The sequence below is a fragment of the Pan troglodytes genome, chromosome 18 (genome assembly GCF_028858775.2).
Source record: "Pan troglodytes isolate AG18354 chromosome 18, NHGRI_mPanTro3-v2.0_pri, whole genome shotgun sequence".
Lineage (NCBI taxonomy): Eukaryota > Metazoa > Chordata > Mammalia > Primates > Hominidae > Pan > Pan troglodytes.
In genome coordinates, this window is record NC_072416.2 from 36,084,846 (window position 1) to 36,229,024 (window position 144,179).

The window sequence follows — 144,179 nt, forward strand, 5'->3', positions numbered from 1 at the left end:
CATCTTTACTTTATAAAATGTAAAACTACTTTTTTACCCAAGACTTAAAATATAGAATTATGTAACTTCTACTTTAAACAAAATGAAAAATGTTTTGAGTATCAAACAGTATATTATCTACCTTGTAGACAGCATCTTCATCTAACACTGCCACTGAGTTAGCAATTCTTAAATGACATCAAACTAGAAGAAAAGCTGCTCCTACATTGTTTTTATTTAATAAGACAAATTTGGCACTAGACTTTTTCTAGAAATAGCATTCATAGTATATCGATATAATAGTAACATCTTGTTTTAGGTTAATGAATTCCTATTAGGAAGCAGCACTTTGGGACAGTTTTTAGTGACACCAATTTAATTCTATCATTATAGTCCTCTGACCTGCCTTAATTCCAGGATCATCTGAATTCTAGGTTAAGGAATGATTATTAGCCAAACCTGGAAACAACTACAAATTGTACTATTATAGGTAACCCCAATTTAATAGTGACTAAAAGTCATAATTGTCACCATTAAAAATAGCCGTATTTCATATCTTCAACACTATTCTATTTACAATACTTTATATAATAAATAACTTATAGCAATATAGTAACAGGCCTCAAAAAAGTTCTTTTTTCACTAATTCCTAGAGGTTTCTTGGTTACTTTCCTTCATAAAAACACATCAAATGTGAGTTTACACTATGAGAAAAACAGGATTTGAGAATAGATAGTTATTTTCCATTATGGCACAAATGTTTAAGGCTGAGTCAGCACCGGAAATGTTCGGGGCCTGAACGTGTTTGTTTCCTCACATTAGTATGAAGAACTGTCTGAGTTGAGAAGGCTGAAAGGGGAGGGCAGCTTCTTCTTGACCTGAGGCCGTGCAGCCCCGACTGATGGGAGGCACAAGGTGCTGGCTGACTTCTGTCTGTTCTTTCTGGTGCCCCAACTCAGGAAGGAAAGCTTCTTGGAGATTTTCTGGGTTTTATCAGTTTTGTCATCATATCAATGGCTAAGCAGATCATGGAGTACGTTTTCTGCATTCCCACGGAGTATGTGGCACTCTTATTATGCTGCACATAGAAAAGAAAGAAAAAGGGCATCAGGCATCATCAAGATAGATGATACAAACTACGAAGTTTGGCCAGGCACAGTGGCTCACACATGTAATCCCAACACTTTGGGAGGCCGAGGAAGGTGGATCACTTGAGGTCAGGAGTCCAAGACCAGCCTGGCCAACATGGTGAAACCCCATCTCTACTAAAATACAAAAATTAACCAGGTGTGGTGGTAGATGTCTGTAGTCCCAGCTGCTTGCGAGGCTGGGCATGAGAATCACTTGAACCCAGGAGGTGGAGGTTGCAGTGAGCTGAGATCGCACCACTGCACTCCAACCTGGGCGACAGAGCAGGACTCTGTCTCCAAAAAATAAATTAAACAGACATAATTCGGAAACTCAGGTGACCAATGCTTATATAGAATTAGGTTCTTAAAACAAGGACAAATTGTTTTTCTTTTTTGAGACAGGGTCTTGCTATGTTGCCCAGACTGGTCTTGAACTCCTGGGATCAAGTGATCTTCCTGCCTTGGCCTCCTGAGTAGCTGGGGCTCTAGGTGTGTGTCACCAGGTGCAACAAGGATAATTTTTTGTTTGTTTGTTTTTTGTTTTTGTTTTTTTTTTTAAGACGGCGTCTCACTCTGTCGCCCAGGCTGGAGTGCAGTGGCACGATCTCGGCTCACTGCAAGCTCCACCTCCCGGGTTAATGCCATTCTCCTGCCTCAGCCTCTCTGAGTAGCTGGGACTACAGATGCCCACCACCACACCTGGCTAATTTTTTGTATTTTTAGTAGAGAGGGGTTTCACCATGGTCTTGATCTCCTGACCTCGTGATCCACCTGCCTCGGCCTCCCAAAGTGCTAGAATTACAAGCGTGAGCCACTGCGCCCAGCCCAACAAGGATAATTTTTAAGGAATGTACTCAATAGTAACAATTTAAGCTTAGGAGCCACAACTCACATTTTAAGGTTCTTCTTCTATTTGAGAAAGTAATAATTACTAACGGTCACGAATATGAAAGTACAGGGTGGGGTGCGGTGGCTCACGACTACAGTCCCAGCTACCTGGGAGGCTTAGAGGGGAGGATTGCTTGAGCCCAGGAGGTTGAGGGTATAGTGAGCTGTGACTGTGCCACTGCACTCCAGCCTGGGCAACAGAGTGAGACCTCTGTCTCAAAAAAAAAAAAAAGGGCAGGGGGGAAGGGAAGAGGGGAAAGGAAAGGGAAGAGGAGAAGGGAAGGGAAGAGGGGAAGGGAAGGAAAAAAAAAAAGAATATGCAGTGAGCAATAGGTCTCCCTGTCACCTGGGCTTCTAGGCCCTCCATGTTATACTTCTAGAGATGATGTGCATGTACAGGTATTTTTGTATGTACATAAGTATATTACCATTCATTTTCTTAAAAGGAATAAACTACACTATTCTACACCTGATTTTCTTTTTTTTTTCTTTTTCTTTTTTTTTTTTTTTAAGACGGAGTCTCGCTCTGTCGCCCAGGCTGGAGTGCCATTTTCATCATTTTCAAGTGTAGAGTTCAGTGGCATTAACTACATTCACATCATTATGCTCCACTGCCACCATCCATCTCTAAAACTTTTTCATCTTCCTCAGCTGAAACTTTGTACAATTAAACACTCTCTACTATTAACTTTCCAAGAATCATGTAGGATTCAAACTGGAAATCTAAGGAAGCTTGCTTTCTGAAGACTTCCACATGGGCTATTGCCAGCTTCTAAGGTTTGCCTAACATTGAGATTGTTTAGTTCGCCACATGTTTATTGATGGTCTACTATGTTCTGGCACTAAAATTAGGCATACAATATATCCCTGCAATAGTTGAGGACATTGTTCCTAATATAAACCCTAAGAGGGGCCGGGCACAGTGTCTTACACCTGTAATCCCAATACTTTGGGAGGCTGAGGTGGGTGGATCACTTGAGGCCAGGGGTTCCAGACCATGGTGGCCAACATGGTGAAACTCCATCTCTACTAAAAATACAAAAATTAGCCGGGTGTGGTGGCGCACACCTGCAATCCCAGCTACTCAGGAGCTGAGGCAGAAGAATCACTTGAACCCAGGAGGCAGAGGTTGCAGTGAGCCAAGATCACATCACTGCACTCCAGCCTGGGCGATGGAGTGAGACTCTATCGCAAAAAATAAATAAATAATGAATAAATAAATAAAATAAACCCTCAGGAATCTGAGTTATGCAGCAATAAAGTAGGGGGTACTTTGAGCCCCTAAGGATGGAGATGCCTCTTCCTTTTCTGGAAAACTGACCACTAACTCCACCATGTTTTACACAATGTCATTTAAAACAATAATAAAACGAATAATCCTGGAGACAGATGTGAGGCCTGAAAGCATTTCCCAACCCTCAGCTGCTCAAAGTCCATTGTGTATCAAAACCACTGCCTTATAAATACCCTCAGTTCTCTTCCATCTGCCCCCAGCAATGCTAACTCGCTCATCTCCACCCTCTGCCTCCCCTAGGGCCTGTATCTGAAAGGTTGTTCATTGCTGGAGGACACTCACCAAGGCTTCCCTTGGAATTCTAACCTGACCCCAAACCTCTAATAGGCACCCATTTCCCGGCACTCTTGTGTGTCCCTAGTAATTTCATTTCCTTTTCTCCTGTATTCTTGTTTCTTATCTTCACTCTCCTCCTGAAGCCACTCACGCACCCTCCTGAAATCCCTGCCGTATACTTCATGGCATCCGTCCCCCAAGACCAAGCCCTTCTGTGTGCCTGGATCCCATTCCCTCTCTCCTCCAGGCACCCTTGCCTCCCAGATCTCTACACACACACACACACATACACACACACCCCTCTCTCTACACACACACACACCCCTCTCTCTACACACACACACACTCCTCTCTCTCTACACACACACACCCCTCTCTCTCCACACACACACACACCCCTCTCTCTACACACACACACACACACACACACCCCTCTCTCTACACGCACCCCTCTCTACACACACACACACACCCCTCTCTCTACACACAAACACACACACACACTCCTGCAATGCGTACCATCACATTCTTTGAAAAGCCTTTCTTGGCCGGGCGCAGTGGCTCACGCCTGTAATCCCAGCACTTTGGGAAGCCAAGGTGGGCGGATCATAAGGTCACGAGATTGAGACCATCCTGGCTAACACAGTGAAACCCGCCTCTACTAAAAATACAATAAAATAGCCGGGCTTGGTGGCGGGAACCTGTAGTCCCAGCTACTCGGGAGGCTGAGGCAGGAGAATGGTGTGAACCAGGAGGTGAAGCTTGCAGTGAGCTGAGATAGCGCCACTCACTGCATTCCAGCCTGGGTGAAAGAGTGAGACTCTGTCTCAAAAAAAAAAAAAAGTAAAGCCTTTCTTGACCCTATTCCCCTCCAGGTCCACCCCAGTATCATACCCACATACACTCTCTCTCACTCCTGCAATGTGTACCACTACTTTCTTTGAAAAGCCTTTTTTTTTTTTTTTGAGACAGAGTCTTGCTGTCACCAGGCTGGAGTGCAGTGGCCCAATCTTGGCTCACTGCAACCTCCACCTCCAGGTTCAAGTGATTTTCCTGCCTCAGCCTCCCAAGTAGCTGGGATTACAGGCACATGCCACCATGCCCAGATAATTTTTGTATTTTTAGTAGAGTCAGGGTTTCACCATGTTGGCCAGGTTGGTCTTCAACTTCTGGCCTCAAGTGATCCACCTGCCTCAGCCTCCCAAAGTGCTGGGATTACAGGCTTGAGCCACTGTGCCCAGCTCCATTAACTATTTCTTTCCCCGCCACCCACTCCTCACTCAAATCCACTGGGGTATCCCTCTAGAACTCTTAGGACTTTATAGAGCACAGTTTAAAACCACTGTGTAGGCCTAACTCTTCCATCCTCTGGATGAGAAAACCGAGGCCCAGGGAGGGTATGAACGTGCTGAAGGTAACACAGCTTGTGAACGGCAGTCAGGGCCTAATTCCAGAGCTTGATTCCAAGCTTAGATTTGTTCAGCTAGGGATCCCCACTGTAGTCAAGAGGGTAGCCAAGGGCAGCAGGTCATTGGTTCAGCCAGAGTGCTAGGATAAATGCTCTCTTTATTTGATTTTGTTTGAAAGGTTCAGTCACTAAAAACAGTGCTTGGCTGTAATTATCTAAAATCCTTATCATAAAAATTAATAGACAAAAATAAATTATTTTTTAAAAATTACTTTTAAAAAGCCAGGGGCTGGGCATGGTGGCTCACTCCTGTAATCCCAGCACTTTAGGGAGGCCAAGGCAGGCTGATCACCGGAAGCCAGGAATTCAAGATCAGCCTGGCCAATGTGGTGAAACTCCATCTCTACTAAAAATACAAAAATTAGCCAGGCATCATGGTGGGTGCCTGTAATCCCAGCTACTCGGGAGGCTGAGGCAGGAGAATTGCTTGAACCCGGGAAGCGGAGGTTGCAGTGAGCCAAGATTGTACCACTGCACTCCAGCCTGGATGACAAGAGCAAGACTCTATCTCCAAAAAAAAAAAAAAAAAGAGCCAGGTACAGTGTCTCACACCTGTAATCCCAACTATTCGGGAGGCTGATTCAAGAGGGTCTCTTGAGGCTAGGAATTCAAGATCAGCTTGGATAACTCAGTTAGACCCCATCACTACAAAATTAGTTAAATAAAAGACAAAAGGAAATTACTTTTGGCCTGGTGCACTGGCTCATTCCTGTAATCCTAACACTTTGGGAGGCGGAGGCAGGAAGATTGCTTAAGCCCAGGAGTCTGGGACCAGGCTGGGCAACAAAATGAGACTGTCACTACAAAAAAAATTAAAAATTAGCTGGGTATAGTGGTGCACACCTGTAGTCCCAGCTACTTGGGAGGATCTTTTTTTTTTTTTTTTTGAGATGGAGTCTCCCTCTCTTGCCCAGGCTGGAGTGCAGTGGCATGATCTCGGCTCACTGCAACCTCTGCCTCCTGGGTTCAAGCAATTCTCCCGCCTTGGCTGCCCAAGTAGCTGGGATTACAGGCACCCACCACCTCCACACCCAGGGTTTCACCATGTTGACCAGGCTGGTCTAGAATTCCTGACCTCAGATGATGAGAAGGGAGGATCTTTTGAGCCCTGGAACTCGAGGCTGTAGTGAACTATCATTGCACTATTGCCCTCCAGCCTGGGCAACTGAGTGAGACCCTGTCTCAAAACAAACAAAACAAAACAAAAAACAACAACAAAAGAAATTATTTGGCCAGGCATGCTGGCTCATGCCTGTAATCCCAGCACTTTGGGAGGCAAGGTAGGTGGATTGCTTGAGCTTAGAAGTTAGAGAACAGCTAGGGCAACATGGTGAAGCCCCATCTCTACAAAAAATATGAAAAATTAGCTGAGTATGGTGTTGCATGCCTGTAGTCCTAGCTACTCAGGAAGCGGAGGTGGGGGGATCACTTAAGCCCAAGAGTAAAGGCCACAGTGAGCCAAGATCGTGCCAGGGCAATGAGAGCGAGACCCTGTCTCAAAACAAAAAACAAACTTTTTTTTTTCTAGACAGAGTCTTACTCTGTCGCCCCAGCTGGAGTACAGTGGCACGATCTCGGCTCACTGCAACCTCTGCCTCCCAGGCTCAAGCGATTCTTATGCCTCAGCCTCCCACGTAGCTGGGATTGCAGGTATGCACCACCACATCCCGCTAATTATTGTATTTTTAGTAGAGACAGGGTTTTGCCATGTTGGCCAGGATGGTCTCGAACTCCTGGCTTCAAGTGATCCGCCTGCCTCGGCCTCCCAAAGTGCTAGGATTATAGGAGTGAACCACTGTGCCCAGCCTAAAAACATTTTTTTTTTGAGACGGAGTCTCGCTCTGTCGCTCAGGCTGGAGTGCAGTGGCGCGATCTCAGCTCACTGCAAGCTCCGCCTCCTGGTTTCACGCCATTCTCCTGCCTCAGCCTCCCAAGGAGCTGGGACTACAGGCACCTGCCACCACGCCCAGCTAATTTTTTGTATTTTTAGTAGAGATGGGGTTTCACCGTGTTAGCCAGGATGGTTTCGATCTCCTGACCTCGTGATCCACCCGTCTCAGCCTCCCAAAGTGCTGGGATTACAGGCGTGAGCCACCGCGCCCGGCCTAAAAACATTATTTTTAAAAAAATTAAAGACATCCTGCTGGGTGAAAAGAATAAACATCATGATCATGGTTATCATCATTATAATACCTATTGTGAATTGAAATGTAGCTCATGTTTGGCCCTCTTGGAAGGGCTTTATGTAAACTCAGTTTATCCTGAGGCTCACAGCTATTCACTGACTTGCTGAAGGCCACACAACGGTGGTGGAAAGCCAGGATACACATCTAGACTGTCTCAGTGCAGAACCCTTGCTTTCAGCTACTACAGCAGCCCCTTCCTTGGCCTGGTGTAAAGATGTCACAGACTTGAAAGTCAAGCCTTTGCACCTCTCACAGGCGGCAGGGCATGCCCCATAAACTCAGGCCTCTGCTGATGGGGTCCCTACTCCAACCTTCAGTATGTGGCTTGGCTCTTTTCTCTAACCTCCTTTTGGACAAACTTCTTTTCTGTTTCTGCTGCGGACCTTAATCACTTGTCCATAAACTCCATGCATTTTGTCCCTAAAAATATAATTTCTTATGATCCCTTCTCCCAAGATGCTCTGCGTCCCTTGACTTTATCTTCTTTTAAAATTTGAAGTATATCAGGTGCGGTGGCTCATGCCTATAATCCCAGTACTTCGGGAGGCCGAGGTGGATGGATCACGAGGTCAGGAGTTTGAGACCAACCTGACCAATATGGCGAAACCCTGTCTCCACTAAAAATACAAAAATTAGCCAGGCATAGCGGTGCCCGCCTATAATCCCAGCCACTCGGGAAGCTGAGGCAGGAGATTCACTTGAATCCTGGAGGCAGAGGTTGCAGTGAGCCAAGATCACGCCACTGCACTCCAGCCTGGGCGATAGTGCAAGACTCCGTCTCAAAAAAAAAAAAATTTTTTTGAGATATAATTCACATACATGCATAAAATTCACCATTTTAATACCCTTCTGTGGCTTTTATTTATTATTTTTGGGACAGGGTCTTGCTCTGACACCCAGGCTGGAGTGCAGTGGTACAATCATAGCTCCCTGCAGCCCCAACCTCCCTGGGCTCAAGTGATCCTCCGGCCTCAGCCCCCCAAGCAGCTGGGACTACAGGTGTATGCCACCATGCCATGCTAATTTTTTTTATTTTTTGTAGAGACACGGTCTCGCCATGTTGCCCAGGCTGGTCTCGAACTCCTGGGCTCAAGCGAACATACTGCCTCAGCCTCTCAAAGTGCTGGAATTACAGGTGTGAGCCAGTATGCCAAAACATCAGTGATTTTTTAGTATATTCACAAAGTTAGGTGACCATCACTACTACCTAATTTCAGAATATTTCCATCCCCCCAAAAAGAAACCTTCTACCTTATGACCCTTCAGCAGTCCCTCCCCACTCCCATTGCCCAGCCCCAGCACCATCTACTTTCTGTCTCTGGATTTGCCTATGCTGAGCATTTCATATCCACGGACTCCAAATCCATTGGCTCTCTGGCCCTCTCTCAACTGACTTCTGTTGCCACCTCTCCACCAAAGTGTCTTTTCATCCTGCTGCCAAATACAATAGGCACAGCTAAGCCAACCTCATTCTCCACCTCTCAACTACATTCAATGCAACCCATCACTCTCTCCTGCAGAGCTTTCTCCTCTTAATTTGAGAAGCTCCTTTCCTCCGACATCTCTGAACTCTCCTGCATTTTCTTTGCACTTGCTTCTCTTCCAACTGACCTCTAAATGTTTAGCCCTCAGCCCTAGCCCCCTTGCAGGGAGCTGCGTTTTGTCTCACAGCCTCAAATATCATCCGTGTGCAATGATTCTCAAATATTTATTTCTAGCTCTGATTTCTTCCTCGAACTGAAGACTTCACATCCAGTCTCCTCCTTTATGCTTATGTCTGACTGCTAATAGCATCTGAAACATTCAAAACACGACTCTTGATTTCTCTCTCCTTCACCTCCCTCACACCCATTACCCATCATTATGAAAAATAACCAGGCCGGGCATGGTGGCTAATGCCTGTAATCCCAACACTTTGGGAGGCAGAGGTGAAGGATCGCTTAAGGCCAGGAGTTTGAGGCCAACCTTGGCAATATATCAAGGCCCCATCTCTACCAAAAAAAAAAATTACAATAGGTAAATAAACAAATTAGCCAGGCATAGTGGTACACACCTGTAGTTCCAGCTACTCGGGAGGCTGAGGCAAAAGGATTGCCTCAGCCCAGGAAGTCAAGGCTATAGTGAGCTATGATTGCACCACTGCATTCCAGCCAAGCAACAGAGTGAGACCCTGTCTCAAAAACAAAACAAAACAAAACAAAACAAAAAACAAAAAAACACAAGAGAAAAACAAAATTAAAGGTAGAAAAATAACCACTACCCATGAGATTGATCAAGCCAAAAACTGAGGCCTCACCTCCCTGTTCACTGTCTCCTTTACACAAATCATCCACAAATCCCCCATCAGCTCTACCTCCAAACTATGTCCCAGGGACACTCATGTCTCTCCAACTCTACAGCCACCCCCATCACCTCAGCCACTAACGTCACCAGCCTGGACAACTGCCATGGCCAGTCTCCGGCAGCAGACGCCCTTCTAAAACAAACATCACACCACGCCGTTCCCCTTCTGAAAATGCCCAGTGGCTTCCAAGCTCCCACCACTGCCGCCAAGGCCTCCTTCCTACCTCACTTCCCACGGCTCCCTTCCTTGTCCTGGTGCTCTTGCCAAAAGGCCTTCCTTTTGCCTCTCTGGTAGGAGAAGCTTATTCTGCTGCAGGGGCCCTGTACCTGTAGGTGCCCCTGCCCAGAAGGCCTTTCTTGTCTCTCTGCAACTGGCTCGAACCTCCTGGTCACTCTCATGTCTGTTCCGGCCCTGCCTAGATAGAGCCTCGCCTCCTCTCCAGTCATTCCACCCCATTACAGGTCTTTTTTCCTTTACAACACTTATCAAAATCCTGATCATTTATTTACTGACTTAGTGCCAGCTTCGTGGGGGAGGGGCAGGGACCTTACCTGTGTAATGTAAACTGGAGCTCTGACACCTAAGAGAGTGTCTGGCACCCAATTGATCCTCAATCGATATTTGTTGAATGAATAAATGAGTGTTGTTACAGAGGGAAGGTCGAGGGTACGTCATTAAGTGTGGCAAAGTGCAGAGGAGAACGTCATTAAGTGTGGCATGAACCCTAGCACTTGGGGAAAATTTTAGGGTTTTTTTGCAGACAGAGTCTCACTCTGTTGCCCAGACTGGAGTGCAATGGCGCAATCTCCACTCACTGCAACCTCCACCTCCCAAACTATTCTCCTGCCTCAGCCTCCTGAGTAGCTGGGGTTACAGGCGTGCACCACCATGCCCAGCTAATTTTTATATTTTCAGTAGAGACGGGGTTTGCCTTGTTGGTCAGGCTGGTCTTGAACTCCTGACTTCAAGCAATCCACACACCTCAGCCTCCAAAAGTACTCAGATTACAAACATGAGCACCGTGCCCGGCCTCATGTGGGGAAAATTAAAGGTGGTAACTGTGTAGGTGAACTTGAGAGACTCAAATGCTTCCCAAATCTCCCAGAACATGGCTGACACTGCCTCTAGGGCATACAGAGGGATTGTCTTAACTTTCACAGGTCGTCTTAAGCTCTTCTGTACCATTCGAATTTTTTTTTGTTTTTTGTTTTTTTCACTATGAGTATGTATTACTTTTGTAATTAAACAATTTGATCAGAAAAATAGATCAGTTGATATTTTATCCACAGGATATTTTTAAAAGTTTGCTAGCAGGGTGCAGTGGCTCACACCTATAATCCCAGCACTTTGGGAGGCCAAGGTCAGAGGATGGCTTGAGCCCAGGAGTTCAAGACCAGTCTTGGCAACACAGCGAGAACCTGTCTCTACAAAAAATAAAGAATGGGCTGGGCATGGTGGCTCACACCTGTAATCCCGGCACTCTGGGAGGCCGAGGTGGGTGGATCACGAGGTCAGGAGATCGAGACCATCCTGGCTAACACGGTGAGACCCCATCTCTACTAAAAATACAAAAAATTAGCCAGGCGCGTTGGCAGGCACCTGTAGTCCCAGCTACTTGGGAGGCTGAGGCAGAAGAATCGCGTGAACCTGGGAGGCAGAGCTTGCAGTGAGCCAAGATTGCACAGCTGCACTCCAGCCTGGGCGACAGTGCGAGACTCCGTCTCAAAAAATAAAATAAAATAAAAAATGAATAAATAAATAAATAAAGAATGAGCCAGGGGTGGTAGTGGGTGCCTATAATTCTAGCTGCTTGTGTGGCTGAAGTGGGAGGATCACTTAAACCGAGGAGATAGAGGCTGCAGTAAGCCATGATCATACCACTGCAAACCAGCCTGGGCAATAGGGCAAGACCCTGTCTTTAAAAAGAAAAAGTTTGCCAATTTTCTCTTTGACCCAAGGTGAGCACATTACAGTGATTACAAGCCTGGGAGTCCAGTCATTTGTACCATGTTACACAGGCAGGAGACAGAGGGTCTGGTAAACACCCCTGGGGCTGAACTCATGTAGATTTCACTCCACACCACTACTGACTGCCCAGGGAGGTGTCAGTGCTCACCACGGATGATGTGGAGTCCAGGAGGCTCACGGCTTGCATCTCGATCTTGTCCTCGCCAAAGCTCTTCAGCAGCTTCATAACCTCACTCACCGTCAGCCACTTACAATCCACAAGCTGAATGGAGACAATATAATCTCCTTCCCGGGCTCCTGCCACCTGAAAAAGTATTGTTGAAAATAAGTCAACGTTTTGTTCACTCAAATCCTTGAATCAGTCCCCATTAACAAAATAGGTATTTGCGTAAGTTCACATCAAGAAAGCAAAAATTCACGTTGGGTGGCTGAGACGGGTAGATCACTTGAGGTCAGTAGTTCAAGACCAGCCTGAACAACACGGTGAAACCCATCTCTACTAAAAATACAATAATCAGCCAGGTGTGGTGGTGGGCACCTGTAGTCCTAGCTACCTGGGAGGCTGAGGCAGGAGAATTGCTTGAACCCGGGAGGCAGACATTGCAGTAAGCCGAGATCGTGCCACTGCCCTCCAGCCTGGGTGCAATTAAAAAAAAAAAAGTCAAAATTGGCCAGGCACAGTGGCTCACGCCTATAATCCTAGCACTCTGGGAGGCCAAGGCAGACAGAATATTTGAGGCCAGGAGTTCGAGACCAGCCTGGCCAACATGGCAAAACCCCGTTTCTCCTAAAAATACAAAAATTAGGCCAGGCCAGGTAGCTCACACTTGTAATCCCAGCACTTTGGGAGGCCGAGGTGGGCAGATCACAAGATCAGGAGATCAAGACCATCCTGGCTAACACGGTGAAACCCCGTCTCTACTAAAAACACACAAAAAATTAGCCGGGCATGGTGGCACACACCTGTAATCCCAGCTACTCAGCAGGCGGAGGCAGAAGAATTACTTGAACCCAGGAGGTGGAGGTTGCAGTGAACCAAGATCGCGCCACTGCACTCCAGCCTGGGCGACAGAGCAAAAATGTGTCTCAAAAAACAAAAACTAAAACTAAAATTAGCTGAGTGTGGTGGCACGTGCCCGTAATCCCAGCTACTCAGGAAGCTGAGACAGGAGAATCACTAGAACCCAGGAAGCAGAAGCTGCACTGAGCCCTGAGATCGTGCCACTGCACGATCATGACTCACTGCAGCCTCCACCTCCCAACGTCTAAAAAAAACTAAAAACAAAAAAAAGACAGTAAAAATTAATCCTTTTCTTTTAGGGACTGTAGCACCCATGAGGCCTTTCACATCAAGTCAGGCCTTTGACATGGGTGAACCCGCCCTAAATTCAATCACCCAGATATCTGTGTTTGCTGCCAACCAAGAAAAGCATGTGCTTACCGAGGCAGAGCAGTAAGGATCCAGGAAGTGAACCTCAACGGGGGCATTCCCTCTTAAGGTGAACCCCAAGTCCCCTTCTTCTGCAGTGAAGTGGATGCTTCGAGGAGGCGTCCACTGCTTGTTAGCCAAAAACACAGATAAGGGGCCCTTTGGAAGAGAGCATCATTAGGTGTAGGATTTGAAGGCTGGATCAGACACTTGAAAGCTAAAGGGAATTTTGCCTGCTGTCCTTGAAGATCTCACTTGGCCTTGTTCAGGGACAAATGACACATCTGGGGGCATACACGCTACAGCAGTCATGTGAGAACCTGGAAAGCCATCTTCTCAAACATACCCAATATATTTACAATAAAATTATCTTTTAGACATTGTATTAATTATCTTTTTCTTTTTTTTTTTTTTGAGACATTGTCTTGCTCTATCGCCCAGGCTAGAGTGTGGTGGTGTAATCTCGGCTCACTGCAGCCTCTGCCTCCCGGGTTCAAGCAATTCTCCTGAGTAGCTGGAATTACAGGTGCGAACCATCACGCCTGGCTAATTTTTGTATTTTTAGCAGAGATGGGGTTTCACCATGTTGGCCAGGCTGGTCTCAAACTCCTGACCTCAGGTGATCCACCTGCCTCAGCCTCCCAAACTGCTGGGATTAAAGGCGTGAGCCACCGCACCCAGCCAAAATTATCTTAAATAAAATCTCTAATATAAACAATTTAAGACCAGACATGTCTTGCCTGTAATCCTAAGCACTTTGTGTGACCAAGGCAGAAGGATTGCTTGAGGCCAGGGGTTTGAGACCAGCCTGGGCAACATAGCGGGAACCAGTCTCTACTAAAAACATAAAAGAATTAGCCAGGCATGGTGGTGCATGCCTATGGTTCCATCTACTCAGGCTGCTGAGGCAGGAGGACTTCTTGAGCCCAGCAGTTCGAGGCTGCAGTGAACTGATTGTGCCACTGCACTCCAGCCTGGGTGAAAACAGAGTTAGACCCTGTCTAAAAAAAAAAAAAAAAAAAAAGGAAAAAAAATCTCAGGTCAGGCATAGTGGCTCATACCTGTAATCCCAGCACTCTGGGATACCTAGGCAGGAGGATGGTTGGAACCCAGGGTTTGAGACCAGCCTAGGCAACATAGCAAGACCCCATCTCTACAAGAAATAAAAATTAGTTGGACGTGGTGGTGTGTGCCTGTAGTCCCATCTACTAGGGTAGCTAAGGCAGGAGGATCACTTGAGCCCAGAAGGTTCAGGATGCAGTGACCTATGATCATGCCACTGTAATCCAGCCTAGGTGACACAGTGAGACCACATCTCTAAAAAAAATTAAAAAATATTTTTAAAAATTTTAAATAGACAATACCTAAAAACTACTTTTAAAATATGCTATGGGGCCGGGCACAGTGGCTCAGGCCTATAATCCCAGCACTTTGGGAGGCCGAGGTGAGGGGATCACTGGAGCCCAGGAGTTCAAGATCAGCCTGGCCAACATGGTGAAACCCTGTCTCTACTAAAAATACAAAATTAGCTGAGCGTAGTGGCAAAGGCCTGTAATCTCGACTACTCGGGAGGCTGAAGCTGGAGAATCACTTGAACCTGGGAGGTGGAGGCTGCACTGAGCTGAGATCGCACCACTGCACTCCAGCCTGGGCAACAGAGTGAGACTCTGTCTCAAAAAACAAATAAATAAAAATAAGTGCATAAAATAAAATATGCTATGGTCTGAATGTTTGTACCCTCCCAAAGTTTGTATATTAAAATATTAAAATTTTATTAATATTTATTAAAATTTAAAATGTATATTAAAATCATCAATGTAATTATTAGGAAGTGGGGCCTCTTGAGAGGTGATTCAGTCTTGGGGTTGAGCCCTCAAGAATGGGATACATGCTTTTAAAACAGGCCCAAGGGAGCTCATCACCTTTTCTGCCATGAGGACACAGGTAGAAGGCCCTACCTATAAACCAGAACATGGGCCTTCAGCAGATACCAAATCTGCCCATACCTTGGTCTTGGACTTCCCAGCCTCCAAAACTGAGAAATATATTTCTGCTGTTCATAAGCCACCCAGTTTGAGGCATTTTGTTATAGCAGCCCACATGGACTAAGACACCATACTCGCCAAAGTGAAGAGCTGTCCCCTTCGGTCATTTATGTAGAGAGCTTTCAACATACCAGCTTCTAGAAGAAGTCCGTGACTGTCAGCTTGGAGAACTGGGGTAATATAATGTCAACCTCTTGCTCAGTTTTAGCTAGAATAGAGGATTAGAAATGGGAGGATAAATGTTTCTGTAATTGAAAGTGATCCTTACAGCCCGGTGTTGTGGCTCTCGCCTGTAATCCCAGCACTTTGGGAGGCTGAGGCAGGTGGATCAATGAGGCCAGAAGTTCAAGACCAGTCTGGCCAGCATGGTGAAACCCCGTCTCTATTAAAAATACAAAAATTAGCCAGGTATGGTGGTAGGCGACTGTAATCTGAGTTACTTGGGAGGCTGAGGCAGGAGAATCACTTGAACCCAGGAGGCAGAGGTTGCAGTGAGTTGAAGTCTTGCCACTGCACTCCAGCCTGGTGACAGAGTAAGACTCCGTGGGGGGGGAAAAAAAAAGAAAGTGATCCTTGGGAATGAGACAGTACAGAACTTTCTCTTAGTCACACATCCTTCCCCTCGGTTTAGACAAGTAGTACAAGAAGATGGAACACAGCTCAAACCCCGACCTAGGTTGAACTCTACCTTCCATTTGGGTACCTCATGTGAGCCATAGGAGGTATAACTCATTCCTGAGCTGGGACCAAGGAGTGATAACCAGACACATTCCCATGGGGTTTCCTGATATTTAAGGGGCTTAGTGGGCTTCTCTGGCACTCATAAAACCCTAATGAGGAGGCTGGGCATGGTGGCTAATGCTTGTAATCCCAGCACTTTGGGAGGCCGCGGTGGGAGGATCATCTGAGGTCAAGAGTTCAAGACCAGCCTGGCCAACATGATGAAACCCCATCTCTACTAAAAATACAAAAAATTAGCCAGGCGTGGTGGCATGCGCCTGTAGTCCCAGCTACTTGGGAGGCTGAGGCTTGAACCAGGGAGGCAGAGTTTGCAGTGAGCTGAGATCACACCACTGCACTCCAGCCTGGGTGACAAGAGTGAAACGACCTCTCAAAAACAAACAAACAAACAAACAAACAAACAAAAAACCTATTGAGAAGTCATCTATGTTTCAAGTGTTATTGTTATGGAAGTTCCATGCCTCACTGGACACAGTCCTGGGATACTGAGCTTTCTGTTTTCAACATTATTATTATTTTGAGACAGGGTGTCGCTCTGTCGCCCAAGCTGGAGTGCAGTGGTGCGATCACAGCTCTCTTGCAGCTTGACCTCCTGGACTCAAATGATTCTCCTGCCTCAGCCTCCCGAGTAGCTGGAACTATAGGTATGCACCACCATACCTGATGAATTTTTTTTAAATTTTTTGTAGAGATGGGGTCTCACTATGTTGCCCAGGCTGGTCTCAAACTCCTGAGCTCAAGTAATCCTCCTGCCTCGGCCTCCCAAAGTGCTGAGATTAGAGTTTTGGGCCACCGTGCTTGACCTTTTCATTATTAATGTGGTATGAGGATTTCCCAGTGAAAAGGAGGTTTGGCAAGTCATAACCATTGACAGCTACATACCCCCACCAGCATCTTCACAGCAGGCTCGGACTACCCTTAACATAAGGCTGGTCAATCTCTAACAAAGGATCCCAGGGCAGGCTGATTCTACAAACAGCATAAAAAGTGTATCTAGGCCAGGTGTGGTGGCTTACTCTGGTAATCCCAGCACTTTGGGAGGCCAAGGCAGGTGGATCGCTTGAGGTCAGGAGTTCGAGACCAGCCTGGCCAACATGGTGAAACCCCATCTCTACTAAAAATCCAAAAATTAGCTGGGTGTGGTGGTGGGCGCTTGTAATCCCAGCTCCTCGGGAGGATGAGGCAGAAGAATCACTTGAACCCGGGAAGCAGAGGTTGCAGTGAGCCAAGATCATGCCACTGCACTCCAGCCTGGGCAACAGAGCGAGACTCCATCTGAAAAAGAAAAGAGAACTCTAGGGCAAAATAAGCACCTCGGTCCCTGCTCTGTGCAGCCCTCCTTGTGCCAAGCACACAGCAAGGGCTTACTCAACCCCCACAGGCCAGGCGTACTCTTTCCGCAGCACAGGCACCCCCACAGGGGGAACACAGTCTAGGTTACTCACCAACAACACTGGGGGCATCGATCAGGTTCAGCAGGTCATCATCCTCCTGGTACTGGGCGTACGTGAGCCGGGAGCATTCCTGTGCTGCACACAGCACCTTCTGTAGCACCTCAATGCTCCGCAGCTTCTTGCAGAGGCTGGCCTCCTGCACTGACTCCTCGTGATGAGCCATGGCTCTGCGCAGGTGGGACTTCCCTGCAGACGGAAGCCAGCACCCACGTGACTTGGAGATCCACCAAACAGAGCATAAGGGCCCAAAGGGCAGCCCAAGAGGTTGGACGTTCTCTTTTCTAAAGGATCTGCCTGGATAGCTAGAGCCCGTGATACCCTACCTTGTTTTAACCTGAGTGACTCTCTCCTAGCAGAGAGAGACGGACAGACTACATTTTAGTTTCTTCACTTGCAGCTCCCTTTATCCCCCTTAAGGGAATAATTAGTGTAAGCTGACTCCAAGCACACCCAGGAATGCAAACTGCTGATAAGATACTGAGGCAGGCTGTACCAGCAGCTCCTGGGGATGTGCTCAGCGGCAGGTACCTAAAGCCCCTGAATTTATCTCTTAGTGATAGTTTAAGCACCTGCACCTGGAACTGTTTATTTTTTGTAACTGCTTCAATAACCAATTACTTTTTTTAACTTTTTGCCTATCCTGCTTCTGTAAAATTGCTTCAGTTAAACCCCCCTCCCCTATTTAGACCACAGTATAAAAGAAAATCTAGCCCCTTCTTCAGGCCCGAGACAATTTTGAGCATTATCCGTCTCTCGGTCACCGGCTAATAAACGACTCCTGAATTAGTCTCAAAGTGTGGCGTTTCTCTACAATTCACTTGGTTACAACAAGCCTTTTATTAAAATATTATTTTATTTCATTTTATATTTTATATTTAGAGACAGGGTCTCACTTTGTTTCGCATGCTGGAGTACAGTGGTGCAATCATGGCTTACCGTAGCCTCAAACTCCTGGGCTCAACTGAAATTCCCGCTTCTGACTCTTGAGTAGCTGGGACCACAGGCATGCACCACCACACTTGGATAATGTTTTCATTATCATTATCATTTCATTATCATTGCTATGTTGCCCAGGCTGGTCTCAAACTCCTGGCCTCAAGCAATCTGCCTGCCTTAGCCTCCCAGAGTGCTGGGATGACAGGCGTGAGTCACCGCGCCCAGCCCAAGCCTCCCTTAAATGCATATGTAATAAGCTCACTTGTGTCCATAAGATGTTCACTCAACAAATATTTACCAAATGTGCTGGGCACTAGAGATAAAGCAACGAGTAAACAAACTGCCCCCACATTCATGGAGTTTACATGTAGTGGTTGAAGACAGATAACTAACAAGACAAGAAATATGTAATGGATGGGGTGGTGATGAGGTTATAGAGAAAAATAAAGCACGGTAAGCAGAGATGGTAAGAGAAGACTGGGAATGGGGTTGTCCTATGATGGGTGACCAAGAAAAGCTTTTTTTTTTTTCTTGAGACGGAGTCTCACTCTGTCACCCAGGCTGGAATGCAGTGGCATGATCTCGGCTCACCGCAACCTCTGCCTCCCAGGTTCAAGCGATTCTCCCACCTCAGCCTCCCAAGTAGCTGGGACTACAGGCACACACCACCACATCTGGCTAAGTTTTTGTATTTTTGGTAGAGACGGGGTTTCTCCATGTTGCCCAGACTGGTCTCAAACTCCTGACTTCAAGCCATCCTCCCACCTCGGCCTCCCAAAGTGCTGGGATTGCAGGCATGAGCCACCACAACCAGCCAAGGAAGGCTTTGTGATATGGTCCTTTTTGAGCAGAGCCCTGATGGATGTGAAAGAGCAGCAGGTGCGAGGGCCCTGGAGCAGGGGCACGCACAGGTGTTCAAGGGCAAGGAGGAGCTAAGGTGTGCCTGAAGGCGGGAGAGAATGAGTGCAGGGAAGGAACAAGGCCAGATCATGGCGGATCTCATGCGTGCGAGATGAGGGCTCTCACTCCTGTTCTGCGTGAGATGGGAGCCCACTGGGGTGTGAGCAGGGGACTGATGTGATCTGGCCTGCATGAGCAGACTCCGAAGGGGCAGAAGAAAACCAGCTATGAGCAGGGCAAGCCACGTGACCGCTCTGGGTCTCAGTTTCCTCAGCTGTAAAATGGGGATGCCATGAGACCCACCTCATAGTGTTGTGTGGGGTTTAAGTGAGTAAATGTTTCTTACATAAGCACTGTACACATGTGGCTTCCACCAGGGCAGCAGGGTTAAAGTGGCCAGATTTGAGTGTGTCTTCTAGGTACAGCCAAAGGGATTTGCTAATCAAATGTAGGGTGAGAAAGTAAGACAAGAGGTTAGGTGTGGTGGCTCGTGCCTGTAATCCCAGCACTTTGGGAGACAGAGGAAGGAGGATCGCTGGAGGCCAGTAGTTCAAAACCAGCCCGGGCAACATAGTGAGACCGCATCTCTACAAAAACCTTTTTACAATATTAGCCGGGCATGGTGATGCATGCCTATAGTCCCAGCTACTCAGCAGGCTGAGGCAGGAGGATCACTTGAAGCCAGGAGTTTGAGGCTGCACTGAGCTGTGATTGCACTACTGCACTGCAGCCTGGGGGACAGCAAGACACTGTCAAAGAAAGCAAATGAAAGAAAAGGAAAGAGGAAAGGAGGGAGGAAGGGTAGATGGGGAGGAGAGAAAGAGAGAAAGGAAAGAAAGAAAGAATAAAAGAGAGAGAGGAAAGGAAAGGGAAAGAAAAGGAAAGCAACAAGGAAAAAGAAAAGGAGAGGAGAGGGGAGGGGAGAGGGGAGAGGGGAAGGGTGAGGGGAGAGGAGGAAGGATGAGAGGAGAGGGGAGGGGAGAGGAGGAGAAAGGGGAGTGAAGGGGAGGTGGGAGAGGGGAGGACAGGAGAGGAGGGGAAGGATGGGAAGGGAGGGGAGGGGAGAAAGGGAAGGGAGGGGAGGAGAGGGAGGAGGGGAAGGGAGGAGAGGGAGGAGGGGAGGGAGGACGGAGGAGAGAGGAGAGGGAGGATGGCAGAGAGAGGAGGAGAGGGGAGAAGAGAGGAGGGGAGAGAAGGGGAGAGGAGGGGAGGGGAGGGTAACAGAGGGGAGGGAAGAGGAGGGGAGAGAACGGGAGAGGAGGGGAGGGGAGCAGAGGGGAAGAGAGGAGAGGGGAGCAGAGGGGAGGGGAGGGGAAAGAGGAGGAAAGAAAAGAAGAGTGGAGAGTGAGTCCAAGGTTTCTGGCCTGAGCACCTAGAGGGGTGGGAGTTGCCATCACTGAGACGGGGAAGCTGCATATGTGTGCGTGGGGGCAGAGTAGGGTGGTGGAGGTGAGGTCTGCACATGGGAAGAGATATTCACACTGAGACATGGCAGAGACCAAACCAGGACACTTCATTATCAGTCATTAGGTGTTCTTGGGAATTCAGCCATGCATAAGGAAATCAACAAACGTCTCCTTCCCTGTTAGCATGATACAGGCCACCCTGTGGACCCCAAGGGAGATGGTTAAAGTCCTGGCTCCACAGGGGGAGGCCTGGGTGCTATGGAACCCATGAGAACACAGCCTGGGAAGCCCTCTGAGGCTCAGGACTGTGCCTCATGACTTCCGAACCCAAAGTGGCCATGATGACTTGGAACACCCCCCTCTCCCGGGCCCTCTTCAGGGACCTCTCTGTGGCTGTCTGTGAGCAGGACCAGCTGGGCACCAAGTGGGACCCACATCTGGGTGCAGAGGGACACGCACCCAGCTGTCGGCGCTGCTGATCATTCTTCAGTGTGGCCAAGGGTGTCAGCCCCTCTGGCATGTGGTCGTAGAGCTGGGACAGGCACTTCTCCTGGTGGTCCAGATCCGTGCCTGGCTTCACTGCAAAGAGAACCACAGGTTAAATCCCCTCTCATGGACCTGGCCACAGACCCACATAGAGATTTCTCTTTCTACCATGTCTCTAGTTTCCTTTCTTCTGCAGTTTCACAAGGCATTTGGGATCATGGCTCTCCTTTCTGCCCCTGGACACACCCCAGGCAGTCTGACCCTCAAGCTTTTTTTTTCTTTGAGACGGTCTCACTCTGTCACTCAGGTTAGAGTGTGGTCTCACTCTGTCACCAGGCTGGAGTGCAATGGCACAATCATATTTCACTGCAGCCTTGAACTCCTGGGCTCAAGTGATCCTCCCACCTCAGCCTCCTGAGTAGTTAGGACTACAGACATGCACCACCACACGCCAGGCTAATTTTTAAATTTTTTTGTAAAGATAAGGTCTTGCTACATTGCCCAGGCTGGTCTCAAACCCCTGGGTTCAAACGATCCTCCTGCCTTAGCCTCCCAAAGTGCTGGGATCAAATGTGTGAGCCACCATGCCTGGCTACCCCGAAGCTCTTGCTCACTGGAACCAGTCATGCTCCAGAGGTTCAGAGGTTCAGAATTTTTTTTTTTTTTTTTTTTTTTTTTTTTTTTTTTTGAGATGGAGTTTCGCTCTGTCGCCCAGGCTTGGGTGCAGTGGTGTGATCTTGGCTCACTGCAACCTCCACCTCCCGGGTTCAAGTGATTCTCCTGCCTCAGCCTCCCGAGTAGCTGGGATTACAGGCATGTGCCACCATGCCCAGCTAATTTTTCTATTTTTAGTAGAGACGGGGTTTCAGCATCTTGGCCAGGCTGGTCTCGAACTCCTGACCTCATGATCCACCCATCTCGGCCTCCCAAAGTGCTGGGATTATAGGCGTGAACCACCACACCCGGTGAGGTTCATAATTTGACCCTGAGCCCCCACACGCTACCTCCTCTGACTTACCCACCACACAGAACCTCCTAACACAGCCCAGACCCTGTCATGCCTGGCCTGCACCCCTCTGCAGGCTTGCACACCTGCAGCAGAGCCCCTTCCTGCTTCAACCACACCCTCCCTGGTGCGTATCCTGCTCTCAAACCTCACAAAACCACTCTCCACTTCCCCAGCACCCTCGGCCTCTGTTCCTGTGCTCAGACACTTTACTCCCTCTAGGCTGACCCTTCCCTCCTGTGCAGATGGAAAAGTTGAACTCAAATGTCACCGCCTCTGAGAAGCCATCAATGACTGCACCATGGAGTCCACCTGCTGCTGCATTTGTGTCTCTGCAGCAATCACCAAGGCACTATATGGTATTTCTATTTGTTTCAACATCTTGTCTCGCCTAATAGACTATATAGTACTAGGAGTGGTGGCTCACACTTTCAGAGAACCTACAGCATATAAAGCATTATTGAGCTTTGCATACAGGCCCTTCATTTTCATGACAGCCTGTGAGGTAGATTCTCTCCATACACCCATTTTACAGATGAGAAAATCGAGGCAGAGGACAGCTAAGTAACTTGCCCAAGGTAATACAGCTCATTCATGGCAGAGCTGAGATGAGAACCCAGGAAGTCTGGCTCCAGAGGCTGTCTTTTTAATTCCTCGGGAGGCTGCCTGGATTAGTACTTATTAGATCAAAAATCCCTGGCCAGGCACCATGGCTCATGCCTGTAATCCCAACACTTTGGGGAGGCCAAGGCAGGACAATTGCTTGAGGCCAGGAATTTGAAACCAACCTAGGCAACATAGTGAGACTCCATCTCTACGAAAAAATTTTTTTTCAATTAACTGGTGTAGTGGCATGTGCCTGTAGTCCCAGGTATTTAGGAGGCTGAAGTGGGAGGATTGCTTGAGCCCAGGAGTTCAAGAAGGCAGTGAGCCATGATCATACCACTGCACTCCAGCCCCATCTCTAAAAATAAATAAAATAAAATAAAATAAAACTAAATTAAATTCCGATCATCACAGATTTTTTTTGCATTAATTTTTATTTTATTATTATTAGTTTTTTTGAGATGGAGTCTTGCTCTGCTGCCCAGGCTGGAGTGTGGTGGCACAATCTCGGCTCACTGCAACCTCCACCTCCCCGGCCCAAGCCATTCTCCTGCCTCAGTCACCGGAGTAGCTGGGATTAGAGGCACGCGCCATGCCCGGCTAATTTTTGTATTTTCAGTAGAGACAGGGTTTCACCATGTTGGCCAGGCTGGTCTCAAACTCCTGACCTCAAATGATCTGCCTGCTTTGGCCTTCCAAAGTGCTGGGATTACAGGCTTGAGCCACTGTACCCGGCCTGCATTAATTTTGATTCTTTTAAAATACTACCTTAAAATGTTACTTATCTTGATGCCAGCATTTTTGGCATTCCCTTAGATTCTAGATGCCAGGTGAAAATTCATCCTCTTGCACACAGGCAGAATTAAAGGTGCCTCCTCTTCCTCCCTCTAAAGAAGCTTATAACCCCTAACCCCACCATGGCCTGTGCAGCAGCTGCCTCAGTCATGGGTCATTCTCATCCTCTGCCTTCAGCCTGTGAGCATCTCCAGGGAAGGCAGTTAGCTCTCACTCAGCTCAGAATCGCCCCTGGGGCAGCTGGACCACAGCCCTGGCCAAACCCCCGAACCCCACAGGCCTTACCCTGGTGGTCGATGAGGAGGATGGCAGTGAAGTAGTGGGCCAAGGCCGCGTAGTGGTGGGCCTTCACGCAGGCCAAGCTGGCCCAGGAGTAGAGGATGTTCTCTTTCACCGGCGCCTGGCTCATGGCTGTGTGCAGCTGTTGGCAGACCTCTCCCACCTGAAATAGAAGGGGCATTGGGAAGGGGCAGCCCGGCACAAGGGCCCTCATGAACCCATTTGCAGAGAAAGAGCCCTTTCTTCTTCTCATGCAACAGCCCCTGCCAGGGGCTGCTCCAGAATCTGGGAGCAACTCCAAGCAACCCCTCGTTCTGTCATTGTCACAGTTAACAGGGGGATCAGGCTGCTGTCATTATGCTGGCTTTTAGGTTAAGCTGCAGATGGAATCAGTGATCTGTATCTGAAACACCAACACTTGCCAAGAAAACTCAAGCCAGCAGTACTGGCCGGAGCTGGCACAATGCCCAGGTCACAGGCAAGCTCCCGTGGGAAGGCCCCACTACTTCCAGTGCTCCTGTGCCAGCATTTCCTGCCCACTCCCCAAAGTCACAGGAACCAGGGAGTCTTACCTTGGCAGCCTCCTGAGCCACCTTCACCAGCATGAAGAATTCATTCCAGATCCCAGGAAGGCTGATTTTCTCAAACACGCTTTCTTGGGTTTCTGCAAGCATCATTTTGACAAGCACGCTGAGCATGGCAGGGATCATATTGTAACTTGGAGTATGGGTAAATGTCTCTTTCAGGTAGTTTAAAACCCCTAAAAGTGGAAAATGTTTTGCCCATTAGTTCGGGTTTATATTTACTTCATCACGTTGCTGTAGAGAAAGATAGGAGGCCGTGTGGTGGCTCATGCCCATAATCCCAACACATTGGGAGGTCAAAGCGAGCAGATCACTTGCGTCAGGAATTTAAGACCAGTGTGGACAACATGGTGAAACCCTGTCTCTACAAAAAATACAAAAATTAGCTGGGTGTGATGGCATGCACCTATAGTCTCAGCTCCTCTGGAGGCTGAGGCAGGAGGATTGCTTGAGCCCAGGAGGCAGAGGTTGCAGTGAGCTGAGATCTCACCACTGCACTCCAGCCTGGGTGACAGAGCAAGACTCCGTCTCAAAAAAAAAAAAAAAAAAAAAAAAGGAAAGATAGGAAAAAAAAAGAACCGGTGTCCTACAACATATTAAAAAGTTTGATTCTCAATTATATGGTCCAGCAATTCCACTCCTATGATATATATCCCCAAACAATTGAAAGTGGGGGCTTAAATGATACTTGAACACCCGTGTTAATAGCAACATTATTTACAAGAGCTGAAAAGTGGAAACCACCCAGACATCCATGAGCAGATGAATGATTAAACACAATGTGGCCTATCCATACAATGGCATATTTTTCAGCCTTAAAAAGGAATGAAATTCTGACACATGGTACAGTGTAAATAAGGGCATTATGCTAAGTGAAACAAGCCAGTCACAAAAGGACCAATATTGTAGGATTCCATTTAGATAAGGTACCCGGAATAGTCAAATTCACAGAAACAGAAAGGAGAATAGAGGTTAGCTGGGGCTGGGAAAGGGGGCAATGGGAAGTTATTGCTTAACTGAGTATAGAGCTTTGCTTATCCATCATCCAGATGAAAAAGTTCCGGAGATAGCTGGGCACAGGGGCTGCTGCCTGTAATCCCAGCTACAAGGGAAGCTGAGGTGGGAGGGTTGCTTGATATTAAGAGTTCAAGACCAGCCTGGGCAACATACTGAGACCCCTGTCTCTTAAAAAATATATACTTTTTAAAAATGTATTTATTTTATTTATTTTTGAGACAAGATCACACTCTGTTGCCCAGACTGGAGTGCAGTGGCATGATCATGACTCACTGCAGCCTTAAACTCCTGGGCTCAAGCAGTCCTCCCACCTCAGTCTCCTGAAGAGCTGGGACTACAGACATGCACTACCCCACACCCAGCTAATTGTAAAATTTTTTGTACAGATGGGGTGTGCCTATGTTGCCCAGACTGGTCTCCAACTCTTGGATTCAAGTGATCCTCCTGACTCAGCCTCCCAAAGTGCTGAGATTACAGGTGTGAGCCACCTTGCCTAACCAACAAAAAACATTTTTAACTTCTGGAGATGTTTAGTGGTAATGGCTGCACAACACTATGAATGTACAAATGCACTTAATGCCATTGAACTACACACTTCAAAATGGTTAAAATGTGCTTCTGGTTGGCAGGATAATTTTAAAATTTTAAAAATTTAAGATAATCATTAAAATGGTAATTTTATGTTCTGTGTTATTTTACTATAATAAAAAAACGGGTTAAAATAGTACATTCTAGGTTATATATGTATATTTTAACACTATTTATTTATTTATTTATTTATAAGTAAATGCCCAGGCTGGAGTGCAGTGGCATGATTTCAGCTCACTGAAACCTCTGCCTCCCAGGTTCAAGCGATCCCCCTGCCTCAGCCCCCCAAGTAGCAGGTATTACAGGTGCTCACCACCACGCCCAGCTAATTTTTGTATTTTTACTACAGACAGGGTTTCACCATGTTGGCCAGACTGGTCTTGAACTCCTGACCTCAGGTGATCTGCCTGCCTCGGCCACCCAAAGTGCTGGGATAACAGGTGTGAGCCACCCCACCCAGCCTTTTAACCCAATTTTTAAAAATTGGATTATCTTCCAAAACACTTACATCTCTATTGAGTAGAGAAACCAGCCTGCTCCCCACAACTTCTGTGTCACCTGGGACAAAATTCCATCACGACAGGTATGGAGATGCAAGCAGAGAGCAGGCAGAAGGACTGAGGGGCTCACAGGGGGCCAGGCTCACACATAAGATCTGAGTCATTCAGCAGTCCAGGGCTTTTCCCCTGGACCTCAAGAAAGATCTATTCTGGCCAGGCGCGGTGGCTCATGCCTCTAATCCCAGCACTTTGGGAGGCCGAGGCGGGTGGTTCACCTGAGGTCAGGTTCGAGACTAGCCTGGCCAACATGGCAAAACCCTGCCTCTACTAAAATTATAAAAATTAGCCAGGCATGATGGTACACACCTATAATCCCAGCTACTCAGGAGGCTGAGGTAGGAGAATCACTTGAACCCGGGAAGCGGAGGCTGCAATGAGCCGAGATCTCACCACTGCACTCCAACCTGGGTGATAGAGTGAGATTCCGTCTCAAAAAAAAAACCTCAATCCGTCTGCTCCAGTGGAAATTTTCATGCTGCAGCCTTCCACTGACTTCTTTATAGTTTAGTAAATTAACTGTCCAAAGCGCTAACTGACAATCAATCTGGAACTGAAATAGAGTCTCTCATATGAATCCCAGCCAACTGGGTCCTCTGGTTTTGTTGCTGAGCAAAAAAAAAAAAAAAAAAATCCCCGCCCTGCGGAGGGATGGCACCTGCTGTTTTGAGCTGTGAGCTCCATGGGGGTTCCCTCACACTCCCCACTGTTCTCCCACTTGCTTCATTTCATCTATAATTTGTCTCCATTGCTATAATCTCAGAGACAGGACACAGAGTGCCTGCCTAAGATTCCCCAGAAAGATGAGTCCAGAGAAAAGATTTACAACAAAAGAAATCAACTCATACTTGGAATCTTAGCATATCACTTCATCCTAAGAGACCAATCTTTCATTTTTTTAATTAATTAATTATTTTTTGAGACAGGTTCTTGCTCTGTCGCCCAGGCTGGAGTGCAATGGCACGATCTTGGCTTACCACAACCTTGGCTGATCCTTCCATCTCAGCCTCCCAAGTAGCTGAGACTACAGGCATGCACCACCAGGCCCAGCTAATTTTTGTACTTTTTGTAGAGATGGAATTTTGCCTTGTTGCCCAGGCTGATCTCAAATTCCTGAGCTCCAGCAATCCACCCACCTCAGCCTCCTAAAGTGCTGGGATTACAGGCATGAGCCACCATGCCTGGCCTATTTCTTTAATTAAAAAAAAAAAATTCTTTTTGACAATCCTAGCTCACTGCAGCCTCAAACTCCTGGGCTTAAGTGATCCTCCCGTCTTAGCCTCTGGAGTAGCTGGAACTATGGGCGTACACCACCACGCTTGGCTAATTTTAAATATTCTGTAGAGACAGGGTCTTCCCATGTGGCCCAGGCTGTTAGGACCAATCATTGTAACATCAGAAATTTCACAATGAGTTGAAGTGGCAAAGCTCTGGTTCTTCACAAGCTTGCAGGGCAAAGTGATATCAAACAATGATCCACACGGGTGGAAGGGGATCACACCCCAAAGCAGAATGTCGATGATCAACCTAGAAGGCAACACACTATAGAGCTAGTGTGGAGAACACACTGTGGTCTACACTGTGCCCTGCTCTTGCATCCATCCCCACGCGGAGTCTGACCCAGACACAGGCCCTGCTATGGGGGAGCAAGGCAGAACCCGCAGGCAAGGGTGAGCCATGCCAGGCTCACCCACAGCACTGGGTCTGGTGACCCCGGTCCTCTACAGGTGTAAGCACTAGGCTGCTTTTCTCCTCGACCCCGCACCTCGTTCTCATACTAGGATTACCTGAGGTCAGGAGTTTGAGACCAGCCTGGCCAACAGGGCAAAACCTCATCTCTACTAAAAATACAAAAATTAGCCGGGCATGGTGGCAGGCGCCTGTAATCCCAGCTACTTGGGAGGCTGAGGCAGAAGAGTTGCTTGAACCCAGCAGGCAGAGGTCGTAGTGAGCAGAGATTGTGCCACTGCACTCCAGGCTGGGTGACAAGAGCAAGACTCTATCTCAAAATAAACAAATAAATAAAATAAAATAACAAAAGACAGTTCCCAGAAGAAGGGAACTGAGCTATGAGACATCCTTTGAATGCATCACTTGACAAAGGGTTGAGAACACCCACATCATGCTGGAGAAGTTGGCAGAATGCAGGTGACATAAAGGCATGGAGGGGCAGGGCGCGGTGGCTCACCCTGTAATCCCAGCATTTTGGGAGGCTGAGGCAGGTGGAACACCTGAGGTCAGGAATTCGAGACCAGCCTGGCCAGGATGGTGAGACCCCATCTCTACTAAAAATACAAAAATTAGCCGGGCATGGCGGCGGGTGCCTGTAATCCCAGCTACTCAGGAGGCTGAGGCAGGAGAATCGCCTGAAACCGGGAGGTTTCAAGCAGTGAGCCAACATTGCGCCACTGCACTCCAGCCTGGGCGACAAGGGCGAAACTCCATCTCATAAATAAATAAATAAATAAATAAATAAATAAATAAATAAATAAAGGCACGGAGAGTAATACGCACAGATAGGGTACACCTAATACAAGAAAAAGAAGCCTACGGTTTCACTATTTGGGAAAAGTTATTCTGCTCTTCATGACAGTGTTGAAAGAAACAGTTATGCACTGCCATCCCAGGGCCACTTGTCTGGAAAAGATCAATCATCAGCCACAGGATTCACCATGTACATCAAGCCATCCCAGACTGAGGTCTGAACCACCGAGCAAGTTTCTTTTTTTTTTTTTGAGACGGAGTCTGACTCTGTCACCCAGGCTGGAGTGCAGTGGCACGATCTCGGCTCACTGCAAGCTCTGCCTCCCGGGTTCATGCCATTCTCCTGCCTCAGCCTCCCAAGTAGCTGGGAATACAGGTGCCCGCCACCAGGCCCAGCTAATTTTATGTATTTTTAGTAGAGATGGGGTTTCACCATGTTAGCCAGGATGGTCTCGATCTCCTGACCTTCGTGATCCACCTGCCTCGGCCTCCCAAAGTGCTGGGATTACAGGCATGAGCCACTGCGCCCGGCTGGAGCAAGTTTCTTAATGGGAAGTTACACCAGAGCTGCAGACTGGTCTGGCCCTTGCAGGGGACGACCTGTAGACCCTCTTCAGTGGGGGGTCACCTGGTGCCACCAGGCGGGGCCAAGGCTCTGTCCAGTCAGCCCTGGAGGAGACATACCTGCAGCTCTCTGAAAGGCATCTATGGCACTTTGCAGCCCAGCCTGCGTCTGCCGATAGCGCCGGGTCCCAATCTGGGTGTAGAGGGCCCCAGTGTTGAACAGGACACTGGCCTTCTCCAGCAGCAGGTTCTGCTGGCTGACCAGAACCCCAGTGAGGGAGTCATACCTATGTGAAAGAAATGCATTCAGGGAATACAGATTACTTGGCTAGTTAATGCTACTTTTGGATGCAAGTGGAAAAATTATTATTATTATTATTATTATTATTTTATTTATTTATTTTTGAGATACAGTCTCGCTCTGTCGCCCAGGCTGGAGTCCAGTGGAGCGATCTCAGCTCACTGCAAACTCCGCCTCCCAGGTTCATGCCATTCTCCTGCCTCAGCTTCCCAAGTAGCTGGGACTACAGGCACCCGCCACCACGCCCAGCTAATTTTTTTGTATTTTTGGTAGAGACAGGGTTTCACCGTTTTAGCCAGGATGGTCTCAATCTCCTGACCTCGTGATCCACCCACCTCAGCCTCCCAAAGTGCTGGGATTACAGGCATGAGCCACTGTGCCTGGCTCTATTATTATTTTTTTAAGAGTCAGGATCTCACTCTGTTGCCCAGGCTGGAGTGCAGTGGTGTGATCATAGCTTACTGCAGCCTCCAACTTTAGGGCTCAATTGATCCTCCCACCTCAGCCTCATGAGAATAGCTGGGATTACAGGTGCATGCCACCATACCTGCCTAGTTTTTTTTTTTAATTTTTGTAGAGATGGGGTCTCACTATGTTACCCAAACTGCTGTTAAACTCCTGGGTTGGCTGGGTGCAGTGGCTCACACCTGTAATCCCAGCACTTTGGGAGGCCAAGGCGGGTGGATCACCTGAGGTCAGGAGTTCGAGACCAGCCTGGCCAACATGATGAAACCCAGTCTCCACTAAAAATACAAAAATTAGCCAGGCATGGTAGCGGGCACCTGTAATCCCAGCTACTCAGGAGGCTGAGGCGGGAGAATCGCTTGAACCCGAGAGGCGGAGGTTACAGTGAGCCGAGATTGTGCCACTGTGCTCCAGCCTGGGCAACAATAACAACAACACCAAACTCATTTCTTCAACAAAATTCAAGAATGCACATGCACTGAGGCTTTTGTTTCCAAGCAAGATGACAGGACTAATCACACTGACCACCACAGCCACACACAAAAATATCTGATGGGGTAACTTTATAAACACAGCATGGGACATCCAGACAATGGACTATTACTCAGTACTAAAAATGGAGCCTTTTCAAGCAAGCCTTGAAAAGATGCAGAGGAAACATTACTAAGAGCCAACCTGAACATTGCTACCTACTGTATAGCACGCTGTGTGAGTCCAACATTCTGAAAAGCCAAAAACCCTGGAGACAGAAGAAAGATCAGGGGTTGCCAGGACTTAGGGGGAGGGAGGGAGGAACAGGCAGAGCACACGGAGGATTTTTCCAGCAGGGAAACTCTTCTGTACGACACTGCAAAGATGGATCACTGTCACTCTATGTTGGTCAAAAGCCGCAGAATACACAAGTGCAAGAATGAACCCTAATGGGAACTATGGACTCTGGGTGATAATGATGTGTCAGGTAAGTTCCTCAATTATTTAAAAAAAAAAAATGCGCCGGGTGCGATGGCTCACACCTGTAATCCCAGCACTTTGGGAGCCCGAGGCAGGCAGATCACAAGGCCAGGGACTGAGACCAACCTGGCCAACGTGGTGAAACCCCATCTCTACTAAAAATACAAAAATTAGCCAGGCGTGGTGGGGCACACCTGTAATCCCAGCTACTCAGGAAGCTGAGGCAGAAGAATCACTTGAACCCAGGAGGCGGAGGTTGCAGTGAGCCGAGATCACGCCACTGCCCGCCAGCCTGGGCAACAGAGCGAGAATCTGTCTCAAAAAAAAAAAAAAAAAAGGCCGGGTGCAGTGGCTTACACCTGTAATCCCAGCATTTTAGAGGCCAAGGCAGGTGGCTGGCTTGAGCTCAGGAGTTTGAGACCAGCCTGGGCAACATAGTGAAACCCCTCTCTATCAAAAATACATGGTGGTGGCATGTGCCTTTAAGCCCAGCTACTTGGGAGGCTAAGGTGGGAAGATGGTTTGATACTGGGAGGCAGAGGTTGAAGTGAGCTGAGATCACACCACCACACTCCAGCCTGGGTGACAGAGTGAGACTCCGTCTCAAAAAAAAAAAAAAACTGTGTGTGTGTGCATATATATATATATGTATATATGTATATATATATATGTGTATATATATGTGTATATATATGTATATATGTGTGTGTGTATATATATATGTGTATATATATATATATGGCTTCTCCTAAATGAAATATGGCAATTACTAACCCCTCATAATTCTTTCTGAAATCTAAAACCTCAGGATTTGTTTTACTTTTTTATTTTTTCAGACCAAGTCTCACTCTGTTGCCTAGGCTGGAGTGCAGTGGCATGATCATGATTCACTGCAGCCTCAACCTCCTGGGCTTAAGTGATCCTCTCATCTGAGCCTCCCAAGTAGATGGGACTACAGGCATGTGCCACCCATGCCTGGCACATTTTCTCTAATTGTTTTGTAGAGATGGGGTCTCACTGTGTTGCCTAGACTGGTCTCAAACTCCTGGGCTCAAGTGATCCACCCACCTTGGCCTCCCAACATGCTGGGATTCCAGATGTGAACCACCACACCCAGCCTAGGACTTGTTTTATTTATTTATTTTATTTTTATTTTTATTTTTTGAGACAAAGTTTTGCTCTTTCACCCAGGCTGGAGTGCAGTGGCGCCATCTTGGCTCACTGCAGCTTCCGCTTCCCGGGTTCAAGCAATGGTCCTGCCTCAGCCTCCTGAGTAGCTGGGATTACAGGTGCCCGCCACCACACCCGGCTAATTTTTGTATTTTTAGTAGAGACATGTTGGTCAGGCTGGTCTCAAACTCCCAACCTCAGGTGATCCACCCACCTCGGCCTCCCAAAGTGCTAGGATTACAGGTATGAGCCACCGCACCTGGCCCTAGGACTTGTTTTAAAGTTTACTCATGAACCAAGGGGTGTGCAGACAGCTTCTCCCTAATTCATGACTAAGGAGAAACCACCTTTCACCATGCAGACAGCCTGGTGCATTGTTAGGAAAAGTCATCCCCCTTTCCTTTGCTTTCCATGAGGAAGGCATCAGTAGCCAACCATCGGCTATAGAAACATTCAATTCTGATACGCCCCCACCTTCTAGGATGTATTCTCCTTTCACTGACACTCCTAACGACACTCAGAGAAGGGGTGCAGCATCTCCAAAGTACTTTTTTTTTTAGGTTTTTGGTGTTTGTTTTGTTTTGATACAGACTCTCACTCTGTCGCCCAGGCTGGAGTTCAGTGGTGCAATCTTGGCTCACTGCAACCTCTGCCTCCCAGGTTCAAGCAATTCTCCTGCCTCAGCTTCCCAAGTAGCTGGGACTACAGGCATGCACAACCATGTCCAGCTAATTTTTGTATTTTTTAGTAGAAGCAGGGTTTCACTATATTGGACAGGCTGGTCTCGAACTCCTGACCTCATGATCCACCTGCCTCGGCCTCCCAAAGTGCTGGGATTACAGGTGTGAACCACTGCACTCAGCCTTTTTTTTTCTTTTTTGAAACAGGGTTTCACTCCTATCACCCAGGCTGCAGTGCGGTGGTGTGATCTCGGCTCACTGCAACCTCTGCCTCCCGGGCTCAAGTGATTCTCCTGCCTCAGCCTCACGAGTACCTGGGACTACAGGTGCATACCATCATACCCAGCAAATTTTTGTATTGTTTGTAGATATGGGGTTTTGCCACATTGCCCAGGCTGGTCTCAAACTCCTGGGCTCAAGTGATCTGCTTGCCTCAGCCTCCCAAAGTGTTGGCAATATAGGCATGAAAAACCACTGTACCCAGCCTCCCAAGTATTTAAAGTATACTAATCTTTGAAAACACCAATTGGGTCTATGGCCATACCACCCTGACATGCCTGATCTTGTCTGAAAATACCAATTGTGGAGAAGAATCAAATCCTCTACTTCCATTTTTTAAATCTGATCTAAGCTGAGTGTGTAGCTCATGCCTATAGTCCCAGCTACTCAGGAGGCTGAGGCAGAAATATCACCTGAGCCCAGGAATTCAAGACTAGCCTGGGCAACACAGTGAGACCCCGTTTCAAAAGAAACCTGATCTATTTCTGTTTGGTGCTTTTGTCTCACTGGACAAGACCTGATTTTCTCTCTCTCTCTCACTCACTCACACATACACACGCATGCCCCAGTCCAATCTGCGACAAGAATCTTGCTTCTGGCTAATTCCACTTCAGAGCCCTGTGCTTCCCCAGTGATACAACAAGCAAGAAAAATGTCTCCTCTCCTTGGCTCACTTGTTCTGAGAAGCAAGAGGCCACAGTCTGTTGGGGCCATCTCCCTCGGATCACCTTCATAAATAAATACCAATGTATTGACACCTTTCTAGACTTCCCTGGATAAATGCAAGATAGGAAAGGGGGCTGAGGTGCACAGGGGTGCACCCCGGATAAATGCAAGATAGGAAAAGGGGCTGAGGTGCCCGCAGAGGGGCATCTGTGATGCTGAGGCTCCGAAACTGTGGCTGCCATAACACGTGAAGCGCCAGTGCAGACCTCCAGCACCTACCAGGTGAACAGGAATCCCATCTGCCGTGTGGGTGGGAAGAATCGATTCTCAACAAAGCCCAGCTGGATGAAGTATGTCATCAGCAGTTCCACCCTGGCCTCATCCCGGCTGGGCGTCCGACAAGCCTGCGAGGAAAAGAACCCCAGAGGGCATGAGCAGAGGAGGACACAGCTGACAGCCCTTCCCAGAAGGTGCCCTGCACATACCAGCAGATGCCTGTAACTATTTCTGCAGTATGACGACCTCACTGCTAGCATCATCAACTCTAGGAGGGGTGGAAAGAACCTGGGAGGAAGTCAGAAATCCTGGAATCCAGTCCCAGCCCTGCCAGGAGGCAGGTCTCTCCCCTTCTATGGTTTTCCTTTTTTTTTTGAGACGGAGTCTCGCTCTGTCACCCAAGCTGGAGTGCAGTGGTGCGATCTTGGCTCACTGTAACTTCCACCTACCAGGTTCAAGTGATTCTCCTGCCTCAGCCTCCCTAGTAGCTGGGATTACAGGCGTGTAGCACCATGCCCGGCTTGTTTTTGTATTTTTAGTAGAAACGGGGTTTTGCGGTGTTAGCCAGTCTGGTCTCAAACTTCTGACCTCAGGTGATCCACCTGCTTCAGCCTCCCAAAGTGCTGGAATTACCAGCATGCACCACCACGCCCAGCTAATTTTTGAATTTTTAGTAGAGACGGGGTTTCACCATGTTGGCCAGGATGGTCTGGAACTCCTGATCTCAGGTGATTCTCCCGCCTCCGCCTCCCAAAGTGCTGGGATTACATAGGCGTGAACCACCGCACCCGGCCTCCTTCTACAGTTTTCTTATGCAGCAAATGGAATGGATGATTCCAGCACCCCCCAGCCATCACCTCAATCTGCCCATGATTCTGTTAAGACCACAAGCATGCAATAATGGGGTTCCCTGAAAACTTGGAAAAGCTACCCTCCCCTCTCTGCTGCACACAAAAACTTACTTGTCTCAGATCCATAAGATATGTGATTTCATCTTCATATAAATAGCCATCTTCAGTGCGATGTTCCAGGATAAAATCCTTAAAGAAAAATGAGGTTAGATACTATAAAATGTGATTGAAAACCATGTATGTGCATAACAGTAATATGTCAATTGTGAACCTGTTTCTAAAAAGGCAGAATAAAGAAAAACTTACAGTGATTTTCAAAGTGGGGGAATTTATTTTCTTAATTTATGTAGTTTTTTTTATATGGAGTCTTGCTCTGTAGCCCAGACTGGAGTGCAGTGGCACAATCTCGGCTCACCGCAACCTCTGCCTCCCAGGTTCACACAATTCTCCTTCCTCAGCCTCTCAAGGAGCTGGGGTTACAGGCGCCCACCACAACATCTGGCTAATTGTTGTACTTCTGACCTCAGGTGATCCACCCACCTCACCCTCCCAAAGTGCTGGGATTACAGATGTCAGCCACTGTGTCCGGCCATAGATTTTTTTTTTTTTTTTTTTTTAAACAGGGTTTCACTCCTGTTGCCCAGGCTAGAATGCAATGTTGCAATCTCGGGTCACTGCAACCTCCACCTCCCAGGCTCAAGTGATTCTCGTGCCTCAGCCTCCCAAGTAGCTGGGATTACAGGCATGTGCCACCATGCCCAGCTAATTTTTGTATTTTTAGTGGAGATGGAGTTTCACCACATTGCCCAGGCTGGTCTCAAACTCCTGGGCTCAAGCAATCCATCTGCCTCAGCCTCCCAAAGTGCTGGGATTACAGGTGTGAGCACTGCACCCCATGCCTATGTTTTTAAATGCTGTGTTGCTTCAGTAAAAGTGAGAGTTGAAGTTAATTTTTTGCTTAAAAATGTCTTTGTGTCTGCGCATCATGGCTCACATCTGTAATCCCAGCACTTTGTGAAGACAGGGCAGGTATATCACTTGAGCCCAGGAGTTTGAGACTAGTCTATGGACTATACATTCAACCATACTGCAAACACTGCAGATATTCAGGGGCTCAGACTTGCAATTCTGGGCCACCCTCAGGACCCAGACAAGTTTCCCAGCACAGACCCTAAGGGTAGGACTGTCATAACAGTCCCCAGATACAGGTTTCCTTTGCCAAGAAGACCCTTAACCATGTTATAAAGGCATTTTATTTTATTTTATCTTTGAGGCAGGGTCTCACGTGGTTGCCTAGGCTGGAGTGCAGTGGTGCAACTGCGGCTCACCGCAGCCTCGACTTCTCTGGGCTCAAGTAATCCTCCTACTTTAGCCTCCCAAGTAGCTGGGACCACAGGCACGTGCCACAAGCTAATTTCATTTTTGTATTTTTTAATAGAGATGGGGTTTTGCCCCGTCACCCCACTGCTGCCCCTACAAGTGCTGGCTCCCCCAAGCTGCAAGAAAGGTGATCACATAGATCGCTCAATTATGTCTTCCCAAGTGACTGTGTAACCTCTTTACACAACTTCTACATTAAAGCTCCTCCTGTTTTTGTGTGTTCAACGTACAGACACACAGACAAACACTTGTCTTACAAAAATGGATTTGTACTAAATATACAACTTTGCTGTGCCTTCTTTTTCTTTTTTTAAGAGATGAGGGTCTCGCTCTGTCGTCCAGGGTGGAGTGCAATGGTGCAATCATAGCTCACTGCAGCCTTGAACTCCTGGGCTCAAGTCATCCTCCCACTTCAGCTTCTCCAGTAGAGGGGACTATAGGTGTGCACCATCACACTCAGCTAATATTGTTATTTTTCGTAAAGACAGAGTCTTCCTATGTTGCCTAGGCTGGTCTCGGACTCCTGGCCTCAGGTGATCCTCCCACCTCAGCTTCCCAAAGTGTTGGAATTACAGGTATGAGCCACTGCGCTCGGCTGACTATGCCTCTTTTCTTTAAACTTGGCCATGGGCTGGGTATGGTGGCTCACACCTGTAATCCCAGCGCTTTGGGAGGCTGAGGTAGGTAGATCACTTGAGGTCAGGTGTTCCAGACCAGCCTGGCCAACATGATGAAACCCTGTCTCCATTAAAAATTAAAAAAATAAAAAAATAAAATAGCTGGGCATGGTGGTTAAAAGGGGTCAGGTGTAGTGACTCATGCCTGTGATCCCAGCACTTTGGGAGGCCAAGGTGGGAGAATCACTTGAGACCAGGAGTTTGAGACCAGCATGGACAACATAGTGAAACCCCATCTCTACAAATAATAAAAAAATTAGCCAGGCGTGCTGAGGCAGGAGGAGGATCACTTGAGCCCAGGAGGGTGAGGCTTCAGTGAGCCATGATCACATCACTGCACTCCAATCTTATGTTCACCTCATAAAAGTCAAAGAGGATTTTGATTAAATTATATATGTGATCCTGAATTTGAAACTTAGTAAACTAGGGTAGATTAATGTACTTAGTGGGATAAAAAAAATTATCTAACTGGCCAGGCACGGTGGCTCACCCCTGTAATCTCAGCACTTTGGGAGGCCGAGGCAGGTGGATCACTTGAGGCCAGGAGTTCGAGACCAGCCTGGCCAACTTGGTGAAACCCCATCTCTACTAAAAATCCAAAAATTAGCCAGGCATGCTGGCAGGTGCCTGTAATCCCAGCTACTCAGGAGGCTGAGGCAGGAGAATAGCTTGAGCCCAGGATGTGGAGGTTGCAGTGAGCTGAGATTGAGCCATTGCACTCCAGCTTGGATGACAGAGCGAGACTTCATCTAAAAAAAAAAAAAAAATCCTAACTGAAACCCACTGCAAACATTAGGGACAAAACGAGAATTTCTACCATCACTGTTATTACTTAGCCTAATTCCAAACATTCTCTAGCCCACACATTAAGAAAAATAAGAGACATAAAATCTTGGAAAGAAACAAAATAATTTTTTGCAACACAACAGCATGTTTATAAAACCCAATAGCATCAACTGAAACATTACTAAATTAATAAGAATTCAATAAAGTGGCAAAGAAGTTAACACATGAAAGTCAATAGTAAAAAAGAAAAGTCAATATTTTTCCTTTCTTATACAAGCAATAACCAATTAGAAAAACTTAACAGACAGCCAGGTGTGGTGGCTCACATCTGTAATCCCAGCAGTTTTCAAGGCTGAGGTAGGCGGATCATTTGAGGTCAGGAGTTTGCGACCAGCCTGGCCAGCAAGGTGAAACCCTGTCTCTACTAAAAATACAAAAAATTAGGTGGGTATGGTGGCAGGTGCCTCTAATCCCAGCTACCCAGGAGGCTGAGGCAGGAGAATCACTTGGACCTGGGGGGCAGAGGTTGCAGTGAGCCAAGACTGCACCACTGTACTCCAGCCTGGGCGACACAGTGAGACTCTGTCTCAAAAACAAACAAACAAACAAACAAAACCTAACAGAGAAACAATACCTTTCACAATAGCAACAAAAATACATTTCTAGGGATAAAATTAATACGATTAAGCAGAAAACTATTAAACTTTACTGAAGAACAGATGTGATTTCATTTTCTTTCATTGATTCGATTTTTTTTTTTTTTTAAAATGAGACAAGGTATCATTCTGTTTTCCAGGATGGACTGCAGGGGCTCAATCACAGCTGACTGCAGCCTCGACCTCTTGGGCTCAAGCAAGCCACCTCAGCCTCCTAAGTAGCTGGGACTAAAGGTGTAAGCCACTGTCCCTGGCCCTATTTCCTCAAAATAAAACAAAATCAGCCAGCTGCAGTGGCTCACGCCTGTAATCCCAACACTTTGGGAAGCTGAAGTGGGTGGATCACTTGAGGTCAGGAGTTCGAGAACAGCCTGGCCAACATGGTGAAACCCTGTCTCTACTAAAAACATAAAAATTAGCTGGGTGTGGCGGTGGATGCCTGTAATCCCAGGTACTCAGGAGGCTGAAGCAGGAGAATCGCTTGAACCCGGGAGACAGAGGTTGCAGTGAGCCAAGACTGTGCCACTGCACTCCGGCCTGGGCTTCAGAGCGAGACTCCCTCTCTAAATAAATAAATACATAAAATAAAACAAAATCACACTGTGAAGCTTCACTGATTATTAAAAAAATCACACGGACACACAAGTCACATTTGAAATGGAATTGCCCTAATTCAGTCTGCTGAACCACTTCTGCAGTACCTGTGTTTCTCTCAAATATGGAAGGGAAAAAATACAACAGAAAGTCCCTCAAACGTTCTCATTTTCATATGACTGACATTTGTAGAGTCTCTTTTAGGCTAAAATGACATGGTTGGAAGCCTGTGCCGAATGGCAGTTGGCCATGTCCACAACATGTGAATATTTTCATTTGCTTTAATGTGGAATTCAGAACATGACCCAGTTGAATCCTTAAAAATGCCTATAAAATTCCTAAGTTTCTCCAAGAGATTCTTCCTTTGAAATGCTTGCATTCTTGGCCGGATGCAGTGGCTCACGTCTGTAATCCCAGCACTTTGGGAGGTTGAGGCAGGCGGATCATCTGAGGTCAGGAGTTCAAGACCAGCCTGGCCAACATGGTGAAACCCTGTCTTTGCTAATAAAAATTAGCTGGGTGTGGTGGCACATGCCTGTAATCCCAGCTACTTATGAAACTGAAGCAGGAGAATCGCTTGAACCCAGGAGGCAGAGGTTGCAGTGAGCTGAGATCATGCCATTGGACTCCAGCCTGGGCAACAAGAGTGAAACTCCATCTCAAAAAAAAATGCTTACATTCTTGTAGCCCAGCACCAAGCAACAGACAAATTAAATCGTAAAGAAACTTCTACAATAGCAGCAACAGACATTTCCAAACAGGTGGATTGTTTTGAGTCCCACAGACCAGTGGCAAGTCACATCTATTTTTGCATTTATATATACATACGTATATTTTAAATAAAAATAGAGATGGGGCTGGGTGTGGTGGCTCACATCTATAATCTCAGCACTTTTGCTGGAGGTGGAAGCAGGAAGATCGCTTGCGGCCAGGAGCTGAAGACCAGCCTGGGCATCCTAGTGAGGAGACCCTATCTCTTAAAAAAGAAAAAAAAAGAGAGAGAGAGAGAAAGAGATGACTGTGCATGATGGCTGACGCCTGTAATCCCAGTACTTTGGAAGGCCAAGGTGGGCAGATCACCTGAGGTCAGGAGTTCAAGACCAGCCTGGCCAGGATGGTGAAACCCTGTCTCTACTAAAAATACAAAAGTTAGCCTGGCGCAGTGGCTCACACCTCAAATCCCAGCACTCTGAGAGGCCGAGGCAGGTGGATCATGAGGTCAGGAGTTCAAGACCAGCCTGGCCAGGATGGTGAAACTCTGTCTCTACTAAAAATACAAAAATTAGCCGGCGTGGTGGTGGGTTCCTGAAAAACCCCAGCTACTCAGGAGGCTGAGGCAGAGAATTGCTTGAACCTGGGAGGTGGAGTTTGCAGTGAGCCGAGATCACGCCACTGTACTCCAGCCTGGGCGACAGAGCGAGGCTTCATCTCAAAAAATATACATATATACACACAAAAATTAGTTGGCCATGGTGGTGCATGCCTGTAGTCCCAGCTGCTCAGGAGGCTGAGGAAGGAGAATTGCTTGAACCCAGAAGGTGGAGGTTACAGTGAGCTGAGATCGCACCATTGCACTTCAGCCTGGGCAACACAGTGAGACTGTGTCTCAAAAAAAAAAAAAAAAAGAGAGAGAGAGAGAGAAGGCCTCATTCTGTTGCCCAGGCTGGTCTCCAACTCCTGGCCTCAAGCTGTCCTCTTGCCTCAGCCTCCCAAAGCGCTAAGATTATAGGTGTGAACCATTGCATCTGGGCATAAGTCTCACGTAAAAGTTCAGGCAGGCTGTGGCAGTGTGGCATAAAGCTGCAATTCCTGGATTGTTTTCATTGCTTTCTACCCAGAACATAAACTTTCCGGCAAACTTGAGTCCTGAAACACTCAGAATACCAACTTCCCTTCTCCAGTCCCAAAATAAACCCCAAACTCACAGGATTTAAACAAGGCAGCAGTCAAAAAGGCCTCTATTTATGTCAAACAACTCACCGTCTCTGAGAATGAAGGTCAAGTGCTTCCAAAGTATTAACCAATTGCTTTTAAAAGTAGTAGTTGGCCAGGAGCGGTGGCTCACACCTGTAATCCCAGCACTTTGGGAGGCCGAGGCGGGTGGATAGAGTACGAGACCAGCCTGGCCAACATAGTGAAACCCCATCTCTACTAAAAACACAAATTAGCCAGGCATGATGGCGGGTGCCTGTAATCCCACCTACTCAGGAGGCTGAGGCAGGAGAATCACTTGAACCTGGGAGGTGGAGGTTGCAGTGAGCTGAGATGGCCATCACTGCCCTCCAGCCTGGGCAACAAGAGCGAAACTCCAGCTCAAAAAAAAAAAAAAAAGAAAGAAAGAAAGAAAGAAAAAGTAATAATCAAAATGTCATAAGATGTTTTCTTTTCTAAACTAAAAGTAGTCCAAGATGAGCCAACTAAGAGGATTATCATGGAAAGTAAAATAAGCCAGGCACAGTGGCTCATGCCTATAATCCCAGCACTTTGGGAGGCTGAGGCAGGAGGACTGCTTGAACCCAGGAGTTTGAGACCAGCCTGGGCAACAGTGGGAAACTCTGTCTCTACGAAAAATACAAAAATTGGCCGGGCTTGGTGGCTCATGCCTATAATCCCAGCACTTTGGAAGGCCAAGGCAGGTGGATCACCTGTGGTCAGGAGTTCGAGACCCATCTGACCAACATGGAGAAACCCCGTCTCTATTAAAAATACATAATTAGCCAGGCATGGTGGCACAGGCCTGTAATCCCAGCTACTTGGAAGGCTGAGGCAGGAGAATCGCTTGAACCCAGGAGGTGGAGGTTGCGGTGAGCCGAGATCATGCCATTGCACTCCAGCCTGGGCAACAAGAGCTAAACTCCATCTCAATAAAAAAGAAAGAAAAATGCAACAATTAGCCAGGCACGGTGGCACACGCCTGTATTACCAGCTACTCAAGAGGCTGAAGTGGGAGGATCAACTGAGCCCAGGAGGCAGGGGTTGCAGTGAGCCAAGATCATGCCACTGCATGCCAGCCTGGGTGAAACAGTGAGACTCTGTCTCAAAATAATAAAGAAAAAGAAAAAAAAAGAACATAAAATATTTCTTCGAAGCAATTTTCGTGATGCTAGGATTAATTCCTATAAGCAATGCCTGGGCTGCATGATGCAAACTTGGGCCACCCTGCATCTCATCCCCTTTCCCTTCCTTGATGGAATTTGGAGGTGACTGGTTAAAAACTCAAATTGATGGAGTTGAAGAGGGAAGGAAGAGGAGGGTATTCCAGGCACAGGACGGTCTCCCGGCCCCAGCCTCGGGGCACGGTCTCTCCTGTGTTCTCCATTGAAGCACCCCTTCCACTTCCCACTTGAATCCCCCACTGACCCAAGGGCCCCGCAGGCAGGGCTTGTGGCACCTCTGGCACCCAGCACAGTGCCAGGCACAGGTGGGCTTATGAGGATCTGCCAAATGGGAGAGGAGTCCAGATACCCAGGAATGTGGCAGGGGGACACACAAGCAAAGACTCTGGTTATTCAAATATTTAATGGGAGTGAATTGACATCTTTGATTTCCTTTGAAATTGCATCAAAAATAAGACAGACTGATATTAGCCATTAATTTCATTCTCTTTTTTTTTTTTGAGACAGTTTCACTGTTGCCCAGGCTGGAGTGCAGTGGCACAATCTCAGCTCACTGCATCCTCTGCCTCCTGGGTTCAAGCGCCTCTCTCATGCCTCAGCCTCTCGAGTAACTGGGATTACAGGCAAACGCCACTATGCCCAGCTAATTTTTTTTTTTTTGAGATGGGATCTCGCTCTGTCGCCCAGGCTGGAGGGCAGTGGCATGATCTTGGCTCCCTGCAACCTCCACCTCTACCTCCCGGGTTCGAACGATTCACCTGCCTCAGCCTCTCCAGTAACTGGGATTACAGGTGTGCACCACCACGTCCAGCTAATTTCTGTACGTTTGGTAGAGACAGGGGTTTTACCATTTTAGCCAGCCTGGTCTTCAACTCCCGAGCTCAAGTGATCCGCCTGCTTCAGCCTCCCAAAGTGCTGGGATTACAGGCATGAGCCACTGTGCCCAGCCTTTAGCCATTACTTTCAATGGCAAAAACTGCAATTACCTTCAAACCAACCTAACAGACACAAGAATACACAGATGGACAAATATGTCAGGAAGCAATGCTGACAGTATGTTCTTGGAAGAAGTGAGTACACAGGGGTTTGCTAGAAAATTCTTAAAATTTTTTGAAAAGTTTGGAAAGTTTCATAATAAAATGTTAGAGAAAAAACTTTAGCTATTCTTCCAAAGACATAACCTAAACTGGATACATGATTTAAGAAAAAAATACACTATTAATAAAAGAGGATGTAAGTTTTAAATTTCAAAGCATATCCACTACAGACACTTCTGACGCTTCCCCTCCAGCTCTGAAACCACCCCGGTGCCCTGTGGAGGACCAGCACCAGGAAACACACATTCCCTAGGTGACTCAAGGTTTCCAAATCCAGGGAGCTATTTTCCGACTGAGTTTCCCCTGGGGCCCACCTACTTTTTCAGAAGTCTCATGCCCACATTGAAAAAGCACGTAAACCCTTCTTTGAACTGTCTCAAAGTTATTTCTCCTTAAAAAGAAGCATTTCACTTAGGGTTTGGTTTTGTTTTTGTGTTTTTTGAGACAGGACTTCTTTCTGTTGCCATTACTGTAGTCTCGACCTCCCTGGCTCAAGTGATCTTCCCACCTCAGCCTTCTGAGTAGCTGGGACTACAGGTGTGCACCACCATGCCCGGCTAATTTTCCTATTTTTTGTAGAGATGGGGTTTCACTAAGTTGCCCAGGCTGGCCTTGAACTCCTGGGCTCAAGCGATCCCCCACCTCAGCCTCCTGAGGAGCTGGGATTACAGGCATGAGGCAAGAGGGGCATTTCTTTCATAGTTAGATCTCCATTTTTGGAGATGTATTGCAATTCTGAGGGATGGTGTTTTTGGCTTTCACCTTGCAGAAATCGATTCCAAAATTGAGTTATGGAGAATGATATGATAGAGTGCCTTCAAAATTGACCTAGGAGCCAGGCACAGTGGCTCACATCTGTAATCCCAGCACTTTGGGAGGCCAAGGCGGGCAGATTACTTGAGACCAGGAGTTCAAGACCAGCCTGGCCAACATGATGAAACCCTGTCTCTACAAAATAATAATAATAATAATAATAATAATAATTAGCCAAGTGTGATGGTGCACACCTGCAATCCCAGCTACTCAGGTGGCTGAGGCACAAGAATCGCTTGAACCCAGGAGGTGGAGATTGCAGTGAGCTGAGATCTCGCCACTGCACTCCAACCTGGGTGAGAGAGGGAGACTCTGTGTCAAAAAAAAAAAAAAAAAGAAATACAACCTTAAAAGGAGACTGGTGTGTTACTTTGTTTTAATTTGGATTTTTCTGTTTCAGTTTGTCACCTCCAGCTAGGAAACAGACTGCAGTCCAACGTAAGTACAGTGCACAGAATCTCTGTGTGTGCATAGTGGCCTCCCCTTACAGGGTCAATTTTGGCCTTTGGCCTTAATCCCGAAGTATTTGCGTATGCTTTTTGTTCCTTGGCAAATAAATGAGAAAATCATTAGTCAACATTGGAAAGATATTGTCCTAACAATGTCCCTTTAATGTTTCTTAGGAAAATTATGGCGACTCACTAAAATATCCTTGCTCAATGTCTGTTCAGTTGAATTTAATAACATATCTTGCTAATGTTTGCATGTCTATGAAATGTGACTATGCGGAATTACTGAAAATTAACTATAAAATCCAAGGCATCTAACTTTTAAACTTATCTTGGTTCATCACGTATATTTACACTAGATTTTATACTGTCTTCTTTTTTTTTTTTTTTTTGTCTGTTTGTTTGTTTGGAGACAGAGTCTTGCTCTGTCAGCCGGGCTGGAGTACAGTAGTGTGATCTCGGCTCACTGAAACGTCCAGCTCCCGGGTTCAAGCAATTCTGCCTCAGCCTCTGAGAAGCCAGGATTACAAGTGTGCACCACCATGTCCGGCTATTTTTTTTATTTTTAGTAGAGACGGGGTTTCACCATGTAGGCCAGACTGGTCTCAAACTCCTGACCTCAGGTGATCCACATGCCTCAGCCTCCCAAAGTGTTGGGATTATGGGAGTGAGCCACTGTGCCCGGCCTTACAAATGCCTTTTTGTTCAACACTGCAGATATTTCCCAACAAATGGGCTCATCCCTTCCAGTCTAGCACCTCACTCAACCCCAAACCTGATGGTTCTCTCACTTCCCAAAGTTGAGGCTGCCACACCCCAGTCTAGAACCCTATCTAGCCTCTGTGCAGATAGGGTTTGTACCTAGGTACCTCTTCATACCCTGGATGTATGAAGGATCTCTGGCTCAGAGGCTTCTGGAAGGTGTGCTGCTCCCACTTACTCTGTGTTCTGATAGACGCCCACCGAGATGTTCAGCCCCTCCAGCTCTTCCTTGAGCATCTGCAGGTCTGAGTTGACGAAGCTCAGCTCCAGCCGCACTTGCTCCCGCACCTTTGGGTTTGCGGCCACTCTGTTCAAAGAGAAGAGGGAGAGAAGTGCCCTCAGCCAGGTATCCCAGCTTCTGGGTGAGCAGACCCAATCCCCAGTCCCTGCAGGGAGGATCAGGGCACGGCTTGCAGAGGAGGGCCGGGAGTGTCGGGTAAGGTATCCCACGGACACAGAGCACCTGCCCAGCTTGCAGCACACCTGCCAGTACGTGGAGCTGGGGACACAGGCAATGACACTGTGAGCTGCAGACATGAACTCTATGACATCCTACAAAAACTCTGTCTTGAGAAGAGAAAACAAAACTGCTCCTAGCCATGCCCTAAAATACCGTAAGATATCCACTTGAAAAGAAATGAATGATTCTGGTCAGGCGTGGTGGTTCACATCTGTAATCCCAGCACTTTGGGAGGCCAAAGCAGGTGGATCAGCTGAGGTCAGGAGTTCGAGACCAGCCTAGCCAACATATAGTGAAACTCTGTCTCTAATAAAAAACACAAAAACTAGCTGGGTGTGGTGGCGCACGCTTGTAGTTCCAGCTATGCAGAAGGCTGAGGCTTGAACCTGGGAGATAGGGGTTGCAGTGAGCTGAGATTGTGCCACTGCACTCCAGCCTGGGCAACAGAGCAAGGCTCCCTCTCAAAAAAAAAAAAAAAAAAAAAAAAGAATGATTCCTTTCGGTAGAAGAATTCCAAATAAATAAATAAATAAACACAAAATTTGTTTTAAAAAAGAAAGAAATGGATGATTAGCTGGGCATGGTGGTGCATGCCTATAGTCCCAGGCAGGAGGATCGCTTGAGTCCAGGAGGTTCATACTGCAGTGAGCTATGATCACACCACCGCAATCCAGCCTGGGTGACAGGGCAAGACACTGTCTCTAAAAACTAAAATAAGATAATATGAAATTATATATATATATGATAGTAAAATAAAATAAATGAATGAGAAAATGAAGGGAGAGGTAATGCTTCCCAATTCATTCTGTAAACTAGTATTAGCAACCCAAGCCTAGCAACATATAAATAGGATTATACACCATAACTAAGTGGGATTTATCCCAGGAATGCAAGGTTGGTTTAACATCTGAAAATCAATATAATATATTATATTAACAGAATAAAGGACAAAAAACACATGGTGACTTCAACAGATATTGGAAAAACTATATGACAAAATCCATCACAGATTCATAATAAAAATTCTCAACAAAGTAGGAATAAAAGAGAATTTATGAAATCTGATAAAAGACACCTATAAAAACCCACAGTTAGCATCACACTTTGTGGTGAATGACTGCTTTCCTCTTCTCACCACAAACAAGGCAAAGATGCCCACTTTTGCTATTTCTAATCAATGAGGCAAATAAAGAAATTAAAGGCACCCAGATTAGAAAGGAAAAAATAAAACTGTCTTTATTTACAGATGGCATTATCTTATATATAGAAAATCCTAAGGCATCCATAAAATAAATATTAGTACTAATAAATTTAGCAAGGTCACAGGGTATAATCAATATACAAAAATCAATTCTTTTTTTTTTCTCTAGACAGGGTATCACTCTGTCACCTAGGCTGGAGTGCAATGTCACCATTATGGCTTACTACAGCCTCAACTTCCCAGGCTGAAGCCATCCTCCAGCTTCAGCCTCCCAAGGAGCTGGAACTACAGGTGCACACCACCACGCTGGCTGATTTTTGTATTTTTTTTTGTAGAGATGGAGTCTCACTATGTTGCCCAGGCTGGCCCAGAAATCCTGGGCTCAAGCAATCTTCCTGCCTCAGCCTCCCAAAGTGCTGAGATTACAGGCATGAGCCACTGTGCCTGGCCAATTCAATTTCTATATAATAGCAATGAACAATCTTGAAACTGAGAAAACCATTCCATTCACAATAGCATCAAAAAGAATAAAATACTCAGGAATAAAAAGAATCACAAGACATGTAAACTGAAAACTACAAAACAATGCTGAGATATATTAAAAGAAGAGCTATTCCATGTTTACGGATGGGAAGGCTCATTATTGTCAAGATGTCAAGCCTCCTTAGTTGGTACATTCATTCAATGCAACCTCAATCAAAATCCCAGTAACCTTTTTAATAAAACTCGGCAAGCTGAATGGAAATGCAAAAAAAAAAACCTACAATAGGCAAAATAATTTTGAAAAATAAGAACAGAGTTGGAAAACATATTGATTTTAAAATTTACTAAGAAGCTGGGCTGGGCATGGTGGCTCACATCTGTAATCCTAGCACTTTGGGAGGCTGAGGCGGGTAGATCACCTAAGGTCAGGAGTTCGAGACCAGCCTAGTCAACACAGTGAAACCCCATCTCTACTAAAAATACAAAAAATTAGCCAGGTGTGGTGGCAGACGCCTATAATCCCAGCTACTCGCGAGCCTGATGCAGGAGAATCACTTGAACCTGGAAGGCAGAGGTTGCAGTGAGCCAAGATCACACCACTGCACTCCAGCCTGGGCAACAAGAGAGAAACTCCATCCCCAAAAAGAATAAAAAATAAAAAATAAACTTACTAAGAAGCCATAGTCATCAAGATAGCATGGTACTGACATAAAGATAGGCAATTAAACAGAACAAGAGTCCAGGAATAGGCCAGGTGTGGTAGCTCATGCCTGTAATCCCAGGACTTTGGGAGGCCAAGATGGATGGATCACGAGGTCAGGAGATCGAGACCATCCTGGCTGACATGGTGAAACCCCTTCTCTACTAAAAATACAAAAAAAAAAATTGTATTTTTAGTAGAGCGTGGTGGCGGGTGTGGTGGTGGGCACCTGTAGTCCCAGCTACTCAGAAGGCTGAGGCAGGAGAATGGTGTGAATCCAGGAGGCGGAGCTTGCAGTGAGCTGAGATCGCACCACTGCACTCCAGCCTGGGTGACAGAGCGAGACTCCGTCTCACGAAAAAAAAACAAAAGAGTCCAGGAATAAATGTTTACATTCATGTAGCAAATTTTTACAATTGATTTTGAACAAAAGTGCCAAATCAATTCAATGTGGAAAAGATTATTGTTTCAACAAATAGTGCTAAAGCAAGTTGACATCCATAGGTACGTCAGGGTCCCTAAAACCACCCCCAAGTTCAGTGTTAATCTAGGAGGACTTGCAAAAGTCATGGCTATGGTTTACTACAGCAAAAGACACAAAGCATAATGAGCAAAGGGAAAGGCATATGGGGTGAAATTGGGAGGAGGCCCGGCCCAGGCTTTTAGGGGTCCTCTCCCAGTGGAATCCCACAGACCATGCTTAATTCTCCCGTCAAGGAGTTGTGACAACACACGTAAAATGCCAAGAAAGCCCCCAGAAAGTTCCAATCAGGACTCAGGTCCCACCGGGAGGTCCCTCCCTAGCTGACTTCTTGGGCTCCCTCCCAAAGCGGGCAGAAGGGTCTGGGTGAGGGACCTGAGCCTGGTTTTCACTTTCCTAAGCCCGAGGGTCCTCTTCCTGGCACAAGGCCTTGAGGACGCTTGGGAAGCCAGCCTTCAGGTCCCGCTGTTTTGTTATTTTGCCAAAGTATGTCCCGAACGTAAGTTTGCCCCCTCGGGTCACTTTCTTCACCTTATCAGCAGGGCCCATCATTCCTGCTGCTTTCCAACAAGATGCCAGAGCATATTTTTAGACCAATGAAGTCGGTGGGACAGTGGGTGGGACCCAGAGAGTGACGGACAGTGAGTTGGCCTGGAGGGTGGGAAGGCAAAGTGAGTTCCGCTCCTGGGACGGGGCTGGGAGGGGACATGGAATGGTCTGTCAGCTATGAGTTTGTGGAAGGCAGAGTCGGTGACTTTCAGCTGACCTGCCTCGGTCTGGAAGATTCCAGTAGAGAGAGGGAGGGCCAGGGGCCTGGAGGCTGGTTCCAGGCCTGGGTGCTGGGCCTGAGAGCATTTCCAAAGCACTGAGCCTGGGACTGAAGGTAATTCACCACGAGCGCTCAGCTGGGGAGGACTGTCTGTGTGCTTCCCCCACCTCCCAGTCCCTCAACTCACCCCCAGTCCCCCCACCTGCCTTAACTCAGGAAAAAGGCCTCCCTCATGAGCACTGGCAGCTGCCTTCGGAGGCATGTCACAGTTACACCCCAGGACACAACACAGAATCTCAGGCTGGCAGGGGACATTTGAGATCAGCCAGCCCAGCCTCTCATTTTACAGCTGGGAATGGGCACAGGATGGCCATGGCTGCCCAAGGTCACAGAGCCTGGGAGGGAGAAGCAGGCACAGTGGAAAAAGTAAGGTCACGTGAGCCAGGTCTGGGCACCGGGTCCAGGCCTGCCACTCCCCTGCATGCGGCTCAGGGCGATGGCTCAGCCTCTCAGCCTCAGGTCCACAGCCGAAGCAGGCAGAGGAACAGCTGTTTGAGGGGCTGCCTGGGGAGGAGTGGGGCTGGGTGTCCTGTGCGCACAGCGGACACTTCATCAGCCACTCTGTAGGCAGCCAAGCCAGGAGGGCCCTCTGGGCACCTGGGCCTCTCCGCAGGAAGAGGAGCAGGGACCCACTATCCTTTGGGTCAATGAAGGCCTTAAGCAATGGGCTCGAAAATCCCTGATTAGTGACTACCTTCTGTTGCTAGGCAAGATGGGGACAAATACGGGGTCCAGTTCTCCAGCTGTTAAACATCTGTCTCATCAAGAAGATGGGACAGCACATGGAAAATAAATTTCTATGGTTATAATAACTGTCCCAGATTCTCTGTGCAGTAATGGCCGACCTGCTTTCCCTCTGAAAACAAGCAAGAATTTTGGATAAAACAATAACAAAATTACGTTAAAAGCATCAAAGGGCTGCTAAGCTAGTGGGAAACCTCCAGGCCAAGTTTCAGGGGAAAATCAAGAACCTAGGGAGGAGCGCTGGGGCCATTGTTGCCTGTGAGCATTTGCCAACCTGGCAAGTTGGGCTTCGACCTTGGAGGGAGTAGGGGGGTAGACAGAGGTCAAGGTATGAGGAGGCTGATAGGGGATTCACCCCCATATCAAGCTGGGAGCCTGAAAGGCCTCACCTTGGGTGAAGACAGAAGAAGAGATAACCCTGGCCCCTGCCCCAAAACATGGAATTCATTAGCATTAAAAGGAGTGGGAGGAAAAAAGGAAAGGAAACTCACAGATTCAACCACAAAGAGCCTCTAGCCTCCTGCGGACTTGGACCGCTCACCCATCACACCTGGGAGGCCCGGGGATGGTGGGGCTTCTGTGCACTTGGTTCCAGGTGGTCTGGGCTGTCCATGTGAAAGCAAACACCATACTCGTGAGAAGGAACCTCTGTCTTTGGCCTCACGGAAACCCCACAGACACCCTTCCAAGGGCCCCAAGAAGCACACAAAGATATCCGAGTCTGAAAGGGAAGAAGGCACCATGAGTAAGAACCAGCAGACAAGCTAGCAGACACCCGCACAGTCTCCCCATATTATTATACAATTACCAAACAAGACACTACGGTACATTTCAAACCATAATAGGAGAGATGGCCCATGTTCGGTGGCCAAGCATAGCACAGAGCTCCTCACTCCTCCAGGAATTCCACTGAAGGGTGGCAAGTTCTGGAGTTCAAGCCACTGGGGAGGCAACAGGAGTGCAAGCGGCCACAGTTCAGGCGCTGTTGGGCAGAGCGGGGGAGGGGGCGCTCCCAAGGAGTCCACTGGGAGACGCAGGCAGGGGGCTTCCCAGGCAGCCTCACCAGCTTCCCTTCACACTGATCCCCTGTAAACGTGTGTCCAGCCTCGATGTAAGAGGAACAGGGAGAAAATGATTTGCTATTCATAAAATTCGCGCCTCTCTGCGCCTGCGCCTGCGCCCGCGCTGTGCGCCTCCCTGCGCCTGCGCCCGCGCTGTGCGCCTCCCTGCGCCTGCGCCCGCGCTGTGCGCCTCCCTGCGCCTGCGCCCGCGCTGTGCGCCTCCCTGCGCCTGCGCCCGCGCTGTGCGCCTCCCTGCGCCTGCGCCCGCGCTGTGCGCCTCCCTGCGCCTGCGCCCGCGCTGTGCGCCTCCCTGCGCCTGCGCCCGCGCTGTGCGCCTCCCTGCGCCTGCGCCCGCGCTGTGCGCCTCCCTGCGCCTGCGCCCGCGCTGTGCGCCTCCCTGCGCCTGCGCCCGCGCTGTGCGCCTCCCTGCGCCTGCGCCCGCGCTGTGCGCCTCCCTGCGCCTGCGCCCGCGCTGTGCGCCTTTGCGAGGGCGGAGCTGCGTTCTCCTCAGCACAGACCCAGATTGCATCGTGAGGGCGAGCTGAGTTCTCCTCTGCACAGACTTCGGAGATACAGCGAAGTCGGAGCAGTGTTTTCCTCAGCACAGACCCGGGCGGGCGGGCCGGGGGCACCGCGAGGGCGGAGCTGCGTTCTGCTCAGCACAGACCCGGGGTACACCTCGAAGGCAGAGCAGCTTTCTCCTCAGCACAGACCTTGGGGACACTGCCTCCCTTTGAGCAGAATAGGTGAATGAATGAATGAGTGTAATCACATGCCCTGCCTTTCCCTGTTTATCAAGCCTGGCATCACTTCAGAATCTCTTGTTAGGATTTATGATACCCAGGCTTTACCTCAGAAGCTGAGAGTGGCACTCAGGTATAAGCATGTTTTTCCAAGCTCCCCAGGTATTCCATAGCGCAGCCATGTTTGAGACAGTGGGGTCTAAGAACCATGTAGAACTAATTAGAATCCTGAAGTGTCTGTGATAAAGGTAATAAGCTTTTTGTAAGATTACAGAGGACATAGGTTAAGTTGGAAAGCCTGAGTGTTGAGATTCCTAGGCTCAGGAATTTTAATTTAAGCACAGTTAAATGTCTTAACTTGCAAAGACATGAATCTGTAGATTCCAGATTAATGGCAGGTGTGAATTGTACAATAGAAACTGATCTAGCCTACGTGTCTTCTTGGACTGGCAGACTATGTTAATCTTTTTATTTTATGACAAGTTCAACATTATTCCCTTTTGTACTGAATTTTAGATTACTGATTTTGGGCACTCCAAGATTTTGGGAGAGACCTCTCTCGTGAGAACCTTATGTGGAACCCCCACCTGCTTGGCTCCTGAAGTTCTTGTTTCTGTTGGACTGCTGGGTTTTAGGAGTTATTCTTTTTATCTGGTAAGAAATATTTTCATTGCTTCACAGACTGGTAGGAGGTGATTAGATGAAGTCACAAATGTGTCTTGCTCTGTTGTCCAGGCTGGCATGCAGTGGCTTGATCTTGGCTAACTGTAGCCTCTGCCTCCTGGGTCAAGTGATCCTCCCACCTCAGCCTCCCGAGTAGCTGGGACTACATGCGCACACCACCATGCCCAGCTAATTTTTCTATTTTTTGTAGTGATGGGGTTTTGCCATGTTGCCCAGGCTGGTCTTGAACTCCTGGGCTCAAGTGATCCTCTTGCCTCGGCCTCCCAAAGTACTGGGATTACAAGCATGAGCCATTGTGCCCAGCCTAGCTCACTTTTTGACCATTGATTTAAAGAAAAATCAGACTTTTCATTATGCTGAAAAAGAAATCTTTATATCTGAATGCCACTGAGAATGCCACTTGATTTCTTTTCCTTTCTCTCTCTACCATTATTAAGCCTTAGTGGGTATCCACCTTTCTCTGAGCATAGGACTCAAGTGTCACTGAAGGATCAGATCACCAGTGGAAAACACAACTTCATTCCTAAAGTCTGGGCAGAAGTCTCAGAGAAAGGTATGAATATGAAAGGGTTAAGAATTTGTGATATTCTAAAATGTGTGTGTCCTGCGGTGGGAGTTTCTCTCCAAATTCCATGGTGTTTTCTCCTGTCAATTCTGTTCTTATTTTCTATCGTTAGTTTCACACCATTTGAGAGGCACTGGAAATTATTAAGAGCATGCACTCAGGTCCTGGGTCTGCTACTACTTAGCTGTGTGGCCTTAGGCAAGTTATTTAACCTCTGTCTCCAATTTCTTTCTGTGTAAAGGGACCCTCAATAATCCCTACCTTAAAAGGTTTTTTGAGGGTTAGGGATAATGTACACAAGTGCCTGGTAGCTATTTTAATGAGCAAAATAAATGCACTTGTAACTTTTTAGTTACAAGGTTTCCTTTGAGTAAGCAAGCGTGTAAAAACTAGATGTCTTTAGTTACCTTGTATTTTATAATTTATCCTGGCAACTTTCGTTCCCTGAAGAGAAAGTAGAAAATTAAATGTCAAATAACATAACATAGGTGATTGTGTTAAATGTCAGAATATTCAAGGAATAATAATGTTGTAATATACAGGCCAGCGTGCATTTGTTGCTTGCTGGAGTAGTCAAGTTTTATTTCTGACAAGTCTGCAGTTCCAGGGAGCCTCTCCCTGGCTGAGTAACTCTCACCCATCCATCTGTAGATGTCAGGGAGAGTTTGCTGTGCATCCCAGTTATCTTAGAATTGGGTAGAAGTTTAGCTTTAATTAGTTTGACCTTGAGTCTAGCAACAAGAGAGGGAACAGGCAACGAAGAGGTAGTGACTGATGTCCCAGCAGCAGGAGACAGGGAGTGTCATTGTCATTCCTGGTCTTCTCACAGTACTCTGAATACAGAGAATGAGGAAGATTAGGGGGCCCTGTCTGCTGACTCCCTGATGATCTCAGACCCTCTCTGCTCTTTCTGGATGGTGGCCTGTTAATTCTGGCATACTGTTACTGATAATATATTTATACTTTTCACTGTGATTTGCCCAATTGTTGCTTTAGCTCTGGACCTTGTCAAGAAGTTGTTGGTAGTGGATCCAAAGGCATGTTTTACGACAGAAGAAGCCTTAAGACACCATGGTTTCAGGTGGGTGTGGGACAGTGCCTGCTAGCATAAAATACATGGGAAGCCCTGCTGCCTGAGAGACATGAGACAGAGGACAGAAACATATTTACTTTGTTGAATCTGCTTAATTGTTTTAATGTATTGGGGGAGTATCTTGGCGGATGGGTTACAACCTGTTTTTTTTTTTTCTTTTTTGAGACAGGTTCTCATTCTGTCTCCCTGGCTGGAGTGCAGTGGCACAATCTCACTGCAACCTCTGCCCCCCGGGTTCAAGTGATTCTCCTGCCTCAGCCTCCCAAGTAGCTGGGATTAAAGGTGCATGCTACCACGCCCAGCTACTTTTTGTATTTTTTGTAGAGATGGGGTTTCGCCGTGTTGGCCAGGCTACAACCTTTTTGATGTTACTCATGGCTGTTGGATGTACAAGCTCACTTTATGTCCTGTTCTGGTTCCACCTGGCTGCTCCGAGTCTCCAGTTTGGCCTGTGTTCTTTTGAGGGCTTGTTCTGGCTCTACCCCCAGCCATGTCCACTGTTCTTCATAGGTGGGGTACATTCCAGCCATCTTCAACCTTAAATCAGGGAAGTGGGGGAGGAGGGCAGCCTCCCTGGGGAGAATCCAGCTATTTCTCAAGCCCAAGTGACTGGGTATAAAGGGTCCCACTGCTTGTTCATTCAGATGAGTAAATGTGTCCTTAGTGAAGGCTGTCACCTGCACCTTTCATCTGTGTTACTGCTGTGCTCCTGCTAGGGGTAGGGGCTGCCATTATTAAATGCTGACCTCATTTGGAACCGCCAAGAGTTGGAAGTACATTGTGGCTTTGCTGGGTTAATCTTTAGTTTTGGAATTAGCTACGGCATTGGTCAGGTTTTTCTGATAGATGTCTGGTCTTCTGTAACGAGCAGTTCCATTCAGCACAGCCATGCCCCTTTCTATTAATTTTCTTTTGGTCTGTGTATTAGTCTGTTCTCACACTGCTATAAAGAACTGCCCAAGACTGGGTAATTTATAAAGAAAAGAGCTTTAACTGACTCACAGCTCCACATGGCTGGGGAGGCCTCAGGAAACTTACAATCATGGTGGAAGGGGAAGCAGGCATGTCTTAATGGCAGCAGGTGAGAGAGCTTGTGAAGGAAGAGAAGGGTGAAGAGCCTCTTATGAAACTGTCAGATCTCGTGAGAACTCACTATCATGAGAATAGCCTGGGGGGAACTGCCCCCATGAGCCAATCACCTCTCAACAGGTCCCTTTCTCAACACCTGGGGATTACAATTTGAGATGAGATTTGGGTAGGGACACAAAGCCAAACTGTATCAATCCGTTTTCTTTGGAGATGGGGGACAGAACTGGTAGCTTGAGCTAGAGGCTGTTACTTGAGCTAAATGCTGTTTCTCTGGGGATTACTGGTCCAGGAACTCCTTGGGCAATCCAGCCTCAGCCCTGTACTTCTGGGACTCTGGGAAGACTGTCCCCATTCTCTGTTCTAATCCTCTACACCTAACAGTTTTGCTCAGGCCAGCTCAGGTTGAGAACAACAAAAACTTAAAAAAAAAAAAAAAAGACAGATATATGTGTTTTGGATGTTGCCCTGGAAACTAGAGTCTCCCCAGAAGAAATCTGTCAGATGATTTAGCATTTAATAGACCACACAGATTTGAAACAGCGGGACCCTGGAGGAAAGGGGTTTGGAAACAAAGGGTGCCTTTGCATGTGGGGATTTTAATTTTGATGAAAAAGAGAAACATGTCTTTTGGCTCTTTTCATGTGTCCTAATAGGGAAACTCTTGGGTCTAAATGTAGAGGTACAGGAGCTGTGTTCATCTCTAGCAAAAAAACAGAGCTGGCCAGTTGAGCCTGGGAAGAGGGTTTGCATCTGCCTGAAATTTATGAGCAAGCATAGCCTATTTTTCTTGTACTTCTTTGTCTCAAAGAAAACTTATTAACAACCAAGGAGAAGGTGAAGTTCAACTCCGTTGCAGAATCTCCCTGGAATACTCTTTTAGCCACCTTTTGTTTTTGCAGTAAAAGGAGGAATGAGCATTGAATGAAGACAAAAATGAAGACTGACCATCTAAAACATCTGTTAGTGATAGTTTGGGTTTTATTTTGGGAAAATTCAGTGTTTTCGCAAAAACCAAATGGTTTTGTGGTTCTGGCGCTGGACTGAGTGTTGGGAATGTGGATTCTGGTCTCTGTTTTGTCATTAACAGAGTGCCCAGTTTTGGGAGCATCCCTTACATCTACTGTCTGCCTCGTATTTACTGCCTGAAATACAGGATTTCTTCTGTTTGCTTTCAAGGGATATTATAATTTAATTTTTATTTTATTTATTGTTGGAGACAAGGACTTCTTCTGTTGCCTAAACTGGAGTGCACTGGTGCAATTACAGCTCACTGCAGCCTTGACCTCCTGGACTTAAGGGATCCTCCCACCTCAGCCTCACAAAGTGCTTGGATAATAGGCACGAGCCACTGTTCCTGGCTAATTTAATATTTTGGAATAATTGTAGACATCATGAAGAAAATAAATGTTTATTTATTTATTGCCTTTTTTGAGATGGAGTCTCGCTTTTGTCTACCAGGCTGGAGTGCAATGGTGTGATCTCAGCTCACTGCGACCTCCACCTCTGAGTTCAAGTGATTCTCCTGCATCAGACTCCCAAGTGGCTGGGATTACAGGTGCCTGCCACATGCCCAGCTCATTTTTGTATTTTTAGTAGAGATGGGGTTTCACCATGTTGGTCAGACTAGTCTCGAACTCTTGACCTCAGGTGATCCACCCACCTTGGCCTCCCAAAGTGCTGGGATTCCAGGCATGAGCCACTGTGCCTGACCTGATTACTTGTTTTAAATATAAGCCTGATTAGGCTTGTGACCACTCTGTTTGGCTTCACTGAAAGGCTGCCAAGAGATGGACTTTTGAGAGTGACACTGCAAGATAATTGAGATCCTAAGTAAGGCTGTGAGAGGGTGTGGAGAGGAATCCAGATGAGCTTGCTGCTGTCAAATGGCAATGGAGAGCTACACTGAGAAACTCAAAACAGAGTGACCTCAAGTGATCTGCCCTGCCTTGGCCTCCCAAAGTGCTGGGATTACAGGCGTGAGCCACTGTGCCTGGTCCTTCTTTCCTTCTTTCTTTCTTCCTCCTTCCTTCCCCCTCCCCTCTCCTCCATTCCTTTCCCCTCCCCTCTTTCATCCCCCGCCCCCTTTTTCCTTCCTTGCTTCTTTCCTTTCTTCCTCCTCAGGGTCTTGCTGTCTCACCTAGGCTGGAGTGCATTGGCATGATCACTGCACCATGACTTTCAGGCTCAAGTGATCCTCCTGCCCCAGCCTCCCAAGTAGCTGAGACTACAGGTGCATGCCACCATGTCTGGCTAATTTAATTTTTTTTTTTTTTTTTTTTTTGAGACAGAGTCGTAGTCTTTTGCCCAGGCTGGAGTGCAGTGGTGTGATCCTGTCTTACTGCAACCTCCACCTCTCGAGTTCAAGCGATTCTCCTGCCTCAGCCTCCTGAGTAGCTGGGATTACAGGCATGCACTACCACGCCTGGCTAATTTTGTATTTTTAGTAGAGATGGGGTTTCACCATGTTAGCCAGGCTGATCTCAAACTTCCGACCTCAGGTGATTCGCCCACCTTGGCCTCCCAAAGTGCTGGGATTACAGACGTGAGCCTCTGTGCCTGGCCTAATTTTTACATTTTTTTGTAGTGACAAAGTCCCAGTATGTTGCCCAGGCTGGTCTCAAATTCCTGGCCTCAAGCAATTCTCCCACCTTGGCCTCCCAAAGTGCTGGGATTATAGGCATGAGCCACCATGCCCAACCTAGTGTTGTAAAATTTCCATATCCATCAAATTGCCAAATGGTGGAGGACTTTACTGTATCCTCTCTCTTTCCCCACTGTGGTATGCTTGGCTCAGTGGGAGGAGGGGCTGGAGATGGGTGGGAAAGTACATGAGGCATTGGAGTCAGATAACTCTGGGTCTGTATTCTGCACATGCCACCTGTGAGTGGCTGAGCTGGGCTTCTGGCCAGAACTCAAAGGCCACATTCCTAGTTATAGATGTTCCTTTCACCTTGCTGAAGTTGGGGAGAGCTGCATCAGACCACCTCTTAGGGTTTCCTAATGCAAATCCTTGAACCCTGCAGAAGTAAGCATCCAGAGAAGTGGGAGCTACTCGTATACACACTGTCTGTGCCCTCCTCATCTCCCGCTCCTGCAGCATGAAACAGCTGTAATGCTTTGTTATGTTTATTGTCTCCCTTTCTTGTTAGACCTGAGCTCTGGGATATTGTGGCCTTAAGTACTTCTGAAAATTTGTATGGCATCTGCTGGGTGAATTTTCCTAGGGTGCTAGGCTGGTTGTTAGGACAGCCTGGGTGACTGGCCTCATTCATGGCAGAGGCAGCAGGTGGAGAGTGGTCCTGGAAGGATTTGAGGAGCTGCATGGAGTCAGACCCAGCCCCTGGCCCCCTGATTGTCACCTTTCTCAGGATCTGGGATGCTAATTCAGAAACTCTTGACTGCCGGAGGCTGTGATTGACCCACTGAGAGCTTTTAGGCATGTGGATGTGAGTCAGCCAGGATTGATGGAGCATTGACTGCTAATTGGACTCCTCTGGGAAGGTAGAAGGGGGCAACACATAATGCCTTCGCTGTGGGAGCTTCATCAAGGGGATGATTCTTGGACGGACATCTTTTCCTTCCTCTTTCCACAGGGGCATGCTAGCCCTGTCATTCTAGTTTATTATCCTTCAGACACAGCTACTTATGTTTTTAATTCCCTCACAGGATGAAGACACGAAGAGAAAGTTTCAAGATCTTCTGTCTGAGGAAAATGAATCCACAGGTCTATCCCAGGTTCTAGCCCAGGTACTCGTATTCCTGATGATCACTAAATGTAGTCTAGGCTTAAGGAGCTGATAAGCAAAGAGACGAAATTCAAGATTTTCCTGAGTAATAATTGCTTAACATTGTTTCAGTTATAATGTAGTAGAAACTCTGTTTGAACTTGATTCACTCTAGCACCCTTAGATTTAAAAATGCAGGATATGTTTAATATCTAACACATAATAGACAGATAAGCACAGCTAGGGATTGTCATCCAAAAGGTCACCTGCAAGGCAATTTCAAAAGACTCTATTAGAGGCTTAAATATAAATTTGTTGGAAAATTAAAATTTGGGTCAGTAGTTGATTCCTTGATTACAATTTTATTCTTTAAAGTTCTTTGTGAGTATAAGTTAATTCCAGTCCTGCTTTTTTGTTGTTGTTGTTGTTGAATGGTAGCTGTCCTTTTTCCCACTGTTTTCTCCCCCCCGATTTTTATTTTCTTGAGACAGACTCTTAGTCTGTCACTCAGGCCAGAGTGCAGTGGTGCAATCTCAGCTCACTGCAACCTCTGCCTCCTGGGTTCAGGCAGTTCTCCTGCTTCAGTCTCCTGAGTATCTGGGACTACAGGTGTCCGCCACTGTGCCCAGTTAATTTTTGTATTTTTAGGTGAGATGGGGTTTTGCCATGTTGGTCAGGCTTGTCTCGAACTTTTGACCTGAAGTGACCTACCCACCTCGGCTTCCCAAAGTGCTTGGATTACAGGTGTGAGTCACCACACCCAGCCTTCCTCCCAATTTTGTATATGGGAAAACAACTAAGGCACAAAGGTTGTCTTCCCGCAAAAGACCAAGACTTGGGGCTTCAACTGAGAGATATTGTGGTCCTTTTAAACTTGATATTTAGAAGAGGATGATGAAGAGGAAGTTGGTTATGCTACTTGCTTTCAGTATACATCATTCAGAGGTCAGAAGCCATAAGGGAGAGAAATATCTATTAGATAAGCATGTCTGAGTTGCGGGCTGTGGTGAGGACTCAGTTGTCAATGATGAAAACCAGTAATTTTTGGTACTAGAATTTCACATCAAATGCCCCCACTTTACTGGAAGTACATTGAGGAACTTTGATAATCTTAAAGAAGCCAGTGATTTTCTTTTGAATATTTCTCCATTTTCCTTTATTTTCAGCCTTCTACTAGTCGAAAGCGGCCTCCTGAAGGGGAAGCCGAGGGTGCCGAGACCACAAAGCGCCCGGCTGTGTGTGCTGCTGTGTTGTGAACTCCGTGGTTTGAACATGAAAGAAATGTACCTTCTTTCACTCTGTCATCTTTCTTTTCTTTGAGTCTGTTTTTTTATAGTTTGTATATCAATTATGGAAATAATTGCTTTTTCACAGTCACTGATGTACAATTAAAAACCTGATGGAACCTGGGCTTTGTGCTTCTGCTTGATAATCGGTTCTTTAGTTGAATGGCTTTATTATTTATTTATTTGAGATGGAGTCTCACTCTGTTGCCCAGCCTGAAGTGTAGTGGTGCAAGCTTGGCTCACTGCAACCTCTGCTTCCCAGGTTCAAGCGATTCTCGTGCCTCAGCCTCCTGAGTAGCTGGGATTACAGGTATGCGCCACCATGCCAAGCTAATTTTTATATTTTTTTGTAGAGACAGGGTTTTGCCATGTTGGCCAGCCTGGTCTTGAACTTCTGACCTCAGGTGATCCGCCTGCCTCGGTCTCTTAAAGTGCTGGGATTACACATGTGAGCCACTATGCCTAGCCTGAATGGCTTTTTTATATTTAAAGTTGTTGTGTGCCTTTCATCTGGAGCTACACCTTGGCTATCACTAGGCAGGTTTCCCAGGATGTCACCCTGGTCTCAGCCTGTGAGAGCTGAATGCAAATTCTAAGGGCCCCTTGGAAAGTTCCAGGGAAAGGAGCATAGCGACGTTGGGGGAGGAGTTTGTAGAGACTGGCTGGCTGGCTGCTGACATCTTCATGAGAACAGCAGGTACCTTGGTGCATAATAACAGGCCAGATTATATTCTCATCCTTGCCCTCATAAAGATACAGGTCTACAGTCTCTGAAACCTTTGGGCTAGATAAGTTGTGAAATTTAATTACCCAATTTTAGGAAGGTGGTGAGGCAGATCTACTATGTGTATGTGTAGCACCCCAGTGGAGTCCTACACATGTGGAGTCCTACCCCAGTGGAGACCAAACATGTTAATATTTCCACAGCAAATATTCACAGTAAGAGGGATAGAGAAAGATTATAGGTAGTTGCATATTGATTCATATCAGTCTTTTCTTCCAAATGAGCTACAATGACTCATTTTTGAGAGCTGTTTGGGTTTTGGAAGTGGAGATAAGGCACGGTTATGTCTTGATGACCCAATAATGACCGGGGGGGCCCTGTGCAAAGACTTACCCTTGGCTGCTCTTGTCCTCACAGTGATTCTATGAGGTCCTCTAGCCACTGTCATGTCACAGGTGAGGAAACCAAAGTTGGAGGATGAAGGTAACTTTTCTGATGTCACGCAGCTGGTAAATGGCAGAGCTGGGACCCAAACCAGGTCTTTTTGACTCTAAAACTAATGTTCCTTATTGTCCACTGAATCTGCTTTTATAACTTTGCTTGGTCGATGCTAGGACACTTTGTAGCTCACTGGCCATGCCATGAATTGAGTGCTGTGGTTCAAAGGCCACTGGTGATTCAGTCAAGGCAGGCTCAAGGGCACACAGCCATTTCCTTAGGAAATGGGGATGGTGGTTGAAAATTTCTATTAAAGGGTATATAAGCATTCTGAGACTTGGCTGGCCGGGTGTAGGGGGTTTGTTGGGAATTTAGGTGGTTTGCATGTTTAAAGGAATAAGACTGAGATTGCCAATTAGATGGGTTTTAGCTCATTTGAATATTTAATGTGGAGGCTGTGGTTTCCTGGGACATTTTTCCCACTGTGGAGAGTTAGCCAGCTTTTCTCTGTTTCTTTTTTCTTTCTTTCTTTCTTTTAATCGAGATGAAGTCTTACGCTAGTCACCCAGGCTGGAGTGCAATGGTGCGATCTCAGCTCACTGCAACCTACGCCTCCTGGGTTCAAGCGATTCTCCTGACTCAGCCTCCCGAGTAGCTGGGATTACAGCCACCTGCCACCATGCCCAGCTAATTTTTGTATTTTTAGTAGAGATGGGGTTTCACCATGTTGGTCAGGCTGGTCTTGAACCCCTGACCTCAGGCAATCCGCCCGCCTCCCTCCCAAAGTACTGGGATTAGAGGCATGAGCTACCATGCCCGGCCGCCCTTCTCTGTTTCCAGAGCATTCTGTATTAACTCCCTCTCATGATATCTTCCATGGCTGGCTGAATAATGGCCCCTCCAAAGTGTCCTCAACTTAATCCCCGGAATCTGTGACTATGTTCCTTTCCATGACAAAAGGGACTTTGCAGATGTGATTAAGCATCTTGAGATGGGAACTTATCCTATGTTGCCTGTGGGCCCAGTGTCCCATCACAGTGCTTTCTTTCTTTCTTTTTTTTTTTTTTGAGACAAAGTTTTTTGCTCTTGGTGCCCAGGCTGGAGTGCAATGATGCAATCTCGGATTACTGCAACTCCACCTCCCAAGGTTCAAGCGATTCTCTTGCCTCAGCCTTCCGAGCAGCTGGATTACAGGTGCTCGCCAACATGTCCAGCTAATTTTTGTTTTTCCAGTAGAGATGGGGTTTCACCATGTTGGCCAGGCTAGTCTCGAACTCCTGACCTCGTGATCTGCCCACCTTGGCCTCCCAAAGTGCTGGGATTACAGGCGTGAGCCACCACATCCAGCCTACAGTGCTCTTTTAAGAGGGACTCAGCAGTCAGGGGAGATGGCAATGCGATGATGACTGAGTGTCTTAGTCTTTTTTGTATTGCTATGCAATATCTGAGGCTGGGTAATTTATAAAGAGCAGGTTTATTTGTTAGAGTTCTGGAGGCTGGGAAGGTCAAGATCAAGGGGCCTGCTTCTGGTGAGGGTCTTCTTGCTGTGTCATCCCATGATGGAAGGTATCACATCAAGAGAGAAAGGGGGCTGAACTCATTCCTTTTATTAGGAACCCATCCTCATGATAATTAACCCTCTGCTGAGATAACATCATTAATCTATTAATGAGGGCAGATCTTTCATGACCTAATCTCCTCTTAAAGGTCCCACCTCTCAACACTGTTGCATTGGGGATTAAATTTCCAACACATGAACTTTGGGGGACACATTCAAACCATAGCACTGTGCAGAGATTGGAGTGATATGCTTTAAAAATGGAGGAAAGGGCCACAATCCAGGGTATATAGGTAACCACTAAAAGCAGAAAAAGGCAAGAAAACGGGTTTTCCCTTCAGAACCTCCTGAAGGAATCAGTCCTTTACAACTTGACTTTAGCCAAGTGAAACTGATTTGAGGCTTCTGAACTATAGAACAATAAGATATTAAGTCTGTGTTGTTGTAAGCCAATCAGTTCGTGGTAATTTGTTACAGCAGCCATAGAAAACTAATTGACTCACCAATGGGAGAAATCAGCTGCTGATTGAAGGTTACCAAACATCTACTTCCTTTCCTAATGTCACTTTAATTTTATCTTGGAGGAATTCTTTTCCCTACCCCATTAAGTTATGGGAGATGGGGCCAGGCATGGTGGCTTAGCAATCCCAGCACTTTGGGAGGCTGAGGCGGGTGGATCACTTGAAGTCTGGAGTTTGAGACTAGCCTGGACAACATAGTGAAACCACACCTTTACTAAAAATACAAAAATTAGCCAGGTGTGGTTGTGGGCACCTGTAATCCCAGCTACTCCAGAGGCTGTGGCATGAGAATTGCTTGAACCTAGGAGGCAGAGGTTGCAGTGAGCTGAGATCGCACCACTGCACTCCAGCTTGTGTGACAGAGTGAGACTCCATCTCAAAAAAAAAAAAATGTTATGGGAGAGGATGGTAAAGCTAAGTATCTTTTGCACCTACTCCCCAGCCCCACCACTGCAGAAGCTGAAGGGGTTCCTAGAGGCTTCTTCTGCCATGGAGCTGTTCCCACTGGCCCCTAGCTAGAGGTAGGTAGGACTTTGAAACATGAACAAATGGAGCTGGGATGGCAATGGCGGGAACAATATTGTGCTAATCTGAACTCTGCACTTCCTAACTTTGGCTCTTGGTAAATTACCTCAAATTGCTGAGCCTTTGTTTCCATATTTATAAAATGGGTGCGGTAAGAGTACCAACCTCTTCTATGCTCTTTGGAGGAGGCAGGTCCATTAGGTACCTGGCATGTGGTAGGGGATTCATGAATGTTGGCTTCTATCATTAAGGGTGGGGGAGCCACATAAGTAGCCAGAGGGAGTCATAGAAAGTTCTTGAGCCAGAGAAGTAAGATAATCTTTTCAGCTTTTTGTGCAGCATAAAAGGCGGGTAATTTTCTTGCCTTTGACCAAGGAAATTTGGGACGTGCCAGGCCTGGGGTGAATGGTGGGAACCCAAGTAGAGGGATATTTCTCATTGACTGAATTAACTGTGATTCCATTTTGCGGAGCAGCCAGGTTGCTTCATGGTGGACCTGCTGCATGCCTACATGATGGTGCCGTGGATAGCTCCTGTTTGTGCCAGCCTTGTATCTGATACCTCCTGTGGTAATTGCATCCCTATTTTTCAGAAGGAAGCATCCCTCCTCCCACTTTCTGGTTTTCCCCATGTCCTTCTGGAGGGGATGACCCCAACCGCTTCCTGAAGGGGCTTCATGAAAGCCAGGTCTGGCCAGGCTGGATGTGGTGGTTGGCTCAGGCAGGGGCATGTGGCCCAAACGGGTCCAGTGAAAGTCAGTCCTGGGACTTTGGCTGGAACTATTGGGGAACAGCCTCTGCTTTCTTGCACAGATGTGAGTTAGGAGCTGCTCAGGCCACTATGTGGAAAGAATTGCTTGAGAATGAAGTAATCAAAGGGAAGCAAGCACTGAGAGATTAGAGAGACTTATCTTGCATAAGTGCCTGTATCCAGCTATGCCTGAAGTGAGGTACCACCCCAGGCCTTTTCAGCCATGCTATCAGTTTTGTTCCTTTTTTCTGTTTTACTCTTGGTGGAGTTATTTTTTTTTCCTTGTTACTTGAATAAGAAAAATACCAAACTAGAAGGCTGGGTGCAGTGGCTCACGCCTGTAATCCCAGTACTTTGGGAGGCCAAGGCAGCTGGATCACGGGGTCAGGAGTTTGAGATCAGCCTGACCAACATGGTGAAATCCTGTCTCTACTAAAAATACAAAAAAATTAGCCAGGCGTGGTGGTGCGTGACTTTAATCCCAGCTACTCAGGAGGCTGAGGCAAGAGAATTGCTTGCATCTGGGAGGCGGAGGTTGCAGTGAGCTGAGATCGTGCCACTGCACTCCAGCCTAGGTGACAGCAAGACTCCATCTCAAAAAAAAACAAAAACAAAAACAACAAAACAAAAAAAAACCAGACTAGTAAATGCAACCATTTACAAATCCCAAGAGACTCTTGAAGATTCTTTTTGTTAGTAGGGAAAACATTCTCCATTTTTCTGCCAACTTTAGGGTTTTCAGAGAAGTCTGGGGGAGAGAAAGGAAAGCAAAGAGGTGGGAAGAAAGAGTCCTTGCAGCCCCAAGTTGGGCGAACTCCTCCCAGCTACTTATACCACAGGGTTTTCGGAGCAGAGCCCCTTTCATTAAACTTTTAGGATTCTTGGATGGATAGGGTGGGAATTACACCAGTGAAACTCAGCTTTTTGTGTGCCAGGCATTGGGCCCTGGGATATGCAGTCATGTGTTGTATAATGACATTTTAGTCAATGACAAACCACATGTAAGTCAGTGGTACCATAAGACGATTATGGAGCTGAAAAATTCCTATTGCTTAGTGACATAGCCATTGTAATGTTAGGGTAATGCATTTCTGTGTTTCTGGTGATGCTGGTGTAAACAAATCTGTGCTGCCAGTTCTATAGAAGCATAGCATGTACAATTACATACAATATATAATACTTGATAATGAACAACTATGTTACTGGTTTATTTTATTTTTTTGAGACGGAGTCTTGCTCTGTCGCACAGGCTGGAGTGCAGTGGCGCGATCTTGGCTCACTGCAACTTCTGCCTCACAGGTTGAAGCGATTCTTCTGCCTCAGCCTCCTGAGTAGCAGGGAATACAGGCACCCACCACCACGGCCAGCTAATCTTTGTATTTTTAGCAGAGATGGGGTTTCACCACACTGCCCAGGCTGGTCTCAAACTCCTGACCTCAAATGATCTGCCCACCTCAGCCACCTGAAGTGCTGGGATTACCCACATGAGACGCTGTGCCCAGCCCTGGTGTATTTAGTGTTTTTCATAATTTTAGAATGTATGTCTTCTACTTACATTAAAAAATAGTTAACTATAAAACAGCCTCAGGCAGGTCCTTCAGGAAGTATTCTGGAAGAAGAAGGCATTGTTATCACAGGAGATGACATCTCCGTGCATGTAATTGCCCAGGCGGGAGTGCAGTGGCACGATCTCGGCTCACTGCAACCTCCGCCTCCTAGGTTCAAGCGATTCTCCTGCGTCAGTCTCCTGAGTAGCTGGGATTACACGTGCACACCACCATGCCTGGCTAAGTTTTGTATTTTTAGTAGAGATGAGGGTTTCACCACGTTGGCCAGGATGGTCTTGAACTCCTGACCTCAAATGATCTGCCTGCCTCGGCCTCCCAAAGTGCTGGGATTACAGGCGTGAGACACCACGACTGGCAAAATTTTTAAGATACATTTCAGTAAACTAAGGTTAATTTATTGAAGAAAAGCTTTAAAAAATTTTGGTGTAGCCTAAGCATATGGTGTTTATAAAGTCTACAGTAGTGTACAGTAAGGTCCTATGCCTTCACACTCATTGACTCATCCACAGCATCTTCCAGTCCTGCAAGCTCCTTTCGTGGTAAGTGCCCTATACAGGAGTACCATTTTAAATTCTCTTATACTCTATTCTTACTGTACCTTCTCTATGTTCAGGTACACAAGTACTTACATTGTGTTACAACTGCTTATGGTACATTCAGTGAAGTATCAGGCGGTACAGGTGTGTAGCCTAGGAGCAATAGGCCATACTGCCTAGGTGTTTAGTAGGCTATACAAGGCTATACAAGGTTTGTGTAAATGCACTTTGCTGTTTGCACAATGCTGCAATCACCTAAGGAGGCATTTCTCAGAACCATCCCGTGATTAAGAGAGGCATGATCGTACAGTCATCATCTCCCTGAAAGCTCAGTCAACCCTGTGCAGTGCTACTGCCACACTCCCCTTTTGCACATGTAGAAATCAAGGATCTTTGGCTCCTCTGAGTGACTTGTTCAAGGTTTCTCAGTTTCCAAGAGATGGAGGTGGGACTTGAATTGAGATTTCCCTTTCTTGAGAACCTGTGGTCCTTAACCATTAAAACCACGTAAGAGGTCTTCTCTCTTGATCACTACCTACTAAGTGCTAGGCGCGGTGCTGAGGCGTTCTCTTGATGATGATATTGAGTCTTTAGATTTCGGAGAAACAGGCCAAGCGCGCTGGCTCACGCCTGTAATCTCAGCACTTTGGGAGGCCAAGGCGGGAAGATCACGAGGTCAGGAGATGGAGACCATCCTAGCTATCACGGTGAAACCCCACCTCTACTAAAAATACAAAAATCAGCAGGTGGTGGCGGGCGCCTGTAGTCTCAGCTGCTCGGGAGGCTGAGGCAGGAGAATGGCGTGAACCCGGGAGGTGGAGCTTGCAGTGAGCCGAGATCGCGCCACAGCACTCCAGCCTCGGTGACAGAGCGAGATTGTCTCAAAAAAAAAAAAAAAAAAAAAAAAAAAAAGATTTAGGAGAAACAAGTCCCGAAGCCCTGATCCTAACACGCAAGGGTTAGTGGAGATGTGGGACTTCAACTCAGCTTCTCCGTTGAGTCTGGCTGTCTCCGGGACGCAGGCACCTGCTTGCACACCTCCACGGTGGCGATCCCGCCCCCTTAGTAGCGTCCTTAGCTCGGCACTTCTTACAGGGAAGTTCCTCTTGGCCCAGACCCTCGTCCTAGGCCCCGCGTGGTGGGGGAAGCGAAAGGGGCAGTGTGGGGAAGTGGCCGAAGGGTCGGGTCCGGGGTGGTCTGCAGAGAGGCAGGCGGCGGTGCGGAGCCGGGAACCACGCGCTCACCCGCGGAGTCCGACGGGCCCGGCGGGGGTGGGCGAGACACTGGGAACAGCGGCCAGCTCCAGAGGGCGCGAGGCGGGGCGCGCGGGGAGGGAGGGGGGCGCGGCGAACGCGCGCGTGCGCAGTTCGTGTGTGGGCCCGCGGGAGCGCGCGCGGTTGGCGGGCAGTGAGGGTCGCCTCGGCGGCGAGCAGCACGGCGGGAACATGGCGCGCGGAACTGGCGCGCGCGCCTAGCTGGCGGGACCGTTAGCTCGAGGCGGACGCGGCCCGGACCCGGTGGATATGGAGCAGTCGTCGCTGCCGGCGCCCAAGCCGACCCAAGGGCCCACCGCCGCAAGGAGCTGAAGGAGGCGGGAGCCCCAGTCGCCGCGGGCGTCGGCGCCGGTGAGTACGTGAGGGCCTGGGGCCGGGAGACTTTCTTTGTGAAACTCCGGCGGTGGGAGCCGGGCCGGGCCTCAGCGGCTGAGGAGTGCCTGTGAGGCGGAAGGCGTCTCGCAGTCCGGGTTCCATCCCAGCCGCTAGCCGTCAGGCGGCGGGACCTGGTCCGCCGCCTGCCTGCCTCAGTTTCCACGGGAGTGTGTGCGGGTGAGGGTGTGTATGGGTGTTGGCCTGCGCACACCGGAGGGGGGGTCGGTATACTGTCAGCGCCTAATGTGCGCGGCGCCTCCCCCCTCCCCCCAGTCCCCGTGGGGCGGAACCTGGGGACTGGAGTCCACCGGAGCAGTAGGCGGCACCCGCGGGGAGACAGGTGTCCGCGCAGCCCGGGAGGCTCAGGTGCTACCTTTCCCTGGTGGGGTTTGTGAGGAGTGAGCTCTTCGTTCCCGGAGGCGAGCAAGTCTGTCGGTGGCCCATCACAGAGCGCTGTTTTGGAAAGCGTTCCACCCACCTCAGCTTCGTGCTGTGTTTGGGCCACTAGTCAGGGGGAAGGATGCTGAGCGACATGGACTTTAGAGGTGGGGCTCCCGCTGGACGGGATGGGTCTGGGCTCTCGAGCTTACCCCCACCCTTTCCTCCCAAACCCGTTAGAGCGTAGGAATCATTGGGAGCACCTGATAAAAATGCCACGGATTGTGGCTCACCTAAGCAGGGAAGCCGATTTGGAACTTAAACAAGTTCCCAAGTTGTGATCAGTCGAGCTTGGCAAGCACTGTTTTAGAGAGTAGGCTTCCCGCAAGCAGGAGCCGGTTTTGTGTATACCTCACCATGGCATCTTGGTACCTGGCATGGTGCCTGGCACACGGTAGATGATCAGAAAATATCTGTAGAAAGTCTAAATTATTAGGGAGAGTGCAGCATAGGAGTTCTTGAGACATTTTCAGGAGCTTCTTGAGATTAATATCTGTCAGATTTGTTTTACAGTATATTTTTCTCAGCTCCCAACTTTTGTGGTTTTTAATGCCATGTTTTCAGTATGTTCTAGGCAAAAGCAGGGTATATGTTGCTTAGTATACACTATCGACTAGGCCGGTTGTGGTGGCTCACTCCTGTAATCTCAGCACTTTGGGAGGCAGATTGCTTGAGCCCAGGGGCTTGAGGCTGTAGTGAGCCAAGGAGTTAGAGACCAGTGTGGGAAACATAGCGAGGCTCGTCTCCGCAAAAATTAGCTGGGTGTGGTAACGTGCACTTGCAGTCCCAGCTACTCTGGAGGCTGAGGTGGGAGGATCGCTTGAGCTCAGGAAGTACAAGTTGCAGTGAGCCAAGGTTGTGCCACTGCATTCCATCCTGGATAACACAGCGAAACCCAGTCTCTGAAATAAGTAAATAAATACATAAATGATTATGTATACTCCAGCTAGGTTAAAATTAATTCTGAATCAAAATTCTAAATTAAAATATGCATGTTTCTTTGTCTTCATCATTTGAGAACACTAGGCTTTTAGGATTTCATTCCGTTGAGGCAGGTAAATATCTACATTTTTGACAAAGCAAATATGAATTACTGTTAATTCAAGAAAGGTGGGAATTTGCTTAAATCTGAGTATTTGTAGTCTTTGTGACTTTTTTAAATTTTAAATTTAAATTTTCTTTTTTTTTTCTTTTTTTTTTGAGATAGAGTCTCACTCTGTCGTCCAGGCTGGAGTGCAGTAGCACAATCTCAGGTCACTACAACCTCCACCTCCCGAATTCAAACGATTCCCCTGCCTCAGCCTCTGGTGTAGCTGGCATTACAAGTGTGTGCCACCACGCCCAGCTAATTTATGTATTTTTAGTAGAGAGGAGGTTTCACTGTTGCCCAGGCTGGTCCCAAACTCCTTGACCTCAAGTGATCTGCCCACCTTGGCCTCCCAAAGTGCTGGGATTACAGGTGTGAGCCACAGCACCTGGCCTTATTTTTATTTTTTTGAGACAGACTCTCAGTCTGTCGCCCAGGTTGGAGTGCTGTGGCATGATCTCCACTCACTGCAACCTCCACCTCCCAGATTCCAGCGATTCTAATGCCTCAGCCTCCTGAGTAGCTGGGGTTACTAGACCCGGGTAATTTTTGTTGTATTTTTTTAGTAGAGACTGGGTTTCCCTATGTTGGCCAGGCTGCTCTGGAACTCCTGGCCTCTAGTGATCCACCTGCCTCGTCCTCCCAAAGTGCTGGAATTACAGGCATGAGCCACTGCCCCAGCCAATCTTTGTGATATTTTGAAATTGACGTTTATATTTTGTTCAGAGTCAAAGCTAAAATAGAATTGTTTGAAAATTAATATTTCAGGAACTATTTTTTAATTAAGTTGAATTTTATTTTATTAGTTTCATTTCAGTAGCGTTTTAACCTAAAAATATATATATATACATATATATGTGTATATATATATATATATATATTTTTTTTTTTTTCCTAAGACGGAGTCTTGCTCTGTCACCCAGGCTGGAGTGCAGTGGAATGATCTTGGCCTCACTGCAGCCTCCACCCTCCCGGCTCAAGCAATTCTCCTGCCTCAGCCTCCCAAGTAGCTGGAACTACAGGTGCCCACCACTACACCTGGCTAATTTTTATATTTTTAGTAGAGATGGGGTTTCACCATGTTGTCCAGGCTGGTTTTGAACTCCTGATCTCAAATGATCTGCCCTCCTTGGCCTCCCAAAGTGCTGGGATTACAGGCGTGAGCCCCCGTGCCTGGCCTAAAAAATATTTTTAAAGACAGGATCTAGCTATGTTGCCTCAGCTGGTCTTGAACTCCCAGTCTTGGCCTCAAGTGATCCTTCTTCCTCAGCCTTCTGAATAGCTGGAAGCACAGCTGTGAGCCAGCACGCATGGCTTTTTTTAATTTCTAATAAAAAAGTTAATAGAGTTTCTTGTTTCACTGGACAAAATATGCATATATAGGAAGGAAAGACTTTTGGACTTGAGATTGCGCTGAAGAAGAAAAATGGAAAAATTAAGCATTTTAGTCTCTCAGTGTGTTATTTTTGTAGCTTATACAGATATGTCTTTTTAAAGTGTCTTTAAAAAGCTTTATTGAGATAAAGATAAATGAGATAAATTCACCTACCATGAAATCAACCCCTTGAGTGCAGAATTTTGTGGTTTATAATATGTTCACAGAATCGCACAAACAAGACAGGTATCTAGATACTTTCAGACCATTTTCATCAGTCCACAAGAAATCCCATAACCATTAGCAGTCATCCTTATTCCCTTTTCCCCTAGTCCCTGGCAATAACTAGCTTACTTTCTGTCTCTGAGTTTAGCTGTTCTGGAGGTTTCACAGAATGAAATCTTACTACATATGGTCTTTTGTGATTGACTTATTTCACTTGGCACAGTGTTTTCAAGGTTTATCCATGCTGTAGCGTATATCAACACTTCATTCTTTTTTAATGCTGAGTAATCTTTTGAATGGATATATCATATTTTATCAGTTCCTCTGTTGATAGGCACTTGAGTTTTTTTTCCAATTTTTGGCTATTATGCACAATGCTGCTGTGAACATTTGTGTACAAATTTTAGTGTGGATGTATATTTTCATTTCCCTTGGGTATATCCCTAAGGAATACACTATCTGGGTCATATGATAATTGTTTAAGACTACAGGCACGTGCCACCACACCTGGCAAATATTTAAAAATTTTTTGTAGATAAAGGGTCTCGCTATTTTGCCCAGGCTGATCTTGAACTCCTGGCCTCAAGAGATCCTCTCACCTCAGCCTCCCAGAAAGTGTTAGCATTACAGATGTGAGTCATTGCACCTATAAAAGAGGCTCATACCTCTTTTTATGTATTTTTTTTTTTTGAGACAGGCTTTCACTCTGTTGCCCAGGCTGGAGTGCAGTGGTGGGATCACAGCTCACTGCAGCCTGGACCTCTCTCCATATGATTCTAGCTGTGGGTGTCTTTCCTGTAGTTTTTATTATGTTGTGGTATGTTTCTTCTGTACCCGTTTCTTTGAGGATTAATAGCATGAAGGGATGTTGAATTTCATCAAATGCTTTTTCAGTTTCAGTTGACATGATCATACTGTTTTTGTTGTTTATTTGGTTGATATGATGTATCACATTGTATGTTGAGTGACCCTTGCATCCCAGGGATACATCCCACTTGATCATGATGAATTATCTTTTTAATGTTTTACTGAATTTGATTCACTGGTATTTCATTGAGGATTTTTGCATCAGTATTAGAGGTACTGGCCTGTAGTTTCCTTCTTTGATGCCTTTGTCTGATTTTGGTATCACAGTAATAATGGTCTCATAGAATAAGTTTGGAAGTATTCCCTCCTGTTTTTCAAAATAGTTTGAGTAGGATTTGTACTAGGTCATTAAATTGTTTGGTGTGAAGCCATCAGCAGTGAAGACATCAGTTCCTGGGCTTTTCTTTACTGGGAGACTTTTTCTGATGGCTTCAATCTCATTACTTGTTTCCACTCTGTTCTGGTCTTGGATGTTTTCATTGTTCAACCTAGGTAGGTTGTATGCATCTAGGAATTTTCCAATTTCTACTAGGCTTTCCAATTTATTGGCATATAATAGCCAGTTATGATCCTTTGAATTTCTGAAGTATTAGTTGTAATGTCTCCCTTTTTTAATCTGTTGATTTTATTTATTTGAATCTTGTCTCTTTTTTCTTAGTTAGCCTGGTTAAAAGTTTGTCAATTTTGTTTTGCTTTCCAGAAAACCAACTTTTCATTTCATCTTGTGTGTTTTTCCTTTCAATTTTATTTCTGCTACGATCTTATTCATTTTTCTTATTTTTGGTTTAGTTTGTTCTTACTTTACTAGTTATTTAAGATGTATTGTTTATTTGAAGTTTTTCTTTTGTTTGGATGGTAGGCACTTATAGCTGTAAATCTCTGCCTTTGTACTGCTTTCTGCATAACAAGTTTTGGTATACTGTGTTTTCGTTACCCTTTGTTTCATGAAATTTTTGAATTTCTGTCTTAGTATCTTCATTGACCTGCTAGTCATTTATTCAGGAGGGTAGTGTTTAACTTCCATGTGATTGTATTGTTTCCAAAATTACTCTTCTTATTGATATCTAGTTTTATTCCTTTGTAGTCAAAGAAGATGGCCATGGAGACAGCAGTGTGGTCAGAGTGGTAGGAGCTGGCCATCGGCGAGAGCTGCTCCATGTCTGGCTGCTGGGTGCTAGAGCCTGTGGCCCACTGGCTTGCCTCACTGTGGTTGGTGGTGGCGGTGACAGAGACTGCAGCATGACCAGAGTGGTAGGACAGGGGCTATCCAGGGCTGCACCTTTCACAGTGTGGGGTGGGTTGGGGGCGCTATCCAGGGTGTCATTGCCTGCATTAGGGGTACTGGTTGGTAGCACTGTACAGGGCTGCACTTCCCATGGCAGGGAGGGTGGGTTATGGGCACTTTCTGGGGCTGCAATGCCCATGGAGGAGGACAGGTTAGGGCACTATCAGGTATATGCTACTGGTGGCATTGGGGGATGGAGGTGGGGGGGCTATTGAGGGCAGGACTAGCCGTGGAGCGGGGGCGAGTTTGGTGCTATCAGGGGCTGCACTGCTGGCAGTGGTCAGCAGAGTTGGCATCCAAGGAAGGAGTGGTTCTCCTCTCCCTGACTCCACACTCCAGAGGGCGACCCACTCTTGGTCATACTGGAAGGCGGCAGGCACGCAGCGTTTGCGTGGGAATCCTGAGCACGGCAGAGCCCCCACACCCACCATGGTTCCTGGGCCTGTGCACTCTGGGTCTGTGCCTCAGAGGCTGCCAGGCACCCCTGGGGACACCACGGGGGACAGGGCCCTGTGTGTGGAGGCGTCTGGAACAGGAATTGGCACCTGGGTGCGGAGGGCTGGCTGGGTCTGAATTTTTCTGCTTCTCCTGCTCCCCGAGGAGTGCAGCCCCAGTGGGCCCAATGGTTCCTGTGGAGTGGGGAGCTGGGTGCTGTGGTGTCTCCAGCACCCACCCCAGACCCCAGTTCCTGGCCAGCTTGGGCCAAAAGGAGAGGCTGGACTTTGGAGGGTGGGTGTGAGTGCCTTTGCTGAAACTGGCCCCTGCCACCCAGTGGCCAGCATGACAAGTTGAGGCTCTAACCTTTCCACCCCTCACATCTTCCTCTAGGCTTTTCTGGCTTTGCCCACCCAACTGCTCCGTGCCAGGAGGAGGAGGAGACACCTAGAGCCTGCGACACCACGACTTGCCTCACTGTGGGTGGGTGGCAGCGACAGAGACTGCAGTGCACCAGAGCGGTAGGAGAGCGGCCGCGCTAGGAGGGCAGGCGGCTGCAGCCAGGGTTGGGGGTCAGGCTTACAGCGATGGATGGGCTGCAGCAGTGGCCAGGTGGTAGGAGCCTTGTAGGGCAGGCTGGTGCATTGGCAATGGGCCTGGCTTTGCCCTGCATTGCCCTGTACCTGCCCTACTGTTACATGGACTGTCTCGGCCCTGTCCTGCTCTGGTCCCATCCTGACCCTGTCTTGGCCCTGTGCTACCCTGTCCCTGCCCTGGTCTTGCCCTGGCACTGGCCCTGCCCTGAACCGGCACTGGCCCTGCCCTGAACCTGCACTGGCCTGACCTTGGCTCTGGCCCTACTCCTTGTCCTGACCCTGGTCATGTCATGGCACTGGCCCTGCCAGTGGTCATGGTCCTACTCCTGTTCTGGCCCTGACCTGGCCTTGGACATGTCCTGGTCTTGCTTTGGTCCATCCCTGCCCTGGCCCTACCATGGGCCTGCCTTTTCTGCCCTCTCCTGGCACTGACCTTGCCCTGTCATGGCCCAGTGGTGCCATTGCCCTGCCTTACCCTGCACTGGTTGTGCCTCGGCCCCGCTTGGTGCTGGCCACTCCCTGGACCTGCCCAGACCCTGCCTCGACTTTTGCCCTGCCCTCACTACGACCTGGCCCTGGCCCTAGCCCTGGTCCTGCCATATCCCTGGCCCTGCCCCTGCTGCTGCCCTGGCCCTGGCCTGGAACCTGGTCCTGTCAAGGACCTGCCCTGACTCTGCCATGGCCCTGACCCTGCTCTGCCTTGTTCCTGGCCCTGACCCTTTCCTGGCTCTGCACTGGCCTTTCCCTGGCCCTGAGCTGGCAGTGGTCTGCCCCTGATCTGGCCATCGCCCTGCCCTGCTGTGCTCTGGATGTGTCATCACCCTGCCCTGGCCCTACTCTGCCTTTGACCCTGCCCTGGCCTTACCTTGGCCCTCACCCTAGTCTTCGCTAGGCCCTGCTCTGGAGCTGCCCCTAGCACAGACCTGGCCCTGACCCTGGCCCTGGTCTTTGTCCTGCCATAGCCCTGGCCCTGAATTGGATTTGGAGGTGTCCTGGCCCCGGCGTAACATGGCTCTGCATTGGCCTGTCCCTGCCCTGCCCCTACCATTGCCTTGCCCTGCTCTGCCCTGTCCCAGTACTGACCCGGCCATGCTATTTCCCTGCCCTACCCTGCCTTGGCTGTGCCCTGGCTCAGTTCTGGCCCTGGCCCCGGCCCTGCCCTGGACATGTTCTGACACTGCCTCAGCCTTGGCACTAGCCTGGCTCTTTCTTGGCATCAGTCCTGCTCTCTCTGTGGACCGACTGTTGTCCTGTCCTCTGCTGGCCATACCATGCCCTGCCCTGCCCTGACTCAGCCCTGGCTCAGCCCTGGCCCAGCCTTGGCCTTGGCATTGCCCCTGGTCCTGCCATATTTCTTGCCCTGTCCCTACCCTGGCCTTGGCCCTGACCCTTACCTTGCTCTGGCCCTGCCCTTGCCCTAACACAGCCCCTGGCCCTGCCCTGGACCTGTCCTGGCCCTGGCCCTGGCCCTTCCCTGCTTGAGACCTTGCCCTCGTTCTCCTCTGGCCCTGACCCTGAAATGCCTGGCCCTACCCTGGCCTTGCACTGCTCTGGCCCTTGCCCTGACTCTGGTCCTGTCACTGGCCTAGCCCCAGCCCTGTTGCTGGTCTTACCATGGCCCAGACCCTGCCCTGACACTGTCCTGGATCCTGGCTGTGCCAAGATCCTGCACTGTCCTTGCCCTTGTTTTTCTCCTGCCCCAAACCTGGTCCTGCCCAGGCCCTGGCCCTGGCCCTCCCCTGGCTGTTCCCTGGCCCTGCCCAGGTCTTGGCACTGGCCTGGCCCTGCCCTGCCTTGGCCCTATGCTTTCCTGGCCCTGCCTTGACAGCCCTGGTCCTGCCTTGGCCCTAGCCTGGCTTTGACCCTGCCCTGGCCCTACCTTGGCCTTCATCCTAGCCTTACCTGGGCACTGTGTTGTACGTGGCCATAGCACAGACCTGGCTGTGGCCCTGGCCCTGCCATGTCCCTGCCCCAGACCCTAGCCCTGCCAGGTACCTGTCCTGGCCCTGCTCTGGGCCTGGCTTTGTCCCTGGTTCTTAGATGACCCTGGCCCTGCCCCTGCCCTTGTCCTTGCCCTGGCACTGGCCTTGGACATGTCCGTGGTCCTAACCCTGGCCCTGACCTGGAGCTGCCACTGTCTTGGCCCTGCCGTGGCTCTGGCCCTGCCCCGGCCCTGGCCCTGCCCCGGCCCCAGCCATAGACCTGCCCTGGTTGGTCGTGCCCTACCTTAACCCTGTGCTACCCTGGACCTACTCCACCCTGCCCTGGCCCTGCCCTCCCTTTGGCCGTGCCCTGACCCCGCCTTGGCCCTCACACTGGCCCTAGCACATACCTAGTCCTATCTGTGGCGTTGGCCTGGCATTGACCCCTGCTCCTGACCCTGCTCCTGCCATGGCCCTGGCCCTGCCAATGACCCTGACAGCCCTGGCCCTGTCTTGGCCCTGGCCCTGAACTAGCCCTGCCCTGACCCTGGCCCTGAATTGGATTTGCAGGTGTCTTGTCCCTGATTTAACCTGGCCCTACCATGGCCCTGTCCCTCTCCTGGCTTTGTCCTGGTCTTATGCTGACCCTGACCCAGACCTTGGCCCTGCCCCAGCCTTGTCCTTGACCTGGCCATGGCCCTGCCTCTGCCCTGGACCAGCGCTGTCACTGGCATGGACCCTGGCCCTAGCCCTTTGCTACTTAAGGCCATACCCTGTCCCAGCCCTGGTCCTGACCCTGTCCTGGCCCTAATTTGGCCTGGCTCTACCCTGGCTTGCTATTCTGGCCCTAGCCCTGACCCTGTCCCTGTCCCTGTCCTGGCCCTAGCCCCATTGCTGGTCCTGCCATGGCTCTTATCCTGACATTGCCCTTTCCTGGTCCTGGCCCTGACCCTGTCCCAGCCCTGTTCTGGCCCTGGTCTGAACCCTGGCCCTGCAATGGACCCTCCTTGGTCCTACCCAGACCCTGGTTCTGGCCCTACCTCTGCCCTGGCCATACCTTTGCCCTGGCCTGGACCCCGGTACTGGTCCTTGTCCTGCCCCAGCCGTGGCCCTGGCCCCGCCCCACCTGTGCCCTGTTCTATCCTGGGCTGGTCCTGCCATGGCCTGGTCTTGCCATTGCCCTGCCCTAGCCTGCCCTGCTTGTGCCCTAGATCTGCCCCGGCCTTTGCCCCTGTCTTGGTTCCAGCCTTGACACAGCCCTGGACCTTCCCTGACCTTGCCTCAGCCCTGGCACTACCCTGGCCTTGGCTTGGCATTTGCCCTACTCTCTCTATGGCCTGGCTCTGGTCCTGCCCTGCTCTGCTCTTGTTCTGTCCTGGCACAGCCCTGGCCCTGCCATATCACTGGCTCTGGTCCTGCCCTTATGCAGGCCTGACCCTGCCCCTGCCTTGGCTTTGGCCTGGACCTTGGCCGTACAGTGACCCTGCCATGACCCTTTCCTGGCCCGGCCTGGAACTTGGCCCTGCCAAGGACTCACCCTGGCTCTGTCATGGCCCTGGCCCTTTCCTGGATTTGGATGTTTCCTGTCCCTTATTTGCCCCGGCCCTTCCCTGGCTCTGCCATACCCCTTCTCTGGGGTAAGGCCAGGGTCAGGACCAGGGTAGGGCCATGGTAAGGCCTGAAGATGGGAAGGGCTGGGGCAGCGGCAGGACCAGGGAAGGGTCAGGGCCAGTGATGTGGTAGGACTAGGGGCAGAGCCGGCACTAGGGCTGAGCCGGGGCAGAGCAGGAGAGATTACATTAGGCTATTACATAAAATTTTTATTTTAGATTTTTAAGATAACTATAGTAGTGGTAATAATGTCTATACTATGTTGTTTGTAATAGTAATAATGTTTGCAGTAAATAATCACTAAATTCTAATACTATCTTTGCTTCCAGTAGTGTTCTATGAGTACAATTTTATCAATATGTAAATATGTGAGGCATTGATTCTCACAATAATTCTATGTGCTAGGTACTTAAAGCATCCCCATTTTCCAAATGTAGGAAACAGGCATAAAGAAGTTAAATACTTGGCCAGATTACTCCTGTAATCCCAGCACTTTGGGAGGCCAAGGCAGGCAAATGGCTTGAGCTCAGGAGTTTGGAACCAGCCTGGGCAACATTGTGAAACCCCATCTCTACTAAAAATGCACAAAAAGAGCTGATTTAAGTTTCTTGTAGGATTCTGGTTATAAAACACTGGTCAAACACACAGGGCATGGATAGGGCAGGGCCGGGGACAAGGTCAAGTCAGGAAGGGGCCAGGGCCAAGGCAGGGCCAGAGCTGGACTTGGAGGTGTCCTGGTCTGATTTGCCCTGTCCCAACGTTGGCCCAGCCCTGCTCTGGCACTTCCTGTCATGCCCTGTGCCTGGTCTGAGCATTGGCCCTGGCCCTGTCCTGCTTCTGGCCCTGCCCCAGAGTTGACCAGGCACTGCCATGGCCCAGTCCTGCCTTGCCCTGCCCTCTTCTGCCCTGGTGCTGCCATGGCCCTGCTTGGGCCCTAGCTCTGCCTCGACTCTGGACCTGCCCTGACTCTGCTCAGCCCTGGATCTACCCTGACTCTGCCTTGGTGTTGCCCTCCCATCTCTATGGCCTGGCTCTGGCCCTGCCTTGCACAGGCCATGCTCTGCCCTGCATGTCCCAGCCTGGGCCCAGCCCTTGCCCTACCATATTTCTGATGCCAGCCGTACCCTTGTTCTGGCCTTGACCCTGCCGTGGCACTCTCCTGGCCCTTCCTTGGTCCTGCCCTGCCCTTCCATGCCCTGGCCATTCCCTCACCCTGCACTGGTCCTGCCCTGCCCTGGCAGTGCCTTGGCCCTGGCCCTGCCTTCTCCCTGGCCTTGCCCTTTCCCTGCCCTGGCCTGACCCCAGGCTTACCGAGTCCATGAAATGACCCTGGACCTGCCTTGCCATCATCTGTCCTGGCCCTGTATTGTCCCCACCATGCTCTGGTCCAGCGCTTACCCTGGCCCTGTTGCTAGTCCTGCCACTGCTATGGCCCTGCCCTGTTTTTGGCCATGACCTGTGCTACCCTAGCCCTGCCCCGCCTTGGCCTTGGCCCTACCGTGGCCTTTTCCTACCCTGGCCTGGCCGTATACTGGCCATTTCTACCCTGGCCTTGCCCTTCCCTGGTCTTGCCCTGCCCTGGCCTTGCCCTGCCCTGGCCTTGGCTTTGCCTTATCCTGGTCCTGGTTCTGCCCTGGCCCTGCCCTTTCTCTGGATCCTCTCTGGTTCTGCCTTCTCCCTGGCCCTGCCCTTGCTCTGGCCCTGTTCCTGGCTCAGCCTTGACCCTGGCCCTGGCCCTGACAATCCCCAGGCCCCACACTGGCCATGCTTGGCCCTGGCCCCTCCTTTGGCCCTGCCCTGGCCCTGTGCTATCTTAGTACAGGGCCTTGGCCTTGGTCCTGTGCTATCTTAGTCCTGCCCTGGCCCTGAACTTGCCCTGGCCCTACCCTCACCCTACACTGGCCCTGCCCTACCCTGGCCTTGCCCTGACCTGGCCCTGCCTTTGGCCTGCCCTGGCTCTGGTTCTGCCCTGGCCTTGCCCTTGCCCTGGACCCTCCCTGGCCATGTTTTTACTGTGGTCCTTCTGTGGCCTTGCCCTTGCCCTTTCCCCTTTCTGGTCCTGCCATGTTTCTGGCCCTGCCCTGTCCATGTCCTGGACCTGACTCTGGCCCTGGACCTCCCCGTCCCTGCCCTGCCATACCCTGGCCCGTTCCTTGCTCTACACTGACCCTGCCCTGCCTTGGCCCTGTGCTACCCTAGCCCTGCCCTGGCCTTCTGCTGGCCCTGATCATGCCATGGCCCTGGCCCTGCCATGTCCCTGCCCTGGCCCTGGTTCTGCCCTACTTCTGGCCCTGGTCCTCTTATGTCCCTGGCTGTGACCCTGCCCCTGGTTTTTCTCTGGCCATGACCCTGCCCCGGTTCTGTCCTATCCCTGGCCCTGTCTCAGTTCTGTCCTAGCCCTGGCCTTTCACAGTACTTTATGCTTAGTAAGGGCTCCATAGTGTCTGTGAGTTGAATGTTGTGTTCATAGTATCTGCCAAAACAGAAAGAAAAAAAAACAAAATCTGAAGATGAGAAGTTAAAGCTTTGTATATAATATGCCTTGAATTGTAAGTGCTTGTTATTAGTTGTATTACATGTAGGTCATGGTTTTGTACACATAACTCCAAACCATTGATACTGTTAAAAGAATATATGAATATATGAAAGAATATATAAACATAAGAATGTATGAGTATCTAATGACCTCTCCAAATTAATTTTTATTTTTAGCTCTATGAGATTTTTCTCAGTGTAACAAATGTTTATTTCTATGTAATTAAGGGCATATTTCCTGTACAGAATATTCATATTACTTAATTGAAAATTATATAATGCAAAAATATAATACTATTTTTAGGCCAGGCATGGTGGCTCATACCTGTAATCCCAACATTTTGAGAGGCCAAGTTTGGAGAATCATTTGAGTCCAGGAGTTGACCAGCCTGGGCAACATATTGAGACCTTTTCTTTATTAAGTAAATAAATAAGTAAATAAATAGGATGGGCACTGTGGCTCATATCTGTAATCCCAGCATTTTGGGTTGCGAAGGCAGGAGGATTGCTTGAGCCCAGGAGTTTGAGACCAGCCTGGGCAGCATAGCAAGACTCCATCTCTACAAATAATAAAATATTAACCAGGTGTGGTGGTGCGCACCTGGGGTCCCAGCTACCTGGGAGGCTAAGGTGGGAGGTTTGCTTGAGGCTGCAGTGAACTGTGAATGCACCACTGCATTCCAGCCTAGGCCACAGAACAGGACCTTGTCTACCAATAAATAAGTAAAAATATAAATAAAAATAAGTAAAAAGAAATATAAGTAAATATAAATACATATAAATATAAAAATGAATACATGAAAACAAACAATTTTTAAATTTAAAATCACTGAGGGCATCCTATCCATTTCATTTCATGATTCCATTACATCATTTCACTTAGATGAAATGATAAGATTACTTGAGATGAGATGAAATGATGAGATGAAATGATGAGATGAAATTTTGAGATGAAATGGTGAGTAGAAATGATGAGATGAAATGATGAGACAAAATGACAAAATTGAAATTGAAAGGAGATGAGATGAGATGAAATGAGATGATGGATGAAATGATGAGATGAAACGAGATGAAATGATGAGAAGAAATGAGATGAAATGAAATGAAATAATGAAATGAAATGATATGAAATAATGAAATTGAGATGAGATGAGATGATATAATGAGATAAAATGAGATGAAATGAGATGAACGATAAGATGAAATGATGAAATAAGATGAGATGATAAGACAAAATGATGAGATGAAATGATGAGATGAAATGAGATGAAAAATGATGAGATGAAAAATGAGATGAAATAATGAAATGAGATGAAATGAAATGAAATAATGAAAGGAAATTATAAAATGTAATGATGAAATAATGAAATGGCAATGATGAGATGAGATGAAATGATGAGATGAGATGAAATGATGAGATGAAATGAGATTAAATGATGAGATGAGATGTGATGAAATGAGATGAAATGATGACATGATATGATGACATGAAATCAGATGAAATAATGAGATGAAATGAGATTAAATGATGAGATGAGATGAAATGAGATGAGATGAAATGACATAATGAAATGAAATAATGAAATGAAATGATGAAATGGAATAATGAAATGGAAATGATGAGATGAGATGCAACGAGTTGAAATGAGATGAAATGAGATGAAATGATGAGATGAAAAGATGAGATGAGACGAGATGTGATGAAATGACATGAAATGACATAAAATGAGATGAAATAAGATGTAATGATGAAATGAGATGAAATGATGAGATGAGATGAAATGAAATGGTGAGATAAAATGATGATATGAAATGATGATATGAAATGAAATGAATGATGAGATGAAATGATGAGATGAAATGATGAGATGAACTGATGAGATGAAATGAAATGAAATAATGAGATGAAATGATATGAAATAATGAAATAAAATGAAATTGAAATAAAATTGAAATGAGATGAGATGAAATGATAAGATGAAATGATGAAATAAAATGATGAAATGATGAGATGTGATGAGATGAAATGATGAGATGACATGACATGAAATAATGAAATGAAATAATGAAATGAAATTGAGATGAGAAGATACGAGATGAGATGAAATGAGATGAAATGATGATAAGATGAAATGAGTTGATGAGATGATGAGATGAAATGATGAGATGAAAAGATGAGATGAAATGATGAGATGAAATGATGGGATGAAATTAGATGAAATGAAATTAGATGAAATATAATGAGATGAAATGAAATGACATAATGAAATGAAAAAATGAAATGAAATAATGAAATGAGGTGAAATTAAATGAGATGATGAAATTAAATGATGAAATGAAATAATGAAATGGAAATGAAATGGAAATGAAATGGAAATGATGAGATGAATGATGAGATGCAATGATGAGATGAAATGATGAAATGATGAGATGAGATGAGATGTAATGATGAGATGTAATGAAATGAGATGAAATGAATGAGATGAAATGAAATAATGAAATTGAATTGAGATGAGATGAAATGATGAGATAAAATGACATGAAATAAATGATGAGATAAAATGATGAAATGAGATGAGATGAAATGTTGAGATGAAATGAGATTAAATGATGAGATTAAATGATGAGATGAGATGTGATGAAATGAGATGAAATGACAACATGATATGACGACATGAAATCAGATGAAATAATGAGATGAAATGAGATGAAATGATGAGATGAGATGAAATGAGATGAGATGAAATGAGATGAGATGAAATGTGATGAGATGAAATGTGATGAGATGAAATGACATAATGAAATGAAATAAATGAAATGATGAAATTGAATAATGAAATGGAAATGATGAGATGAGATGCAATGAGTTGAAATGATGAGATGAAATGAGATGAAATGATGAGATGAAAAGATGAGATGAGACGAGATGTGATGAAATGATGACATGAAATGACATAAAATGAGATGAAATAAGATGTAATGATGAAATGAGATAAAATGATGAGATGAAATGAAATGGTGAGATAAAATGATGATATGAAATGATGATATGAAATGAGATGAATGATGAGATGAAATGATGAGATAGGAGATGATGAGATGAAATGATGAGATGAAATGATGAGATGAAATAATGAGATGAAATGATATGAAATAATGAAATAAAATGAAATTGAAATAAAATTGAAATGAGATGAAATGAAATGATAAGATGAAATGATGAAATAAAATGATGAAATGATGAGATGTGATGAGATGAAATGACATGAAATAATGAAATGAAATAATGAAATTGAAATGAGATGAGAAGATACGAGATGAGATGAAATGAGATAAAATGATGAAATGATAAGATGAAATGAGTTGATGAGATGATGAGATGAAATGATGAGATGAAAAGATGAGATTAAATGAGATGAAATGATGAGATGAAATTAGATGAAATGTAATGAGATGAAATGAAATGACATAATGAAATGAAAAAATGAAATGAAATAATGAAATGAGGTGAAATTAAATGAGATGATGAAATTAAATGATGAAATGAAATAATGAAATGGAAATGAAATGGAAATGATGAGATGAGATGAATGATGAGATGTAATGATGAGATGAAATGATGAAATGATGAGATGAGTTGAGATGTAATGATGAGATGTAATGAAATGAGATGAAATAAGAAATGATGAGATGAAATGATGAAATGCTGAGGTGAGATGAGATGAAACGAGATGAAATGAGATGAAAGGATGAGATGAAATGATGAGATGAGATGAAATGAGATGAGGTGAGATGAGATGAAATGAGATGAAATGATGAAATGATGAGATGAGATGAGAAGAAATGATGAGATGAAATGAGGTAAGATGAGATGAAATGATGAGATGAGATGAAATGAAATAAAGTGAAATGAAATGAAATAATGAAATTGAGATGAGACGAAATGAGTTAAACTGATGAGATGAAATGATGAGAAGAAATGAGATGAAATGATGAAATGATGAGATGAGATGATGAGATGAAATGATGAGATGAAAAATGATGAGATAAAAATGATGAGATGAAATGATGAGATGAATTGAAATGAGATGAAATGAAATAATGAAATGAGATGAAATGATGAAATGATATTGAAATGAAATTGAAAGATGAGATGAGATGAAACGATGAAATGTTGAAATGATGAAATGAAGAGATGTGGTGAGATGAAATGATGAGCTGAAATGATGAGACAAAATGAAATGAAATGAGATTAAATGAGATGAAAAATGAGATGAAAAATGATGAGATGAAATGATGAGATGAAATGAGATGAGATGAATTGAGATGAGATGAGATGAAATAATGAAATTAGGTGAAATAATGAAATGAGATGAAATAATGAAATGAAATTGAAATGAGATGAGAAGAAATGATGAGATGAAATGTTGAAATGAAAGGAGGAAATGATGAGATGAGGAGATGAAATGATGAGATGAAATGAATTGAGATGAAATGATGAGATGAAAAATGATATGAAAAATGATGAGATGAAATGAGATGATATGAAGTGACATAATGAAATAAATGAAATTAGATGAAATTAAATGAAATAGTGAAATGAAATAATGAAAATGAAATGGAAATGAGTTGAGATTTGATGAAATGATGAGATGATATGATGAGATGAGATGAGATGAAATGATGAGATGAAATGATGAAATGAGATGAAATGATGAGATGAAATGATGAGGTGAAGTGATGCACTGTCACATGTGTGTCTATCCTTTTTCCCAACCAACAAAAATTATAATTCATTTTAATTTTATTATTTAAGAATATTCTTAAGAGTTGAAGGAAAAATAATATCTACATTATGGGTTACAATCTAAGTATAAATAATACATAAATATATTAAAACTTACAAAGAATATGTTTTGGAATCAAATATACCATGCTTCTGTGATGACAGTTATTTCATGCTGGTTGTCACAATTTTACATGAAAAACTAATGAAAAAATGTTTTTAACTGTTTCTAAAAATAAGTTTCCAAAAGAGTTTTACATTCGAAATATGAAAAAGATGTCTTTGCATTCCTTAATCTGATGAGATTTTCACACTCTGCACGTGATAATTGTTAGATTTTTATTGTGTTGATAAATTGTATATCAAATAAAAAATGTTATTACCTCTTAAATTAGGATTTTTAGGTGATATAGGCAGAAAGGAAGGCAAGTTTTTATAACTTTGTCTAAATGAACTTTCTAAAGGCCTGAGTATTAAAAGATAACGTCTATAAATCACAATGTATATATTACTGTATGACCTAGGACCAATCAAAACCGTTACCTCTGATAACATTATATTGTGCCCAATATAAAATAGATATAATAATACCTCAAACTTAAATCCAGGCATTGTCATTGAATATCTTAAGAATATGCAGCAAAGGTGCTTTTAAAAATACAAGCTAGTGATTGTACTAAATTTGTAAATCACATAGGATAGTGGGTCATTTTAAGAATATTAGTTATTTCAATCTATAAACGTGGATGTCTTTCCTTTTTTGTGTTTTCTTTAATTTCTTTCATTAATATTTGTCATTTTTGTTGTAGAAATCTTTTACTTCCTTGGTTAAATTTATTTCTAAGTACATTTTTGTAGCTATTGTAAAAGGAATTGCTTTCTTAATTTCTTGTTTCAGCTAGTTTACTATCAATATATAGAAATGCTACTGATGTTTGTATGTTGATTTATATCCTGCAACTTTATTAATTTCATGTATCACCCTAAGAAGCTTTTGGTAGCATCTTATTTTTTTCCGTGTATAAGATCACATTGTCTTTAAACAAGGACAATTTGACTGTCTCCTTTCCAATTCAGATATCCTTTATTTCTTTCTCTCACCTAATTGTCCTGGCTAAGACTTTCACTATGTGAAATAGGATTGGTGAAAATAGGCATCTTTTTCTTGTTACAGTAAAATCTTTTTCTTGTTCACGGTAAAATCTTTCACCTTTTCCACACTCAGTATGATCTTAGCTGTAGATTTGTCCTTTATGTCCTTCTGTGTTAAGGCATATATTTTCTATACTAAATTGTTAAGAGGTTTCTTGTCATGTAAGAATATTTAATTTTGCCAAATGCTTTTATTGTGTTTATTAATTTGATCATATGGTTTTCAGTATATATCCAAAGGAAAGAAAATCAGTATATCGAAGAGTTACCTGCACCTGCATGTTTATTACAACACTATTCACAATAGCCAAGATATGGAATCAACAAAAGTGTCCATCAACAGATGAATGGATAAAGAAATGTGACATACATATATAATGGAATATTATTTAGTCATAATAAAGAACAAAATCCTGTTATTTGTGGCAACAAGGATGCAAGTGGAGGGCATTATGTTAGGTGAAATAAGCCTGGCATAGAAACATAAACACCACATAACTACGTGTTCTCACTTATGTATGGAAGCTAAAATTTTTAATCTCGTAGAAGTAGATAGTAGAGTTTTGGTTACCATATCCTGGAAAGAGTAGGAGAAAGAAGAGTATAAGAAAAATGTGGTTAATACATACAAAATTACAGCTGGAGAGAAGGAAGAAGTTCTAGTTCTCTACAGCACTGTTGGGTGACTGTAGTTAACGGGAATTTATTGTGTGTTTTCAAATAACTAAAATAAAAGATTTTGAATATTCTCACTGCAAAGAAATAATACATGATTTAGGTAATGGATATGATAATGACTGTGACTTGATCTTTATGCATTGCATAAATATATCAAAGTATCACTCTGTACCCCATAACATGTACATTTATTATATGTCAAAGTAAATTTAAAAGAGAAAAAATGAGGTAAAGTTAAATGTACAGAATTTAATTACTTTTTCTTCTATAAAACCCAAGAGTCAGTACCAAGAAGAGTCAATTTATTAGTTTTCTAAAATAAAAAAAATCGAAGTCGCCAAAAAAGAGCAATATCCAAGAAAACATTGAAAATGAAACACAACATTTAGTAAAAATAGAAAACTTGGGCACTGTATCACCCTGTTCCTAGATACCGATTTACTGATAGCAATTTAAATAGAATTTTATTCTATCTAATTCGTTTATACTCCCAGAGTTCGAAATTACATTTTACCTACAATAAATGAGATAACACTTGCAAATTATATGGTACTCTGCCTAACACACGTTAATAACTCAATACATGTTAGCAATAAACTTTTAGCATAGTAGTCAAAGTATTAATTTCTCACATTGCAAAGTTCCTTCAAAGACATGAATACAACCTTTCTAATGACTCCTTGTTCATCAGGATACCTCTTCAAATTATTCTATTTGTTTCATTCAGTATATTATCTGTGTATACCGATATGGTATTACACTCTTTTTTTTTTTTTTTTTTTGAGATGGAATCTCATTCTGTTACTGATGCTGGAGTGAGGTGGCATGATCTCGATTCACTGCAACCTCCACCTCCGAGGTTCAAGCGATTCTCCTGTCTCAGCCCCCCAAGTAGCTAGGACTACAGGTGCACACCACCATGCCTGGCTAATTTTTGTATTTTTAGTACAGTCAGAGTTTCACCCTGTTGCCCAGGCTGGTCTCGAACTCCTGACCTCAGGTGATCCACCCACCATGGTCTCCCAAAGCGCTGGGATTACAGGCATAAGCCACCGCACCCAGCCTGATATTGCACTCTTGGATTTTGAACACTGAATATCTTTTTGAAAGATTACACCTCTTTACCTCTGTGCTTCAGAAATTCTTTTCCTTCAAGTGTTCTAAGAGTCTAATGAAGAATGAAGTCATGTTTTATCACTTTTGTCCTTAAAGATTTCAGACATGCTGAAACTGATTGAAGTATCATTTGCTACCAGATAGATTAATTATCTCTAGTTGTAGGAGTGGATACATCTTTAATGGTATATTTTGGTTTATTGTCTTATTTTTGATGCAGTGTTCTATAAATAATTTATTAAACCTGGCATCCTTGGGTGAGCATGGATTTTTCAACTTTGGTGTTATATTGTGTTTGCTTTTAAAAACTGCTTTTGAAGCCGGGTATGGTGGCTCTTGCCCATACCCAGCACTTTGGGAGGCCAAGGTGGGCAGATTACCTCAGGTCAGGAGTTGAAAACCAGCCTGGTCAACATGGCAAAACCATGTCTCTACTGAAAACACAAAATTAGCCAGGCATGGTGGTACATGCTTGTAGTCCTAACCACTCAGGAGGCTGAGGCAAGAGAATCACCTGAACCTGGGAGGCAAAGGTTGCTAGGTTGCTGTGAGCCAAGTTCGCACCATTGCACTCCAGCCTGGGTGAAAAGAGCAAAACTCTGTCTCAAAAAAAAAAAAACCCCACCAAAATCTGCTTTTGAATGGAGTTGTACATACAATCTTTATGAAAAAAATTATCAAGTGCATAAGTTCATAATAGAAAAACCAATAATACTCCAGGCACAAGTTAGTACTAAAAAAGTTATGTTGAATATTCTCTAATACAACATGTTTTTCCCTTCATGAACGATTTGTGTTTTACTGAGAAGAGTCATTGTTTATGGTAGACATTAGACTACAGATGAATAAGTACTTTAAACACTCTTAGTTGCTTTCTTAATTTTATATCTGCTGCTTTATATTTCTGTTTATTTTCATTCTTTCCAATGTCCACATTCTAGTAAATTTGAATATTTTAATACAAGTTTATATACTATTTAATATTGCTTGTATAGTTTAGTATTTTTAAGACTCAAAAAGGTTTACAGAAAGAAGAAAAAGATCAACATGTTATTAATCATTTAAAGATCCTTTTAAAATCTTTGACCTTTATATTTTAATGAATAAAATGTTGGTAGTTATTAGTATAAAATAATTTATGTCTTTTGGACTTAGCATCCAGTATTTCTTTTTTAATAAAGAAAATAATTATTCTCTTGCAATATACTATGTTTATCTGGGTTTTGAAAAATGATGTTTCCTAATATGAGAAAGCCATTTACATTTTTAAATCTACAAAGGCAAATGGAATGGTACTAAATTATTTACATAATAATGTTTAGATGGTGGCCCTTATAACATTCTTTCTATACTTCCTACAGAGTTGGGGATATGCAATCCTAGAATATTTCTGGGAGCTAATCCTTTAGCTTGATGAATGAAACAAGACTTTTAAATAAAATTAAACTTTCAAATTATCCAGGTAATGGGCCTGTCTTTTAATTCAATGGATATGGAGCATAATGAATTATCCCCTGTTCACTGGGTAATAAGCTCTCATTCTTAACTTCTAATACTCAAAATGTCCTTTAATTTTTAATTTTCAATAGTCATATCATTATCCCTAGGTATTTTAGCTTCTATCTTAAATTCTAAAATAATTTTGAAACAGGAGAAAGTATTCTTTATTACTATATGTATTAAACATCATGGTTTTCAAATTTAACTGCAAATGTATCTTTTCATTGCTTCTTGGTGACGCCCTTCACCCTATCCATATTGTCACTACCAAGTGGTGATTACTTTTCAGGTTCACATACTTGTTCTTTAGAAAAATCTTCTCTGTGCCTTATAAAGAATATGATTGTTGGCATTCAAAAGCCAGCGAAGTATACATTATTAGCCTGTTGCCTAACTCGTTTCTTTAAGAAACTACACTAATTACCCACATACTTATGTTTTTATTTCCTCATTATTTCTGGAGACAACAAATACTGCTAACATGATATTTGTAAGAGAGAAAAAAGTCTTTTCTTGAAAAGTGCTGTCATTGTAGTACTAACTTATAGTATCAACTTCTTTATCAACTCCTTATACACTTTGTATTCTGAGAGAAATAAAAAAGCTAAAAGTGAAATGACTTTTTTTACTCTCCATATTATAAGCACCCATCTTGGTAATTTAGGGTCTTTATAGTTAGGGTAAGTTGTGTCATACCGAGGTTACAAAATAATAAGCATTTTGTCTCTTTGGGCCTTTCCTTATTCAGTAATACTGTCAGTTTGGCTTTTTTTCTAGGTCAAATTATTGATCTCAGTATTCTGAAATAATATGTTTACTATCTTTTGATAAGCATTTAAAATATTAGATTTATTGTTACTCTTCTGCCTTCATTGGTCTGGAAGAATAATTGTTTCTCTCACTCCACAAAAGCCAAGTTGCAGAGAAAAACACATAGACATTCAACTGCAAAGCAGAGAAACTTGACTATTTCCTGCAATTTTAAAGTGTATATTGAATAAAACCATCTTTTTATTTTCTTTTTTGCTCACTGGCAAATATTAACAACATCAAGTGTGTTATTATAATGTTATCTAGTTAAAAATCTCAAAAAGTTTTCATAATTACCATTTAAAAATACATAAATAGGTGACCTAATGTTAATTTTTATTGTCTGAGACCATGTCTGTTATTTCACTCTTTAAATTCAGTTATTAATGCAGAACCTAGCACTTAGTGGATACTCAAAAATTATTTGCTGGATAAAAAAAAGTTAAACATGTAATATATACAAAATGTACTAGAAAAAAATGCACCAAACAATTTTGTTATAGCAGTTTAATGTAGAATATTGCCTTTAAAAGATAATATAGTTTTCAGGTGTCTACAGTGATTTTGTAATATTTGTGCACATATAAAATAATATTTCCAAAAATGTAATCCAGTGAGGACATATACTTTCTAAATTCTAGATTTATAATTTAGGGTTTAAATTATAAAATCATTAAGACACAAGTGAAATATAGTCAAATATCCCCTTGGAAAAAAATTAAGTGGCCTCTAAAGTGAGGTATTCATATATGTAATTTTACAATCCTCTAGTGATAGAATTAATTAAATACACCACCAAATTGATTAATTCGTACAGTGTTAAAAGAGAAGCACTAATAATGCCAGTGACCATGTAACATGGATTAAGCTACAAGTCATAGAAATGTGATGAGAAGCCTCAGCGCTGTAAAACAGAGGGTGGAGGAAAGCTTTTCCTCTCTCAAATGAGATTTGCCAAGTATACTTCTTGAAGAATAGGAAGTTGAAGTGTTCAGGACTTTTATGTCTATTCTACTTTGGCTTAGTTTACATGATTCTTAGTTTATTAGCCTAGAAATGGCCAAGAAAACTTAAGGCTCAATAATTAGTTATAAATATGGAATATCCCCAATTTTTAAGATAAAAACAACTTATAAATGTATTTGTCTGTAAAAATTGTGTATATTTTTACAGAACATCTGTTTCTTTCTTTTTTTTATTATACTTTAAATTCTAGGGTACACATGCACAATGTGCAGGTTTGTTGCATGTGAATACATGTGCCATGTTGGTGTGCTGCACCCATTAACTCATCATTTATATTAGGCATATCTCCTAATGCTATCCCTCCCCCCTCCCCCCTCCCCCCGCCCCACAACAGGCCCTGGTGTGTGATGTTCCCCTTCCTGTGTCCAAGTGTTCTCATTGTTCAATTCCCATCTATGAGTGAGAACATGCGGTGTTTGGTTTTTTGTCCTTGTGATAGTTTGCTAAGAATGATGGTTTCCAGCTTCATCCATGTCCCTACAAAGGATATGAACTCATCATTTTTTATGGCTGCATAGTATTCCATGGTGTATATGTGCCACATTTTCTTAATCCAGTCTATCGTTTTTGGACATTTGGGTTTGTTCCAAGTCTTTGCTATTGGGAGTAGTGCCACAATAAACATACGTGTGCATGTGTCTTTATAGCAGCATGATTTATAATCCTTTGGGTATATACCCAGTAGTGGGATGGCTGGGTCAAATGGTATTTCTAGTTCTAGATCCCTGAGGAATGGCCACACTGTCTTCCACAATAGTTGAACTAGTTTACAGTCCCAACAGTGTGAAAGTGTTCCTATTTCTCCACATCCTCGGCAGCACCTGTTGTTTCCTGACTTATTAATGATCGCCATTCTAACTGGCGTGAGATGGTATCTCATTGTGGTTTTGATTTGCATTTCTCTGATGGGTCTATTTATTTAAAACAAAGGGAGGGAAGTCTCATTTACATTAGTTTTTTTCATAGCCTTTTGAACTTTGCAATTTCTATGTTTCAGAACCTATTTCTTACAGTTTTTCTATGCTAAACTCTGTCCTGGTCAGTTCTAGAGTGTATGAAGAACCAAACGATGTAACTGTATGCGACCTGGCTGTAGTGGAACAAATTTGACTCTTAAGTATGCAGGCTCTAATTTTCCTGTCTGGTTTTGGTAAGTATTCCTTACACAGGTTTTTTCTTTGAAAATCTGGGATTGAGAGGTTGATGAATGAAAATTAATCCTTTCACTTTGTTGTGTAGAGGTTTGCAATAATTAGGTCAGAGTGGAGTTTTAAGGTCATGGAGGGGGCTGATGACTTACAAATAATGGGCTCTGATTGGGCAACTACTCACCTGAGTTCCTTCCACTTGACCTAATTAAGCTTGTGAAATTTACACTAAGCCATGAGCTCATCTTTAAAAAGTTTTATTAAAAGATTTTCAGCTGTTCCAAATAGGACTTATTGGTGGAATGTGTTTTAAAGGATCATATCAGATGAATGAAAGGTATTTGATCCTTTGTTTCCTTAATAATAAAATGATGGTTTGGAAAAATAGGCTAGAGTCTAACCGCAGTGCTATTATTAGGCTTTCTTGTTAAACATAGGTCTAAGCCTAAGTATGTCAATACAACAAATACTTACTGTTTCATTTCTAGTAATAAAAAAATAAAGTCTTTCTGGCATAAGGATGATTTTCATCTGGTTATTTTGAAACATTTTTGTAAAATAAATTTCCATCTCTAAAGAACATTTTTAATTTGTAAGGAGGGGTATGTCTCTGTGCACTGGAAGAGAGGGAGGACTAAATCACTGGGAAGTCTTATGATAAAGAAGCCATTGGCTTAAATCAGCAAAGCAAGCCATCCCTTGGATTAAGGTGTTTTTCCTGGCCATCCTGTCTTGACTAGAACTTTACCTACACCTTCCTTTTTGGTTTAGGCAAATTGTAATATCTAAACCTGAAGTCTCAGCTCTGTGTCTTTGAGATATAAATGTTCTACCACGTCTTCTCTGGAACCTGATAACTATCTATCTCTTTAAAATGCAAGTCTAGGGAGATGACTCATCAGAAAAAGAAGAAAAAAGAGGTATTTGGAAATTGTGCAAATTAAAGCAGCCCCTGATGCCAAAGTCTACACATTCCTGAGTGAGTCAGTTCTGGCCAGTTCTAGCTGGATCAAGAGAGCTCTGCTGGGCAAGCCTGAAGAGCACCTGGATGGCAGACACCTGAGGAGCCAGGTGCCTGAAACTTCCTCCACCTGCTTGAGGAGCGCTAAAGCCCAGGTGCTGGCTGGACAACCCCTTCTGGTTGCCTAAGCAGGTGGAAGAAGAAGGAAACAAGGTCAGAGGCAGAGTGTTGAACCCTGCCTCCCAGGTGGGTGGAAGATGCCTGTCGCCAAACTAGGGCCCAGCTTGCCGGGTGAGATGGGTGAACTGGTGATCCCCCGAGAGAGTGGATGTCAGAACTACATGGTCCTGGACCTCACCTCGGCCAGCGAAGGAGAGAGAGGGTTAATGTTAACTGCACGAGGCCCACTCTAGCCTTAAATTCTGAAATTCAAACCCTTTCCTTGGAGACAAAACAAACATGACAAGGAATTCTGACATCAGGGGACAAGAATCACAAGTTCCCTAGTGGGACACTGAGGAGGCAGTGTCCTTCCTGCCCTTGGTCTACTGGCTAAGAACCTTCCTCAGCCTGACCTTTCCACATTGCACTTCCAGCTCTGTTTGCAATTTTCCTCCTTTGGTGCTGAGGGAATCCCAGTGTTCGATCCTGAAATCTATAGGTTCCTAATGGGTGGTTAAAAAAAACCTCAGCGAGAGAAGCAGAAAATGTTTCCTCTTCCTGAAAAACTGTAGAAAGGCAGGCACCATTCTGGGTGAGGACATGGTCCTTGCAAATGTCTTTGTGTTTTTTTTTTTTTTTTTTCAGATGAAGTTTTGCTCTTGTTGCCCAGACTGGAGTGCAGTGGTGTGATCTCTGCTCATTGCAACCTCCGCCTCCTGGGTTCAAGCAATTCTCCTACCTCAGCCTCCTGAGTAGCTGGAATTACAGGCACCTGACACCACACCTGGCTAATTTTTTGTATTTTTAGTAGAGATGGGGTTTTGCCATGTTGGCCATGTTGGTCTCTAACTCCTGACCTCAAGTGAGCCACCCGCTTCTGCCTCCCAAAGTGCTGGGATTACAGGAGTGAGCCACCGCGTCCCACTGTGAGTGAGTGAGCCACTGCAAAAGTCTTTAAAGACAGCATGTTTCAGAGGCTGTGACGGTGCCCTGTGAACATGCCAAATCTCGCAGTCCCGGGAGCTCTGAGGAGCAGGCCCAGCTCCTTGCCAGGCTGATGGTACTGAAACTCTGCTCTCCAAGACATAACCTGATGGCCGTGCAAGATTTCTTAATTGACTGTGGACCGTGAGAGTCTGCATCTCATTTTAATTAAGACAGGAAAAGAAAGAACAGAAGAGCAACTCCCAGGTTATAGAGAGACTGGATTTTAGTATAATATTCAAGCGTAGCATTGCTAATAATAACAAACCTTTCCCCTCCCAAACAGTAAACACTTGCACTGCCTATTATACAAAAATTCAACCATCTTCTCTGTTCCCCCGATATCTCCTCCCCAGTGACCCCCCTCCCATGCGGCCTCATGAGCCTGGCCAGTGGTGAATGGCACTTTCATGGGCATGAGACTCCACATGAGTGGGACTCAGCTGGGACCCCTCTCCACGTGGGAGCTGGAGAAGCCACCCTAGTACCAGCTTAAAGTGTCCGTGATGTCCCTGCTGCTGAGGTAGGGGCCGCCTCTGAGCTGGTCTCGGGGTGTGAGCTGCTGCTGGTAGTGGGCTCTGCCCTGAGGGCCTGGTGGCTGGTCGGAAGGGCAGGCACACATGGGTGACTCCCCAGGATCTCAGGCCACCTCCCCACCACAGTCCTGCACTGTGTGCTCCAGGCATGTGCTGAGTGCCTGGTCAATCACCAGTGCCCTATTGATCCCCGTCTCCAGGGAGATCATTTAGCATCACTCCACAGAGGGGGAAACTGAGGCCCAGAGAAGTAAGGTGACTCTCCCCAGTCACAGGTCTGGTCAGCAGTAGGATGGGAGGCTAGTCCCTTGCTGTCTGACTCCCTGAGCCCACCCATATCCCAAGGCAGCCAACCTCTGCCCGCCCTGGCTCAGGCCCCGGCTGGCCCCTGTGGTGGGTGATGTCTATCTTCCTGGCCTTTGTGCTCCCAGCCAACTGGGATGGAGCCTCCAGCTGGCATGACAGGTTGTAGCTACGGACAGAAGAGTGGCTGTGAGGCTGCCAGGAATCTCACCAGGGCCCCCTCCCAGGGCCTGTCCAGAGTGAGGTCTGGGTACCCCAGGCATTGCCAGACCACAGGATCTGATGTTGGCCAAGAGGCTATGGCCACAGGCTTTCTGAGGCTGGCCCCCAGGGAGAGTTCAATCCTACTGTCCCAATTCCTGCCCTGGCCTTACCTCTCAGTCTCACCGAGCCGCTTCATGGTCCCAAACCAGGACCCAAAGTGCTGCTTGGGCTCAAGGTTGTAATTATTTGCAGCCAACTGGAGCAGCGGACCTCCTTGCTTACTTTGAATTCCTGGGTCCAGAGGGAAAAACTGGGTGGTGACAGGGACGGGACAGGGATGCCACAGGGGCCCTGTGGGGGTGTTAGATGGGGTGGTGGCCAGTCTTTGCTCATAGGGGACCCCCTCCTCCTCTCCAGTCCTGTCCCCACCTGTTCTCAGAGCTGGCTCAAGCAGCAGCTCCTCCAGGAAGGTGTCCTTGGTTTCAACCTGGTACTCCCACCTGCAGGTCTTCCTGGAGTGTCTCCTCTTTGTCTGTCTCCCCATAAATCTAAGACGAGGGGGATGGATTTGCCCACCGCTACTCACCGTATGACTCTTGTGAGGTTGATCTGTCTCCCCTGCAAGGCCAACAGCTGAAGTCCATCAGAAAGGGTCCTCTGGCCCAGAGCCAGCCCCTGCCCACCCCTGTCATTGCTGCACCCAGGGTGCAAGACCCAGATCAGGTCTGGGTGACAGGAGGGGTATAGAGGGGCTGAGGCTCAGGGGCCTTCTAGCCTAACTTGTCTGGAGACAGTTGGGGAAACTGAGACCCCAAGCAGGGAGGTATGGCTCCGAGAGATTATTCTCATTAACCTGGAACACTTTTGCAAGCTGTTAGGTATAGGAAGTCTGTCACAGGTAAGAGAAATGCTTTTTGAGAGCATGAGAGACAGCAGGGTTGTGACAATATTGAAACACCACTGTGCAGATTCACCAATTGCCACCACCAGGAGCCCCCTGAGAGTCATTGCAGATGCACAGCCCTCCCCTGCAACCCCTGGACCTCCCCGTGGTCTGGCACCTAAAGGGTTATGACTCATGGCAGGAATCAGGGCCCTCAGGATGCCCTGCCCACTCCAAGGTTTGCCTCTGCTCTGATTGGTCACTGACATTCAGATTGTCACCCAAATATAAGTATGTTAGCAGAAAGACTCATTCAATACAAGTGGACTCAGACATAGATAGGATTTGGGTTGCAAAAAGCCCCTTTTGTTCTTTTATTTTATTTTGGAAAAAACTGTTATTGTGAAAATTCACACATATGTATAGAAAAAACTCAATCAATGCAAAAGGATAGACAATGAACAAATGAATTCCCCTTCCACTCCAGATCCGCACCTCAGATCCAGACCTCCTGAGCCCACTTCCCCCATCTCATCACAGATCCAGACCTCCTGAGCCCACTTTCCCCATCTCATCACAGATCCAGACCTCCTGAGCCCACTTTCCCCATCTCATCACAGATCCAGACCTCCTGAGCCCACTTTCCCCATCTCATCACCAGTGATTTCTTGGGCTCTGCATTAGTTTTCTATTGCTGCTGCAACAAACAGCTACAGACTCAGTGGCTTCCATTTCTGTCTTATAGTTCTGGTTGCCAAAATTCCTAAGAGGATCTCACTGGGCTAAAATCAAGGTGCTAGCGGGGCTATGTCCCTTCTGGAGGCTTAAGGGATGAATCGGCTCCCTGCCTTTTCTAGCTTCTAGGGGCTCCAGCTTCTAGGTTTGTGGCCTTCTTTCTCTATCCTCAAAGCCAGCAACAGCAGGTGAAGTCCTCGCCCATCGTGCATCACTCTCCCTTCTGCCTCCTTCAACTTTTTTTTTTTTTTTTTTTTTTTTTTGTATTTAGGGGGAACGAGTACAGGATTCTTACATAGTCAAAAAGCTCCTTATAGAGAAGCTTGGAACTTTCAATACAGCTTTGCCTTTTTTGCCATTTTAATTTTCCATTTAATTTAAATGTATTCTCTCATTTGACCTTCATACTCTGTGGAGAAATATTTCTATTTTGGCTTGTATTGACAAGCTGTTTTCACACAGCCCCCGCATCACCCAACCAACCAGCAGAGATCCTCATTCCCATGAAACAGATAAAGAAACTGAGGCCCAGGGAGGCTAAGTCCTGCCAGGATCATTCACCTTCCAAGGTAAGGAGCCAGTTCCAGACCTGGGTTTGTGCAGCTCCAAGCTCCCCCGTCTTTCTACAATGCTAGATTTAGACTATAGCTATCTAGCAAGTGTGGCCACACAATGGTCAAGTTGGATTTAGATGATGTTCTCTATAAATCCATTCTCCTCTCCCGTGTAAGCAAGGCAAAGCACTCTAGGCCATGGGGAGTCCCTGAAGACTCGATGAACTGCAGTGGCCACATCGGGAGGTTGCAGGTTGACCAGAACTCACCGACACAGCAGGAGAGCAGCTTGGAACCTGCAACTCAGCCAAGACCCAGTGCCTTGGATTGGGGGAGAAAACATGCAGCCATTCCTCTCTCTCTGTTGGCTAGAGGGGATTCTGGCTTTTCCTGCCAGAGCCACCCCTTTCCCTCCTCCTAAAGTTGATGGTGGTTCTTTAAGGAAAGGGAGTAGTGCACGGTGTGATAGGGCAGGAAGAGAAGAAAACGGAGGAGAGGAGGGGACTTTCCCATAAGCAGGCAGAAGAAAAGGCAGCTGTGGTGTGTGATGGACATGGAAGCAGTGGTGTCCAATGTGGGGTCAGCCCTAGAGGAGAGACAGAGAGAGAGACAGAGAAGTGAGAGAGTCCTGACCCTTACGATTAACATGGGATCTGCCTGCAAATGCTGTTTAGGGCCATCGCCTCTTCCTGTACTGCTATTTTTGAGAGTGATGCTCCTGAGCCCCATGACCCAGTCAAATTTGATGTCCCCTTGAGCCAGATTCAGTGCTGGGAGTCCAGTGTGATCTGCCTGGATCTTGCTGCATTGAGAACAGGCCAGATCTTGACACCAATACAGGGGCTGGATATGAACAGGCAACAGCTGGGTTTCTGAGTCAGAAAGACTTGGTTAATTGCTAATTGCTTAGGTGAGTAATTCAATTTTGTTCAGTCAGATTCCTCAGCTATAAAATGCAGATGACAGTACTTATTCCTCCAGGTTGTGGGGAAAATGGAGATTCTGAGCACGATGTCCATTTCACAGAAAGGTACCAATTTGGTGGCTTATTTTCCTTTCTACCTTCAGAAGTGGCTATCCCTGCCACCCAAACAGACCCTTGACTCTCAAGTGGATGGGGTCCCATTTGCACAGGGGGAGAGCTTACAGCCTACGTTGAGTCTATACTTACCACTTAGTGAGCATGGTATCCGCTCAGGGGCCTCTGTGGGCATCCGTCTCCTCTGTGGCATCTTTCCTCCCCACCGCTGGGCCTGCACATGACCCCCTCCTTGGGTTAGGCCTCTGATCAGTGATGACCTTAGTATGGTGGTGATGGTCAGTCTTGGCACCAAATGAGCCAGTTTATATCATCAGCTATTCAATAAAACACTAATCTACGTGTCACCATGAAAGTATTTTGTGACATTGTTATGTACGTGTTGTTACAAATGTGCATGATGCATTTACTACAGCATAGAATTTTGCCTGGGTGCCAGCCTGAAGTCTGTCCGACAGATCATAGCCATGTTAGTCAGTCCCACAGTCACAGGAGCCAATGGATTAAATTATTTTATCTCCCTTGAGAACTAAAAATAAAATCCTAAGTCCCCCACCCGACTTAGCAGACCCCCTTTTGGCCAACGGAACCTCAAATAAATCTTAAAATTCAGTTCTTGGCCATGACAGGACAGGAGGTCAGACATACCTCCCTGTACCTCATTCCCTCTTATGGTTTAGACCCAACGACTGAACAGCATTAATGTTAAAATAGAGATCATGAGACTGACAGAACAGACTCTTTGTGGCAATAAGACCCCAAATTATAAACAGGACCTAGGGCCATGCCAGGCGAGGGTTAAGTCTTGTACCCTACTCTTAAAGCATAAACTAGATTCTAACTACCACATGGTTTTTATTTTTCTCTAGCAGCCAAGCAAGCACTGGCTGTGACAGAAGCAAGATTAAAACAGTTACAACTCACCCAGTTCACAGACGCTGAGTAACTGATCTCCTGCCCCACCAACCTTAATGACAGCTTTCACTGGACAAGGGACTGATTTCAGTAACTTTCTCCTGATAAGAGACCATCCTCCATGGACTGGTTCTGGCCAGTTTTAGAGGCTGTGCCTTTACAGAGGCTGAGTACCTTCATGTCCCTGCTTCACTTTCTGATGTGTAGGGCCTAATTATAATACACTTAAATGTCAAGTCTCCACCCCAGAATGAACATGCATGTTTATTGAATATGCATCTGTTACCTCCTCTCTAATGAGTATTCTCATAAAATGATATAGCTCCTCTGATATCCTATTGAGTATGTATATGTAGCCAACTCATTCAGCTCAAATTCCTGTCCTCTCCTTCCCTCCCTGGAAATGCCTGCCTCTGGCCTTGGCTGCAGGCCACACTTCCCAGCCTGTCATAAGGGCCACCTTGCAGGCTGCAAACCTTTATAAGAAATAAAGCTCTCTTTTCTAAGTTTATAAAATAGTGTGATTTTTCAGTCGATGCTCTCTTTCTACACACACACACACACACACACACACACACAATTTATACAGAAAGAAATTTGGAGAACATATGTGGGAATGGATATTAAGTGTGTGGCACCATGGTGGAAGTAACATAAAGTTTGATTCAGCTAAATTTATTAATGTTGGCCCACTAAACAGAGATTCTGGATTCAGGGTTGTAGGTCAAAGCTTTAGAAAGGACTCCAAGGGTTGGTTTGATCAGTTACTTGGTTGGTTGCTTGCTTGGTTGGTTGGTGCTTGCTTCCTTGCTTGGTTGTTTGGTTGGTTTGTTGCTTGCTTGCTTGTTGGTTGATTAGTTGGCTGTTTGCTTATTTGTTTGGTGTCTTGGTTGGTTGGCTGAAACAGAATCAGAGTTTACCTAAGGTACATAAAGTTGAGATGCCACAACTTCCTTGGTTTATGTGTACAGGAAGGTACGCAAAAACTCAGGGAGACAGGATTTATTATGTCAGACCTGCTCACTCACACTGGAGGGTCTACAGAACATACTTCTCAGAACGATCGTGAGAAAGAATATTGTGAGAGCAGCCCAGTATCCTGGAAGAGCTTTGAGCTTGTGCTCTCAGTAGGCAAAATGTTAACAGCAGGAACTGCAGCCACTGGACTGGGATCTTTAAATAAAATGAGGATAATTGAATCCTGGGGTGGCAGGGAACATGGGCTGTCCTTAATCACCAAAGATGAGGTGGGTGTGGTCACCACGGTGGAAAGCAGTGTCAAAGCAGCAGTCAGAATGGTTTGACTCACAGAAACCCACGGCATTGTGTAGTCCATGGTATCCACAGGGAGAGCTAATGGGCTGTACCAAAGTCTTAGTTGTTCTTTAAAAAATGAAGAATTCTAGGTCAACTGAATAAAAGACTAACTCAAATTAATGAAACACAGATCTAAAACCCTCAATCAATTCCCAGACTTGAGCCAGTTCACAGGCCACAACCCCTTAAGTGAAGGGGAGGCTGGGTGATCTTGGGGAAGTACGCTACTACATTGCCAAAAATTTACATTGTTAATCTTTTTCCCAGTCTTCCCCAAAGGGACCTACAGCCTTCTACCAGGATGACTGTGACTTAGAGAAAAGAAAATTCTCAGATATTTGGGGAATTACTGGACACGGGCTCTCATTTAACACTATTATCACTATGTTGCCTATGATGGATTCACGCCCCTGGGTTCAAGCAGTCCTCCTACCTCAGCCTCCCAAAGTGCTGGGATTACAAACATGAGCCACTGTGGCCAGCAGAGCTTTGAAACTAGAACATGGAGGTCCAGTGGTAAAGATTTGACAAGTCTGGGAAGAGATTGGGCCATGGCAATGTGGATGATTCTTTTTGTTTGTTTGTTTGTTTTTGCAACAGAATCTTGCTCTGTTGTCTAGGCTGGAGTGCAATGGCACGATCTCGGCTCACTGCAACCTCTGCCTCCAGGGTCCAAGCAATTCTCCTGCCTCAGCCTCCTGAGTAGCTGGGATTGCAGGTGCCCACCTGTAATTAGCCACACCAGGCTAATTTTTTTTTTTTTTTTTTTTTTTTTTTTTTTTTTTTTTTTTTTTTTTTTTTTTTTGAGACAGAGTCTCACTCTATATCGCCCAGGCTGGAGTGCAGTGGCGCAATCTGGGCTCACTGCAAACCCCGCCTCCCAGGTTAACGCCATTCTCCTGCCTCAGCCTCACGAGTAGCTGGGACTACAGGCGCCTGCCACCGTGCCTGGCTAATTTTTTGTGTTTTTAGTAGAGACAGGGTTTCACCGTGTTAGCCAGGATGATCTCGATCTCCTGACCTCATGATCCGCCCGCCTCGGCCTCCCAAAGTGCTGGGATTACAGGGATGAGCCACCATGCCCAGCCACACCAAGCTAATTTTTGTATTTTTTTTTTAGTTGAGACAGGGTTTCACCATATTGGCCAGGCTGGTCCCTGACCTTGTGATCCGCCCACCTCGGCTTCCCAAAGTGCTGCGATGACAGGCGTGAGCCACCGCGCCTGGCCAATGTTGATGACTCTAAACAGCAGCCGCTAATGTGAAAACCATCCAACTGGAAGCCCTGGCCTTGCCCAGAGGACACAGTCTGGGTGGTGGGCAGAGACTTCAGCTGCCTTCCAAGGCAAGCAGCTCCCTGCTGCCTGCTTGCTGGGGATTTTACTTACAGGGCAGAAGCTGGCAGGTGATTTGGGGGCAGGAATTGCTTCCTGGATGGTGTAGGATGAACCACACTCCCCAGGAAGGCACTCATCCTGGTGGCCTAACAGAAGCAGCCCTCACCCCAAAAGGCAATGCTGCTCCACTAATTTTATGGGGTGACTCCTTCTTGTAGGTTCCTTCCAGCTTTACCAGAAAAACACAGAACATCTTTCCTGACAGGGCATTGGTTTTGTTTTTGAACAGAGAGATCCTTCTTTTAAAAAGTTAGTTTTTTCTTTTTCTTTTTCTTTTGTAATGGAATCAACCTAGGTCCTAAGCCTAACAGGTTATTATTATTATTTTTATGATTATTTTTTGAGATGGAGTCCCACTCTGTGGCCCAGGCTGGAGGGCAGTGGCGCGATCTCGCCTCACTGCAATGTCCACCTCCTGGGTTAAAGGGATTCTCCTGCCTCAACCTACAGAGGAGCCGGGATTACAGGCGTGCACCACCATGCCCGGCTAATTTTTGTACTTTTAGTAGAGATAGGGTTTTGCCATGTTGGCCAGGCTGATCTCAAACTCCTGACCTCAAGTGATCCACCCACCTCGGCCTCCCAAAGTGCTGAGAACACAGGTGTGAGCTGTCACACCCAGCCACAGGTTATTTTTGCTGATCTTCTCCCTCCTCCCACCCTCCACCCTCAAAGAAAATGCAGTACATCTACACCATGGAATACTACGCAACCCTGAAAAGGAACAAAATCATGTTTTTTTGTTTTTTTGCAGCAACACAGATGTAGCTGGAGGCCATTATCTTTTTAAATTATTTTTATTATTTTTTTATTTTTTCTATTCTACTTTAAGTTCTGGGGTATATGTGCAGAATGTGCAGGTTTGTTACATAGATATACATGTGCCATAGCGGTTTGCTGCATCCATCAACCCGTCATCTACATTAGGTATTTCTCATAATGTTGTCCCTCCCCCAGTCCCCCACCCCTGCAACAGGCCCCAGTGTGTGATGTTCCCCTCTCTGGGTCGATGTGTTCTCATTGTTCACTTCCCACTTATGAATGAGAACATGCAGTGTTTGGTTTTCAGTTCCTGTGTCAATTTGCTGAACATGAGGGTTTCCAGCTTCATCCATGTCCCTGCAAAGGACATGAACTCATCCTTTTTCATGGCTGTATAGTATTCCACAGTGTCTATGTGCTTTGTTTGTTTGTTTTGTTTATTTGAGACCAAGTCTTACTCTGTTGCCCAGGCTGGAGTGCAGTGGCACGATCTTGGCTCACTGCAATCTCTGCCTCCTGGGTTGGAGCAATTCTCCTGCTTCAGCCTCCCGAGTAGCTGGGATTACAGCCATGCACCACCACGCCCGGCCAGTTTTTGTATTTTTAGTAGAGACGGGGTTTCGCCATGCTGGTCAGGCTGGTCTTGAATTTCTGACCTCAGGTGATCCACCCACCTCGGCCTCCTAGAGTGCTGGGATTACAGGCGTGAGCCATCGCGCCCAGCCAACAGTGTCTATGTGCTACATTTTCTTTATCCAGTCTATCACTGATGAGCATTTGGGTTGGTTCCACATCTTTGCTATTGTGAACAGTGTGGAGGCCATTATCTTAAGTAAATTAACAGAATGCTGCGTGTTCTCACTTATAAGTGGGAGCTAAATGTTGTGTATATGTAGACACAGAGAAGGGAACAGATACTGGGGTCTAGTTAGGGGGAGAGAGGAATGTAGAAGGACAAGAGTTGAAAAAACCAACTGTGGGGTATTATGCTCACTACCTGGGTGATGGGATCACTCATACCCTAGACCTCAGCATCACACATCGTGCCCATGTAAGAAACCTGTACATGTACCTCCTGAATCTAAACTGCTCCACCATTTGCACCAGCAATTCCAAGACTGGGCATCTACCCAAAGGAAAAGAAGTCATTCTACCAAAAAGACACATGCATGGTAAAATTCCTTGTTTTTTTTGTTTGTTTGTTTTTTGTTTTTTGTTTTTTGAGACGGAGTCTCGCTCTATTGCCCATGCAGGAGTGCAGTAGCAATCTCGGCTCACTGCAACCTCTGCCTCCTGGGTTCAAGTGATTCTCCTGCCTCAGCCTCCTGAGCAGCTGGGATTACAGACATGTGCCACCATGCCTGGCTAATTTTTGTATTTTTAGTAGAGATAGGGTTTCACCATGTTGATCAGGCTGGTCTCGAACTCCTGACCTCAGGTGATCTGCCCACCTCAGCCCTCCAGACTGCTGGGATTACAGTGCCCGGCCCTGTAAGGCTCATCACAGCATGACTTACAATAGAAAAGTCATGGAATCAACCCAGTTGCCCATCAGTGGGGTAATGGATAAAGCAAAAGTGGTTCTTCTACAGCATCGAATACTACACAGCCATGAAAAAGAATAAAATCATGTCCTTTGCAGCCACATGGATGTAGCTGGAGGGCGTTATGCTTAATGAATTAACACAAGAACAGAAAATCAAATACCACATGTTCTTGACTGGATAAAGCAATTTTGGCCCTTCTACACCATGGAACACTGCACAGCCATGAAAAAGAATAAAATCATGTCTTTGCAGCCACCTGGACGCAGCTGAAGGGAATTATGCTTAGTGACTCAATACGAGGAACAGAAAATCAAATACCACATGTTCTTCACTAGATAAAGCAAATGTGGTCCTTCCGCATCATTGAATACTACATAGCCATGAACAAGAATAAAATCATGCCCTTTGCAGCAACATGGATAAAGCTGAAGGGCATTATGCTTAGTGAATTGATGCCAGAAACAGAAAATCAAATACCACATGTTCTCAATTAGATAAAGCAAATGTGGTCCTTCTGCATCATGGAATACTACACAGCCATGAACAAGAATAAAATCATGCCCTTTGCAGTCACATGGATGAAGCTGAAGGGCGCTATGCTTAGTGAATTAACACCAGGAACAGAAAATCAAACACCACATGTTCTCGCTTATAGGTGGGAGCTAAACATTGCCTGCACCGGGACACAATGAAGGGGCACCACAGACCCTCAGGACTAATAGAGCAGGAAGCAGGGGCGGGGGTACAAGGGTTGAAAAATTACCCTGAGATTCTTTGAATTTCAGGCAGAAGGCAGCAACTGGAGAGATCTTTGGGTCACAGATTTTTCTGTTGCATTTTCTTGCTTGTTTGTTTTTTTTTTCTCTCTCTCTTTTTTTTTTTTTTTTGAGATGGAGTCTCGCTCTGTGACCCAGGCTGGAGTGCAGTGGTGCAATCTCAGCTCCCTACAACTTCTGCCTCCTGGATTCAAGCAATTCTTCTACCTCAGCCTCCCAAGTAGCTGGGACTACAGGCACCCGCAACCACACCTGGCTAATTTTTGTATTTTTAGCAGAGACGGGGTTTCACCATGTTGGCCAGGCTGGTCTCGAACTCCTGACCTCAGGTGATCCACCTGCCTCGGCCTCCCAAAGTGCTGGGATTACAGGCATGAGCCACTGCGCCTGGCCTCTCTTCTTACATATTTCTAGAACTCCTCTAGAATTTGGGGTTTTTCTTAATTACAAGGAATCAAGTTGAATCATTAGTGCATATATAAATATACATTTTATTTTTAATACACATGATATACCTCAGGAATGTACAATGCTCAGTGCCTGGGTGACGGGATTATTCATACCCCAAACCTCAGCATCGTACAATATCCCCAGGTCACAAAGCTGCCTGTGGATCCCCTGAATCTACAATAATAATAATAATAAATAAAAAGTGACTTTGTCATTCGCAGGGAAATGCGAATGACATTCACTCTGCCTCTCAGGCCCTTGGATTCCCAAAGTTTGTTTTCATCACGCCCAGGGGACACTCAGAATCTCGTTTTCAGAACGCGGGTTGTTTTTCTTAGAAGCGCTTTGCAAAACAAAATAGGAAGCAAAATCTTTCTCACTCCTTCCGCTCTGTAATAGACAAAATAAAATGAAGGGGCAGGAATCCAGAGACTTTGACCGCAGTTGGCAGATTTATTGTGGTACAGACACGAAGGCAAGCAGTGTTCTCTCTGATTCTACGAACCGTACAGCCCAGGCCGGCTGCCTTCTGCTTTCTGGATGGTGCAGGCATGAGCTCCAAGCTCAAATTTCACTGGAGCTCCAGGAATCAAGCCTGGCCCAGGCACTCACTGCACGGGGGCCAAGCGTGAAACCAGTGACCGCTCCAGCAAGGTAACAGGACAGCTTGGTGATCCTTCTTGCTGGCCACAAAAGGTTATAGCCAGAATTCCACCGAATGTGGTCTTTCTGGGTCTCTCCTCAGAGAGCGAAGCTGGACAAATCTGGGGGTGGGGGGTGGGGGGTGCTGACCTCAGTGGGGTGTCCTGGAGAGGCAGAAACCAGGGTTTACAGGGTGCAGATCCTACTGAAGCAAATGGACGTGGCATCCGCGGGCAGAGATGGCTCTAGCATCCCCCCTCTGCCTGCGGTGTCACCAAATGTACCCAGAGACCGCTTGTAAACCTGGAGGGTGTGCTGACCTCAGTGGGGTGTCCTGGAGAGGCAGGAACCTGGGTTTCCAAGGTGCAGATCCTACTGAAGCAAATGGACGTGGCATCCGCGGGCAGAGCTGGCTGTGGCGTCCCCCCTTCTGCCTGGGGTGTCTCCAAATTTCACTGAGAGACCCCTTCTAAACCTGGGGAGTGTGCTGACCTCAGTGGGGTGTCCTGGAGAGGCAGGAACCAGGGTTTACAGGATGCAGATCCTACTGAAGCAAATGGACGTGGCATCCTTGGGCAAGGCTGGCTGTGGCCGGCCTTCCATCCTGGACGTCTCCCCCACTGCCTGGGGTGTCACCAAATGCACCCAGAGACCTCTCGTCCGAAAGCCCATTCATGGGAAGCCTCCAGGTCTCCTCTGCAGGCAGCATCACGTCTAATTTAACTGCATTATCAGGTAATGCAGGCCTGTTCTACCTGTGTGCATGAGCGCGTGGGTGCCGTGTGGGAGTGTGTGTGTTGATGTGGGTGTGGGTGTGTGCTTGTGTGGCTGTGTGTGTGTGCCTGTTTATGTGATGATGAGTGTGTCTGTGAGTCTGTAAGACAATGTGTGTTTCCATGCGTGTTTCTGTGTGAGCGTGCATTCCTGTGTTTTATGGAAGTGTGTTTTTCTGATGGGGTTTGTGTGTACCCCTGCATTTATCGTACTTGTGTGTTTTTGAATATGAGTGTATGTGTGTGAATCTGTATGGCAATGTATAAATTCTTTTTTTTTTTTTTTTGAGACAGAGTCTCCCTATGTCACCCATACTGGAGTGCAAAACATGATGAAACCCCATCTCTACTAAAAGTACAAAAATCAGCCAGGTGAGGTTGCTCAGGCCTGTAATCCCAGCTACTTGGGAGGCTGAGGCAGGAGAATTGCTTGAACCTGGGAGGCAGAGGTTGCAGTGAGCCAAGATCACACCACTGCACTGCAGCCTGGGAGAGATAGCCAACCAGCCAAGCCAGCCAAGTCAGCCTGCAAAGCCGGCCAAGCCAGTCAGGCAGCCAAGCCAACCAAGCCAGCCAGGCAGCCAAGCCAGCCAGCCAGCCAAGCCAGCCAGGCAGACCAGCCAGCCAAGCCAGACAAGCCAGTCAGCCAGCCAAGACAGACAAGCCGGCCGGCCAGCCAAGCCAGCCAAGACAACCAGCCGGCCAAGCCAGCCAAGACACCCAGCCAGCCAAGCCAGCCAAGCCAGCCAAGCCAGCCAGCCAGCCAAGCCACACAGCCAGCTCAGCCAGCCAGCCAAGCCAGTCAGCCAGACAAGCCAGCCAATCCAGCCAGCCAGTCAAGCCACCCAAGCAACCAAGCCAGCCAAGACACCCGACCAGCCAAGCTGGCCAAGCCACCCGGCCAGCCAAGTCAGCCAAGCCAGCCAAGCCAGGCAAGCCAGCCAGGCCACCCAGCCAGCCGGCCAGCCAAACCAGCCAAGCCAGCCAACCAGCTAAGCCAGCCAAGCCACCCAGCCAGCCAAGCCAGTCAAGCCAGCCAGCCAGCCTAGCAACCCAAGCCAGCCAGCCAGCCAAGCCAGCCAAGCCAGCCAAGCCAGCCAGGCAGCCAAGCCAGCCAAGCCAGGCAGCCAAGCCAGCCAGCCAGCCAAGCCAGCCAAGCCAGCCAAGCCAGCCAGGCAGCCAAGCCAGCCAAGCCAGGCAGCCAAGCCAGCCAGCCAGCCCAGCCAGACAAGCCAGCCAGCCAGCCCAGCCAGCCAGCCACCCAAGCCAGCCAAGCCAGCCAACCAGCCAAGCCAGCCAGCCAGCCAAGCCCGCCAAGCCACCCAGACAGCCAAGGAAGCCAAGCCACCCAGCCAGCAAAGCCAGCAAAGCCACCCAGCCAGTCAAGCCAGCCAGCCACCCAGCCAGCCAGGCCACCTAGCCAGCCAGCCAGCCAAGCCAGGAAAGCCAGCCAGGCCACCCACCCAGCCGGCCGGCCAGCCAAACCAGCCAAGCCAGCCAACCAGCCAAGCCAGCCAGCCAGCCAAGCCAGCCAAGCCACCCAGCCAGCCAAGCCAGTCAAGCCAGCCAGCCAGCCTAGCAACCCAAGCCAGCCAGCCAGCCAAGCCAGCCAGAGAAGCCAGCCGGCCAGCCAAGACAGCCAAGCCACCTGGCGGGCCAAGCCAGGCAAGCCACCCGGCCAGCCAGCCAGCCAAGCCAGCGAAGCAAGCCAAGCCAGCCAGCCGGCCAAGCCAGCCAGGCAGCCAAGCTAGCCAAGCCAGGCAGCCAAACCGGCCAGCCAGCCAAGCCAGACAAGCCAGCCAGCCAGCCAAGCCAGCCAAGACAGCCAGCCAGCCAAGCCACTCAAGCCACCCAGCCAGCAAAGCCAGCCAAGCCAGCCAGCCGGCCAAGCCAGCCAGCCAGCCAGCCAGCAAAGCCAGCCAAGCCAGCCAGCCGGCCAAGACAGCCAAGCCACCCAGCTGGCAAAGCCAGCCAAGCCACACAGCCAGCCAAGCCAGGCTAGCCACCCTGCCACACAAGCCAGCCAAGCCTCCCAGCCAGTCAAGCCAGTCAAGCCACCCAGCCAGCAAAGCCAGCAAAGCCAGCCAGCAAGCCAAGAGAGCCAAGCCAGCCAAGCTGGCCAGCCAGCAAAGCCAGCCAAGCCAGCAAGCCAGCCAAGCCAGCCAAGACAGCCAGCCAAGCCAGCCAAGACAGCCAAGCCAGCCAACCAGCCAAGCCAGCCAGCCAGCCAAACCAGCCAAGCCACCCAGCCAGCCAAGCCAGCCAAGCCAGCCAGCCAGCCAAGCCAGCCAAGCCAGCCAGCCAGCCAAGCCACCCAAGCCAGGCAGCCAGCCAAGCCAATCAAGCCACCCAGCCAGCCAAACCAGCCAAGCCACCCAGCCAGCCAAGCAAGCCAAGCAACCCAGCCAGCTAAGCAAGCCAAGCAACCCAGCCAGCTAAGCCAGCCAGCCACCTAGCCAGCCAAGCCAGCCAGCCACCTAGCCAGCCAAGCCAGCCAGCCACCCAGCCAGCAAAGCCAGCCAAGCCAGCCAGCCGGGCAAGCCAGCCAGCCGGCCAAGCCAGCCAAGCCAGGCAGCCGGCGAAGCTAGCCAAGCCACACAGCCAGCCAAGCCAGGCTAGCCACCCTGCCACCCAAGCCAGCCAAGCCACCCAGCCAGCCAAACCAGCCAGGCCACCCAGCCAGCCAAGCAAGCCAAGCAACCCACCCAGCTAAGCCAGCCAAGCCGCCCAGCCAGCCAGCCAGCCAAACCAGCCACGGGACCCAGCCAGCCAAGCCAACCAAGCCACCCAGCCAGGCAAGCCAGCCAATCCACCCAGCCAGCCAGCCAGCCAGCCAAGCCAGCCAAGCTAGCCAGCCAGCCAAGCCAGCCAAGCCAGCCAGCCAGCCAAGCCACTCAAGCCACCCAGCCAGCAAAGCCAGCCAAGCCACCCAGCCGGCCAAGCCAGCCAAGCCAGCCAGCCAGCCAAGACAGCCAAGCCACCCAGCTGGCAAAGCCAGCCAAGCCACACAGCCAGCCAAGCCAGGCTAGCCACCCTGCCACACAAGCCAGCCAAGCCTCCCAGCCAGTCAAGCCAGCCAAGCCACCCAGCCAGCAAAGCCAGCAAAGCCAGCCAGCAAGCCAAGAGAGCCAAGCCAGCCAAGCTGGCCAGCCAGCAAAGCCAGCCAAGCCAGCAAGCCAGCCAAGCCAGCCAAGACAGCCAGCCACGCCAGCCAAGCCAGCCAAGCCAGCCAAGCCAGCCGGCCAGTGAAGCCGGCCAGCCAACCAAGCCAGCAAAGCCACCCGGCCCACCAAGCAATCCAAGCCACCCGGCCAGCAAAGCCAAGCAAGACAGCCAAGCCACCCGGCCAGCCATGCTAGCCAAGCCACTCAGCCAGGCAGGCCGGCCAAGCCAGCCAGCCAGCCAAGCCAGCCAAGCCAGCCAACCAGCCAAGCCAGCCAGCCAGCCAAGCCCGCCAAGCCACCCAGACAGCCAAGGAAGCCAAGCCACCCAGCCAGCAAAGCCAGCAAAGCCACCCAGCCAGTTAAGCCAGCCAGCCACCCAGCCAGCCAGGCCACCTAGCCAGCCAGCCAGCCAAGCCAGCCAAGCCAGCCAACCAGCCAAGCCAGCCAGCCAGCCAAGCCAGCCAAGCCAGCCAGCCAGCCAAGCCAGTAAAGCCAGCCAGCCAGCCTAGCAACCCAAGCCAGCCAGCAAGCCAAGCCAGCCAAGACAGCCAAGCCAGCCAGGCAGCCAAGCCAGCCAGACAAGCCAGCCGGCCAGCCAAGACAGCCAAGCCACCTGGCGGGCCAAGCCAGGCAAGCCACCCGGCCAGCCAGCCAGCCAAGCCAGCGAAGCAAGCCAAGCCAGCCAGCCGACCAAGCCAACCAGCCAGCCAAGACAGCCAAGCCACCCAGCCGGCAAAGCCAATCAAGCCACACAGCCAGCCAAGCCAGGCTAGCCACCCTGCTACCCAAGCCAGCCAAGCCGCCCAGCCAGTCAAGCCAGCCAAGCCACCCAGTCATCAAAGCCAGCCAAGCCAGCCAGCAAGCCAAGAGAGCCAAGCCAGACAAGCCAGCCAAGCCAGCCAGCCAGCCAAGTCAGCCAAGCCAGCCAAGACAGCCAAGACAGCCTGCCAGCCAAGCTGGCCAAGCCAGCCAGCCAGCCAAGCCAGCCAAGCCAGCCAACCAGCCAAGCCAGCCAGCCAGGCAAGCCCGCCAAGCCACCCGGACAGCCAAGGAAGCCAAGCCACCCAGCCAGCAAAGCCAGCAAAGCCACCCAGCCAGTCAAGCCAGCCAGCCACCCAGCAAGCCAGGCCACCTAGCCAGCCAGCCAGCCAAGCCAGGCAAGCCATCCAGGCCACCCAGCCAGCCGGCCAGCCAAACCAGCCAAGCCAGCCAACCAGCCAAGCCAGCCAGCCAGCCAAGCCAGCCAAGCCAGCCAGCCAGCCAAGCCACTCAAGCCACCCAGCCAGCAAAGCCAGCCAAGCCACCCAGCCAGCCAAGCCAGGCAAGCCACCCAGCTGGCCAAGCCAGCCAGCCAGCCAAGACAGCCAAGCCACCCAGCTGGCAAAGCCAGCCAAGCCACACAGCCAGCCAAGCCAGGCTAGCCACCCTGCCACACAAGCCAGCCAAGCCTCCCAGCCAGTCAAGCCAGCCAAGCCACCCAGCCAGCAAAGCCAGCAAAGCCAGCCAGCAAGCCAAGAGAGCCAAGCCAGCCAAGCTGGCCAGCCAGCAAAGCCAGCCAAGCCAGCAAGCCAGCCAAGCCAGCCAAGACAGCCAGCCACGCCAGCCAAGCCAGCCAAGCCAGCCAAGCCAGCCGGCCAGTGAAGCCGGCTGGCCAACCAAGCCAGCAAAGCCACCCGGCCAACCAAGCAATCCAAGCCACCCGGCCAGCAAAGCCAGGCAAGCCAGCCAGCCAGCCAAGCCAGCCAAGCCAGCCAGCCAGCCAAGCCAGTCAAGCCAGCCAGCCAGCCAGCCTAGCAACCCAAGCCAGCCAGCCAGCCAAGCCAGCCAAGCCATCCAGCCAGACAAGCCAGCCGGCCAGCCAAGACAGCCAAGCCACCTGGCGGGCCAAGCCAGGCAAGCCACCCGGCCAGCTAGCCAGCCAAGCCATCGAAGCAAGCCAAGCCAGCCAGCCGGCCAAACCAGCCAGCCAGCCAAGACAGCCAAGCCACCCAGCCGGCAAAGCCAACCAAGCCACACAGCCAGCCAAGCCAGGCTAGCCACCCTGCCACCCAAGCCAGCCAAGCCGCCCAGCCAGTCAAGCCAGCCAAGCCACCCAGTCATCAAAGCCAGCCAAGCCAGCCAGCAAGCCAAGAGAGCCAAGCCAGACAAGCCAGCCAAGCCAGCCAGCCAGCCAAGCCGGCCGGCCAACCCAGCCAGCCAAGCCACCTGGCTGGCCAAGCCAGGCCAGCCACCCGGCCAGCCAGCCAGCCAAGCCAGTGAGACAGCCAAGCAAGCCAAGCCAGGCAACCAGCCAAGCGAGCCAGCCAGCCAAGCCAGCCAGCCAGACAAGCCAGCCAAGCAAGCCAGCCAGCCAAGCCAGCCAAGCCAGCCAGCCAGCCAAGCCAGCCAAACCAGCCAAGCCAGCCAGCCAAGCCAGACAACCAACCAAGCCAGCCAAACCAGCCAGCCAGCCAAGTCAGCCAAGCCAGCCAGCCAGCCAAGCCAGCCAGCCAAGCCACCCAGCCAACCAAGTCAGCCAAGCCAGCCAAGACAGCCTGCCAGCCAAGCTAGCCAAGCCAGCCAGGGACCCAAGACAGCCAAGCCAGCCAAGTCAGCCAGCGAGCCAAGCCAGCCATGCCAGCCAAGCCATCCAGCCAGCCAAGCCAGCCGGCCAGCCAAGCCAGAAAAGCCACCCAGCCAGCCAAGCCAGGCAAGCCAGCCAGCTAGCCTAGCAACCCAAGCCAGCCAGCCAGCCAAGCCAGCCAAGCCAGCCAAGCCAGCCAGGCAGCCAAGCCAGCCAGAGAAGCCAGCCGGCCAGCCAAGACAGCCAAGCCACCTGGCGGGCCAAGCCAGGCAGGCCACCCGGCCAGCCAGCCAGCCAAGCCAGCGAAGCAAGCTAAGCCAGCCAGCCGGCCAAGCCAGCCAGGCAGCCAAGCTAGCCAACCCAGGCAGCCAAGCCGGCCAGCCAGCCAAGCCAGCCAAGCCAGCCAGCCAGCCAAGCCACTCAAGCCACCCAGCCAGCAAAGCCAGCCAAGCCAGCCAGCCGGCCAAGCCAGCCAGCCAGCCAGCCAGCAAAGCCAGCCAAGCCAGCCAGCCAGCCAAGACAGCCAAGCCACCCAGCTGGCAAAGCCAGCCAAGCCACACAGCCAGCCAACCAGGCTAGCCACCCTGCCACACAAGCCAGCCAAGCCTCCCAGCCAGTCAAGCCAGTCAAGCCACCCAGCCAGCAAAGCCAGCAAAGCCAGCCAGCAAGCCAAGAGAGCCAAGCCAGCCAAGCTGGCCAGCCAGCAAAGCCAGCCAAGCCAGCAAGCCAGCCAAGCCAGCCAAGACAGCCAGCCACGCCAGCCAAGCCAGCCAAGACAGCCAGCCACGCCAGCCAAGCCAGCCAAGCCAGCCAAGCCAGCCGGCCAGTGAAGCCGGCCGGCCAGCCACGTTAGCCAAGCCAGCCAAGCCAGCCAAGCCAGCCAGCCAGTGAAGCCGGCCGGCCAACCAAGCCAGCAAAGCCACCCGGCCAACCAAGCAATCCAAGCCACCCGGCCAGCAAAGCCAGGCAAGACAGCCAAGCCACCCGGCCAGCCATGCCAGCCAAGCCAGCCAAGCCAGCCAACCAGCCAAGCCAGCCAGTCAGCCAAGCCCGCCAAGCCACCCAGACAGTCAAGGAAGCCAAGCCACCCAGCCAGCAAAGCCAGCAAAGCCACCCAGCCAGTCAAGCCAGCCAGCCACCCAGCCAGCCAGGCCACCTAGCCAGCCAGCCAGCCAAGCCAGGCAAGCCAGCCAGGCCACCCAGCCAGCCGGCCAGCCAAACCAGCCAACCAGCCAAGCCAGCCAGCCAGCCAAGCCAGTCAAGCCAGCCAGGCAGCCTAGCAACCCAAGCCAGCCAGCCAGCCAAGCCAGCCAGGCAGCCAAGCCAGCCAGACAAGCCAGCCGGCCAGCCAACACAGCCAAGCCACCTGGCAGGCCAAGCCAGGCAGGCCACCCGGCCAGCCAGCCAGCCAAGCCAGCGAAGCAAGCCAAGCCAGCCAGCCGGCCAAGCCAGCCAGCCAGCCAAGACAGCCAAGCCACCCAGCCGGCAAAGCCAACCAAGCCACACAGCCAGCCAAGCCAGGCTAGCCACCCTGCTACCCAAGCCAGCCAAGCCGCCCAGCCAGTCAAGCCAGCCAAGCCACCCAGTCATCAAAGCCAGCCAAGCCAGCCAGCAAGCCAAGAGAGCCAAGCCAGAGAAGCCAGCCAAGCCAGCCAGCCAGCCAAGCCGGCCGGCCAACCAAGCCAGCCAAGCCACCTGGCTGGCCAAGCCAGGCCAGCCACCCGGCCAGCCAGCCAGCCAAGCCAGTGAGACAGCCAAGCAAGCCAAGCCAGGCAACCAGCCAAGCGAGCCAGCCAGACAAGCCAGCCAAGCAAGCCAGCCAGCCAAGCCAGACAAGCCGGCCAAGCCAGCCAGCCAGCCAAGCCAGCCAAGCCAGCCAGCCAGCCAAGCCAGCCAAACCAGCCAAGCCAGCCAGCCAAGCCAGACAACCAACCAAGCCAGCCAAACCAGCCAGCCAGCCAAGTCAGCCAAGCCAGCCAGCCAGCCAAGCCAGCCAGCCAAGCCACCCAGCCAACCAAGTCAGCCAAGCCAGCCAAGACAGCCTGCCAGCCAAGCTAGCCAAGCCAGCCAGGGACCCAAGCCAGCCAAGCCAGCCAATTCAGCCAGCGAGCCAAGCCAGCCATGCCAGCCAAGCCATCCAGCCAGCCAAGCCAGCCGGCCAGCCAAGCCAGAAAAGCCACCCAGCCAGCCAAGCCAGGCAAGCCAGCCAGCTAGCCTAGCAACCCAAGCCAGCCAGCCAGCCAAGCCAGCCAAGCCAGCCAAGCCAGCCAGGCAGCCAAGCCAGCCAGAGAAGCCAGCCGGCCAGCCAAGACAGCCAAGCCACCTGGCGGGCCAAGCCAGGCAGGCCACCCGGCCAGCCAGCCAGCCAAGCCAGTGAAGCAAGCCAAGCCAGCCAGCCGGCCAAGCCAGCCAGGCAGCCAAGCTAGCCAACCCAGGCAGCCAAGCCGGCCAGCCAGCCAAGCCAGCCAAGCCAGCCAGCCAGCCAAGCCACTCAAGCCACCCAGCCAGCAAAGCCAGCCAAGCCAGCCAGCCGGCCAAGCCAGCCAGCCAGCCAGCCAGCAAAGCCAGCCAAGCCAGCCAGCCAGCCAAGACAGCCAAGCCACCCAGCTGGCAAAGCCAGCCAAGCCACACAGCCAGCCAACCAGGCTAGCCACCCTGCCACACAAGCCAGCCAAGCCTCCCAGCCAGTCAAGCCAGTCAAGCCACCCAGCCAGCAAAGCCAGCAAAGCCAGCCAGCAAGCTAAGAGAGCCAAGCCAGCCAAGCTGGCCAGCCAGCAAAGCCAGCCAAGCCAGCAAGCCAGCCAAGCCAGCCAAGACAGCCAGCCACGCCAGCCAAGCCAGCCAAGACAGCCAGCCACGCCAGCCAAGCCAGCCAAGCCAGCCAAGCCAGCCAAGCCAGCCGGCCAGTGAAGCCGGCCGGCCAGCCACGTTAGCCAAGCCAGCCAAGCCAGCCAAGCCAGCCAGCCAGTGAAGCCGGCCGGCCAACCAAGCCAGCAAAGCCACCCGGCCAACCAAGCAATCCAAGCCACCCGGCCAGCAAAGCCAGGCAAGACAGCCAAGCCACCCGGCCAGCCATGCCAGCCAAGCCAGCCAAGCCAGCCAACCAGCCAAGCCAGCCAGTCAGCCAAGCCCGCCAAGCCACCCAGACAGTCAAGGAAGCCAAGCCACCCAGCCAGCAAAGCCAGCAAAGCCACCCAGCCAGTCAAGCCAGCCAGCCACCCAGCCAGCCAGGCCACCTAGCCAGCCAGCCGGCCAGCCAAACCAGCCAACCAGCCAAGCCAGCCAGCCAGCCAAGCCAGCCAAGCCAGCCAGCCAGCCAAGCCAGTCAAGCCAGCCAGGCAGCCTAGCAACCCAAGCCAGCCAGCCAGCCAAGCCAGCCAGGCAGCCAAGCCAGCCAGACAAGCCAGCCGGCCAGCCAACACAGCCAAGCCACCTGGCAGGCCAAGCCAGGCAGGCCACCCAGCCAGCCAGCCAGCCAAGCCAGCGAAGCAAGCCAAGCCAGCCAGCCGGCCAAGCCAGCCAGCCAGCCAAGACAGCCAAGCCACCCAGCCGGCAAAGCCAACCAAGCCACACAGCCAGCCAAGCCAGGCTAGCCACCCTGCTACCCAAGCCAGCCAAGCCGCCCAGCCAGTCAAGCCAGCCAAGCCACCCAGTCATCAAAGCCAGCCAAGCCAGCCAGCAAGCCAAGAGAGCCAAGCCAGAGAAGCCAGCCAAGCCAGCCAGCCAGCCAAGCCGGCCGGCCAACCAAGCCAGCCAAGCCACCTGGCTGGCCAAGCCAGGCCAGCCACCCGGCCAGCCAGCCAGCCAAGCCAATGAGACAGTCAAGCAAGCCAAGCCAGGCAACCAGCCAAGCGAGCCAGCCAGACAAGCCAGCCAGCCAGACAAGCCAGCCAAGCAAGCCAGCCAGCCAAGCCAGACAAGCCGGCCAAGCCAGCCAGCCAGCCAAGCCAGCCAAGCCAGCCAGACAGCCAAGCCAGCCAAACCAGCCAAGCCAGCCAGCCAGCCAAGCCAGCCAAACCAGCCAAGCCAGCCAGCCAAGCCAGACAACCAACCAAGCCAGCCAAACCAGCCAGCCAGCCAAGTCAGCCAAGCCAGCCAGCCAGCCAAGCCAGCCAGCCAAGCCACCCAGCCAACCAAGTCAGCCAAGCCAGCCAAGACAGCCTGCCAGCCAAGCTAGCCAAGCCAGCCAGGGACCCAAGACAGCCAAGCCAGCCAAGCCAGCCAATTCAGCCAGCGAGCCAAGCCAGCCATGCCAGCCAAGCCATCCAGCCAGCCAAGCCAGCCGGCCAGCCAAGCCAGAAAAGCCACCCAGTCACCCAGCCAGCCAAGCCACCCAAGCCACCCGGCCAGCCAGCCAGCCAAGCCAGCCAAGCCTGGAGGCTGTGATTTCACTGGCCTTGGAATACCAGAAGAAATTGCAAAACATGTAGATAGAATGAAGAGATAGAGAGCAGATAGAGTGCGGACAGAATAGAGTGGTAAAGAGAACCCGGCTAAGGGTGGCTGCTTCCCTCTGAAGGGTGGGTCATTCTTGCTAAAGTGGGTTTCTTGGTGAATTACAGTGGCAGCTCAGAGCTGGGGTAGAGGAGAAAATGCCATCCAATAAGGCCGGAGACAATTTGAAAGATGAATAATATAACATGCAGTGATTTCAAACTTCACGCTTTCTTATTGAAAGTTTTTCTTCCAGTTTGGAAGGCAAGTTTCAATCGATTCTTTTGTCTAATCCCTGCTTCCTGCCAGGCTGCACTGTTGCTGTTTTCAAGAAGAAACCTGGGCCTTGATTTGAATGCTTCAAACACTCAACGCTCAATTAGCCCTCTTTTGAATACTCTCTGACGGTTGGTTAAATATGGGTCAAAAGTGCTTTTTTAAAGTGGAACTGATCTTGGGTTGAGGTAACTTAATCTTCTGGTTGATAAGGTGCTGAAAAATAATGTTTTAATGGGACAATTACTAGAAGACATGGAAGTTGCATTAGGCTCATCTGTCCAGTTCTATTTTATAGACATGAACATTTCAAAGTACAAAGGGCTATTCTATAAAAAGGACACTTGACTATTCTTTATAAAGGTTCCCCTTGTACTTTTATAGAATCTTTACAAGGTTAATAAGTATGCTTTCTTTTTTTATCACTATATATATTAAATGGCCCAATGACTGCTCCCACGTTGATTTGAGAATCACTGAAACTGCCTGAATGGAGCAGGGGTATCCGTTTTTTGCCACTGATTTGGAAACAAAAGACTCGGGGGGGGGGGAAAGTATAGTTTGCTTCTGAATGCCATATGCAGACGAATGTTCTGCTGATAAAATACACCATATCACAAAGCAGTTTCTGAGAATGCTTCTGTCTAGTTTTTATATGAAGATATTACCTTTTCTACCTTAGGCCTCAAATTGCTCCAAATATCCACTTGCAGATTCTGCAAAAAGAGTGTTTCAAAACTGCTCTATCAAAAGAAAGGTTCACCTCTGTGAGTTGAATGCACACATCACAAAGCAGTTTCTGAGAATGCTTCTTTCTAGTGTTTATATGAAGATATTTCCTTTTCTACCATAGGCTTCAAAGCACTCCAAATACCCACTTGGATATTCCATAAAAAGAGTGTTTCAAAACTGCTCTATCAAAAGAAAGGTTCAATCATCTGTGTTGAATGCACACATCACAAAGAAGTTTCTGAGAATGCTTCTGTCTAGTTTCTATGTGAAGATATTCCCGTTTCCGCCGTAGGAATCAAAAAGCTCCAAATATCCACTTGCAGATTCTACGAAAAGAGGGTTTCAAAATTGCTCTATGAAAAGAAAGGTTCAACTCTGTGAGTTGAATGCACACATCACAAAGCAGTTTCTGAGAATGCTTCTGTCTAGTTTTCATATTAAGATATTTCCTTTTCTACCATAGGCCTCAAAGCGCTCCAAATATCCACTTGCAGATTCAGCAAAAACAGTGTTTCAAAACTGCTCTATTAAAAGGAAGGTTCAGCTCTCTGTGTTGAATGCACACATCACAAAGATGTTTCTGAGAATGCTTCCGTCTAGTTTTTATGTGAAGATATCCCCGTTTCCAACGAAGTCCTCAGAGCGATCCAAATATCCACTTGCAGATTCTACAAAAAGAGTGATTCAAAACTGCTCTATCAAAAGAAATGTTCAACTCTTTGAGTTGAATGCACATATCACAAAGCAGTTTCAGAGAATGCTTCTGTCTAGTGTTTATGTGAAGATATTTCCTTTTCTACCACAGGCTTCAAATCACTCCCAATATCCACTTGCAAATTCTACAAAAAGAGTGTTTCATAACTGCTCTATCAAAAGGAAGGTTCAACCCTCTGTGTTGAATGCACACGTCACAAAGAAGTTTCTGAGAACACTTCTGTCTAGTTTTTATGTGAAGATATTCCCGTTTCCACCATAGGAATCAAAGAGCTCCAAAGATCCACTTGCAGATTCTACGAAAAGAGGGTTTCAAAACTGCTCTATCAAAAGAAAGGTTCAACTCTGTGAGTTGAATGCACACATCACCAAGCAGTTTCTGAGAGTGCTTCTGTCTAGTTTTTATATGAAGATATTTCCATTTCTACCATAGGCCTCAAAGCGCTCCAAATATCCACTTGCAGATTCTACAAAAAGAGTGTTTCAAAACTGCTCTATCAAAAGATAGATTCAACTATGTGAGTTGAATGCACACATAACAAAGTTGTTTCTGAGAACACTTCTGTCTAGTTTTTATGTGAAGATATTCCCGTTTCCACCGAAGGCCTCAAAGCCATCCCCTCCCGGGTTCAAGCGATTCTCCTGCCTCAGCCTCCCAAGTAGCTGGGATACAAGCACCCGCTGCCATGCCAGGCTAATGTTTGTATTAGTAGTAGAGATGGAGTTTCGCCATGTTGGCCAGGCTGGTCTCTAACTCCTGATCTCAGGCGATTTGACCTCCTCGGTCTCCCAAAGTGCTGGGATGACAGGTGTGAGCCAAGGCGCCCGGCCTCATTTCAGAGTTTGCTTTCCTATGTGCCATATAAAGATGTTCATCAGGTGCTCTGATACCGTAGCGTGGAAGGCAGCAGTAACATGTAAATTATACTCACAGGATTTTCCCCACTTCAGCACATCCAGAAGTTGAAAGGAAGAGATAAATGGACATTTCAAAGCTGAATCTCAAACAACATCTAACACCTGTTCGGTGGGGCTTGATTTGGCAGGAGTAAATGAACTTGAATCAAATTCAATTACCCTGTGGCCGTACAGGAAGCAATGTGCATGTACATTAACCATAATGTGTGTTTAACATTTTACAAAAAGATCTGATTTTCTGGTACTTGTTTATTTTTAACCGCAATAAAAAGTCAAAATTTGGTGGAAAATATTTAACATGTGTTTTCTGTAGCACTCATGAGCTGTGCTATGGTGCAGTTATTTAAAAAAAGGAAAAGAAAAACAGTGGCCTAGCGTGGTGACTCACGCCTGTAATCTCAGCAGTTTGGGAGGCCGAGGCGGGTGGATCATTTGAGGTTAGGGGTTCAAGACCAGCCTGGCCGACATGGTAAAACCCCGTCTCTACTAAAAATACAAAAACATTAGCTGTGTGTGGTGGCAGGCACCTGCAACTGCAGCTACTTGGGAGGCTGAGGCAGGAGAATTGCTTGAACCTGGGAGGTGGAGGTTGCACTGAGCTGAGATCACGCCACTGCACTTCAGCCTGGGTGAGCGAGACTTCATCTCAAAACAAACAAACAAACAGAAAAAAAAAAAAAAAAGACAGGCCCTGTGACTCAGACCTTAATCCCAGCACTTTCAGAGGCCAAGGCTGAGGATGCTTGAGCCCAGGAGTTTGAGACCAGCCTGGGCAACATGGTGAAACCCTGTCTGTACCAAGAAAAAAAAAATTATCCAGATGTGGTATGTATGCCTATAGTCCCAGCTACTTGGGAGGCTGAGGAAGGAGGATGGCTTGAGCCCAGAAGGTGGAGGCTGCAGTGAGCTGAGATTGCACCACCGCACTCCATCCTGGGCAACAGAGCAAGATCTTGTCTCAAAAACAAAGCAAAACAAAACAAAACAAACAAAAACATTAAAAAAACAGATTGAGAATCCTTGGCCCCCACCTGTTACCAGATCAGTCACAATTGCAAACCAGAGGCCAGGTGCGGTGGCTCATGCCTGTAATACCAGCACTTTGGGAGGCTGAGGCAGGCGGATCACCTGAGGTCAGGAGTTTGAGACCAGCCTGACCATCATGGTGAAACCCCGTGTCTACTAAAATACAAAAATTAGCCAGGCATGGTGGCACGTACCTGTAATCCCAGCACTTTGGGAGGCCAAGGCAGGCAGATCACCTGAGGTCAGAAGTTGAGACCAGCCCGACCATCATGGTGAAAGCCCGTCTCTACTAAAATACAAAAATTAGCCAGGCATGGTGGCAGGTGCCTGTAATCTCAGCTACTCGGGAGGCTGAGGTAGGAGTATTGCTTGAACCAGGGAGGCGGAGGTTGCAGTGAGCTGAGATTGCACCACTGCACTCCAGCCTGGGCGATGGAGCGAGACTGAGTCTCAAAAAGCAACGAAACAAAACAGTAAACCTAAAAAACTGGATTGAGATTCCTCAGCCCCCACCTCTTACCAAATCAGTCAAAATTGCAAACCAGAATGTATTCAACTGCCTTGAATACCGAGGATAGATGTCATTTCATCTATGACCCTCTCTGCAGCAGGAAAGCAATATTGCCCACCTGCATTGTCAAATTGGGCTCATTCGGCTAATTAAACCTATCAGCAACATATGCAAACTGGAGGCTGGGCACGGTGGCTCACACCTGTAATCTCAGCACTTTGGGAGGCCGAAGCAGGCAGATTACTTGAGGTCAGGAGTTCGAGACCAGCGTGGCCAACATGGTAAAATCCGGTCTGTACTTAAAAAAAAAAAAAAAAATACAAAAATTAGCCGGGTGTGGTGGTAGGCACCTGTAATGCCAGCTACTCAGGAGGCTGAAGCAGGAGAATCGTATTTATGAGGCAGAGCTTGCAGCAAGCCGAGATCAAGCCAGGGCGCTCCAACCTGGGTGACAGAGTGAGACACGGTCTCAAAAAAACAAAAGATATGCAAACTGGGATAACCAGACTATATTATTCAAGGGATACTTTGCTATTAGAATTTCTTAGCAGGAAAAATCATAATTTCTTGCCTTGTCTGAGGTATGAGTACTTGCATCTGATGTTCACGTGACTTAAGAATTTGGAGCAGTTATGTCGGGCGAGGTGGCTCACGCCAGTAATCCCAGCACTTTGAAAGGCCGACGCGGGTGAATCATCTGAGATCAGGAGTTCGAGACCAGCTTGGCCAACATGGCAAAACCTGGTATCGACCAAAAAAACAAAAATTAGCTGGGCGTGGTGGGTGGGCGCCTGTAATCCCATCTACTCGGGAGGCTAAGGCAGGAGAATCGCTTGAACCTAGGAGGCAGAGGTTGCAGTGAGCAGAGATCATGCCACTGCACTCCAGCCTGGGCAATGGAGCGAGACTTTGTCTCCAAAAAAAAAAAATTGGAGCAGTTTGAAAGCTAACGTGTGGGCTTTCCTCATCTTCTTCATCAAATGTTATTTCCATGTCTTTTTTTCTTTTTTTGAGACAGGGTCTCCCTCTGTTACCCAGGCTGGAGTGCAGTGGTGCAATCTCAGCTCACTGTAGCTTCAACTTCCTGGGCTCAAGCGATTCTCCCATCTCAGCCTCCCATGTAGCTGGGATTGCACACGTGCACCAAAACACTATTTGCATCTTCTCAGCATTTAGGAGAGCTTCACATCACATACCCTGACCTCGAGAATGAATTCAAGAAATTCTTTTTTTTTTTTTTTTTGAGACAGAGTCTCATTCTGTCACCCAGGCTGGAGTGCACTGGCCCGATTTCAGCTCACTGCAAGCTCCACCTCCCGGGTTCAAGCTATCCTCATGCCTCAGTCTCCCAAGCAACTGGGATTACAGGCACCTGCCACCACACCCGTCTAATTTTTGTATTTTTAGTAGAGACGAGGTTTCACCATGTTGGCCAGGCTGGTCTCAAACTCCTGACCTCAGGTGATCCGTCTGTCTCAGCCTCACAAAGTGCTGGGATGACAGGTGTGAGCCACTGTGCACCTGGCCCAAGCAACTGATTTAGATAAAGGTTCCCCCGGCTCTCATTCTTTCTGACCCTGTTTTATTTCTTTATTTTTGTTTTATTGCCATCCTAGAGTGGGAAACGCTGAGGTAAGCACCCATCTTTGCAACTGTTATAGAATTGTCAGGTATTTAATGAAACAATGATCGGATCCCGTATTTGCCAATGAGAACATATTGTACAAATACAGACAAAGTGGCATAATTTACATCCATCGTTTCAAGTAGACAGATGATGAATTTTTCATATCCTCTCAGCTTTGAACTCCGTTATTACGGCTGGATACAATGATTTGTATGCTTCTCTGAAGTCTGTTTTCTGACAGCCGCAGTCAGATATTTAGAAGGCGGCTGGTTTTGACAATTTCATGGGGATCGTCCTAAAACGGTTTCTTTTTTAAATTTTTCTCTCCCACTGTGGGTAAAGTCGCGATGGGTGCTGTGTGACTATAAATTGTCTAATTTACATTGTGTTGATCATTTTTATTTTACCATATTTTATTTTATTTTATTTTATTTTATTTTATTTTATTTGATCATATATTTTAGAGATGGAGTTTTGCTCTTGTCGCCCAGGCTGGAGGGCAGTGGCACGAGCTCAGCTCACTGCAACCTCCACCTCCCGGGTTCCAGAAATTCTCCTGCCTCAGCCTCCTGGGTAGCTGGGATTACAGGCACCTGTCACCAAGCCCAGCTCACTGCAACCTCCGCCTCCTGGGTTCAAGTGATTCTCTTGCCTCAGCCTCCCCAGTAGCTGGGATTACAGGCGCCCACCACCACACTGGCTAATTTTTGTATTTTTAGTAGAGACAGGGTTTCACCATGTTGGTCAGGCTGGTCTCGAACTCCTGACCTCAGGTGATCCACCTACCTCGGCCTCCCAAAGTGCTGGGATTACAGGCGTGAGCCACAGCACCAGACCGCTTTTTTTTTTTTTAACGGAGTTTTCACTCTTGTCCCCAAGGCTGAAGTGCAGTGTCGTGATCTCGACTCACTGCAACCTCCGCATCCTGGGTTCAAGCGATTCTCCTGCCTCAGCCTCCCAAGTAGCTGGGATTACAGGCGCCCACCACCACGCCCTGCTAGTTTTTGTTTTTTTAGTAGAGATGGGGTTTCACCATGTTAGCCAGGCTGGTCTCAAACTCCTGACCTGAGGTGATCCACCTCAGAAGGAAAAGTTCTCTTTATTTATTTTTTTTTTTGAGAGGGAGTCTCTCTCTGTCACCCAGGCTGGAGTGCAATGGTGCAATCTCGGTTCACTGCAAGTTCCGCCTCCTGGGTTGACGCCATTCTCCTGCCTCAGCCTCCTAAAGTGCTGGGATTATAGGTGTTAGCCACCACTCCCAGCCATGGATAATTTATTTTATAATTTCTTTTTAAGAGATGGGAGTCTCACTATGTTGCCCAGGCTGGTCTAGAACTCCTAGGCTCAATAAATCCTTCTGACTTGGCTACAGAGACACGTGACCACAATGAGCTGTCAAATGGCAATCTGCTCACCAAGAGGAAACCACAGAAGGCAGACACAGTACCCTTTCCCTGTGACTAGAATAGAATCAGACGTTCCGGGAAAGGACTCAGAGTGAGGAAAGGTTTCCTGGAAGAATTTATGACAGGAGAAGAGAAAATCAAGGAAACCCACTAAAAAATAATAAATAAAGAGAACTTTTCCTTCTAAGGGCCGGGCACAGTGTCTCATGCCTGGCATCCTGGCACTTTGGGAGGCCGAGGTAGGTGGATCACTTGAGGTCAGGCATTCTAGACCAGCCTGACTAACATAGTGAAACCCTGTCTCCACTAAAAATACAAAAATTAGCTGGGTGTGGTGGCACAGGCCTGTAATTCCAGCTACACGGGAGGCTGAGGCAGGAGAATCACTTGAACTCAGACAGCAGAGCTTGCAGTGAGCCAAGACTGCGCCATTGCACTCCAGCCCGGACGACAGACTCCCTCTCAAAATAAATAAATAAATAAATAAATAGAACTTTTCCTTCTGAGGGCTGGGCGCGGTGGTTCACTCCTGTAATCCCTGCACTTTGGGAGGCCGAGGCAGGTGGATCACTTGAGGTCAGGAGTTCAAGACCAGCCTGACCACCATATTGAAACCCTGTCTCTAGTAAAAATACAAAAATTAACTGGGCATGGTGGCGGGTTCCTGTAGTCCCAGCTACTCGGGAGGCTGAGGTGGGAGAATGGTGTCAACCCAGGAGGCAGAGCTTGCAGTGAACCGAGATTGCACCACTGCACTCCAGCCTGGGTGACAGAGAGAGAAGCCCTCTCAAAAAAAAAAATAATAATAATAAATAAATAAAGAGAACTTTTCTTTCTGAGGTATGAAGACCTGCATGACCACAGCATGCAAAGAATCACCAGTTCTACCTGGTTCTGTTGCATTGCAAACGTCACACCTGGTGTCTTGAACCACAAAAGGAAGGGACAGTGAATTCTCATTTTATTTTATTTTATTTTATTTATTTTATTTTATTTTATTTTTTGAGACAGAGTCTCGTGCTATCACCCAGGATGGAGTGCAGTGGCATGATCTCAACTCACTGCAACCTCTGCCTCCTGGGTTCCAGTGATTCTCCTGCCTCAGCCTCCCAAGTAGCCATGATTACAGGCACCTGCCACTAAGACCAACCAATTTTTTGTATTTTTAATAGAGATGGGGTTTCACCATGTTGGCCAGGCTGGTCTTGAACTCCTGACCTCAGGTGATCCACCCGCATCAGCCTCCCAAAGTGCTGGGATTACAGGTGTGAGCCACCATGGCTGGCTAAATTTTGTATTTTTAGTAGAGGCGAGGTTTTGCCATGTTGGCCAGGCTGGTCTTGAACTCCTGACCTCAGGTGATCCACCCGCCTTGGCCTCCCAAAGTGCTGGGATTACAAGCGCCCACCACTACGCCCAACCAATTTTTTGTATTTTTAGTAGAGATGGGGTTTCACCATGTTGGCCAGGCTGGTCTCGAATTCCTGACCTCAGGTGATCCACCAGCCTCAGCTTCCCAAAGTGCTGGGATTACAGGTGTGAGGCATCGTGCCTGGCTAATTTTTGTATTTTTAGTAGAGACAGGGTTTCACCATGTTGGCCAGGCTGGTCTCGAACTCCTCACTTCAGGTGATCTACCCGCTTCAGCCTCCCAAAGTGCTGGGATTACAGGCATGAGCCACACAGCCTGGCCAAAGCCTTCGTTCATTTGCTTCCTGAGTACCCTTCCTGAGCTTCCTGAGCAGGCAGGAAGAATCACTTGGACAGTTATGGCACAGGTGACAGCTCTGTCACCCAGGCTGGAGTACAGTGACAAGGTCTCGGCTCACTGCAACCTCCGCCTTTCTGATGGAAGCAATTCTCCTGACTCAGCCCCCCGAGTAGCTGGGATGACAGGCGCCCACCACAACCAGCTAAGTTTTGTATTTTTAGTAGAGACGGGGTTTCACCATATCCGAGACAGGTCTCAGTTCATTTAGAAAGTTTATTTTGCCAAAGTTGAGGATGTAGACCCACAACACAGTGTCAGGAGGTCTTAGTGACATGGGGCCAAGGTGGTTGGGGCACAGCTGGGCTTCATCTATTTTAGGGAGATATGAGGCCTCCATCAATATATATATAACAGGTACATTAGTTCTGTCCAGAAAGATGGAGACAACTGAAAGCAGAGAGGGGGCCTCCAGGTCACAGGTAGGTGAGACACAAATGGTTGCATTGTTTTGAGTGTCTCATAAGCCTTTCCAAAGGGGTTTATGAGATATACATCTATCTCAATGAGCAGAGAGGTGACTTTGAATAGAACTGGAGGCAGCTTTACACTCCTCGGTTTCCAGCTTCAATTTTCCCTTTAGTTTTGTGATTTTGGGGATCTCAGGATGTTTTTCTTCTGCATTTCCCGCCTTCTGTACTTAAAGGATTCTTTCACGTGCCTGGAATGTCTGCAGTTGCTTCTCTAGTCACTCAGTGTGTTTATTATCAACTTTACTCCTGGGCATTTGATATTTCCTTGCAATGATCACAGCCATTTTTATATCGATATGTATTTATATTTACATGCATATGTATTTATATTTTATAAGATAATTAAAATATAATTAAAGTAAAATATAAATAACTTTAAAATTAAATTGTATTTATTATTATATGTTTACATTATGTGTATATATGTATTTATATTTATATGTATTTATATTACTTGTATTTATTATATTTTATAAGATAATTAAAATATAACTAAAATAAAATACAAATAAAATTAAAAGTAAACTGTATTGTTATATGTATTTACATTATGTTATATGTATACATGTATTTATATTTCTATGTATTTATATTATATGTATTTATTGTTTTATAAGATAATTAAAATATAATTAAAATAAAATATAAATAAAATTAAAATTATATTATATGTATTTACATTATATTATATGTATATATTATATTTCTATGTATTTATATATGTATTTATTATATTATGTATTATAAGATTAACATATAATTAAAATAAAATATAAATTAAAGTATAATTAAATATATTTATATGTATTGTTATACATATTTATATTATTTGTATTTATATGTATTCATATATGGTTTATATTTCACATTTCCATTTTATGCTATTTTTTAAAATTTTCATTATTTCTTTTCCTTTTTTCTTTTTTTTTGGGGGGACAGTCTTGCTCTGTCACCCAGGCTGGAGTACAGTGACAAGATCTCGGCTCACTGCAACCTCCGCCTTCCTGATCCAAGCAATTCTCCTGCCTCAGCCTCCCAAGTAGCTGGGATGACAGGCGCCCACCACGACCAGCTAATTTTTGTATTTTTAGTAGAGACGGGGTTTCACCGTGTTGGCCAGGCTGGTCTCGAACTCCTGACCTCAGGTGATCCACTTACCTCAGCCTCCCAAAGTGCTGGGATTACAGGTGTGAGCCACCACCCCTGGCCCCTCTACTTTCTTCATTAACTTGCTCTCACTTTACTCTATGGTCTCGCCCTGAATTGTTTCTTGTGCAAGAACCAGGAACGCTGTCTTGGAGTCTGGATCAGGACTCCCTTTCCGGTAACAAAACTGCCTTTGAAAAACCCGTAATCTCTGAGCTTTGAGTAGGTACTCCGCCTCCCACATGGCATGGCTGGTCTTGTGTCTCTTGAATTCTTTGTCTACAGCAATGCTGTGAGTCTTTATTCAGCAGGCAGGAAGAACCACTTGGACAGTTATGGCACAGCTTAGAAGACATTCTTAGAGTCTGCTTGGAAAGTAGACTGGCCTCAGTGAAAATTCGCTCTGAAAGGGTAAGCCTGGCTCTAAGCTCTGAGCTCAGCAGGCTGGTGGTAAACATTGCAGCTGTAAATCCAGGGAGAGATGTGTTACTGGTGGGAGGAGGGATTTTACAGCCCAGGGGAGGGAGGGAGATTTGAATTTGAAAGACTTTTGCACAAAGGCAGGACTCCATGCCCAGCTGCTGTCCGCGGGGTCCCCAGCCTCTCTGAGCTTCTCGCAATGACTCTGGGCCCCTGGGGACAGCCACAGTGACTTCTGAATGTTCTAGTGAAACCTGCAAGGGTCAGTTGGATGCCAGGAATTGTTTCTTGGGTCCTGTTTTTCCTCCAATAGGGGGCCATGCAACTTTAGCTCTGAGTGTATTTGTGATTGTGGTTAGTTCCGGCGTTCTATTTGGGGGAACTGTAATAGTGAAAAATCAGAGAAAGTGGCAGGGAACGGACATTTTGTAGAGTTATCAAATCTACACCTGAGAGAAGGAAATGCTTGTCTATTTCAGGATCTCTCAGCCCAGGCTCTGCTGACATTTGGGGATGGGGGATTCTCTGTGGTGGGGCCGTCCTGGGCACTGTACGGTGTTGAGCAGAGACCCTGGGCTTCACCCACCAGGAGCCAGGACAACCCCTCCCCAGTTGTAACAACCAAAATTGTCACCAGATATTGCAAAATATCTCCTGGGGGTAAAATCTCTCTGGTTGCCATAGATAGGTAAGTACACAAGTAGATACACAGGGGGAGGGGACAGGAGATGGGTGGACAGATCGATGATTGATAGATACATGATAAATAGAAAGATAGATGAGATAAATAGATGGTAGATGATGGATAGATAGATAAATAGATATATACATACATACATACATACATGGATGGATAGATACATACATACATACATGAGTTGATGGATGGATGGATGGACAGACACATACATACATAGATGGATACATACATACATACATACATGGATAGATGGATGAATGGATGGATGGACACATAAATAGATAGATACATACATAGATGGATGGATACATACATACATACATGGATAGATGGATAGATGGCTGGATGGATACATACATACATACATACATAGATGGATAGATGAATGGATACATACATACATAGATGGATGGATAGATACATACATACATACATACATAGATGAATAAATGGATGGATGGATAGATGGATACATACATACATGAAGAGATGGATAGATGGATAGACAGACACATACATACATACATACATACATACATACATACATACATAGATGGATGGATAGATAGATAAATGCATAAATACATACATAGGTGGATGGATGGATGGATGGATGGATGGATAGTGGTGCAATTTCAGCTCATCGCAACCTCTGCCTCCTGAGTTCAAACGATTCTCCTGCCTCAGCCTCCCAAATAGCTGGGATTACAGGCACCCACCACCACACCTGGCTAATTTTTGTAATTTTAGTAGAGACGGGGTTTTGTGTCATGTTGGCCAGGCTGGTCTCGAACTCATGACCTGAAGTGATCCACCCGCCTCAGCCTCCCAAAGTGCTGGGATGACAGGCATGAGCCATAATGCCCAGCTTGCCCATGATCTTTTTTTTAATCGTATGTATAAATGAATATTGTACCTAGGGTGGACGCGTTCCTCCTCTTACTTTTGGTAACCCCCTATTCTGTCTATGTAGTAGGATTAGTAAAAGAGGAAGGAAGTCTTCTTTGCAGTTGAGATAAGAGGAAAGCATCTGTCTCCTGCTCGTCCCTGGGCAATGGAATGTCTCGGTGTAAAGCCCGATTGTATATTCCAGCTACTGAGATAGGGGAAAACCACCTTAGGGCTGGAGGTGGGATGTGCTAGCAGCAACACTGTCCTTTAAGGCATTGAGATGTTTATGTATATGCACATCAAAGCATAGCACTTTTTCTTTACCTTGTTTATGATGCAGAGACATTTGTTCACATGTTTTCCTGCTGACTTTCTCTCCACTATTACCCTATTGTCCTGCCACATCCCCCTCTCTGGGAAACGACCGATAATGATCAATAAATACTAAGGGAACTCAGTCCTCTGTATGCTGAATGCCAGTCCCCTGGGCCCATTTTTCTTTCTCTATACTTTGTCTCTGTCTCTTTCTTTTCCAAGTCTCTCGTTCCACAGCAACCCATCCCTTCAGTACTTTCAGCACTTTGCTTTCTTAATAATCTTTTTTTTTTTTTTTTGAGATGGAGTCTCACTCTGTTGCCCAGGCTGGAGTGCAGTGGCACTATCTCTGCTCACTGCAAGCTCCACCTCCTGGGTTCACACCATTCTCGTGCCTCAGCCTCCTGAGTAGCTGGGATTACAGGCAACCACCCATGCCTGGCTAATTTTTGTATTTTTAGTAGATACGGGGTTTCACCATGTTGGCCCGGCTGGTCTCGAACTCCCGACCTCAGGTGATCCACCCGCCTCAGCCTCCCAAAGTGCTGGGATTACACGCGTGAGCCACCGTGCCCAGCCTCTGTGTAATTTCTTGTATCTAGCGGAATCTAAAAGCCCATCTGATGGGAGGGTGGTGGCTGTTGAAAGGATCCAAGATTCTGCATTTCTTCTGGGCTTGCATCATTTATCCAGCCCAGTAGCTATTTTTTTTCTTTTTTTCTTTCTTTCTTTCTTTTTTTTTTTTTTTTTTTGACAGAGTTTTAGTCTTGTTGCCCAGGCTGCAGTGCAGTGGCGTGATCTCGGCTCACTGCAACCTCTGCCTCCCAGGTTCAAGCGAGTCTCCTGTCTCAGCCTCCTGAGTAGCTGAGACTACAGGCACCTGCCACCACACCCAGCTAATTTTTCTATTTTTAGTAGAGATGATGTTTCACCATGTTGGTCAGGCTGGTCTCAAACTCCTCACCCTGTGATCCACCCGCCTCGGCCTCCCAAAGTGCTGGGATGACAGGTGTGAGCCACCGCACCTGGCCAGGGTTTGGCAGTTTTAAGGATAATTTGGTGGGTGGGGGCTCAGGAAGTAGAGAGTGCTGGTTGGTCAGGTTGAGGATGAAATCATGGGAGGCTGAAGTGAGTTCATGCTGTCTTCTGTTCCTGTGTGGGATGGCTGATATCTGGTTGAGTCAGATTACCGGTCTGTGTGGTGTCATCTGCTGCATTGGAATCCAGGGTCTGCAAAATATCTTAAACACTGATCTTAGGTTGTGCAACAATGATGTTATCCCCAGGAGCTATTTGGGGGAGGTTCAGACTCCTGGAGCCAGAGGCAGCATGATCCCTCAACCATAATTCCTAATCTTGTAGCTAATTTATTAGTCCTGCCAAGGCAGGCTGGTCCCCAAGCAAGAAGTTTCCCCGCGTCCCTGCCCTCCCAGAAAAGGGCTATTGTCCGTTTTGTTTCAGAGTTTAAACTATAAACTAAATTCTTTCTGAGGCTACTACGCCCAGGAATGAATAAAGACAGTTTCAAGGTTAGAAAGAAGATGGGGGGGTGGGTGGTTAGGTCTGATCTCTTTCACTGTCATAATTTCTCATGATATAATTTTTGCTAAGGTGGTTTCAGGAGGATGGGGAGGAATGAGGGGGTCATGAGAGCCAATTCCTCCTTCCAAGCCCCAGGGGTGAGAATGTGGACACAGCCCCTCCTCCTCCTCCATCCCAGCCCTGGGGGGAGGCTGTGGACACCACCCCTCTTCTCCTCCATCCCAGCCCTAGGGCTGAGAATGTGGACATGGCCCCTCCTCCTCCTCCATTCCAGCCCCAGGGGGGAAAGTGTGGACATGGCCCCTCCTCCTCCTCCATCATCCCAGCAGCAGTGGGGTGAGTGTGGACACGGCCCCTCCTCCTCCATCATCCCAGCTCCGGGGGGAGAGTGTGGACACTGCCCCTCCTCTTCCATCATCATCCCAGCCCCAGTGGGGAGAGTGTGGAAACGGCCTCTCCTCCTCCTCCATCATCTCAGCCCCAGAGGGGAGAGTGTGGGCACCGCCCCTCCTCCTCCTCCATCTTCCCAGCATCAGGAGGTGAGGGTGTGGACAGGGCCCCTCCTCCTCCTCTATCATCTCAGCCCCAGAGGGGAAAGTGTGGACACCACCCCTCCTCCTCCTCCATCATCTCAGCCCCAGGAGGATAGTGTGGACACGGCCCCTCTTTCTCCATCCCAGCCCCAGTGGGGAGAGTGTGGACACAGCCCTTCCTCCATCTCAATCCCAGGGAGTTCGGGTGTAGACATGACTCTTCCTCCATCCCAGCCCCGCGGGGTAGACATAGCCCCTCTTGCATCCCAAAACCAGTGGCTGAGCAGTTTGGTGACGTCCCCATTGTACCTGATCCATTTTGTTGCACTGGGTCTGCAGCATGAAATCTCTATGTCTTTATGGAACCCAGGATTAACCCCCCAAAAGCTGTTTAATCTTCAGCTGTCCCATATCTGGGGATGCATCTCCTGGTATGAAATCTCTGTTGTCAAAGTAGCCTTTTTCTTTCCAGAATCCCTATTGCACTGTTTCTTTGTTGTGACCTCTGTGTTTCTTGGTGGAGCTGGAATCCTCCGGGCTCCCCTCCCAGGGAGCCTGGCTTGGCCTCCCTCCTCCTCCCCCTTGCAGCCCGTGCCAAAGACCCTTCGGTTTGCGGCAGCCCCTTGTTTTTTATTATTTTAATTGGTGCTTGAGCCCTGCAGGTTTACGACCCCCGTGTTTACACTAACTGTACTTTAATAAGTCGCCTAAGAGGTAACAGGAGCGTAGGGCTCTATAAATGTTTTAATTCACACAAACCCACCCAGCTATTTCCGTCCACACCCAGTGTGGTTGGGACGTGAAAATCAACAGGACCAAGGTGCTGGATCAGGCCCCCAGCTCCCCCGGCCGCCTCTTCCCACTTCTTTAAACGTTTCCAGCAGCCTCTCACTTTTATGTTTGCGCTTGTCTAAATGGCGCTCTGAGGCCGTTCACACCCCCTGGAGCCCCATAAGCCAGCGCTTAGGACAATCTCCTTTTACCAGCAGCCCTAGGAGATGGGCAAACCCCACATATACAAACCCCACTGTCTCCAGAGCTCTCTTAGGTAAAGAAAAACGCATTTGGGGGGCTCATGAAGACAGCTAGATGCCCAGGAATCTGTGCCTGAAGCATTTCTTCTTGCAATGTGTTTGTGTTTTCTCTGTCCGTCCTCATATTTCTTATCCTAAGACAGATTTCTTATCCTAAGAAATTAGGATAAGATTTCTTATCCTAAGAAATTACCCATCCTAAGAAATCGGGCTTGGCTGTGGGATGTTGGAATTTTACAGGACAAGGGTATGGTGCCAACTGAGGGGACATTGAATGTATTTATTATTTATGTATTTATTTTGAGATGCAGTTTCGCACTTGTTGCCCAGACAACAAGAAGTCGGGCTTGGCTGTGAGATGTTGGAGTTTTACAGGACAAGGGTATGGTGACAACTGAGGGGACCTTGAATGTATCTATGTATCTATCTATGTATCTATCACCTATGTATTTATTTTGAGACAGAGTTTTGCTCTTGTTGCCCAGGCTGGAGTGCAATGGCACCATCTCAGCACACCACAACCTCCACCTCCCAAGTTCCAGTGATTCTCCTGCCTCAGCCTCCCAAGTAGCTGAGATTACAAGCCCATGCCACCACACTTGGCTAATTTTTGTATTTTCAGTGGAGATAGGGTTTCACCATGTTGGCCAGGCTGGTCTCGAACTCCTGACCTCAGGCCATCCACCCGACTTGGCCTCCTATAGTGCTGGGATTACAGGCGTGAGCCACCGCGCCCAGCCTCGTTGAATGCACTTATAGGATGCCAGGGATTTGGGGGCCTAGGCATGGCACATTGTTGTGCAAAATGCCAAGAACCCAGCTTGGGAGATGATGGTGCCTTGGCATGAAGGGTAAGGAGACGTGTGCAGCTGGGGACTTCCTAAATGTTGGCTTGCACTTTAACAGCGGCATTAAACATGGGCTTGCAGAGAACGTTGAAAATTGACTCTTTTAGAGATTTCAAAATGTGAAATGTATATAAGCCTATGTCAAAACATCACACTGTATCCCATAATATATACATTATAGATCCTAATTTCAATTCATTATATATATATATATAATAGGCTATATATGTGTGTGTGTATACATAATAGGGTATAATAATATAGATTTATTTTATTATACATTTAATACATATAAATACATATAATAAATATGTACATGTAAATGCATATTTATATATTATATATTATATGATATATGATACATTACATGCTGTATTATTTTATTAATTATGATATATAACATGTATAATTATATAATATATAATTGTAATATATTGTAATATATTTTATATATAATAATATATTATGTTTTATAATGTTATATAATATATTATAATAAAACATAATATATAATAATATATTATATTTTATGATATTATATAATGTTACAATAAAACATAATGTATAATAATATATTGTTATATTTTACAATGTTATATAATATAGTATAATAAAACAATATGTAATAGTATAATATATAACATGTATAATTACTATATAATATAGTACATAGTATATAGTATGTGTATAATTATAGAATATATAATTAATATAATATATAATATGTTATATATTATATATAATATATATGATTGTTATGTAATACAGTTAAATATATTACATATCTTTAAATATGTATATTTATACATATAACATACATAAATATACAATGGGTACAATGATATATATTTATTTTATTTTAATATAATAAATCAATACATATAAACATGTATTCATATGTAAATATATTTAAAATATATGTATTGATTATATGACACATATATTATGTGGTACAATAGTATATATATTTCATTTTACATATAGATATATAAATATATGTATTATATTATATATAATTTAAATTTATACATTTTATATATTCTATATGTCATATTATGGGGTACAATGATTGCATATTAAATACATGCAATTATTATTGGTCAGTGAAAAGTAAAATATGAAAAAAGAAAGGGAAAGAGACAGATGAAACCTGTGGTCAGCTCTCGTGGGAGTGCAGAAAGCAGGTCCAGATCTCAGAAGTGTCTCTTCTTTTCTGTGGCTTCATGATGCGGCACCACTATGAGGAAGATATGAGGAATATCTCTTGGCTCAGAGGATAAAGACAGGCAGCTGTTGGCATGAAGACAGCAAAGGCCTTTGGGTCACATCTGCAGAAGAATACATGTGTTTCACATGAATGCATTGTTCTTCTTGGCCAAAATCTATCCACAGAAGATATGGTATGAGTTCTACTCTCTGCTTCTATGAGTTTGACTATTTTAGATTCCTCATATAAGGGAGATCATGAAGTATTTGTGTTCCTGTGCCTGGCTTATCTCACGAAATATAATGTCCTCCAGGTTCACCTGTGTTCTTGCAAATGGCAAGATTTTCTTCTTTTTCAAGGCTGAGTAATATTCCCATGCATGTACATTATTGATGTCCCAATTTCTTTATCCATGCCTCCATTCATGGTCACTTGGTTTGGTCGCATGTCTTGGCTATTGTGGATAATTCTCCCAATATCTTTATCCATTCATCCATTCATCGTCTCTCAGTTTCCATTCATCCATTCATGGTGTCTCGGTTTGGTCCATGTCTTGGCTATTGTGGATTATTCTCCCAATTTGTTTATCCATTCATCCATTCATGGTCACTTGGTTTGGTCCATGTCTTGGCTATTGTGGATAATTCTCCCAATTTCTTTATGCACTCATCCATTCATGGTCACTTGGTTTGGTTGCATATCTTGGCCCTTGTGGGTAATTCTCCCAGTTTCTTTATCCATTCATCCATTCATGGTCACTTGGTTTGGTCCATGTCTTGGCTATTGTGGATAATTCTCCCAGTTTCTTTATCCATTCATCCATTTATGGTCGCTTGGTTTGTCCGTGTCTTGCTTATTGTGGATAATTCTCTCAATTTCTTTATGCATTCATCCTTTCATGGTCACTTGCTTTGGTCCATATCTTGGCTATTGTGGATAATTCTCCCAGTTTCTTTGTCCATTCATCCATTCATGGTCATTTGGTTTGGTTGCATGTCTTGGCTATTGTGGATAATTCTCCCAATTTGTTTATCCATTCATCCATTCATGGTCACTTGGTTTGGTCCATTTCTTGGCTATTGTGGATAATTCTCCCAGTTTCTTTACCCATTCATCCATTCATGGTCACTTGGTTTGGTTGTGTGTCTTGGCTATTGTGGATAATACTTGGTTTGGTCCGTGTCTCGGCTATTGTGGATAATTCTCTCAATTCCTTTATCCATTCATCCATTCATGGTCACTCGGTTTAGTCCATGTCTTGGCTATTGTGGATAATTCTCCCAATATCTTTATCCATCCATCCATTCATGGTCACTTGGTTTGGTCCATGTCTTGGCTATTGTGGATAATTCTCCCAATTTCTTTATCCATTCATCGATTCGTGGTCGCTCGGTTTGGTCCATGTCTTGGCTATTGTGGATAATTCATCAATGAGTATGGGAATCCATGTATTTCTTCAAGATTCTCATGTCAGTTCTTTTGGGGCAAAAATAAAGCTGTTTGATATGGTTTGGCTGTGTCCCCCGACCCCAAAACCTCATCATGAATTGTGGTTTCCATCCTCCTTATGTGTCATGAGAGGGACCCAGTGGGAGGTAATTTAATCTTGGGGACAGTTACCCTCATGCTGTTCTTGTGATACTGAATGAGTTCTCACAAGATCTGATTAATTTTTTTTTTCTATTTAGACGGAGTCTCACTCTCTCGCCAGGCTGGAGCGCAGTGGCGTTATCTTGGCTCACTGCAACCTCCACCTCCTGGGTTCAACTGATTCTCCTGCCTCAGCCTCCCGAGTAGCTGGGACTACAGGTGTGCATCACCACGCCCGGCTAATTTTTGTATTTTTAGTAGAGATCGGGTTTCACCATGTTGCCCAGGATGGTCTCGATCTCTTGAGCTTGTGACGCTCCCGCCTCAGCCTCCTAAAGTGCTGGGACTACAGGTGTGCACCACCACGGCTGGCTAGTTTTTGTATTTTTAGTAGAGACGGGGTTTCACCATGTTGCCCTGGATGGTGTCAATCTCTTGACCTTGTGATGCACCTGCCTCGGCCTCCTGAAGTGCTGGGATTACAGCTGTGAGCCACCTCACCCAGTCCAGACACAGTGTACTCATTTCCACTTGATTACAGTAGGATGAAGATACATGGAGGGGTTGGGACAAATGATGACTTCCTTCTCTCTCTGCCTCCTCTTAAACCTGCACACACCTGCTCTTCAGGATTATCATTTATTTGCTTGGTCTCAACCCGCTGGGATGATGCCCCAGAAGAATTGAGCAGAGAAATGGACACCGTTTCAGGACCAGCATTTCTGTAGCCTTCTCAGTTCCGGCAAGAATATGGTAACAAAACTTTTTTTTTCTTTGAGACGGAGTTTTGCTCTTGTTGCCCAGGCTGAAGTCCTTGTAAGAAGAGGAGATGAGGACACAGACACACACACAGAGGGAGGACCACATGAGGACCCAGGGAGAAGATAGTGTCTACAAGCCCAGGAGAGGGTCCTCAGAAGGAACCAGCCCTGCCCACACCCTGATCTCAGACTTCCAGCCTCCCGAGTAGCTGGGACTACAGGTGTACACCAGCACGCCCGGCTAATTTTTGTATTTTTAGTAGAGATGGGGTTTCACCATGTTGCCCAGGATGGTCTCGATCTCTTGACCTCGTGATGCACCCACCTCGGCCTCCTAAAGTGCTGGGATTACAGCCGTGAGCCACCGTGCCTGGCCCAGACACAGTGTAGTCATTTCCACTTGATGTAGGATGAAGACACATGGAGGGATTGGGACAAATGATGGCTCCCTTCTCTTTCTGCCTCCTCTTAAACCTGCACACACCTGCTTTCCAGGATTATCATTTATTTGCTTGGTCTCAACCCACTGGGATGTGGGAGAATCAATGTCTGTTGTTTCTAAGCCACCCAGTCTAATGGTGATCTGTAATGGCAGCCTAAGATGGACTAAGACATCCCATAAGAAGAGGAGATGAGGACACAGACACAAACAGAGGGATGACCATGTGAGGACACAGGGAGACTATGGTGTCGGCAAGCCCAGGAGAGAGGCCCCAGGAGGAACCAACCCAGCCCACACATTAATCTCAGACTTCCAGCCTCCAAGACTGTGGGAGAATCAATGTCTGTTGTTTATAAGTCACCCAGTCTATGGTATTCTGTGATAGCAACCTGAAATGGACTAAGACATCTCATAAGAAGAGGAGATACGACACAGACATATACAGAGGGACAACCCTGTGAGGACACAGGGAGAAGACGGCATCTCCAAGCCCAGGAGAGAGGCCTTAGGAAAAACCAGCCCTTCCCACACCTGGATCTCAGACTTCCAGCCTCCAGGACTGTGGGAGAATCAATGTCTGTTGTTTTTAAGCCACTGAGTCTATGGTGTTCTGGGATGGCAGTCTGAAATGGACTAAGACATCTCATAAGAAGAGGGGATGGGCTGGGCACAGTGGTTCATACCTGTAATCTCAGCACTTTGGGAGGCTGAGGCAGGTGGATCACAGGGTCAGGAGTTCAAGACCAGCCTTGCCAACATAGTGAAACCCTGTCTCTACTAAAAATACAAACAAACAAAAAAATTAGCTGGGTTTCGTGGCACGGTCTCAGCTCACTGCAACCTCTGCCTCCTGAGTTCAAGTGATTATCCTGCCTCAGCCTCCCAAGTAGCTGAGATTACAGGCACCCACCACCAAACCCAGCTAATTTTTGTATTTTTAGTAGAGATGGGGTCAGGCTGTTCTCATGTTGGTCAGGCTGGTCTTGAACTCCTGACCTCAGGTGATCCACCCGCCTCGACCTCCCAAAGTGCTGGGATTATAGGCATGAGCCACTGTGCCCGGCCTGTCAACAAAACAGGCTGGCCGCAGTGGCTCAAGCCTGTAATTCCAGCTCTTCAGGAGGCCAACACCTGCAGATGGCTTGAGCTCAAGAGTTAGAGACCAGCCCGGGCAACATGGTGAAACCCTGTCTCTACAAAAAACCTAAAAACTATTCAGATGTGGTAGCGTATGCGTATAGTTTCAGCTACTTGGGAGGCTGAGGTGGGAGGATGACCTGAGCCTAGGAAGTTGAGGCTTCAGTGAGTCATGATTGCTCCATTGCACTCCAACCTAGACAACAGAGCATGACTCCATTAAAAAAATTTTTTTTGGCTGGCCACGGTGGCTCACGTTTGTCATCCCAGCACTTTGGGAGATGGAGGCAGGTGGATCACCTAAGGTCAGGAGTTCGAGACCAGGCTGGCCAACATGGTGAAACCCCGTTTCTACTAAAAATACAAAAATTAGCTGGACATGGTGGTGGGCACTTGTAATCCCAGCTCCTCGGGAGGCTGAGGCAGGAGAATCGCTCGAACCCAGGAGGCGGAGGTTGCAGTGAGCCGAGATCTCACCATTGCACTCCAGCCTGGGTGACAAAGCAAGACTCTGTTTAAAAAAAAAAAAAGAAAGAAAGTTTTCACATATATTTTATAATCAGGCAGCTACCTAGCTAGGTCGCCTCTTTCTCCCTGATGTTTGAATTTTATGATGACCTGCAGGGACAACGGACAGAAGTTGGAAAAACCCCAACTTGAAATAATTCATTTGTTTTTATGTCTTTTTTTTTTTTTAATGCTGGACCGTATGTACTACCATTTGTGTTCTGATTAGCAACCATCCCGCTAATGGAGTTAGCATCTGTGGTTCATACGCAAACCCTCCCTTTTTACTGCAGCACTTTGGGAGATGGAGGCAGGCGGATCACCTAAGGTCAGGAGTTCGCGACCAGCCTGGCCAACCTGGTGAAACCCGTTTCTACTAAAAATACAAAAATTAGCTGGACATGGTGATGGGCACTTGTAATCCCAGCTCCTCGGGAGGCTGAGGCAGGAGAATCGCTCGAACCCGGGAGGCGGAAGTTGCAGTGAGCCGAGATCTCACCATTGCACTCCAGCCTGGGCGACAAAGCCAGACTCTTTTTGTTTTGTTTTGTTTTGTTTTGTTTTGTTTTGTTTTGTTTTGTTTTTTTAAAGAAAGCTTTCACATATATTTTATAATCAGGCAGCTACCTAGGTAGGTCACCTCTTACTCCCTGATGTTTAAATTTTCTGATGACCTGCAGGAACAACGGACAGAAGTTGGAAAATCCCCAACTTCAAATAATTCATGTGTTTTTCTGTCTTTTTTTTTTTTTTAATGCTGGACCGAACGTATTACCATTTGTGTTCTGATTAGCAAACGCCCCGCTAATGGAGTTAGCATCTGTGTTTCATAAGCAAACTCTCCCTTCTTACTGCAGAGCTAAACACACAGGAAATTAACAAAATCTGTGACCCCACAACTAGCAATTCATAAATTCATTAGATTAAAAAAAAAACAGGCAAGCAACACAGCCATCCAGCCATCCTGTTAATAGGTTTTTCTTCTAATGTCTAATTTACATTTCTGCCTGCCCTGGTTAAGATATTACTTCATTACTTTTTTTAATTTTTTTCCGAAATTAGAGAAATTTTAATGACTTCTCTTATTCATTCTTTCCATATGTAAGTAGTTATGTTTCTTACAAATGGAAATGAGACCTCGAAATTACCACAAATGGGGCCAAGCTGCACAGTCCATGTGTTCCTATTTGAAGATGGCCAAGCTGCCTCCTCAAATTACTGTTAACCCTCCTGTCCATTGAATAGATGGCCCTAATAGGTGGGCTTTGAAAGTGGCTCTTGTTAAATTTATTTGGGACCGCTGAGAACACGCCAGTCCAGCTTCAGCAAATGAGCTCTGATAATATTAACCACCTGGTAAGCCCTGGCCCCCAGGGAACCCTGCATGCCTGCATCTGACCTCTGGCCCCTTGGCCTTCTGATCCCAGGGCTCAATTCAGACAACAAGGCGATTCTGAGAAAAAACACCCGTTGGCGTCGCTGACCCCAGAGTCAGGGTTTGGAGGGAAGGGCCTCCAGGTCTTCAGCACAGGTGTTTCCTCCAGCAGGTCCAGGGAGTTTGGGAAGCCACTGGGATGAGGAGGGAGCCGGGCAGCACCGTGTCAGGCAGAGGACGGCACCTTCCACGTCCCAGAACTCTGGGGCACTCCATGGCGGGACAAGATGTGGAAAGGAGGGATTATTCCAGGCTCTACAGAATATCTCATGGACACAGCTTCATGGCTGTGCTTCTGCTAGGCAAAAAAGTGAGAGAAAACACAAGAATAAAACAGAACAACCTGCAGGTGGACACAAGGTTAAGACCAACCTTCCTTCCAAAAATGCCTTAGATTAAGACCAACCTTCCTTCCAAAAATGCCGTAGATTAAGACCAACCTTCCTTCCAAAAATGCCTTAGATTAAGACCGACCTTCCTTCCAAAGATGCCTTAGATTAAGACAAACCTTCCTTCCAAAAATGCCTTAGATTAAGAGCAACCTTCCTTCCAGAAATGCGTTAGATTAAGACCAACTTTCCTTCCAAAAATGCCTTAGATTAAGACCAACCTTCCTTCCAAAGATGCCTTAGATTAAGACCGACCTTCCTTCCAAAAATGCCTTAGATTAAGACCAACCTTCCTTCCAAAGATGCCTTAGATTAAGAGCAACCTTCCTTCCAAAAATGCGTTAGATTAAAACCAACTTTCCTTCCAAAAATGCCTTAGATTAAAACCAACCTTCCTTCCAAAGATGCCTTAGATTAAGATCAACCTTTCTTCCAGAAATGCGTTAGATTCAGACCAACCTTCCTTCCAAAAATGCCTTAGATTAAGACCGAGCTTCCTTCCAAACATGGCTTAGATTAAGAGCCAGCTTCCTTCCAAAAATGCCTTAGATTAAGACCGAGCTTCCTTCCAAACATGGCTTAGATTAAGAGCCAGCTTCCTTCCAAAAATACCTTAGATTAAGACCAACCTTCCTTCCAGAAATGCCTTAGATTAAGACCGACTTTCCTTCCAAACATGGCTTAGATTAAGAGCAAACTTCCTTCCAAAAATGCCTGAGCAATGACCCTCAGCTACTCAAGGACAGTGAACGATGAAAAGGTGTATGCCAGATTGCAGGGAGAAACCCCAGAAAGTCGATGATGTGCATATTAATTGCAGAGTGCAGGTAGGTTCCCAAAACAGGGGACACTGGAAATCTATATCTATTGTAGAGTGTAGGTGGGTGCCAAGATGGTGGTCACTGGGTTTCTCTATTGTACAGTGTAGGTGGATCCCCTGATGGAGGATGCTGAGTGTGTCTATTGTAGATTGTGGATCTACAATAGAGTGTGGGTGGATCCCCAGATGGGTGTGTCTATTGGAGAGTGTAGGTGGATCCCCAGATGGGTGTGTCTATTGGAGAGTGTAGGTGGATATTCAGATGGGTGTGTCTATTGTGGAGTGTAGGTGGATCCCCAGATGGAGGACACTGAGTGTGTCTATTGTAGAGTGTAGGTGTATCCCCCAGATGGAGGACGCTGAGTGTTTCTATTGTAGAGTGTAGGTGGATCCCCAGATGGGTGTGTCTATTGTAGAGTGTAGGTAGATCCCCAGATGGAAGATGGTGAGTGTGTCTATTGTAGAGTGTAGGTGGATCCCCCAGATGGAGAATGGTGAGTGTGTCTCTTGTAGAGTGTAGGTGGAT

General features: G+C 47.2%; 1 protein-coding gene, 1 long non-coding RNA gene and 2 pseudogenes across 3 annotated transcripts; 3 read left to right on the forward strand and 1 right to left on the reverse strand.

Annotated features, from left to right (window-relative positions):
• Positions 1–715: 715 nt before the first annotated feature.
• LOC467968 (rhophilin-2-like) lies at positions 716–51,487 on the reverse strand (annotated as a pseudogene).
• A 223-nt stretch (positions 51,488–51,710) lies between these two features.
• LOC749759 (uncharacterized) lies at positions 51,711–60,649 on the forward strand. Of its 2 annotated transcripts, none has more exons than XR_008540029.2 (6): positions 51,711–52,084; positions 52,598–52,735; positions 53,203–53,318; positions 54,327–54,411; positions 59,179–59,259; positions 60,404–60,649. It is a non-coding gene; the product is annotated as an uncharacterized LOC749759 (long non-coding RNA). The 2 variants fall into 2 exon arrangements; XR_008540030.1 differs by having other exon boundaries at positions 51,802–52,214.
• Positions 60,650–68,111: 7,462 nt separating this feature from the next.
• LOC134808712 (uncharacterized) lies at positions 68,112–101,170 on the forward strand. Its single transcript, XM_063796331.1, has 7 exons — positions 68,112–68,508; positions 68,556–68,768; positions 73,869–74,035; positions 74,898–75,025; positions 93,280–93,386; positions 98,615–98,721; positions 100,615–101,170. Exons 1-5 carry the CDS (start codon positions 68,112–68,114, stop codon positions 93,344–93,346), a joined length of 972 nt encoding a protein of 323 aa, XP_063652401.1. The 3' UTR covers positions 93,347–93,386; positions 98,615–98,721; positions 100,615–101,170.
• On the forward strand, positions 79,633–80,555 carry LOC107972608 (uncharacterized; annotated as a pseudogene).
• Positions 101,171–144,179: the final 43,009 nt, after the last annotated feature.

Bases quoted from the DNA above. Each gene is read 5' to 3' on its own strand.
- LOC134808712 (XM_063796331.1), top strand. From the start codon at position 68,112: ATGTGGGACTTCAACTCAGCTTCTCCGTTGAGTCTGGCTGTCTCCGGG. The intron at 68,509-68,555 runs GTTCGTGTGTGG...GCGGGCAGTGAG, and splicing joins GGCGAACGCGCGCGTGCGCA to GGTCGCCTCGGCGGCGAGCA. The intron at 75,026-93,279 runs GTAGGAGAGCGG...TGTCCTGGTCAG, and splicing joins GACTGCAGTGCACCAGAGCG to TTCTAGAGTGTATGAAGAAC.